This window comes from Crocuta crocuta, unplaced genomic scaffold, assembly GCF_008692635.1.
Source record: "Crocuta crocuta isolate KB4526 unplaced genomic scaffold, BGI_CrCroc_1.0 scaffold339, whole genome shotgun sequence".
Classification (NCBI taxonomy): Eukaryota; Metazoa; Chordata; class Mammalia; order Carnivora; family Hyaenidae; genus Crocuta; species Crocuta crocuta.
The window spans coordinates 513,944-646,777 of NW_027530357.1; the positions used below are offsets into that span (position 1 = coordinate 513,944).

The 132,834-nt window shown below is 45.6% G+C and overlaps 3 protein-coding genes across 5 annotated transcripts in view; 1 reads left to right on the top strand and 2 right to left on the bottom strand.

Annotated features, from left to right (window-relative positions):
- The window catches only part of USP30 (ubiquitin specific peptidase 30), a 22,825-nt gene extending 22,296 nt beyond the window's left edge, over window positions 1–529 (bottom strand). For all 3 annotated transcript variants that reach the window (XM_077765959.1, XM_077765960.1, XM_077765958.1), the window contains exon 1: window positions 424–529. In XM_077765959.1, coding sequence (XP_077622085.1) covers window positions 424–523 — 100 coding nt within the window. In that variant the 5' untranslated portion in view covers window positions 524–529. The remainder of the gene's footprint in view (window positions 1–423) is intronic.
- A 14,196-nt stretch (window positions 530–14,725) lies between these two features.
- On the top strand, window positions 14,726–95,327 carry SVOP (SV2 related protein). The gene is made up of 16 exons (XM_077765963.1): window positions 14,726–14,847; window positions 34,384–34,544; window positions 38,114–38,199; window positions 39,443–39,523; window positions 44,644–44,733; window positions 54,915–55,039; window positions 70,431–70,494; window positions 72,437–72,562; window positions 73,375–73,503; window positions 74,936–75,009; window positions 78,436–78,512; window positions 82,119–82,226; window positions 85,987–86,098; window positions 87,046–87,127; window positions 91,974–92,063; window positions 93,688–95,327. Exons 1-16 carry the CDS (start codon window positions 14,726–14,728, stop codon window positions 93,892–93,894), a joined length of 1,734 nt encoding a protein of 577 aa, XP_077622089.1. The 3' UTR covers window positions 93,895–95,327.
- Window positions 95,328–101,024: 5,697 nt separating this feature from the next.
- DAO (D-amino acid oxidase) lies at window positions 101,025–118,783 on the bottom strand. Its single transcript, XM_077765923.1, has 11 exons — window positions 118,739–118,783; window positions 114,126–114,328; window positions 111,421–111,535; window positions 110,109–110,185; window positions 108,574–108,639; window positions 107,113–107,167; window positions 105,776–105,880; window positions 104,823–104,905; window positions 103,414–103,531; window positions 102,671–102,769; window positions 101,025–101,430 (listed from the first exon to the last, which is right to left on the bottom strand). Exons 2-11 carry the CDS (start codon window positions 114,317–114,319, stop codon window positions 101,299–101,301), a joined length of 1,044 nt encoding a protein of 347 aa, XP_077622049.1. The 5' UTR covers window positions 114,320–114,328; window positions 118,739–118,783; the 3' UTR covers window positions 101,025–101,298.
- Window positions 118,784–132,834: the final 14,051 nt, after the last annotated feature.

A 132,834-nucleotide genomic window follows, 5' to 3' on the forward strand; every position in this document is an offset into this window, starting at 1 on the left:
TTCACTACAGGGTCTATGATAATGAGTCATTAAGATGAACTTCTGGGGCGCCTGGGTGGCTCAGTTGGTTAAGTGCCCAACTTTGGCTCAGGTCATGATCTCACGGTTCGTGTGTTCAAGCCCCACATCGGGCTCTGTGCTGACAGCTCAGAGCCTGGAGCCTGCTTCTGATTCTGTGTCTCCCTCTCTCTCTGACCCTCTCCTGCTTACGCTCACTCTCTCTCAGAAATAAATTAAAAAAAAAAATAAAATAAAATAAAAAAATAAAAAAGATGAACTTCTGTTTAAAAGAAAGTCCTGTTCAGAAACTGAAGATAGATGAGAACAACGAAATAAAAAAAACCCTCCCTTTTTTGTACTGTTTTGGGACAGTAAGGGCTGGGGTCAAGTCCACAGACTAGGATGCAATGCCCTCATTCTTACCTTTTCTACGCTTCTTTCTTTCTGTAATGGGACCCCAAATCACATAGATTCCCGCGGCAAGAGCAGCAGCAATCCCCCCGATGACACCCCAGTTCTTCATGACTTTATATCTAAAAGAGAGAATAGGTTTACTGTCTTCCCTCATCATGAACACAATACACATAAATACAGATACAAGTACACAGAAATAACATTTCACCAAATTAACCGAATGACCCACCAAACACCTAATTTTCAAGTTGAAGTAATAACACAGTTAGGATTATGTCTGGAAAACCAGCACGTTTAGACATCAGGATTTAAAACTGAAGTCAGCGCACAGAAGCCCCGTCTCCCTGAGGGGGGAAGCCAAGGTTCTCCCCTCATTCTGTCTCCCATGTTGCTGTCACGCTGGCCACCTCAGGGCCTTTGCACTGCTCCTCACTCTCGCTAGAATGCTCTCCCCACGGATCACTGCATGGCTCTCTCTCACCTCCCCTTCTTTTTTTTTCTTTCTTTTTTTAATGTTTATTTATTTTTGAAAGAGACAAAGCACAAGTGAAGGAGGGGCAGAGAGAGAGAGGGAGACACAGAATCCAAAACAGGCTCCAGGCTCTGAGCTGTCAGCACAGAGCCTAACCCAGGGCTCACACAGAGCTGTGAGATCATGATGCAGGGCTTGAAATGAAGAGCCATGAGCTCATGACCTGGGCCAAAGTAGGACACTTCACCAACTGAGCCACCCAGGTGCCCCCTCCCCTTCCCCTCTAACCAACAATTAGAACCTGGTTCCTTTCACCCGGTTCTGCTTGTCCTTGTTACCACCTTCTAACGTAGCATTCACCCATTAACTAGGTCTGTCTCCCCCCGGAACGGCAGCGATCTTTATCTGCTTTACTCACTGACTTATCCCCAGTCTCTAGATCATGCCTGGCAACCAACAGGTTCCTAATAATATTTACTGAATGACTGGACACTGGAGAAAACATTTAGAAATATGAAATAGGGAAGGGGCATACTATATATAGCATAACCGATCTACTAAACATTTACTAAATCAAAAATTTCTTAATTTGAGGCTTGACTTAAACACTGAAGTTATTTTACTACAAATGAAGACATTTCAGCAATTTAAAACACTGTTTTTAGGCAAAGTTATGTTTTCCACCAAATAAGACAAACTCTGTGTGTGTGTGTGTGTGTGTGTGTGTGTGTATACATACATGCAACATATGCTGGTATCTATGTGTTAGATATGCGTATATGTGTGTGTGATATATTCCTATGCCAATATTTGGCTCATGTGAATATTGTTTTGAGCTCAGCTCAGTCAACACTAACTCAGTGAAGAGTCACTACTGACACAGGTAACTCTGTCTACAACTACCAACATCCTCCTAAGGTCATAATTAATGTGATATATAACTGATAACGAAATTCTGAATAAATCTTTGTTCTCCCAAAAGAGAGTCCATAGAACGTGCACAGAACTTGGTTGAGAAAGGGGAGTTGCGGTTCTGAGGCCCGGAAGGCATCGCTCCTGCAGCAGAGGGGACCCCCAAAGTATCCTGAGGCCTTCTCTGCACCTGAGGCGCGGCCGTAAGCCCGGCCGCCATGGGGACGGGGTTTTGCCCGGCATCCTGCAGAAGCATTGCTGCATCTTACCAGACAGGAATACAGAGACAGAGAGCGAGTCGGGGAGGGGCAGAGACAGAGAGAGACATGGAATCTGAAGCAGGCTCCAAGCTGGCAGCACAGAGCCTGACGCGGGGCTCGAACCTATGAACTGTGGGACCATGACCTGAGCTGAAGTCGGGCGCTCAACCGACCGAGCCCCCTAGGTGCCCTGATATGTTAGGTTTTTTAAGAAGTTAAGATTCATCTACAGTTGATGAAACATTTCTTGCTATCAAATAAATTTTATAGTAATTTTGTAGCCAAAAAAAGAAAGGGGAGTTGCATTAATCTAATTCAATTCTGGCTCTTCTATTCTTTAGGGCATCATTCCACTTTCTCGACCTCAGTTCTGTCACCTGTGCAATGGGCACAACCATGAGACCTAGCTCACGGAGTTCTCAGAATCAAACAAGCACTGGTGCATAGGATGCACAGTAAGGGCTTGGGGAGCCCAGGTGGCTCAGTCGGTTAAGCATCTGACTCTTGACAGCAGCTCAGATCATGATCTCGCGGCTGTGAGATCGAGCCGCATGTCAGACTCCACGCTGAGCACGGAGCCTGCTTGTGATTCTCTCTTTCTGCCCCTCCCACACTCATGGGCTCTCTCTCTCCCTCTCATGGGCTCTTTCTCTCTCTCTCTCTCTCAAAATAAATAAGAAAATGCTTACAAAACCCAGAGGGCTTAATAAATGTTAGCTGCTACAATTGTTAAGTATTACAATCTCAATTTCATTTGTGAAAGTTATTCTTGAATTTCTTAGTGCACTGCTGTGCTGACTTCCACACAACAGGTGTGTTAATGGAAGTGCCTGGAAAGGTTAAAAAGAGCCGTCACTGAAATTCCAAAGCACTTAATAAGTGCTTTAAATTTTTTTTAATGTTTACTTATTTTTGTGAGAGAGACAGAGCGTGAGCAGGGGAGGGACAGAGAGGGAGGGAGACACAGAATCGGAAGCAGGCTCCAGGCTCTGAGCCATCAGCACAGAGGCCGACACGGGGACTAGCACCAGGAGCTGTGAGATCATGACCTGAGCCGAAGTCAGATGCTTAACCAACTGAGCCACCCAGGCGCCCCTAACAGAACACTAATATTTAGGGGTGCATACTCTATGCCGGGCACTGTGATAATCTTATCTCATCCTGGGAACAATCCCACAGAGGTAGCTTCTATGATCATCTCCATGTTCTCGGGTGAGGAAACCACGAGACGGAGCCAGCTTGGTCGAAGTGAGAGGGGCAGCATGACTCTGAGCGCAGGCCTGTTGGGCTGCCGGGTCTGTGCTGGAAGCCACAGCCCTCCTGAGGGGCCCTGAAGGGCACGGCCACGAAGGAATGGGAGGCGGGCTTGCCCAGGTCCTCGGCAGGGTATGGACAAAACCCCCGGGGATCAAGGGTGACTCCGGAAACCCCATTCCTCTGCAAAATGACAACACAAGGACAGGAGTGGGGTCTGGGGGTTAGAAGACCTGTCTTCTCCCCCCAGCTCTACTGTGAGGTCAGCTGCAGGCAAAGCAGAATGGATGCTTGGTTCCCATCCAGGGAATGGGGGCGCTGGCCCGGACCGCCGCTGAGGGCTCCCCGCCTGGGAATAAGCAGCTCTCTAGGCCTGCTCCAGTTCCAGAGGAAGGAAGCTGAGGGTCAGTAACGTCCCTCAGGGTCAGTAACGGGGGCGCAGTGCCCAGCTCTCAGGCCTGGAGCCGGCCTGGAGCCTGTGGGAGGGTGACTNAGACCGCCGCTGAGGGCTCCCGGCCCGGGAATAAGCAACTCTCTAGGCCTGCTCCAGTTCCAGAGGAAGGAAGCTGAGATAGGCAACAGGTCTCAGTCCCTCAGGGTCAGTAACGGGGGCGCAGTGCCCAGCTCTCAGGCCTGGAGCCGNCCACAGTCCCAGCTTCTCTGGGGAAGGGGGGCCGGGGACCCGCTCTCCGGAGAACCGGAAGCAGCCATCGCCGGAGAACTGGAGCTGACGGACCACATCCTTGTTTTCTCTTTTCCCCCTTAGCAACGCGCGCCGGCGTCGGTTACCAAGGGAGTCCCAGCGGCCCGCTTGGCTTTTCAAGTTTTGCCCTGGCTCCGTTCGTTTTAAATACAGAGGTCTCTCTTCCAGCTCCTGGAGTCACTTTAATTTTTTCGTTATGAAGAGGGCAGCCCAGCCAGAAAGCGGGGATCAGGCCTCGGCCACCATTAGGTATTATCGTCAGAGTGGAAATAGGTGTCAGAGGAAGGGCCTTCGTGAGCCTGTGGCCCGGCTCTGGCGGCATCAGTAGAGAAACCTAGGCCATTGGTAACAGCCACCAAACATACCGTTTACTTGCGTGCATTGGTGAGTACGTCACATGCATTACTCACTTTCAGCCTTCACGCCAACCGTAACAGGACCCACACGCTAGGTCCCAGGAAACCCACGATGCTTACAGTGGTAGTAAGTAGCTTGTAAATGGTGGAAACGAGATTGGCAGCGAAGTCTGAGTGTCCCCAGAATAGCGCTGTACGGCTGAAATATAACCAAAGCCACATTTTAAATGATCTAATAGTCACATGAAAGTTAAAAAAAATAATAACTTTTTCTTTTTCCCCCACCCGCCCCTGAAATTAATTTTAGCAATAGCTTTTACTTGACCCGATATGTCCAAAATATTGTCATTTCTTTGTAAACATTATTAATGGGATCATTTGCATTCTTTTTTTTTTTTTGGTACTAAGTACATCTTAATTTGACCCAGACGCTTTGCATGCGCTCCATAGCTGCTCATGGCCAGTGGCTACCAAATTGGATAGCATAGCTTCTCGGCATTAGAACCAGAGAGAATGTTCCCTGCCTTTTAATCACTTTCCCCAACTCCAGAACAAGTGGTCGTGCCTGCTTTGGTACAGAAATCAATGCTTTAGCTCAGTGGTTCTCAAAGTTTTTGATCTTAGGACCCCTTGGTATGCTTAAAATTTAATTGAGCGTGAAAAAAAATTACTGAGCACTTTTGTGTATGTGGGTTCTATCTATGCTTACGCTATTACAAATTAAAGTGGAGAAATATTTGTGAGGTTCCTTTTAATTTGAAGTATAATGTGTACAGTACGATTCAACTATATTTGGTTCTGTGAATTTTGGCAAGTGCATAGTTATGTGACCTATACCACACTCAATACCATAGTGTAGAACCTTCACACAACCTCCACCCCACCCCAGAATTACTGCCTGTCCCTTTCTAGTCTAATCTACCACCTACCTCCAGCCCTTGGCAACCATTGACCAAGGGTGAGAAAAGTTTTAAAATCCATGAATACCGGATAATTTTGCCCAACTGGAGGCTAATAGTGTTCTGAGTCCATTAAAGGTAGGCTAGCCTAAGTTGTGATGTAGGGTTGGTGCATTCAATACATTTTCGACCTATGATGGGTTTATGGGAACATAACCGCATCACACTCTTCTCCTCATTCCATGAAGTTAACAATGCCTGCAGCCTGGCCCCTGCTACTACTTTAACCCGCATGGGTGTGGCTGTCATTGACTAATAGAAGTTCTTGAAAATAAAGGTATATTACTAATTTATGGTGTTAACGCTGCTGCTGAGAACCAGGCAGTGCCTGCTCTAACATCCATCAGGCAGATCAAGGATTTGCAGCATCTGGGAGATCACAAGGTCATCTGTCAGAGCTTTAGGCATCTCTCAGCTGCTGGGATTATTTTGCAGGTAAATGGTTTATTTGCCACCCTAAACTCCATAGGATAAAAGCCCTAAAAGCCTAAATCGGTGTTTTCTAAATGCCCCCACTGAATTGTAGTCAGACCTCCTCCTTTCACTCCAAGAAGTAGGTCCCTAAATAATGCAACTTCCATCTCGTTTCAATATTTAAATCACCGTCCTGTTTATTTTTTAATTTAAAACTCAAATGTGATTCAAAAGTTTTCTCCCAGACTGGAGGAGGGAGTGACCAGGAAAGAGAGTAGGAATCTAGCTCTGATTACCTTCCCCACTTTCTCTCCTGCCTCTCCTGTGTCTTAGCAGCAGACTTCAGAAACTGTAATCACATTGTCACATGACAAAGAGAAAGGTCTAGAATCCAAATCAGGAGTCTTCTTAATATTTTAAAAAAGTTATCATTGTGCTGTGTTTGCTTACCAGATAGGTAGACTATGAAAGAGCATCAAGGGGTCAAGGGGTGCCTGGGTGGCTCAGTCAGTGGAGCATCTAACTCTTGTTTTTTTTTTTTAATGTTTTATTTCTGAGAGAGAGAGAGAGAGACAGTGTGAGCAGGGGACGGTCAGAGAGACAGACAGACAGACAGACAGAATCTGAAGCTGGCTCCAGGCTCTGAGCTAGCTGTCAGCACAGAGCCCGATGAACCCATGAACCGTGAGATCATGACCTGAGCCCAAGTCGGATGCTTAACCGAATGAGCCACCAGGCACCCCTGGAGCATCTAATTCTTAATTTCGGTTCAGGTCGTGAGTTCCAGATCGTGAGATCGAGCCCTGCATTGGCACTCTCCCTCTCTCTCTGTCCTTTCCCTGCTCTATAAATTAACTAATTGATTGATTAATTAATTAATTTTATTTATTTTTAATTTTTTAAATTTTTTTTAATGTTTTATTTATTTCTAGGAGAGAGANTTAATTAATTAATTTTAAAAAGGCATTGAATTCCATCCCAGTCTTTAGAACTTGATGCAGGGTTTGAGCATTTTCCTTGGAGCATTCTCCTTAGGAAAGACCTCGGTGCCCCTCTCCTCAAAAGCCACACTGACCCAACACCTCTGAGTAAACCCTGAGGCCAGGACTGGCACGAGTGGCTGGGTTTGGTTGGCAACACTCTCAACGTAGATTGTGCAGCACTTGGTGTCTTTTCTCCTTGGCTTTGGGTCTACGTGCCTGTTCTGGAAAAACAAGAAGATCCTTTCATGTGTGTGAAACACCTGCTTTTATCCCCAGGCAGAGAGGATAAAAACAGAAGGAGGCAAGCTACGGTTGTTTCACAAGACTCCCCCGCCCCCCCGAAAAAAAACCCAAAACAAAAAACCTTACAGTAACAACAAAATGGCTCGAAAATGGGTAATTCTGCCTCAAACGGCACTCCAGCCCTCTCCTGCCTCCTCTGCTTTTGTTGTTCTTTTCCCCAGAAGTCCTTTGACCGGACAGTTGGTCCTCATATCAGCAGCTGGTTCTTGGGCCCGCTTCTCCGTCTTCCCCAAATGAGTTTACAGGTTGACCCCAGGGCCAGAGGGGATGGGGTGAAGTTGATAAGCATCATCTCAGATTTCTAAATGTTTAGTAGAGGTGGAAAGCGTTTCTTTGCTCAAACTGGACCCTTTGGGGAGGCAAAGGTAGTGTTAATAGTATTAAAACTTCAGGTGTGAACTGGGCTTAAAGAGATCCTTTGGTTCTACCTCTAGACTGAAACTTCCATCTGGCTGGCTGTGTGAACTTAGGCAACTCATCTTTTTCCCTGGGCGTGATGATTAATGTTATGTGTCAACTTGGCTGGGTCTTGGTGCCCAGATATTTGGTTATTCTAAATGTTTTTGTGAGAGTCTTTTTGGGTGAGATTTATATTTTAATCTGTAGACTTTGAGTAAAATCAGTTAATTGCCCTCCCTAACATAGGTGGGTTGCATCCAATCAGTTGAAGATCTGAATAGAAGAAAGAGACTGAGGGGCGCCTGGGTGGCTTAGTTGGTTAAGCGTCCAACTTTCGCTTAGGTCATGATCTCGCGGTTCGTGGGTTCGAGCCCTGCGTCGGGCTCTGTGCTGACTGCCAGCTCAGAGCCTGGAGGCTGTTTCAGAATCTGTGACTCCCTCTGTCTCTGACCCTCCCCTGCTCACGGTGTCTCTCTCTCTCTCTCTCTCTCTCTCCTAGAAATAAATAAAAAACATTAAAAAAAAAGTTTAAAAAAAAAAGAACAAAGAGACTGACCTCCCCCAAGCAGAGGAAATTCTGCCAGCAGATGGCCTTCAAACTTGAACTACAATATTGGCTCTTCTCTGGGTCTCTGCCTTGCTGGCCTATCCTAAATATTTTGGGCTTGCTGATTTCCACAATCACGAGAGCCAATATTTAAAAATGATCTCTCTGTCTTTGTCTCTCTCTTTCTCTGATTGAATGTATATCAGATCAGAAGCATGAAAAATATAATAACAGACAGTGATGTCAAGTATATGAGGAAATGGGCACTCTTAAGCATCCCTGCAGGAGAGCCAATGACTACCTTCCCCTTAGACAATTTGAACTACTTAGAAAAATTAAAAATCTGCATATTTTGTCACCTAAGTATACACTGTACACACATAAGAATAAATGTGTTTATTGCAGCCTTGTTGATAATACTCAAAGATTAGAAGCGATCTAAATGCCCGGCAAAATTATGGTAACCCCATGCAGCAGAGCACTGTGTACTATGAAAATAATGAGCCAGCTCTTTGTGGACTGACATAGAAGGTTCTAAGATTCCAAGATGTTGAAAGAGAACAGTGAAGGGCAGGGCAATGAAATGGAGTGCTGTCATTTGCAGGAGAGAATAAATATTAAGTGTTTATAAATATAGGGCTAATAAAGAAGCTGGGAACACTGCTTGCCTCTTGTAAGGAAAGAATGTTACTGAGGACAGGGAAAGACATTCTTTTGTCCTTTGTGAATTTTGTACCATGGGCATGCATTATTTATTCAAAAAATAATTAAAAATTTAAAACCTGAAAAACATAGGGGAAACAGTATCAAAATTGACATCCCTTCTAGTAAAAAAAAAAGTATGTTCATTAGAAACTTGTAAAAAAAAAAAAAGTGAAAAAAGCAAGCCACCATAGGATCAATATGATCTCAAATTTGTGAAAAGATATTTATGTCTGGGTGTCCCAGCATCAGAAAATGACTGGTAGGATATACTCCCAAAGTAGTAACTCTGGTTATCTCTTTGTGGTGTATAGTAACATTTTTAAATTTTCTTCTGAATGTTTTTGCATGGTAGCTTAATTTCTATACTGATCATTTCATTCTTTTAGTTGGAAAAACAATTTTAAGAGAAGACTATAGGTAAAATTTTGTCTTTCTTTATGCAATAGTTCTGAATTGTTGCAACGTTTCTAACACATATCCTGGTTGATCTCCAGTCTCCAGGGGGATCCAAAACTCAGCCTTTATGCTCATCTTACCTCAGATCCTGATAATAATAAGCCCACATTTAACCCTTCCTAGGTAACTTTTCAATGTAGTCCTTTATAAAAATAATTTGCAATAAGCAATTGCAGTAATCATTACCTAATTTATATGACTGATCAATTCATGCATTGTGTATATTCACCCTCTTAAACTAGCAAGCCTCTCTAGGCATTTCAGAACTTGGGTATGGTTAATTGTGTGTGTTTCCTCCTATTTGATGTTAATTTATGTCTTGTCAAACAGTGACTGGATTCCTCTCTTTGTTTTTCCCTGGTAAGAATGGCATTCAAAGTCCCCCACTCCAGTTCAAACAGTAGTCGTCTAAGACCTTAGCACATAACTCAAGAAACTGCCAGATAGTTTCCCAAGGTGTTGTATCTGCCCCCAGTTTCTGGTACAGGGCTCTTGAAACCTTTGTAATTCCCTAAGTGATAAGAGCACCAGGAGCGTCGTTCTATTGAGGTGACTCTGAGTGGGCTCTGGATAGCTCCTGGATGATTAGAAACTTGGGATTTTCAGCTCTACCCTTCATCCTCCAGAAAGGGGAGAGGGGCTAGAAGTGGAGTTAATAATTGATCACGCTTATATGAAGAAGCCTCCATAAAATTCCAAAAGTAGGGGTTTAGAGAGCTTCCAGGTTGGCAAATGCACCCCGACTCCATGGGAACAGAAGAAGTTCCTGCACACTTGGGACCCTTACAGTCCTCACCCTATGTATTTATTCATCTGCCTGTTCATCTGTTTCCTTTAATAAACTGATAAATGTAAGGAACTATTTCCCTGAGTTCTGTAAACCACTCTAGCGAATTAACTGAGCCTGAGGAGGGGGTCATGGGAACCTCCAATTCGTAGCCAAATTGAACAGAAGCTGTGGGTAACCTGGAGACCTGCTAATTGCAATTGGTATCTGTAGTGGGGTGGAAGCAGCTTTGTGGGACTGAGCCCTTAATCTGTGGGACCTGACATTGTCTCCAGGTAGATAGTGTCAGGGTTGAGTTAAATTGTAAGACATGCAGCTGGTGGTACAGAGAATTGGCGCATGTGGGAAATCATGGTATGAGAAATCTGGTGACAGAGGTGTAGTGAGTGTGGTAGTGGTGTGAAAAGTAAAAAAGCAACACTGGAAGGAAAGCTGGATTTTTCCCAATTCAGGAAAACTGTGCAGGTTTTCCCTATACCTGGGTTCGAAGAGCCAAAGGAAAGAATGGGACCAATGTCTCAGCAAATACAGGATGTTAATAAAGAGAGAGAAATTATAAAAGGAAATCAAATAGAAATTCTGAACTTGAAAGAATAACTGGAATGAAAAATTTACTAGAGGGGCTCCACAACAGATTTGAACAAGCAGAAGAAAGAATCAGTGAACACAAAAATAGATCAATCAAGATTACCCACTTTAGGAAATGAAAGAAAAACAAAGGACAATGACCAGAGCCTTAGAGACCTATAGAACACCATCAAGCATATCACACATGCACAATAGGAATCCCAGAAAAGAGGAAAAAGAAAGGGTCAGAAAGAATATTTGAAAAAATGATGGCTAAAATTTGATGGGAAACAATCTACACATCCAAGAAATTCAGTGAACTCTAAGGAGGATAAATTCAAAGAGATTCACACCTAGACACATAATTAAGTGGTCAAAAGACAAAGACAAAGATAATTTTGAAAGCAGAAAGAGAGGTGACTCTCACACAAAAGGGATTTTCAAAGATTAACAACTGATTTCTCATCAGAAACTATAGGGTATGTGGGGCACCTGGGTGGCTCAGTTGGTTGAGCACCCATCTTTGGCTCAGGTCATGATCTTGCAAATCATGAGTTCAAACCCCACATCAGGCTCTGTGCTGACAGCTTGGAGCCTGGAGCCTGCTTCAGATTCTGTCTGTCTGTCTCTCTGCCCCTCCCCTACACATGCTCTGTCTCTCTCTCAAGAATAAACATTTTAAAAATTAAAAAAAAAAACTGTCAAGCAAGAATTCTGTCCTAAAAGAAAAAAAAAATTGTCAAGCAAGAATTCTGTATCTGGCAAAACCACTCTTCAAAAATGAAGGAGAAATTAAGACATTGCCAGATAAGCAAAAATTGAGATTTGTTTCTAGTAGTCTTGCCCTGTAAGAAATTCTAAAGGGAATCTTTCAGACTAAAATGAAAGAACACTAGTTGGGGAGCCTGGGTGGCTCAGTCAGTTAGGTGTCCAACTTCGGCTCAGGTCATGATCTCACATTTTGTGGGTTCAAGCCCTGTGTTGGGCTCTGTGCTGACAGAGCCTGGAGCCTGTTTCAGATTCTATGCCTCCCTCTCTCTCTGACCCTCCACTGCTCACGCTGTCTCAATCTCTCTCTCTCTCTCTCTCAGAAATAAATAAAACATTAAAAAAAAAAAAAGAAGAAAGAAAGAACACTAGTTAGTAATTCAAACCCACCTGAAGAAATAAAGAGCATCTGTAAAGGTACTTTCAAAGGTACCTTTGGTACTCAAAGGTAAATATGAAAAATGGAAAAATGTATTTATGATTTAAAAGGCAACTACATAAAGCAATAATTCTAAATCTATGTTGAACATTGTGTGCCCACGCAATGCATAGAGATGTAATTTGTGGGGTGCCTCAGTGGCTCAGTCAGTTAGGTGTCCAACTCTTGATCTCAGCTCGGGTCTTGAGCTCAGGGTCATGAGTTCAAGCCCCATGTTGGGCTCTCTGCTGGGCATGGAGCCTACTTAAAAAAAAAAAGATGTAATTTGTATCATAACAATTTAAAAGGTGAAGAAATGAAGATATATAAGGGCAAAGGTTTTGTAGAACAATGAAATTAAGTTGGTATTAATCCAAACTAGATTGTTATATATTGAGATGTTAGTGGTAATCTTCAGGGAAACCACTACGAAAATAACTAAAAATACATGTAGTAAAGGAAATTACAAAGGAATTAAAATGGTACACTAGAAAACATATATTTAACACAAAACAAGGCAATGATGGAGGAATTGAGGAACAAAATAGATATTAAACATAATATGTTTTCTACATAATCAATGATTACATTAAATATAAATGAACTAAACTCTCTAAAATCCAGAGACTGACAGAATGGATAAGACATGATCCAACTCTATGCTGTTTACAAAAGTTTCATTTTATTTTATTTTTTTAATGTTTATTTGTGTGTGAGAGAGAGACAGAGACGAAGTGTGAGCAGGGGAGGGGCAGAGAGAAAGGGAGACACAGAATCCAAGGCAGGTTCCAGGCTCTGAGCTGTCAGCACAGAGCTCAATGTGGAGCTTGAACTCGTGAAGCATGAGATCATAACCTGAGCCAAAGTCGGACATTTAACTGACTGAGCCACCCAGGCATCCCTATAAGAGTTTCATTTTAGATTCCAAAGACACAAATAGGTTGAAAGTAGAAGAATGGAAAAGGTCTTGCCGTGCAAAGAGTAACCAAAGGACAGCTGAGGTGACTATGCAAATTTGAGACAAAATAGACTTTAAGACAAAAAACTTGTTACTAGAGACAAAGAAAGACATTTTATGATGAGAAAAGGGTCAGTCCATCAAGAAGATACAACAATTCTAAGCAAACACACAGCCCCAAAATACATGAATAAAAAGAGGACAGATTGAAGGGGAAAATAAACAACTCAAGAATAATAGTTGGAAGGGCACCTGGGTGGCTCAGTCAGCTGAGCATCCGACTCACGATCTCAGCCCAGGTCTTGATCTCAGGGTGGTGAGTTCAAGCCCTGTGTTTGGCTCTGCTGGGTGTGAAGCCTACTTAAAAAAAGAAGGAGAAGAAAGAGAAAGAGAAGGAGAAGAGCAAGAAGGAGGAGAAGGAGGAGGGAGGAGGAGAAGAAGAGGAGGAGGAGGAGGAGGAGGATAGTTGGAGATTTCAATACCCCACTTTCAATAATGGATAGAACAACCAGACAAAATCGGCAAAGAAAGAGAAGTTTGAGCAACGCCATAGACCAACCAGATCTAACAGACATCTATGGAACATTCCCCACAACAACAGCAGCATACACTTTCTTCTCAAGCACACATGGAGCATTCTCCAAGATAGACCATATGGTAGACCATAAAACAAGTCTCAGTGAATTTTAAAAAGATTGCAACCATACAAAGTATGCTCTCCAACTACAATGCAATGAAATTAGACATCAGTAACAGAAGGAAATTTGGGGAATTAATAAATGCATGGAAATTAGATAACATGTTTCTAAATAATCAATAGGTAAAAGAAGAATTAACAAGGGAAATTAGGAAACATTTTGAATGAAAGAAACTGAAAATACANTAATGCAATGAAATTAGACATCAGTAACAAGGAAATTTGGGGAATTAATAAATGCATGGAAATTAGATAACATGTTTCTAAATAATCAATAGGTAAAAGAAGAATTAACAAGGGAAATTAGGAAACATTTTGAATGAAAGAAACTGAAAATACAACTCACAATACTGCAGAGAAAAGACCATCACTTCTTCAGTGTTGACTCAGATATCTTGAACTGCTTCTGCTTGATAATCTCTTCCTTAGATCTGGAGAGGTGTCCTGCCTGCTGATTCACATTCATCTCTTAGCTTATTTTATGGCCCTCTGGAAACACAGTGTCTGAGGGATCATGGTTTTATTAGGAGAGCTTTAGAGTTTGTCTTTTGAGCCAGCCTACCGAAAAACCAGAAGAAAAAGAGGACAGAATCGAAGGGGAAACTATGTTCTTTCTGCCCTCTTCAGGCCTCTCTCCTTGTAGATTAGACATCTTGTATTTCATAGAAGAATGAGACATATGACCAAGGGACTCTTTGAAGTTGTAAGCCTTTATACTTTTTAACTAGGGCTTAACCTCCTAGCCAAGCCTTTCCTTTCTACTGGTTCCTGAGGTAAAGTCAGTAGGTAATTACCATCTCCCAGCACAATACCTGGGAATGGCTGCAGGTGGAATTACCAGTGCAGGGATCTACCACCAAAGGTTTATTGTCCCCTTTTGGTTTTTTATCCAATTTCAGAGAAAGAAAGAAAGAAAGAATACAAATCTGTTTATGATTTTAAATCCACAAGTATCCCACTAGTGGAATATTATCTTAGTAATAATAGGATTTAGGACACAGTTAATAGGAGAACCACTTGTACATAACACATACTCGTCTATTCAGTATTGCAGGCTAAGGGGCAGCTTGTCAGTCCTTATTCCAGCCCCTATCGGTTTGTTTTAAGAATCTGAAGTGAGAGATCATGATGCATTACTCTGATGTGAAATAAAACCCGTCTGGCTTTTGGCATGCCCCCATTTCCCAGACAGATGGATAACGTGGCTGGCTGGAAGTAACTGCCTTTATAATATTCATATCTGCTCAAGGATCCCTCAAAGATCAGAGGTATAAACAAACATGGGTCATATTTTTCTTGGCAGATCATCTAATCCAGATAGAACTTTAGAACAGAGGTTCTCAGTGTGGTCCCCAGGCCAACAGAATCCGTGTCTCCGGGGAGCCTGTTCAAAATGGAAACTCTCAGGCCTCACCCCAGATCTGCTGAATTTGAAACTCTGGGGGTGGGGGACGACTATCTGCGTGTTAACAAGCCCTCTGGGCAGAGGGGGAGGCTACCGACTCACACTCAAAGGTAAAAACCACTGCTTTAGAAAAATAGAACCATATTTCTAAGAAAGAAGAGAAAACATTAATTCTTTCAGATCTTTTAAATGCCTATTAGGTACTAAGTACTGTACTCCCAGTTTTCAAAGGTGTACCTCAAAAGTCTCCAGAGAGCAGGGAAGGAATCTAAATGTGGGAAGCTTGCTGTGGACTGACTGTAGCCTTGATAGTGCCAGGCAGGCTGCTTGGAGGCATCCATAGCTAGTGGCCAGAGAAAAAGGCAGACCTGATGTTGGAGGTATACTGCTTTCCCCTTTCTCAAGAAGCTGATGGCCTTGTTACATGAAATCTCTCCATTTAAATGTTGAAAATGTTGGAAACCAAAATTTATTATTATTAAAAATTATTTTTTAAAAAAGAACAGCTCTGTTGAAACATAATTACATACCACACAATTTGCTCTTTTTAAGCAGGTAATTTGACAATCAGTTCATGAACATTTGGTTGTTTCCACTTTCTGATATTATAAATAATGATGCTATGAACATTTGTGTACGAGTTTTGTGTGCACTGTGTTTTCATTTTTTCTGGGCATATACCTATAAGTGGTATTGCTGGGTCATGAGGTACCTCAGTGTTTAAATTTTTGAGAAGTTGTCAAACTATTTTCCACAGAGGCTGCACCATTTTACATGCCCAGCAGCCGCGTATGAGGGGACTGTCCAGTCCCACATCCTCACCAACACTAGTTATTATCTGTCTTTTTAATCTAGCCATTCCAGTGGGTATGGCGGGTATGGTCATTTTGATTTTAATTTCCCTAATGACTAATGATGGTAAGCATTTTTTGAAGTGTTTATTGGCTAGTCATACATCTTCTTTGCAGAAATATCTCTTCATATTATTTGTTCATTTTTAAATTATGTTCTCTTTTTATTATTGAGTTGTACGAATTCTTTATATTGTTTGAAGTAAATCTCTTATCAGGGATATGATTTGAAAATATTTTCTCCCGTGCTATGCGTTATCTTTTCTTAATTGTGTCCTTCGTGGCATAAAAGCTTTTAGCTTTGATATAGTCCAACACATCTAACTGTTTCTTTTGTCACTTGTGCTTTTGGTGTTGTGTCTAAGAAACCACTGCCTAACTCAAGGTCATAAGGATCTACTCCTATGCTTTCTTCTAAGAGTTTCATAATTTTAAATCTTTATCTTTAAAGTATTCTTGTTATCCCTTCGGACTACTCAAAACACACCTTTATGTGGATCTGGCTTAGGGTTGTAGAGTAAACAACTGTCAAGGTTTGCCTGGGACTCAGGGCTTCCCAGATATTGAACTTCCAGGGCTAAAACTTAAGGTCCTGGGTAAACCAGCATGAGTTGGACACCCTACCAGTGGGCCTCTAACTTTCCACCTCTAATAGAAACCATTACCCTTGCTTTCCCTGGCTTAAAGTAGATACTGGATCCCTCCTCACCTGAGTGAAAGATCAGTTTGTTTTCAGTTTAAGGAGCATTTATTGAGTGCACACAATGCAAAGCTCTGGGGTTGAGTTTAGTGAGGGATATCAAATTCCAATTCCAGTGTCTATAAATAAAGTTTTATTGTTCCAGGCCCTTGGGGTGCATCAGCAAAGCTTTATGGAGCTTAAGTTCTAAATAGGGCAGATATTCTAGCAGGAGTGGAATGGTGAAACACAAATAAGGAGGATTTTTGAAGGCAGGAATTTGGTTTTATTAATCTTTGGTTCCCCAGTGTCAGGGCTATAGAAATCAATAATGCTTGCCATGAAAGAATGAGTGATCTTTGCCCTCCTCATATTTAGCTTACCTTTTTTTCTTGATTCATTTCACTAGAACCGGCAGCTCCCTGATGAAAATGACATGTCTAACTTGTCACCTCGCATATGCCCAGTGCCTATTACAGTGCCTGGCATACAGTAGGTGCTCAATAAACAGTATCTTAACTCAGGCTTACGTCTTTAAAATTTTCATTCCCTTCATTTGCTATCCCAGCCTGGATTTCAAGAATACTGCACTGATAACAACATTAATGAATCCCTGCAAACAAACATTTAGAGAGGCGTTGTCGACCAAAGAGCGCTCATTGGTACCTCGACAGCCATTTCACAGGCCGGTGTGCCCTATAGGCACCCGGTGAAACATCACCAATCAGAGACAGCCTGTAAATTCCTCTAACCAGAAGGGCTCTCCCCGCCCCCTCTCCCCGCGCTGCCTGCTCTGCCCTCCGCCGCCTCCTCTCCGCCCACTCTCCTGGCGGCGGCGGCTTTGTCTCGTGGGCTGGTCCCCGGCGGCTCCCTCCCCCGAACAGCTGCCGCCGAGGGAGGAAGCGGCGCGGGAGCTGTCCAGCACCCCGGTGCTGAAACCCCGACCGCTCGTCATCCACCAACACCATGTAAGGGCCATGAAAAGGGCTCGTCCTGGCGCAGCGCGGACATGGAGGAGGACTTATTCCAGCTAAGGCAGCTGCCGTGAGTATCATGGGGGCGAGTACGAGGCAGACAGGCTTTCCTTTAAAAAATGAAAACCTGGAGGGGGGCATCTCTGCATGGCTTCTTGAATTTAAAAAGGAACTGTTTGAGAGGAAAGAATTAGGCCCAGAGGAGACAAGCCATTTTCCTAGAGCCCAGCCTCTGTATCTCTGATTCAGTTCTATTTTTCAGATCCGTCAGTCTTATGGGGAACTAGGGGTGTTATGTTTTCCCTTTTAATTGCTCGCAATCCTAAAGGAATTTTTGTGGCCTGTGTTTTAAGAAAACATTAGCTGCTGTTTGGAAATGTGGACTGAATTGATGAGTCCGTATGCAATGACATCGGTTTTTCCCAGGCTTTCTCCTAGGCTGTGAAATCCCTAATTTTTCTGCAAGGTCTTTGGGAAGGGAATGATACTGATGTTGCAAAGTGGTTTCTGAAAAGCCAGAATACCTTCCTAGAGGGTTGTTTATGAAGTGTGTGAATGAGAGGGCTGTGCACGGTCGTTGAAACCTCTTGCCTTCTTCTGAATGAAAGGTTTTTGTAACAGCCAGCTAGAGTGGGACTCACTGTCGATGGCTATCCTCAAGAACATCGAGAATACAAAGCTAGAGGCAGGAATTTTTAAGGAATATCAAATTTGCTCTGAGAATCTTGGGGGAATAATGCCAAGCAATGGAAAGGATAGGGGCCTTGTAGAGGGGCTCACAGATTTCTCCCACTACAAGACAATGGTGATTTGTTAAGCAAATCCCAAGACTATGAACTGGGGCATTAACAGGGATTTTTGTTTTAATTTTTAGAAGCAGTAGCTATTTTGGATGATACAAGTAGACATTGTTTGGATTTGTTGAAAAGGATACATCATTGTTAGGATGTGTGTGTTTTCTTGACTTAAACATTTTTTTCCTCTCTAAGCCACTGAGAAATTCTCCCAAGTGACTTTTAGTGTGACTGATACAGCTCTCTGAGGCTCTGAAAACTGAAGGGTATTGTAATGATTACTTCTCAGTGTAAAATTAATCTTCATTTTAAAATTTTAATTAAAATTTTATTTTACATTTTTATTAATTGATCCACAAAGAGCATATCTTATGTAATACAGCATTATTTCACAAATGCTAAAGGATGCTCAGTGTTATAATTTCCAGAGATTGATGTATGAATACATAAAAATATTAATATCTGAGTGTAAATCTCTCAAGGGAGACATACCACTTTCATTGAAAATAAATAAGCTCAAAAACCAACCTATTATCTCAGAATAAAAAATAATTCAGAAACTGAAATATGAAATCTGGTACCTAGAATAGGGATACAATATATATTGGAACTGCAGTTTACTGAGATAAATTTTCAAATAATGTCAGAGCACGTGAACTTTGCAGATCACTCAGAGACTCAGGTAAAGACATGACAGTATTGTGACAATTCTTTCCTCAATTCAAAAAAAAAAAGGCAAAAATAGTAAGAGGGTTTCATTTATTTAAAATTTAAAATTAATTTCGTTTTCTATACTAATGTACAATATAAGGCACTAATAGAATCAAAACATAGGATAAATAAAGTTCAAAAAGAAGCTTAAGAATAAAAAGTAAGACTCTCTCTTCCCAAACTGCAGGTTAAGTTTCTTGATTATTCTCCCTAATATTTTAACAGATAAATACATGTATTATCCATTAGAGAGGCAAAATAGTGTACTGGCTAAGATCAAGGGCCCTTGAGTAAGACAGACTTGAGTTCAGATCCTGACTTTCCCACTTTCTGCTTATTTGACTTTGAGCAAGTGACTTAACCTTTCTGAGATTGGTTTCCCTAGCCATAAAATGGGGCTCATAATAGTATTTGATTCACAGAGTTGCTGTAATGATCCAGTGACATAATGTGTGCTGAATGCCTGGCAAAAACAAAACATTTGTCATATATTAACTAATATTTATTTAGGTGCAATCTAAATTTATTTATAAATTATAAAAATATATAGAGGCTCCCTATGCTGGAATCTTCAAAATTTTAATCTGCAATTTGAATGAAGTCAAAATTAGCCCTGAAATGTGTTGACCTCTATTTATAAAAAAAGAAGTGAAGTAAAAGGAACAGCCACATGAATCCGAGTGGGTTACAAATCACGACTTAGATGTTTTTTAAACCACACCCTGTGTATACTGTGCACAGATTGCAAGCAACAGATTTCCTGAGAGCAATATGGTTTTAAAAAAAAAATCGGAATGCCTTGTAGAGGGTTGGCAAGAGCGAACTTTGGAACAAGCTCAGTCTCATGGGAAGCCAAGTGTTAATAGATTATAAGCCACTAAGTAGTTTACAGGGTTTGGGGAGGGGGACAGGGGATGAGGGTGCCTAAGAAAACAGTCCCTCCTTGCATTTGGAAGCTCCTTCACACAGCTCTAGGGTGGTTCATTTCAGGCCCCAAACAACTTCTGCCTTTCGCCTGCTGTCCATTCAGGCACAGCACCGTGTGCAAGAGATTCAGGAGGCTGAGATTTTATATCTAGCTCTGTGTTATTGTGTGTCCTTGTGCAAGACTTTTCTGGGTCTCTCCTTTCTAGGATGATTTCTTGAAAGCAACTTTTGCAGACTACCATTGGTTGACTGGTTGATTGATTAATTCACTCATTTTATTCATTTGGGCACCATCCTAGGTACAAGGGATTCTACCACTGAGTAAGGTAGACATGGTCCTTGCCATCAAGGAGGTGACAGTCTAGAGCTGCAATGTCCAAAATGGTAGCCACTAACTCTAGGTGGCTATTTAAATTTAAACTTAAATTATGTAATTTTTATATGAAGTCATTTCTATAGTATAATATGTAGTATAAAATATAATTTGTAAATAAAATACATGGAATTTGAAAAATCAGTCTCTCAGTTGCACTGACGACATTTCAGCTGCTTAAGAGCTACATGTTGGGGGCATGCCTGGGTGGCTCAGCTGGCTAAGCATTTGACTCTTGACTTCAGCTCAAGTCATGATCTCACAGACTGCACCCCTGCGTTGTCAAGCTGCATGCTCAACAGCACAGAGCCTGCTTGGGATTCTCTCTCTCCCTCTCTTTCTGACAACCGCCCCCCCCCCAAATAAATAAATTTAAAAACTTAAAAAAATAGCTACATCTGGCTAGTGGCTACCATATTGAACGACACTGGTCTAGTGCTAGGAGAGGCAGATCTTGAATACATCTTGTACAATTATTATGAGAGATGTCTTTTTAAAAATTTTCTAATGTTTATTTTATTTTTGAGAGATAGAGAAAGAGTGTGAGCAGGGGAGGGGCAGAGAGAGAGACAGAATCGAAAGCAGGCTTCAGGCTCTGAGCTGTCAGCACAGGCAAAGGGCTTGAACCCACAAACCATGAGATCATGACCTGAGCTGGAGTCCGATGCTTCATTGACTGAGCTACCCAGGTGCCCCCAATTATGAGAATTGTCTTAAGGACAAGTGCAGAGTGCACTGAGACTAGTGCTAGATGGGGGAGATGCAGGACCAGTGAAGGTTTCCTTGTGGATGTGACATTGCAGTTGAGCCCCCAGAAATGTGTAGGGACTGTCCAAGGAAGATATTGGGATGAAGAGTATTTTGGACAAAGGGAACTGTGTAAGCAAAAGCACCACAGTGGAAAAAAGTGTTGTGTCTCAAAATCAAGCCAATGGAGGGAGCATAATAAACTAGTGGCTTGAGGGAGACTGCGGAGGATGGCAGGGACCAGGCCATACAGGGCCCTGTAGTATGTGACAGTGAGTTGGAACTTCATCCTGTGTTTGCTCAACTCACTTTCTCTCCCTCTTCTTTCTTACAACCTTTGTCTTTAAGATTAAACTCAAGTCCATTACCTCAATGAATCTTCCACTGATTTCTCCTGAACTTCAGCACCAGCAGGAGTGAAAGTGTGGGCTGTGAGGTGGGCAGATCTGGGTTCAAACATCTGGGTGGCCTTGGGCCAGTGATTTCATCTTCCAAAGGCTGGGTGTTCCTCTATAAAGTCAGGATAATGGCAGTATCTGCAGGGCAAGGCTGTTGTGAGTGACATTCAGAACAGTCCTCACTGGGAATCTCTTAGCACAATGCCTGGCTCCAAGTAAGGGCTCAGTGAATAGTGCTGGCATTATCTGTCTTCCTTCACTATAGATTTGTTTCCCTTATCTTCCAACATCACCGGGGAAGCCTTTTTCAGAACACTAAGAAAATGCTCCCCGAAGGGGGAAATTCCTGAACAAGGAGGAGAGATGGGGGTTCATTATCACTCACTTCAGGCAAAAAGCAGAGAGTTGTTTTAATAGCCTAGGGATCCTCAAGGTCAAACCAGAAAAACCTTTTAAAACCTCAAGCTCAAAGCTACTCACACCCCATCATTTCAAACACATGCCAGCTGGCCTCACCTCTAGGGGATATGTGTTTTAGTGACTTAAGGGGGACAATCTGGAGTCCAAAGAAAGAATGTCCCCTTGCAAAGAGGCCATTGCTTGAGTGATCTTAGGTTTTAGGGAGGATTGTCCCAGGGTCAGCTGGCCCAGAGAGTGGCATTACAGCCCCAGTCAATCTCTTCTCTGTCTTAAAGAATTATGCAGATCTGTCTGTAAGTCACTGCATGATCTTAGGCAATGTATTTCGTTTCCTGAGACCTAAGGGGTGCCTGGGCCACCTTTAAGAGGCATTCTTAGCTTTAAGATTCTAAGCTCCCTAGGTGGGTGCCTTGTACCATCCTGGCTTTTTGAAATTATTCTGTGATAATTATTAATTATGTCTCTCTCACTCCATGGTACATGGTTTCTCAACTTTGACATTATTCACATTTCAGACCAGATGGTACCTTGTGGGGTGGGGCTGGGGGGGAGATGGCTTTGCATTATAGGATGTTTAGCAGCATCCCTGGCATCTACCCACTAAATGTCACAACCGAAGTTGTGACAATCAAAAATGTCTCCAGACATTGCCAATGTCCTCTAAGAGATTAAATCGTGCCCCCATTGAGAACCACTGCTCTACAGTGTTTTAGTTTGGGTAATAGATTATTCAGTCTCTCTATTCCTAGAGCATCTTTGGGTCTCTCTTCCAGCCTTATTTCTCTGACCTTAGTCCAGTCAGGACCCCAGTACATGTTCTACCAGCAACATATGCACCTTCTCCATCCTCAGCATCCCGTTGGTAAAATACTGTAAGGTCCATGAGGACAAGAGCTCAGTCTGACACACAGAAAGTCCTTGCAACATGCCTGTTGAATGAATGAGTGAATGAATGAATGAGTCAGTTACAAAGACAAACTACCTGGAAAGTTGTAGCACAGATATCTGCTCCCTGCCCCCCATCCACTGAGGCCATGGCACAGAATAATCAAGTGTGAGGGCTCTCTACTCAAGCAGAACTGGATTCAAATCCTTTGAATCCACTTTCCTACTAAATTGGAAGGCCATCTTTTCTTCTCCAGGCCTCAGTTTCAAGTCCTTAGTAGAGCTACCAGCACAGAGTAAGGGCTAAGTAAAGGTTAACTGCTGTTTATTGTGATTGTTGCCTTTTGTCCAGAGTATAAGCTAGTGGTCCACTACCCAGGGAACAAGGTCAGTGCTATTCAGGTTGATGGAGGTGATAGGAAAATACAGAGAAATAAAATCCACAGAGAACTAAAAATTCTTTTAATTATGGACTTCTAGAGATTCAGGAATGGAAGGGATCTTAAAGGCCATTGTATCCAACCCCTTATACCTTATCTCCCCAGTCCAGGGCAGGAGGACATCAAGTGGTGACGTTCAAACATCTGTGGCCACCATCAATGGTTTATTAAAATTCAGATCCCTGGGCTGTATTCTGCAGAGATGTCCAAGCATTAAATCAGGAGAATGGCCCAGGAATTGGCATTTTAATCAGTTCCCTGGGGGTGTTCTTGGCCTCAGAGAAGCATCAGCTAATTGGTTAAGACTACGGGCTGTGGAACTACTCTGGCCAGGGACTGTAGTACACTGTATACTCTCTAGGGATCCTGAGACAATTGATATAATGTCCCTGAGCTTCTATTTACTTGTCTATAAATTGGGGATATTAATAACACCTCCTTCCCAGCCTATAAATTGGGGATATTAATAACACCTCCTTCCCAGGGTTGTTGAAGAGATTATATAAGATAGTAAGTATATACAGCATTTAGGCATGCTGAAATGCTGGATATTAATTAAATATCATTACCCTTGGGTTTACTCAGATGGATACCCACCCACCTCTCCTAGACCATCTCTCATAAAGGAGAGCCCACTGCCTCCGAAAGCAGCCTGTTTCATCTCTGGACTTCTTTGCCTAAGGCGGCTCCCCGTACTGTGTTGAAATCTGCTTCCCTCTCCTCTCTATCCAGAAGCTCAAGCTCTGGGCTGAGGGTCCAGGTTGAAAGAGCACCATCTTTCACTTGCCTAAACTTCAAATATTTGAGGACAGAGATCCGGACCCTGAAAAGACGCTTCCCACATCACACGGATCAGGGAGTGCCCAGGTCTTATCTTGAAGGAAACAAAAACCAGGTCCATTTTTTAAGTGACCTTGGCAGTTTCCATTGCTCCAGGTCCACAGTATCTAATCCCACTTGCCAATAGGTCTCAGATTCCTAAGAAGCCCCAGTGTAACGCTGCTGAGCACCTGGGACAAAACCCAGGGATGCTGGTCATCAGCGTTGCCGACTGAATTCCCCAAACAAGTGGGCACTTGTTATGCATTGTAGTTGGGTCTCTCAGGGAAGGGGTCTTGCTCTACTCATAAATGTGTGTGGGGGGGGAGGGGTAAGTGGGGAGGACAAATAACAAAAGCTTCCCCCACCCCCTCCTTCCCTGGTTTAGTCCCCCTAATCCAAGCCATCATCACCTCTCACATAGCCAACCACACAGCCACCTCCACTGTCTCCCTGCTTCCTTTCTTGCCATCTTTCTGTTAAACATGCTTTTATTTTTTATATTCTAGTATTTTGGCCTCTTGGGGCCTTGCTGATCCTGGAGGGATTAGTCCCTTCCAGAATTAACTAGTAATGACTCACCTGCCAGTGCCCTTTTTGTAAACAAAGTAACCAGTCCAGAGCCACTATCCACCTGTCCTAATTACCCCAAGGCCAACTACCAGGCAGCCCCTGTGCCCCAGAACCTGCTGAAATTATTCACACTGGCCAATCAGCCTGTTTGTCCTGCTTCGCTGATTCCTTCTTGTGGAAACCAGGATAAGGGCTCTTGCCCACCTTTGCCCCTCACCCTCTCTGCCTTTTTTTTTTTTAATGTTTTATTTATTTCTGAGAGAGAGAGAGACAGTGTGAACAGGGGAGGAGCAGAGAGAGAGGGAGTCACAGAATCTGAAACAGGCTCCAGGCTCTGAGCTAGCTGTCAGCACAGAGCCAGAAGTGGGGCTCGAACCCATGAAACCTGAGATCATGACCTGAGCCGAAGTCAGACGCTCAACCAACTGAGCCACCCAGGCGCCCCACCCTCTCTGCCTTTTTACCAACTCAGGAGCGTCCCCATACGGCACCTGAGGTGTGACAGGCTCCCCCTCTTACGATCCGGGAGTAGAACAGAGTGTATTCTTTACCAGCAGCTGTCTCCTGGGCCATTGGTCTTGCTATATCTAAATAATATTATAACCTGCATTTTAAACCACTCTCCACAGTCTGTTCTTCCTCTTGTTGAAACATGTGCCTGAGCGCTTTTCTCAGAACTCAACTCTGATCATCTTCTACTCTCTTGCCTGCTTGAAAACCTTTCAATGGCATCCCCTGGGTCTTGGGATAATGTGGGAAATCCTCACTGTGGTGTCCAGAGCTCTGCACGACCCAGCCTGTCTCTCTGACCTCCATGCCTTCGTCCTGCCTCCGGGCCTTTGCACCAGCCATTCTCCCTGCTCTCTCTCCATCTGTGCCCAACTCTCCTTACCCTCTTGATCTCAGCCTCCTTAGGGAAGTCTATTCCGGACTCCTCCTTCCTCTGGTGGTTCTTTATCTTCAAACTTCTTTCCTTTCCTTCTCAAGATCCATTCTTTGGCAAATGTATTACAATTTCTTTGTTTACCATCTCCCCAAGTAGAGCACCCCCACCTTGAGGGCAGGGACCACATCTATTTTGTCCCCTTTGACCTCCCAGCACCAGGCACACAGTCAGCACTCAGTAAACACCAAAATACTGAATGACTGTGCCAGTCTGTGCGAGACACTCTTGTCTATATTGACTCTTATCATCTCCTTGGCAAACCCTGTGAGGTGGGAATTACCATCTCCATCCACTCAGGGAGACAACCAAGACTCAGAGAGGAAAAGTAACCTCCCCAGGGTCACACAGCAACTGAGAAGCATGGACAAGGAATCCAAACACAGGTCAGTCTGTTTGCCAGAGCTGGGCCCTCTTCTTCCCTAGGACAGACATGTCTCTTCAGGGCAGGATGCTATCTGCCGCCCTGTGAAAATCACCGCTAGCTGTAAGCTTCCTTCTCGGTTTGGTAGACCCATTAACTCAGGGGATTAAAGTCCAGAATCTCAGAGAAGAAGAGAACAAACTTCCTTATCTAAAATACCCTAACCAAGTCTCAGACCCTAATTTAAGGAACTGGAGTGAATTACATGATGGTGCAAATAAGATCTTTGACAGTCATTTCCTCAAGCTCTTGTCTTCTTTAAATAGCAAAATTATGTGAAATAAATGTTCCCTGCTATTTTGGTAAATTACATGCTGTAATTTACACAACAAATGCCAAGAAATTTGTGAGCCAACCCGTTTCCAAGCTCTCATACATTTAACATATGTCACTGCAATTTTCTTTATCTTTCCTATCACATTTTTCCCCCTTGGGAAGTCTTGCCTCAGATAGTTGATAAATACTTTTAGGAACCCAACCGAATCAAAATGTGGTCTGGGTTTCTGAGAGTAATTTGTCACAGGTCAAAGGTCTCTCTTTAGGTCTGTCTTAAAACAAGTTTTCATAAATAAAGTACGCTGGCTTCTTGGGGTGTGCCAGAGTGGGAACGTGAACAGATCCTGGTTTAAAACCGTGGGGCGCTCAGTCACTTTCTCAAGCTCATGTGGAACAAGGGTCAGTGTACTCTGAGCTCCGGCAGAAAGGTGACCCGAGCGGGGCCAGGTGGAGGGAAGGTAACATTTACTCAGTGCCCGTGCTTTTCCCGTTCCTTCATCAAGCTCAGTTAACCTTTATAGCGGTACTGCAAGCCCGTTATCATTCCCATTCCACAGATGAAAGTGTCTGTACCATGCTTTCCAGGTGCCACATGATCAACAAGAGCTCTATAAATAATCGCTGCTGTTATTTATATTATGAAAGTAATAGATGTGCAGGTTTAAAATTGCAAACATTACAGAAAGGTCCAAAATGAAAAGGAGGAAAATGTCCTTCCCATCCAGAAAGTCCCCATTTCCATGCGGTCCTTCTTCCCAGAAGCAACCAGTCTGTGATTTCTTATGTACCCTTCCAGAAGGTCTAGGACAGTGGAAGCGTACTCTCTAGTGTCGCTTCTCACACTTAAAGGTGCACACAAATTGTCTGGGGACCTGGTTAAAATGCAGATGCTGATTCAGTAGCTCCGGGGTCAGGGCCTGAGACTTGGAATTTCTAACAAGCTTCTAGGGGATGCTGGGGCCCCTGGTTCAGGACCACATTTAAATCTTGGTAGCAAAGGACGTAAGTCACGTGACCATATTCTAACCTGCTTAGTAATGAGCCCTGACACTCTTTTCCTGTTGGCTCTTAGAGATCAACTTGTGTGTGCATGTGTCTGTGTATGCACGTATGTGTGCATGTGTGTTTATTGTGGTAAAATAGACATAAGATAAAATTTGCCATTTCGACAATTTTAAGCGTGCAGTTAGCAGCATTAAGTACATTCACGCTGTTATGCAACCAACACTACCATCCAGAACATTGTCATCCTCCCCAGCTGAAATTCTGTCCCCATTAAACACCAACTCCCCTCCCCCCAGCCCCTGGCAACTGCTATTTTACCTTCTCTGCTTGTGATTTTGACTATTCTAGCCCCCCACATATAAGCAGACTCATGCAATATTTGTCTTTTTGTGCCAGGCTTATTTCATGTAGCATAATATCTTCAGAGGCCATCTGTGTTGTAACATGTGTCAGAATTTCCTCTTTTTTGTTTAAGGCTGAATAATACTCATTGTGTGTCCAGACCACACTCTCCTTATCTGTTCATCCATCGATGGAGCCTTGGACTGTTGTGATATGACGATAGGGATCAACAAACAAAGTTTTTTAAACATTCTCTTAAGTGGATGCACCATAATCTATGTAATTACTCCTCTCCTGATGATTGCTGCAAACAGCGTGCTAGCACCAGAAGAGAATATAGCAGAGTGGCCCGGAGTGGGGACTCTGAAGTCAGATGGCTTTGCCAAAGTCTGGCTTAAACACCTGTTGGGTGACCTTAATGCAGCTCCTGGCCCCTCTGGGCTTGACTGTCCCCATCTGTAAAATGGGGTTAGTGACGGTGAAGGTTACATAAGGTAATCAATGCAGAGCACAGGCACGGGAGCTAACAACCCCTATCAGCCGTTGTTTGTGTTGTAAGCCATTGCCTACTCATGTCTGTCCCTGCAGTGAACTACCAGCGGCACAATTCTGTGTGGGAGCACAGAGCACTTAAAATTTTGAAAGCTATCACAGATTACCTTCTCCAGAGTTACAGTGGTCCCTGTTAGTCACAGAAAGAAGTGTGGAACCCTGGATGGCCCTTGAAGAGAGGATGAGATACGAGCGGGATTCAGGAGATTGTCAGGCTGTGTAGTCATTCCTTCTGCGATGTTACCTCAGAGTCAAGGGTGAACCATTGATGTTCTCGCTTCATCCCTGAAAATGAGGTGATGATGCATGTAAATGTCCATTTTCTTCCCTCTTCTAATACTCCTCTACATTCCTATCTCCCACGAATACCTGGGGGGCTGTTTATGTGTCTGATGTGGGGGTTGCTTCTTGGGGACAGGAAGTCCCATTTATTTGAAATTCCTTCCTATTTAATACCACCCCTTACTCAGAGGGTTGTAGAGTTGAAACATCACCACTCCCCCCCCCAAGTTAGCCTTTCAAAGATTTCTTTTTTATTTTTTAACATTTATTTATTTTTGTGAGAGAGACAGAGTGAGGGGGGGAGGGGCAGAGAGAGAGGGAGACACAGAATCGGAAGCAGGCTCCAGGCTCTGAGCTGTCAGCACAGAGCCAGATGCGGGGCTTGAATCCACGAATGGTAAGATCATAACCAGAGCTGAAGTCAGACACTTAACCGACTCCCAGGTGCCCCCAAGGCATTTAAAAAATATTTATTTACTTATTTTGAGAGAGAGACAGAGAGAGAGCACAAGCAGGGGAGGGGCAGAGAGAGAGGGGGAGAGAGAATCCCAAGCAGGCTCCTAGCTGGCAGCGTGGAGTCCGACATGGGGCTTGAACTCACGAACCATGAGATCATGATCTGAGCCAAAAGCAAGAGTCTGACCCTTAACTGACTGAGTCACTAGAGGCCCCTCATGGCTCTTATCTGTAGCATTTCTCACAATGTGCAAGACAGCTGTATAACGATGTGCACACACATGCACACACACACCTTTTTAAATGCCCGCCTCCCTCCCCAGCAGTAGACTATGAGCCCTGCAGGAAGGAACCTAAGCCTGTTTAGCTCACTTTTGAAATCCCAGTAGTATTTTTGGACTTGCTACAAGGCAGGTGCTCAATAAATGTTGAATAAATGAATAAATGGATTCCAGTAACATCTGCAGCAGTATTAAGGGTTGAGGTTTGGGGTGGTTGTTTGTTTGTTGGATGGTGAAATATACACAACACCAAATTTGCAATTTGTCATTCTGATTATTTTTAAGTGCACATACATTCACCTTATTGTGCAACCACACCGTCATCTGTCTCCAGGACTATTCCATCTCTTCAAACCGCAATTCCGACCCCCTTAAACACAAGCCCTCCATTCCTTCCCCCCCCAGCCCCTGGAGATCGCTCTTCTACTTTGTCTCTGTGACATTGAATATTCTAAGTATCTCAAAAGTGGAATCATGACATTTTTGTCATTTTGCGACCAGTATATTTCACTTAGCGTGATGTTTTCAAGGTTCGTCCATGTTGTAGCATGTATCAGTGCTTCAATCCTTTATAAGACTGAGTAGCATTCCATTGTGTGGTGGACCACATTTTGTTCATCCATCCATTTACCAGCTGATGGACACCCGGGATGCTCCCACCTCTTGGGCGATCATGACTAACGTGGCAGTGAACTCGGCGTATATTCACAATGGCGTACAACAGTCACCTCTATCTGGCTCCAGGGAATTTCCACCACCCCAAAAGGAAACCCTGTACCATTAGGCAGTCACTCCCCATTCCCTCACCACTCCCAGACCCTGGCAACCACTAATCCGCTTCCTGTCTCTATGCATTGGCCCATTCTGGATACTCCCCATAAATGGAATCACACAACATGGGACCTTGTGCGTCTGGCTTCCTTCACCTAGCATCATGTGTCAAGGTCCATCCGTGTTGCAGCAGGTGTTGGTGGTTTGAGAGCTGTGCTATAGACCGCTCAAACCAGCCCCAAGAGTAGATTGACCGTTAAACGTTCAGAACATTTTGGAGCCTGTTGAAATTGGTCGCATATACACCCTGGATTTTGTCATATGTTATGCATCCTTATGGTTTTAGGGGTTTTAGTTGAGATTCAGTTTATGGGCACACCACTGGCTTGAGAGCAATCCCATGGTCTCCATCAGCAAGCCCCTCAAAGCTGCCCCCAGAGAAACGCCAAGTTAGAATAAAACAGTGTTCTTGAGTGAAGTCCCAGCCCCCACCTTCTAACCAGAGTTCTAGGCCTAAAGCAGCCTGTCTCTTGGCCTTTGCTCCTGGGTGATACCTGCCTCCCGGTTCTAGGCAGGGACATTTGTCTGAGACCCGTATCACAGGTCCTGGGCCTCTCAGATGAGGTAGATGAGCTGCAAGCACCCACCTCAGCTGGGGCAGCTGGATCCAATTTCAGCAAAGACCACATCCGTGCCTTGTCCTGCCTCCTTCACTTCCCAATGGAAGTACTTTCTTAACAAATCATTGCGCAAAAATCCCCAACTCATTTTTGCAGAGATAGAAGAATTCATCATAAAATTCATCCAGAATCCCACGGGACCCAGAATAGCCAAAACAATCCTGAAAAATAAGAACAAAATTGGAGATCTCATACTTCCTGATTTCAAACCCTACTACAAAGCAACAACGATGAAAACAACATGGTACTGACCTAAGGAAAGGCATATGGACCGCCGGAATAGAACAGAGAGCTCAGAAATGAACCCTCACATATATGGTCACGTGATTTTTGACAAGGGTGCCAAGACCATTCGATGGGGTGAAGGGTGGTCTTTTCAACAAATGGTGTTGGGAAAAGTGGATGTCCACATGCAAAATAAATGTTGGACCCCCACCTTATAGCATATACAAAAATCAATTCATAATGGATCAAAGATCTAACCCTAATAAAAACTCTTGCAAGAAAATGTAAGGAAAAAGATTATGGCATTGGAATTGGCTGGACTATATCACAGTTAAAAACATGTGTGCATCCAAGGACACAATCAACAGAGTGAAAAGACCACCTGTGTAAAGGGAAAAAACTATTTGCAAATCATATGTCTGATAAGGGATTGATATCCAGAATATATCAACAACAACAAAGGCCTGATTTTAAAATGGACAAAAGCCTTGAACATTTTTCAAAAGTATGCAAATGGCCAATAAATACATGAAACGATGCTCAATTTTAGGGAAATTTACAATGAGATACCATTCCACACCCATTAAGGTGGTTTAATGAAAGAAAGATACAAAGAAAGAAAGAGAGAGAGAAAGAAAGAAATGGCAAGGATGTAGAAAATGGAACACCGTTCATTGATGATTGGGAATGTAAACTGGTACAGCTGCTGTGGAAAACAATATGCAGGCTTCTCAAAAAATTACACATAAATTACCAGATGATCCAGCAATCCCACTTCTGGGTATAGAACCCAAAGAAGTGAAAGCTGAGACTCAGTTACATGAACACCCATGTTTATAGCAGCATTATTCACAACAGCCAAAAGGTGGGAGCAACCCAACTGTCCATAATGGATGGATTAAAAAATTGCGGTATGTCCATACAATGGAATATTATTTAGCCTTAAAAAGGAAGGACATTCTGACACCTGCTACAACATGGATGAACCTTGAAGACATGATTCTAAGTTAAAAAAACCAGTCATAAAAGCACAAATACTGTATGATTCCACTTACATGAGGTATCTGAATAATTAAATTTATAGAGACAGAATAGTGGGTGTCAGGAGATGGAGGAAGAGGGAAAGAAGGAATTAGTGTTTAATGGGTAGAGTTTCAGACTAGAAAGAGGAAGAGTTCAGGAGATTCATGGTTGGACAACAATGTGAATGGACTTAATGCCATAGAATTGTACACTTACCCATGGTTAAAATGGCAAATTTTATTTTGTGTATATTTTACCACAATCAAAAAAGAAAAGAATCCCACCTTAGGCTCTGTGTCTAAGGAATCCAATTTATGATGCAATGATCACATCCAATATACAGGAGGTAAACTGAGGCTCAAAGTGATTATTATATCTTATCCAATGGGGATGATAATAGTCATGGCCATTCAGGGTTTCTGTGAGGATTCAATCAACTAATGATGCATGTAAAGACCCTTGATCAAGGAAGAGAATTACCTAGGAACATGTGGGGAGAAGGAAATCAGGAGTCCAGGTAGCTTCAATCCAATTATGGCCAAATGTTGGCAATTTTATGTGGTGCAACCTAATAGTAGTGTTTGGTGCTTAAGCTGGACAGTGGAAGAAAAATATTTCTGTCATTGTTATCTGTATACTTGCATATGTTTTAAATATTTCAAAATAAAATTTTTATGGAATAAAAATTAGAATAGGTAGGGAGCAATAGAAGGGTTTGGAGAGGTCACATCCTGTCTTTGGCCAGGAATACAAAGTTTTGATCTGACAGAAATGGGGTTGAACCTTGACTCTGGGTCTCTTTAGCGATGACTGTGAGCAAGTCAAGTGACTTCTAGGTCACAGTTTTTTTGTCTGTAAAGCGGTGGGAAGGATCTCAACCTCGGCTGTTGTGCAGATCGAGGGCTTGAAAAACAATGCCTAGAATGAGGCACAGAACATAAACTCGGTGCTGCTAGACCGGGGTGCGTATGCTGGATGGGATGGAATGCTAGCTCCAGGCTTCCGTCAGCCCAGCCCAGCCACAAGCCCTGTGTTCTGTGCTCAGCCCCAGGCGAGCCTGACGGCTCAAGCTTTCTAAGTCCAGCCCTGTCAGTGAGTGGTGTTTCGGGTATTTGGAAAATTGCTGTGATTTCATCTGCTTTTTCTCTTCTCCAACTACATACGCAGGACGTGTTCCCCAGGCTTCTGAAATGTGAAGATTTACCATTACTATGCCAGAGCACCAGTTATTCTTGGTGAAATACATGCAATAATGTAACAATTAATAATAATAATAGTAATAGTATATTTTACTTAGATATTTCTCCTTTTCTACCTCTTTATTTTTTTAAGTTTATTTTTTATTTTGAAAGAGAGAGAGAGAACCAGTGGGGGAGGGGTAGAGAGAGAGGAGGGAGAGAGGATCTGAAGAGGGCTTTCTGCTGTCAGCACAGAGCCTGATGTGGGGCTCAAACTCATGAACCGTGAGATCATGACCTGAGCCGAAGTCAGATGCTTAACCAGCTGAGCCACCCAAGCGCCCCTCCATTTTCAGCTTTTCAAAGCATTGCCCAAATTTGCCCCCTAGCCATTCATGCTCTTGACATCCTAGACTTCTTCTTTCAAAGCTCTGAGAGGAATGGGCATTCTTCATTCGACATCACTGTCTCCTGTGACCCTTGGTGGGGATGCCTCTGTTCTGTCTCCACCGTGATCCCGAAACCCACCACAGGGCTGGCAGGCGGTAGGAGTTTTGTGTGCGGAAGTGAGGGAGGTGGAAAAACACAGGTAATTTTACTGCCGAGCCCCAGATGAAGAGATTGCTGCTCAGAGAAACCAAGGCTTTTCCAGAGTAACAAGAAATAGTGTCACTTGGAGGCATGTATTGCAGAGTGGAGTCTGTGGGTCTCAAACTCAAAGGCCTACAAGGCCAGACAAAAGGGGTAAGTGCCACGTGAGAGGAACAGAGAACAAGTGTAAAGATAAGTGGCAAAAAACCCTCAAGGGCTGGAGGTAATTTGGAGAGGAAGGGACTGTGATCAGCCACAGAGTGTGTCTCCCGTCTACAGGGAGCACACTACCCAGATTTAGCCACATGGCTCCTAACAGGAATATGAGCCCCAGGTGACCCATGCTCTACTCTTTTTTTAAGTAATATCTCCACCCAACGTGAAGCTCAGGCCCACAACCCCAAGATCAAGAGTCACATGCTCTACCGACTGAGCCAGCCAGATGCCCCAGATACTCAACTTTTTGAGGAGACATGAAGAATCTGGCTTTTTACTGTAATTCTCCCAGTTAAAAAAAACTTGGGCATCCACTTTAAATTAAAAAAAAATACTGTACGGGCAACTTTTTGTGGACATAATATCACCCGTAGGTGACCAAATTGTTACCCCTGATGGATACAGAGAGATGAATTTAAATTCTGAAACAGATGTGATTCCAAACAGTATTTACATCTTGAACAAAGATATCCTCTTTCATAGAGCCTAACACGTGCAGAGAGAGAGAGAGAACCAGTGGGGGAGAGGCAGAGAGAGGGGGGAACAGAGGGGGACATAGAGTCCCCCTACAGTTGTGCAGTGCCCAACCTGTACAAATGTATGTGGCAGCCCTGATACATTAACTCTTAAAGCTGTCACACACACACCCACCAGTCTAACTCAATGGAAATGCTACCCCCACCCCTGCATCCATGCAATTCTCTGGACCGTGAGAAAAAGCCTTTCACCTGTCTTGGGCACAAAAGCTGTTCAGCAAGGGTATTGAAGGGAAGTTCTAGCCATCATGACCAGATTTGCTCTGTTCTCTAGGGTGGTGAAATTCCGTCGCACAGGCGAGAGTGCCAGGTCAGAGGATGACACGGCTTCGGGAGAGCATGAGGTCCAGATTGAAGGGGTCCGCGCGGGACTAGAGGCTGTCGAGCTGGACGATGGGGCAGCTGTGCCCAAGGAGTTTGCCAATCCCACCGACGGTGAGGGGGTTTTGCATTTGGGACATCAGCCTGGGCCACAGTCAGGGGCTCTGAGGTGCCAGCGTTACCTCCCCGGATAGCGTCTAGTGAAGGGACAGGTAGGAGGGCCCAGAGGTGACACTGGAAGTGTGGGCTGGCCTACCTGGCTTACTCCAGCAGCTAAGGTTAGGTCACAGTCCCTGCCCGTCAGCTTCATTGCATAACACTCAGCTGAGGACAGCGGCAACAATGATGATGATGGTGATGGCGGCAGCGGTGGTGATGATGATGGTGTTAGTGGTGATGGTGATGATGGTGTAATGATGGTGGTGAGGACACAGTGATGATGATGGTGAGGAGGAAGAGGAGGAGGAAGAGGAAGAGGAGGATGATGAGGACAAGGAGGAGGAGGAGGATAGTGATGATTGTGGTGGTAGTGATGGAGAGGATGATGATGGTGGTGGTGATGGTGATGATGATGGTGGTGGTGGTGGCAACGATTGTGGTGGTGGCGGTGATGGTGGTGATGAAGAGGATGATGATGATGATGATAGTGATGCTGGTGATGGTGATAATGGTGATGGTGCTGATGATGTGGTGGTGGTGGTGATGATAAGGATGATGGTGGTGGTGGTAGAGACTGTGGTGGTAGTGGTGATGGTGGTGCTGATGATAATGGTGATGATGATGGTGGTGATGATGATGATGGTGATGATGATGGTGGTGATGGTGATGATGATGGTGATGATGATGGTGATGATGATGGCAATGGTGATGGTGATGGTGGTAGTGGGGATGATAGTGTAATGATGATGAAGAGATGGTGGTGATGATTGTGGTGGAGGTGGTGGTGGTGATGATGATCATGATGATGATGGCAATGGTGATGGTGATGATGATGGTGGTGATGATGATGATGGTAGTGATGGTGATGGTGATGATGGTGGTGATGATGATGGTAGTGATGATGGTGGTGATGATGATGGTGATGATGATGGCAATGGTGATGGTGGTGGTGGTGGTGGTGATGATGATGGTGGTGGTGGTGATGGTGATGGTGACATAAGTGACAGGAACAGCGGACATTGGTTGAGGATTTACTCTGGGCCAGGCACTGTGCTAAGCACTTTACACATATACCATTTAATCCTCACAATAGTTCCAATTAGCACTATTATGCTTGTCTTTGTCACTTTGCAGAAAAGAAAGCCAAAGCACAGAAAGACTAAGTATCTTGCCCAGGGTCACACACCCCAAAATTAGCAAAGCTGGAACTACAACCAGGCAATTCTCAGAGCCCACATTCTGACCCATGATCCTGTGCTCCTCTGAGTAGAGCTAGTCAAGCAGGAGACCTGAGGTGGTGCTGTGGGATCCGATGCTGATGAATGAAAACATCCCATGCATTCCTGGAAGGCCCCAGATTCCCAGCATGAGAGGAGGGTTAATGACTCAAACCCAAGGCCTGTTGTTGGCAGATCTAAGGAGGTAATGACTGGGGAGGGGGCAGGCAGTAGCTGGGAGCAGAGACTTTACTCCTACGCTGATCCAGACTCAGCTCCAAGATCTACAATGTGGCAGCCACATGACACTGGGCAAGTCCTTGTCCTCCTCTGCAAAATGGAGCTGGGGCTAGGGCTGAGCTAACAGGTGAGACAGGGACTAAATGGGATAACATACATCAAGTTCTTCATGCAGTGCCTGGCCCATGGCAAGCCCTACAACACGCACCCTTATTTATTATTACTGTTCCTATTATTGATGATGCTATAGGACTTACTCTGCTTTCTCCTCTGTATTTTTTTTTTTTGCTGGAGGAAACTAGGTCTTGCCGGCATGATAAACACCAGCTCATGCTCCTGGAGAAAATTATGATTGATGTAAGAGGCCCGTGATTGAAGTTCCAAAAAAAATGACAATTCCCAGCAGGGGCTGATGAGATCCTCAGAAGCAGCCCACACAGGGGCCACCCAGTGTGCTCCCTTAGTAATTTTTAGTTTGTAATTAATGTTTTTTGGAAGCCATTTTAGATTCACAGATAAGTTGCAAGCATAGTTCAGAGAGCTCCCTCATACCCTTCACGCAGCTTCCCTTGACATTAACATCTTACCTGGCCATGGTACATTTGTCAAAACTAAGAAATGAACACTGATGCCATACTATTTACTAAACCGCAGACTTTTTAAAAAGCTTTTATTTTTATTGTTGAGAGAGAGAGCACGGTCAGGCTTGCCAGAACACGGGAGGGGCAGAGAGAGAGGGAGAAAGAGAGAATTCCAAGCAGACTCTGCACTGCCAGCGCAGAGTCCAATGCGGGGCTCGAACTCATGAACTGAGAGATCACGACCTGCGCTGAAACCAAGAATTGGACACCCAACCGACTGAGCCTAAACCGCAGACTTCTGAGTCAGATGTCACCGGCTTTTCCCGGCAGTACTGTTACAGGGCCCAGTCCAGCCCACTCTGTTGTATTTAGTTGTATTCATATTTTTCAAAAACACTTATGAGCTTATCAATTATATTCTGTTTTGTCTGAGCACACAAATAACACATGCTTCTTTGTAAACCATTTCCACATTACAGAAAGGTACAAAGTTGGAACGTTGCAAAGTTACAGAGATGACTGTGGACAGTTCATGAACTTAGTCTTATGCATGGCACGTATCTAATTTTATCACAAAGACAGCTCGAAATGGCGCGTATCTATCACCAGTTACCTTTTTCACTTAGGGATATAATGTGGACACCTTTCTACCTGAGTGCAGGGGCATTCTGCTCTTAGAAAGTCTTTCTTTCCTGACTACAGAAGCAATACGTTGAGGAAAAAAGCTAAATTCTCAGTGGATGTCTCCTTTCCTCTCTCCAAAGACGACGAAAATGAAACCATAACGTAAAGTTTTGTATGCAGTCCATGCGTGTACATACATTCAAATACATACACGTATACCCAGGCATGTACATCTCCAAGAAGAGAATTATACTAAACATGTTTTCCCTTTTGTTTTTTTTAAAGTTTATTTATTTATCTTGTGAGAGAGCACGTGCACGCGCAAGCGGGGGCAGGACAGAGAGAGGGAGAGAGAGAATCCCAAGCAGGCTCCGTGCTGTCAGCACAGAGCCCTACAAGGGGCTTGAACCCACGAACTGTGAGATCATGACCTGAGCCAAAACCAAGAGTTGGACACTTAACTGACTGAGCCCTTTTTTGGTTTATTTTTTAAAAATCAATTAATGATATGTTGTGTGTGTATGCACATTCTTTTTTTAACAGGCAGGTCATATTTCATAATTTAATAGATAAAAATGTATATACACTCATGATCTATACCATAATTTATTTAACCAACCCCTGTTGATAGACATTCTGGGTGTTCTAGCTTTTCCTTTGACAAACAATGTCGCAGTGGGCTTTGTAGCAAGATTATCTCTTCACGTTTGCTGGAGTGTCCTCCTAGGATGACATTTCTAGAAGCGGTATGTGCTGCCTTTACTGAGCTTGGGTGTGGACCCTCCCTTCCCAGACACCCCCACACGACGACAACTGCAGGATGCACTCATTCCTTCGTCCCGTCCCCTTGTCTCCTTTCCAGATACTTTCATGGTGGAAGATGCGGTGGAAGCCATTGGATTTGGAAAATTTCAATGGAAGCTGTCTGTTCTCACCGGCTTGGCCTGGGCAAGTATTTTTGGGTGTGGTAAGCTCACATTCAGTCTCCAAGAAACCCCCAGGCTGCTCAAGTGGGTCCTTGGGGCTCTGCAGAAGAACGGTTCTCTCCACCTGAAGCCTTTGCTTGAATCAACAAGAGTTTGTGTTGGGGGACCCTGGTGGTCCTGAAGATCTGCCCTGGGGGGTAGTTGGGTGTGGTTGGTGAGGGCCCTCAAGGTGGATTTGAAGCTTCTGGCTAGTGAAGTGGCTCTCAGCCCTTTGCGGCTCACGGTTGCAATAAGATTATGATTCATCTGTGGAGCTCACCGTAGCTAAACCTGCACAGATAAAAATGTGCCTTCTGCTGCAAGAGGCTCATTGTCCCTTGTTAAAAATCCCCTAATCTTCCTCTAGCAAAGAATGCAACTAGACCTTTTTAATGTTTATTTTTGAGAGAGCGAGAGATAGAGTACGAGTGGGGGAGGGACAGAGAGAGGAGAGACACAGATCTCTGAGCTAGCTGTCAACACAGAGCCCGACACGGGGCTCGAACCCACGAACTGTGAGATCATGACCTGAGCCGAAGTTGGACGCTTAACTGACTGAGCCACCCCGGCCCCCACATATAGACCTTTAAACACAACTGAAATGGATTTTTGTGAATGCTGCAAGACCTGTTTTTTCAAATGCACCTCCAATTTCCCCCACATCATTTACCCCTCCATATATGAGGAGGAAATTAGCCATCACGTTCCCACGGCTACATGAGTCTGCTATTGCACTCTCATTTCTGTCTGGTTTCATAAAGGTGCCGTGGTATGCAATCACTGGGGCTTCCTAGCATGTGTTAATGATTAGAAGGCCATACTTCTGTACTGATGATTCTGCATGAACAATGACCCATAAACCAAAGATAGGCGAGTCTTTAATTGAGCTAAAGAGATCATAGTCTCTCTACCTCCATAGAAAAGTTTTTCTCAGATTTTAGAGATATAATAACATTTCCCCACTTCATTGGCTGTGGGGGGGTGTCTATTTTGTTAAACACAGAAACTCACAGAGAGAATGTTACATGCCTATTTGTCAATTCCCACACTGTTTTAGCTCCTGGGGCTTTCGGTTGTGTTTTGATGTGCGGTAGGGCGCTCAGGGGCCAGGGGAAGAGGGGTTTTCTACATGCCATCCTGGGGGTTGTGGACTTGGAGAGGGTGCGGCCGCCCCCAGCGCTGGGCAGACCCTGGCTGGCCTCACAGTGCTGGCTTCCTCCCTGCAGATGGCCGACGCCATGGAAATGATGATCCTGAGTATCCTCGCTCCCCAGCTGCACTGCGAGTGGAGACTCCCCAGCTGGCAGGTTGCACTGCTNCAGCAGGAAGAAATAAAGCCCTGGTTGGAAACCACGTGATCCCAGCTTCCTTTCCTCCTCTGAGCACCTCAAATATCCGGGCAGGTTGGCAGCAAATACGGCTCCCCCTGCCCTCAGGGGTCCCAGACGAGAGGTCCTGGACACTCTGCTCAGTACTGGGAAGTTGGGACCCACCAGGGGATAAACCTTTGAGGCAAAAAGGAGATGTCAGTCCCTCCCACAATTAGCATTGAAACGACACAATGCCTGACACATAGTAGATGTTCGGTAAATGGTAGGGAGCGCTGCTCCCTGGAATTAAGACTTGAAGGAGAGTGAGGGAGAAGCCTCCACGCTTGTTAGGGGAATTCAGCAGCAGCCTCTACAAGGGAGGGGACCCGCCGGGCTGGATAAGAGGATAATAATGGTACAAAAGCTAATATTTATTAAGCTCTTACTGTGCGAAGGGCTTTACATATATTGTATACAATCCAAGCATAATATATATTGTGCCCCTTAATCCTCACAACCCTAGGAGGCAGGTACTATTGTCAGCTGAGGAAAACGAGGCACAGAGGGGTTAAGTCACTCACAAAAGGTCACACAGTCTAGCCACTGGCAAAGGACAGTAATTGCTAACTAGGAGCACCTCCAAGAATGCTATAACCATTCTGGAAGAGCCTGAGTGCCTTCAGCAACCGGGACTGGTCTGATACCAGCAGTAAAGTTGTGCAACCTCGTGGGAGGAGTTTCTTAAACACCTATACCTGAGTTTTGTGCTTTAGTCTCCTAGACGTGTGACCTTGAGTGAGGTGCTTTCTGGCTCTATTTCATCTCCTGCAAAATGGGGGTGATAATGCCTTTTTTTCTGCAGACAAACAGCAAAATATGTACGGTGCCTCGCACGTGGTAGGGGCTGAGCACTTGGTACTTCTTTCTCATGTTCCTGATTTTCACTAACCCCCCCACCCCCCTTCAAGCATACTCACAGGTCTCTGTGTTTGCAATGTGGAGACTTTTGTCATTTGGTTCATAACAATCACCATTTATTGAGCACTTACTATGTGCCAGACTCTGTGCTAAGGGTTTGGCATACAGTATGTTTTTAACCTTCTCGACCCTGTGAGAGAGATGCCCTTATCACTCCCATTTCCACAGATAAGGAAGGCTCAGAGAGGTGTAATGACTTGCCCAAGCTCACACAGCCCATAAGAGGCAGAGGCAGAGGCAGAATTGAAATCCAGGTCGGTAAGGCTACTGCCCGGACTACTTCCTAATTGTATAAAATTTAGACTCATGAGGATGGTGAGGCTGTGAGGTTTTGTGGCCAAGCTTCTGGGGAAAAGTTTGGGTGCAGCAGGAGTTGATTTACCTGCAGAAAGAGGGTAAGAGGGGACCGACATTGTTATAGGAAATACGGTGTGGGATTACCGTAATTTCTGTGGTATAAACTAGTGCTCTGCTGTGCCGAGGGCTCTCCCTCAAGGAAGAGAAATTGGGGGAAACTGTGTGGGGGAATGCTAAATTCTTCCAGGGCACAAGGACACACATGATTAAGGCACCAGTTCACCCCAGATCAGCAATCTTCAAACGTTTTTGCTCTAGATTATCTAGAAGACATTTTTCTAAAAACTATGATGGTCCAGGACTCTTATAGGTTTTAAAATTGACATTAAATGTCTTTATTTTATTTTTATTTTTACTTTTTTTTTCAAAGTTATTTATTTATCCTGAGAGACAGACAACACAAGTTGGGGAGGGGCAAAGAGAAGGAGACAGAGAATCCCCAGCAGGCTCTGAGCAGTCAGTACAGAGCCCTACATGGCTCCATCTCACAAAACATGAGATCATGACTGCAGCCAAAACCAAGAGTCAGCGCTTGACATACTGTGCCACCCAGGTGCTCCACTTCTTCTTCTTCTTTTTTTTTTTTTTTACCTTTTTTTTTTTTTTAACTTTAGTGTTNTTTTTTTTAACTTTAAGTGTTTTGAATTTGTAGGTTGCAGGTTCTGTGATTTCCGGTATATTGGAAATATAAAACAAGTGAAATAAAATTTCATATCACTTTTTAAAATGTGTCCAATGGAGTTGAAATACTTATCTGATATCCCCCATACCCTGTTTTAAAATAACACAAATATGGGGTGCCTCAGTGGCTCAGTGGGTTAAGCGTCCAACTTCGGCTCAGGTCACAATCTCACAGTTAGTGGGTTCAAGCCCCGCATCAGGCTCTGTGCTGACAGCCAGCTCAGAGACTGGAGCCTGTTTCAGATTCTGTGTCTTCCTCTCTCTCTCTGACCCTACCCTGCTCACACTGTTTCTCTCTCTCTCTTTCAGAAATAAATAAAAACATTTCTTAAAAATCTAAAATAACACGAATAAGGCCTTCAGAAGCATTTGGAGGGGCGCCTGGGTGGCTCAGTCAGTTGAGTGTCCAACTTTAGGTCAAGTCATGATTGCACGACCCATAGGTTCAAGCCCCGCATCGGGCTCTGTGCTGACAGCTCAGAGCCTGGAACCTGCTTAGGATTCTGTGTCTCCCTCTCTCTCTGCCCCTCCCCATCTTGTGCTCTGTCTCTTTCTCTTAAGAATAAATAAATGTTAAAAAAAAAAAAAAAGATGGATTTGGAAATTCTGCATTGTCTTATTTGTTTCTCGAGCTGGCATTTCCCTTCCATTTCTCCATGCTTTGTAGCTGTGGTTTACTCTGCTCACAAGCATATCATTTATCACCTGTCAGAATTTTCTGGGGCAAAATATCTAAATGTTAAATTGTTGTTTTTAATTTCTCTAAGCTCATAAGGCTCTAAGAATTAACATTTTTCTCCTGCACTGAGTTAGCATGATAATTTTTAGTAATGTGCAACGGATCAAAACAAGAGGGAATTAATTTTGATAAATATTGTTAAACACAAGTGAATTCTTCTCAGGAACGTACCTCTTGATGAGTGGTATGGAGTATCTCCTCAAGTATGTCACTTGGATGAGTACTTTCTGCAAAAACAAGACAGGGCTTGGTGGCACTTCCAATCTCATTTTTCATTTTTACTGAATGAATGTAAATGTGCAAAGCTTTGTTTGCATATAGAAATTGAGGGGGGGCCCGAAGGCATTTTGTAATAACCCATAAACTAATGCCACCTGGTTTTTTCAACAACTTCCAAGCTATATGCTGATGGGCACACAGCAATCGCTCATGAAAGATTATTTTTAGTGATCTAATTTGCTGACAGCTTGATTAGGCTCGCTTTCAATTTGGTTAAAAATAATAAAAAGGAATTGGAAACTAGATGACTTGCAAAAGGAATTGTAACTGTGTCATTGGCATCCCTTTTGAGGTGTCCTGGAGGGTTTAATCTCACAGCGCTGCACTGTGAGGGGCACTGCAGAGACTGGGGCAGTGAGAAGCGGGAGGGGGTGCTTGAGAAAAGGAGACTGAGGCCGGGAATGGGTGAGCCCCCCACCCTGTTCTCAGGAAAGAGTGTGTATGGAAGTGACGACCTGGAAAACAATTCCTTTAAAGTCGCCATGTCAGGGCGCCAGCAGCAGGGCTCAGTCGGTTGAGCATCCGACTCTTGGTTTCAGCTCAGGTCATGATCTCACAGTTTGTGGGTTCGAGCCCCACGTCTGGCTCTGCGCTGGCAGCGCAGAGTGTCCTTGGGATTCTCTCTCCCTCTCTCTCTGCCCTTCCCTTGCCTGTGCCGTCTCTATCTCTCTCAAAATAAATTGGTAAAACTTAAAAGAAAATTTTTATAAGTAAATAAAAGTAGCCATGTCTGCTGGTCCCTTGGAGCGTGTGCCTCTGGGTCGCCTCGGTTTGCAGCCCGCTGCCTGAGGACATGCCTGAAGGAATGGTTTTTGGGTCAGACAGCACCAGGCAATGCCTTCACCTCTTTGGGCCTCAGTTACCTTGTCTGCAAAATGGGGATAATAATAGCACCCACCTTGTAGGGGTGCCGCAAACATTAGGTAAGATGCCAGTATAAAGAGTTTAGCATGCTGTCCCATAGTCATGGTGAGGACAAAGGATGAGAGCTCCTGTCAGCCTTCCTGAGCTCTACTCACTCCTCCCTGGGATACTGAGCAGGTTTCTTAACCCTTTGAGCCTCAGGTTCCCTGTCTATAAAATGGGTATGATCATTCAAACCTCATCAGCTCTATTCAATAACAAACAATGTAACAATGACTTTGCACACCAGTGAGCGCTCAGTGAAGGTTTCCTCTTACAAGTAGCCTACAGTTCTCATCCCAGCCTTCGTCTTGTTTTTCGTATCCTCCAAACCCTTAATATTTTCTTTTGCTAATTAAAAATTTTTAATGTTTATTTTTGAGAGAGAGAGAGAGTGAGCAGGGGAGGGGCAGAGAGAGAAGGAGACACAGAATCTGAAGCAGGCTCCAGGCTCTGAGCTGTCAGCACAGAACCCGACGCGGGGCTCGAACCCACAAACTGTGAAATCATGACCTGAGCCAAAGTTGGATCCCCAACCGACTCAGCCACCCAGGCACTCTTTGTTTTTAAATTTTTTAGGTTTATTTATTTACTCTGTGTGTATGTGTGTGTGTGTGTGTGTGTGTGAGAGAGAGAGAGAGAGAGAGAGAACCAGTGGGGGAGGAGCAGAGAGAGAGGAGGATACAGGATCCCAAGCAGGCTCTGTGCTGACAGCAGAGATCCTGATGTGGGGCTCAAACTCACAAACCGTGAGATCATGACCTTAGCTGAAGTCAGATGCTTAAGGGACTGAGCCACCCAGGCGCCCCTACCTTTGACATTTTCTCAGCAACAGGGCAAGACATTTCTCTGAAATGGTGAAAAATTGGTAAGCTGCTATAACTCTGTAGCTATACTGCTTGATTCCAGCCCAGGCTCTACTGCCTACACCCGGGTGATCCTGGCCAAGGGACCCGCCCTCTCTGAGCCTCCGTTTCCTCATCGGTTAAATTGGGACAAGGGTTTCATCCACAGGATTGTCGTAAGGCTTAAACGGTGACATGAGGCACATAGAATACTGTTTGGACTTTAACAGGCTCTCGGCCAATGTTGGCTCATTGGTATCACTGGGATGCAATGTCACAGGTCCAATCCATCGCTCCCTTTCTCTGTGGTGCTCCAGGCCGCTGTCTAACAGAAGCTGTCTCTCCATCCGCAGGTAGTCTTCGTTGGCATGATGTCCAGTTCCACCCTCTGGGGAAACATCTCAGACCAGTACGGCCGGAAAACAGTAAGGCGACCCTTCCTAAGCGCATGTCCTCCAGGTTAATCTCCATGGTGACGCTGACACGTGGCAAAATGGGGCTCTGCTTAGCATTTGGGAGGCCCGACTAGCTACGTTGAAACGCAATGGGAAGACATCGCTGTGAGGCCATGGGCTTTTGCAATCGCACATTCCTAGTGGGGCCCGAGTGTGTACATTTCAGAGCGCAGAAGATGGTATTGGTGCCACTCGGATCCCCGTGGCACCCCGTATTTCCTTACACAGGGCTGGGGGCAGGCAAGGGCTGGTAGATCAAGATGGCAACTTTCTTGGCCTCAAGGGAATCATCTGCCAATCCCAGCAGGACTGAGCTCCGGTGCCCACCGTGAGAACCTGCTCACGAAGGTTCCCTGAATTGTCTGCCTACCCCTCCCCGGGATTACCACCCAAATAAACTGTTTGTACTAGAATTCTTGTGTCAGGGTCTGCTGTTGGGGAAGCCTGGCCTAAGATACGACATGAAATGGATTTGCAAGGAAGAAGGGAACTTACAGGTCTGGTGTTGCAATGAACTCTTACCGTTTTATTTGTTTACTTCATGGCCCCCTTTGCATTTTATGCTGCTCTTGTTTTTCAAGGCTGCACTTGGCTTCTTTGATATCTCAGTATGTGTATGTGAACTTAGGCCTGATGGGAGAAAAGATCTCTATAGATCCAGTCAAGCTTGCTGGGTTAAGTGCCCTGCTCAGGACAAAGCAGCCATTCCAATAGAGCATCCTCAGTGATCTCACTCTTTATCGTTCTCTGTCCTGGACTCTCCTCTTCAGCCTGCAGTTTCCCCAGAAACTGCCCCAGGCTGGGTGGGATAGTGGGTACATGCTTGGGTTCTGGGATCAGGTGGACCTGGGCTGGGTTCAGTCCCGCCCTTGCCACTCCTGGCTGTGTGAACTCAGGGAAGCGAATTGACCTCTCTCAGCATTGACTTCCTCAAACATGCAAAGCAAAAATGACAGCATCTGCATTGGAGGGTTAATTGAGATCCGAAGTATGCATGGCTTTGTATAATGCCAGGCACGTCATGTCAGCTGGCCTTGCGATGATAGCATTTCTAACAAATTCCCAGGTGATGCTCTTGCTGCTGCTGATCTGGGGCCCATACTTTGAGAACTATTGGCTTAGACGAGCGTGGAAGTCTAAGGAAGGAAGAAAGAAGGAAGATATGGATGCGGAGTAGGTAACAGGCAGGGTCCACTGTACCCAGCATGCCATGAACTGAAAATAAGCCAGTGACCTGTATGGTAGACCCTATGCCAACCATGATTCGTGCTTGGTACTATTACTGCTCTGATTTTATGGAAGGGGAAACTGAGGCACAGAGTATCAGCAGCTTGCCCAAGGCCACTTAGTTGGTGTGTCACAGGGCCAGGTCTTACTCTTTCTGAGTCTAGACTCTTCCCTTAACTGTGATGCCAGTGGCTTGAATCTCTAGATTCTCGATCAGTATATGTTGGCTCAATGAATGAATGAATGAATGAATGAATGAGTGGTTGAACAGTGCAGTCCAGCTGCTGCCCCTCCTACTGTGGAAACGTGGGGGCCAGCAGGCACCTGGGAGACCCTGACTAATAACACCACCAAGAAGTGGCTGGGGCAGGAACAGAGGCAGCCAGGCTGGTAAACCAACCACAGCCACTCCAGTGCGGGGGCTCCTGGTTGGTTTTAGAGCCTGGGCAGGTCTGTTGGGAAGCCCTCCCCGGGCCTCCCGAACAGATAGGAGCTGCAGTACTCCAGTCTCCAGGCAGTAGCTCTCTGAACTCTGCCCCTACACACACTCCCACCCACTTCCTTTTTCTGGAGGGTGTAAGTCCCTGCTTTAACAATCTTCTAGTTGGAAGATAGGACAGAGCCAGGGCTGGTGTGGGGGTGGGGGCGGGGAAAGGGAAAGATGGAGGGAACGAGAAAGGAAAGGAGGGAATGAGGAAGGAAGGAAAGGAAGGAAAGGAAAGAAGCAGCCCTTAAAATAAAACAGAGCCATTTCTTGGGCAGAGCTGCAGCAATTAAAGGAACGATATATGTGTGGCTAAGACTGAACCTAACATTAGCCCTTGCACTTTTAAAATAAAGGAAAAAGCTCTTCTAAAGTCTTCACTTGACTTCTTCCTGTGCAGACTGGGCACGGGGTGGACGACCCATCCCTCTGTCTCTGGCTAAAAAACAGCTTTTATTTACTTGCCCTTGAAGCCAACAGGCGTATGCATGAAAAATGCAGGAACCCATAACAAGGAACTTTTCTCTGCCCCAAATTCTATTACCCAATCGCTGAATCATGGAGCCATGAGGAGTACATGGGGAAAGAAGTGAAAAAAAACCTGAATCTGGGGCCTGAGTCAGCCCCTGGGGGACTCAGGCAAGTTATCCCCCATTCTTGGGGCTTCTGTTTCCTTATCTATGTCAGAGGAGATTGGATTCAATAATAACTGATAGTCATAGCTACCATTTATGGAATTCCCCAAACTGAAGGGCAAATGGGTTTGCCGTCTCTTGTGTCTGTTCTAATCGCTCAGTAGGGGATGCCAGACACACGGATTTGAGGAGTCAGAAGGCTCAGTGGGACAGTGCTATGATCGATTAGTGATGTCTGCCAGGGGCACAGGACAGGAGGATGGATAAATGAGTGTAGTATATCCCACAAGGAAGGTGACCGTGCCTGTTTTGCTCACTGGGGTGGCCCTGGCATTTGGCACAGCCTTACAGCAGACACTCCATGTAAATACTTTGCGAGGGGCTGAGCTGGATGGATGAAAATCAAATCTCCTTGTTGCCACTTTCTGCTTCTCTCTCATCCTCTCCAGACCAGCAAATGACTTTACTGATGAGTGTTCTTTCTTTATGGGAAGTCCACAAAAGTCATTAGCTTTGATCCCTGGGAAGAGGCGTTCATTCTGTCAGTAACGTCAGTCATGCCTATGGTGTTCCCAGGAGGTAGCCCTATAGGATATAGATGTCTTCATTTTATGATGGGTCTCGGAGGAGAAAACTAAGGCTTAGATTTTAAGGAGATTTGTAGAGGCACCTGGGCAGCTCAGTTGGTTAAGCACTGAACTTTGGCTCAGGTCACAATCTCACAGTTTGTGAGTTCAAGCCCCGCATTAGGCTCTGTGCTGACAGCTTGGAGCCTGGAGCCTACTTCAGGTTCTGCGTCTCCCCCTCTTTCTGCTTCTCCTCTGCTCATGCTCTGTCTCTCTAAAATATAAACATTAAAAAAAATTTTAACACTTTTTTTAAGTTGAAAAGATTCATAAATGGGTTTTCTGTAATGCCATTTACTGAATCTTGTGAGTCCTGAACACATTTTGGCAACTTCTAGAAGAGTAGTTCTCAACGAGGGAGGGGGTGGGAAAATTTTTGTCTCCCCTTCCTCTCAGGGGACTCTCAGCAATGTCTGGAGCAACGTCTGTGGCTGTCACAAGTCAGGGGAGGGTGCTCCTGGCATCTAGTGAGTAGAAGTTGAGATCCGGATCGACATCCCAAAGTGCACAGGATGGTCCACACCATGACGAATTACCGAGTTCAAACCGTGAAGGGTGCCAGAGCTGGGAAACCGGGCGCTAAGAGTGAATGCACAGCTGCAGTATTGTGAAGAGTTCATTCTTCACCAATGTATTGCATAGCCTGGGACTGCTCCGCCCTTACTTCCTACTTACCTCCGGTGCTAGCCTGGACAAATGAAATGCTAAGGTGACATCCCCGTGAGAGCATGGGCTCTGAGACCTGACTGCTAAGGTTCAAATCCAGGCTCCTCTGCAGACAGGCTGCATGACCCTAAGCAAGGGACTCAACCTCCCCGTGCCTCAGTCTCCTCATCTCTTAATGGGATAAAAATAACCTCTCTTCCACAGGAGTGTTCTAGGAGTAAATGGGCCCTTGCACCGAAAGCTCTTGGCACGGAGGAAGCAATTCATAAACGTGCATTAGCGTTCCTATCATTTGCCAAGTTCATGGTGCTGATAAATGGTGACACCAGTGTTAAAACGCAGGTGTGTCTGCTCCAGAGTCCACATCCTTGGCTGCTGCGAGACAGAACTGAATTATCCCCCAGGATTCGGTTGACCAGTTGGACATTCATGCATTCCAAAGACATGAAGCTTGGGAGGGTTGCCTATAGAGTGGCCTGCACAAAGCTGGCATGACCGGAGAGGAGAGAAAGCGTCCCAGACTTCAGGGCCCTCTCCTCCCTGCGTGGAATTCTGGCCCAACCACAGGGAGGATGGATCCGGTTCTAATTATAAAGCCTCTGTAGAACTCCTCCAGAAACCGAGGGTGAGCCGGGCAGCTGGCGAGCTTTAGCAAGTGCCAACAATCTCCTCCTAGCTCCTTGATCTGCCTCCACCCAGCTGGGAGGCTTCTGGGAGGGCGTCTGCTCCATGACTTTGCAGGGGGATCACATAAGGGGTTAGGACTCAGTGGGCCGCTTTGATTCCTACAGAAGTTTCTACACCCCGCGGGCTTATGGCGGCCACAGAAAGGAAGGGCAGCTGCAGGTGTGTGGCCTTGAGGGGACGAAGATAAACACACCCAGGTTCATATTCTGATGCTCCTTCCCCTCTGCCGAGTGACAGAAGCTTAGGCAGATATTTTCACTTCTCTGAGCCTCAGTTTCCCCATTTTCCCCTCCTGTAAAATAAGGTTGATAAGAGCAAGAGTTCAGAGGATTACATAAGAAATGTACGTAATGCTCTTACAGCAGTGTTTACTGATGCATGGTTAGCCCGCGATCCATGGGAACTATTACTGGCTCTGACAAAGAATAGAATATGATCGGGTCACTCTCTGGTTCAAAGTCTATAGGTCCTGCCTGGATGGCTCTGTCCATTGAGCATCCGACTCTTGATTTCACTCAGGTCATGATCCCAGGGTCGTGGGATCGAGCCCCACGTCAGGGAAGGCACCACACTGAGTGTGGAGCCTGCTTAGGATTCTCTCTCTCTTCTTCCCTCTACCTCTCTCCCCTGCTTATGCCTACTCTTTCTCTAAAATAAAATGGAAAAAGAAATTCAAAGGCTATAGGTCCGTGTCATCTATGTTATCTATAGGAAAGGATGAAGAGAAAGTGGCTGGCGGGCCACAGACCTCTCCTCTCAGTATTTTGAAGATCCCCCCAGGCCCCTTTGCCCCGTGACTGTTTCCCCCGTACTTGTACATGACTGGAGAACACCGGGGGTGGGGGAAGGGCTGTAGACAGTCTTTCGTGACTGAGCAATGCTCATGGCCACAACATCAGCAAGCTCCTCTTGGCGGTTACAGACCCAGAACCCTATGGCAGGAAGACACTCAGAAGCTTACAGCCATTGCAGGCTACAGGCTGTAAACCAGTGAGCCATGAACCAAATACGGCCTACCCAAGGGTTTATTCAACCCATATGATACTGTACAGGATTTGGAATCTGTTGCCTCTGTTTCAAAAATGATGTGTTTTGCATAAAAATAAGGAGTTGTGTATTGTCATTGTATTTTTTTTTTAATTGGGCAACCTGGCAGCCCGGGGTCCACGTTCCATGATGGCAACTTGGGGCTAGAGCTGAGTAGAAGCTGACAAGATGGCCAAGCTCTCTTGCATTCTCTTGGACCCGCCTGTCCTTGTTGTGGGATAGTGTTGTGCATGTTCTTGGTCAGAGGCAATGGGAACCATCAAAGGCCCAGAAGGAGGGGAGTGGCTCCTCGAAGATACGAGCCGGCCTTCAGGGTTGGAAATCCTGAGTCCATTTCTGGCTCTGCTGATCCTGGATGAATCACTGGACTGCTTTGACCCTCCCTGAGCTGGTTTGTAAAGTAGGAGTGGAAATAGCGGCCTCTTTCCCTGGCTGCTGTGAGGACCTTGTCTTACGTGACAATAATTACAAAACGCAAATCAAAGTTCCGTGAAGCCAGAGACTATGGCCGCCACACTCCCTGTAGCCCGGGACAAAGTCCAGTGTTTAGCAAACAGGAGGCACTTGATATATGCATGGCAAAGGGATGAATGAATGAATAATAGTGTCTTGACTGCCAGGCACTTGACATGTGCTCCATATATACATATTGAACAAATGAATGAATGAATGATGCATAACAGTACCTTTAGTTCTGGGCACACAGCAGGTGCCCATTACATGTATACTGAACGAATGACTAGTATATAGCATTATCTCTAGGGTCTGGCACACAGCAGGTACTCGATATATGCTTATTGTTGAATCAATAGTTGAATGAGCAAATTAATGAATGCATAATGTCTATGCTTCTATCTGTAGAGCTTGGCTTACAGGGAAGGCTCAGTAAATGAATATGGAAGGAAGAAAAAGAGAGAGGGAGATGAGGGGGAGGAAGGAGCCACCAAGCTGAAAGGCAGGACAGATGTTAGGCAGAATGACAAGTGAGGTTAATGAAAAGCTCAAAGGCCTGGGAGACATTTCTGCAGAGTCCCGAGCACAGCTCGCACGGGGCTTCCTGGCAGTGCCCATGGCTTTGCAGTAGCCCTGACGGTATTCACAAAGGGTTGCTGAGCGCTCATTTCCGGGCCAGCTGGAAAGCCCTGGCGTCAGCGGGCAAGTGCAGAGCTGGCTGCAGTCTGCTGTGACCCCACAGGACAAGTCAGCACACAGGTCTTTGCTGCCTAGCCTGGGGTCACGCAGTGACCCCCACGGGGTAACGCAGCTCCCGGGTAGTCCCTAGAGGGAGGCTTAGCTTTTAGGCGCCAGTCTGGGTGCCCTTTTCCCTTAGCTCTGCCTCTTCTCCTGCTCTGTTTTCCTTCTTTCCTTTCACTTTCTCTGCTGCTAATGATATCCTATTTCTGATTCAAGACTCCTTGCATTCCAAGGAAGCAAACCCCTCTTAAATCAGCTTAAGCCAAAAGAAAGGACATAAGCATATGTGTGGCAAGTACTGATTTCATAGTCATGGGTTTTAGGGGTGCAGAATTGCATTATTGCTGCAATAGAACCAGAGCTCCCTAGGCTTTCCTCATTCCTAGCCCACCTGTTTTGGTATGCACTTAATATCTTTCTTTATAACAACTTCATTTAAAAAAAAAACAACACCTCAAATGCATGTTTTTGGAAAAGGAATCTTTATAGAGAGTCTTAAATAGGAAATCAGTAGCAATTGGATAAGTAGGAAATATCTGCAAACATAAATGCAATGAAGGGACACCTGGGTGGCTCAGTCAGTTAAGCCTCTGACTTCAGCTCAGGTCATGATCTTCACGGTTCTTGAGTTCAAGCCCCTTGTTGGGCTCTGTGCTGACAGCTCAGGGCCCGGCACCTGCTTTGGATTCTGCGTCTCCCTCTCTCTCTGCCCCGCCCCTGTTCACGCTCTGTCTCTCTTTGTCTCTCTCTCTCTCAAAGATAAATAAACATTTAAAGAAATTAAAAATAAATAAATAAATACAACGAAAAAAAGTGTTACTAAATTCTAGTCAGTTCTGGTAGCTCCCCGCTGCCCAGTCTGTTACAGAGAGATTAGCAGGCATTTTAAAAGGCGTTAAAGACAGACTAGCACCGCATGGATACTTTCTCTTGGACGCAATCAGAAGAATAACGATGGAAATGAAAAGAAATCACTTTCTTGCAAGGTAATGCAAGTTGTTTAAAATATTCCCCCCTACCTCTTAAAATCATTTTCTGAGAGACTGGCAGACCTCCAGATTTCTTCTCTACTCCCTTTTAAGCCGTTTTCATTTTTAAAGTTTCTTTATCTCTACACCCAGAACACTAGGCTCGAACTCACCACCCCAAGATCAAGAGTCACATGCCCTTCCGACTGAGCCAACCAGGCACCCCTGTCCATTTTAATTTAATTTAATTTAATTTAAAAAATATTTTTAATGTTTTTATTGATTTCTGAGAGAGAGAGAGAGACAGCGTGAGCAGGGGAGGGTCAGAGAGAGAGGGAGTTACAGAATCTGAAGCAGGCTCCAGGCTCTGAGCTAGCTGTCGGCACAGAACCTGAAACGGGGCTCAAACCCATGAACCAGGAGATTATGACCTGAACCGAAATCAGACGTTTAACCAACTGAGCCACCCAGGCGCCCCACGATTTTAACTTTAAAGCTAAAATCACCGTGCTTCACACTTTCCCCCAGGGAGACAGGAGCGTGAACTCAAAGATGGATCTGGGAGAAGTACTACAGAAAGAGATCTGCCCGGACCCCACGTTGCAGGTCTAAAATCCATGTAAAATTCACATTCTACTCCATAATGCGTCTGGTGTTGGTGTGATACCAAAATCCCATTTTGGGGGCACCTGGGTTGCTCAGCTGGTTAAGCATCTGACTTCAGCTCAGGTCTTGATCTCACGGTTCGTGAGTTTGAGCCCTGCGTTGGGCTCTGTGCTAACAGCTTAGAGCCTAGAGCCTGCTTCAGATTCTGTGTCTCCCTCTCTTGCTTGAGCTCTATCTCTCTCCCTCTCTCTCAAAAATAAATAAAGCATTAAAAAAAATTTTAATACCATTTTAGGGGCACCTGGTTGACTCAGTTGGTTAAGTGCCTGACTTTGGCTTGGGTCGTGATCTCATGTTCTTGAGTTCAAGCCCCACGTGGGGCTCTGCACTGACAGTGTGGAACCTGCTTGGGATTCTCTCTCCCTCTCCCTGCCCCTCCCTTACTTGCTCGCTTGCTCTTGGGTGCGTGCTCTCTCCATCTCTCTCTGTGTCTCAAAAATAAACAAATATTTAAAATAAATAAAAATCCCATTTTAAATTGAATTCACCCTTAATTTTTTCTCAGTCTCTAAGAGTAATGAACATTCCCAGCATAAGTTCTGTGTTTGGCTCATAGCATTGTGTCCCTCGGTGGTTCTCAATCCCATCAAATACAGTGTCCCCTTTACTCAGAAAGTGTTATAGAGGTGCCTGGGTGGCTCAGTCGGTTGAGCGTCTGAGGCTCTTCATGAGTTCCAGCCTCACATTGGGATCACTGCTGTCAGTGCAGATCCCACTTCTGATCCTCTGTCCCCCTTTCTCTGCCCTACCCCCTTCCCCTCTCAAAAATAGATAGACATTAAGAAAATTTTTTAAAAAATTTTTGATGTTTATCTATTTTTGAGAGACAGAGCACGAGCAGGGGAGGGGCAGAGAGAGAGGGAGACAAAGAATCTGAAGCAGGCTCCAGGCTCTGAGCTGTCAGCACAGAGCCTGATGCGGGGCTCAAGCCCACTAACTGTGAGATCATGACCTGAGCTGAAGTCGGATGCCCAACCGACTGAGCCACCCAGGTGCCTCTAAAAATTTTTTAATAAAAAAGAAAATATTATAACAACTTTTAATAATGCCCCTTCATTATCCAGAAATAATTTCAAAAATAAAGTAGCCACTCATATAATCTTTAAAAGAAATCAGGTATAAAAATATGAAAAAAAATAAAAGAAATCAGGTATAATTCCCTAATCATGATAGGATTGAGAATTTGCTTAAAGGCAACAATTAATTAAACAAGATTTGTTTTCAAAATGCAAATGTGTATGTACAATTGCCTAGGTAATAAAGGGAAGTGGTTAATATTTGTCCCCAGTTATAAATAAGCTTGTATTTAATTGAATTTTGTTGATGCTTTTCTCTTCATATTTGACATTTTGAAATAGGTTTAGATCAGTCTATTCATAGATACACACAGAAGCCCAGGGAATGCAGACGGATACTGAAGTGTTCTCTCCGTGACTCAAATACCATATGCAGTGTTGCCACTGACAACACGGCTTCCTGCAATGATGAACAAGTTTGGAAAGTTCCAGATAAAGCCATGCACCGACTTCCTTTGATTTACCTAGAAGTTGCACTCCTGCAAAATTAAGTGTATATTCAAACTATGTCCTCCCCCAAATCTTATTTACATATAAAATAGAGTGACGGTCAGTGTGCAGATAATCATAGTCTTCAGTTTGAGATGGGGCAGGATGCAGGACCCGAGTCACCGAGTCTCATGCACTGCGGGACATCTAACATCTCAGGGCAGTGTGTATTCAGTGCCCATCATGAGACAACTAAGAATACCCCACTGTTGCCCCACACATCCCCCCCAGGGATTGGCACCATTATGCAGAGAACCCCTTGGGTCCCCTTGGTTGTGTGGGTTACCGTGTGGCATGACGCCATTGATGGGGGCCATCATGCTCGGGGGCCACACAACCTGCAGGTGCTGAGAAGCACTGCAACTCGGTGTCTTCCTTCTCCACAGGGGCTGAAGATCAGCGTGCTCTGGACCCTGTACTACGGCATCCTCAGTGCTTTTGCGCCCGTGTACAGCTGGATCCTGGTGCTCCGGGGCCTGGTGGGCTTCGGGATCGGAGGGGTCCCCCAGTCGTAAGTAAACTTACCCAGCTCTGCCATCCAGCCAGGCAGCCGGTCCACTACGTTCATGGCCTCGGGGGGGATGCAGGGATGGCCCATCAGGGCTTCTGGTGTCAAGGAGGTACCATGTGGCCAGAGATTAGTATCGTTATTAGTACTGTAATAATTGACAACACGAAAGCGACACCTGGCTGGCTCAGTCGTTGGACTGTGAGACTCTTGATTTCGGGGTTGTAATTTTGAGCCACGCATTGGTTATAGAGAATACTTAAAAATAGGATCTAAAAAAAAAAAGAACACAACAGCTAGAAAGTCATAGATGTGAAATATTAGTAAAAATATTAGACTAGCATTGATTGGACATTTCGCTTGGACACATTGCAACAGCCCCAGAAGATGTGTGCTGTCAAGTGATTGCAATCTCCATTTTATAGTGAAAACCAAGATTCAGTGGGTGAAGTCGTTTGCCCAAGTCACGTGGTGTGCAGTGGAACTAAGAACCTGAGTCTGTCTGCCTACAGCGTCCATGCTCTTAACCATCACGCATGAGGCCCTTTACCCACTTCTAACCTAAGCATGGGGTGGGGGTTGGGCCTAACCGTATGTGAATTGAGTGCTATTTTGTTGTGCTGTTGTTAAGGTGCTGAGAGTAATCAGTTGCAGAAAAAAGTCACTCTCTCCTGGGAGATTGGCAGACAATGGCATGTGGGCGACATCTGACCTGCTGACTGCTCTTATAAATAAAGTTTTATTGGAACACAGCCATGCCCATCATTTGCATATTACCTATGTCCTCCATATACAGCAACGAAGTTGAGTAGTTTCAGCAGAGTCAATATTTACTATCTGGTACTTTATAGAAAAGGTGCATTGACCCCATCCTAAAGGATGATAATGGCCAATATTTAGTTTTTACCAAGTGGCAGTTGCTATTCCAAACCAGTTACCAGATTATCTCATTTAATCCCCCCAAATTTCCTAGGCATTTTCTATTTTTTTGTTTAGTTTTTTACTTAAAAAATTTTTTAATGTTTATTTATTTTGAGAGAGACAGAGCATGAGCAGGAGAGGGGCAGAGAGAGAGGGAGGCTCTCAGACAGAGCATGAGCAGGCTCCAGGCTCTGAGCTGTCAGAACAGAGCCTGATGCGGGTCTTGAACCCACAAACTGTGAGATCATGAACTGAGCTGAAGCTGGACGCTTAACTGACTGAGTCACCCAGGCGCCCCATGTTTATTTATTTTGAGAGAGAGAGCTCAAGCATGCATGCACACACAGTAGTAGGGGAAAGGAAGAGAGAGAGAGGGAGAGAATCTTTTTTTCTTAATTTTTAAAATATATTATTTGTTTTTTAAAAAATATTTATATTTATTTCTAGGAGAGAGAGAGAGAGCGTGAGCAGGGGAGGGTCAGAGAGAGAGGGAGACACAGACTCTGAAACAGGCTCCAGGCTCTGAGCTGTCAGCACAGAGCCCGATGCGGAGCTTGAACCCACGGACCGCGAGATCATGACCTAAGCGAAAGTCGGACACTCAACCGACAAAGCCACCCAGGCGCCCCATAAAATATATTATTTGTTTTTAAAAGATAGAGAGAGCAAGAGTGGGAGAGGGGCAAAGAGAGAGAGGGAGACACAGAATCTGAAAGAGGATCCAAGCTTTGAGATGTCAGCACAGAGCCTGATGCAGGGCCCAAACCCATGAACCATGAGATCATGACCTGAGATGAAGTCGAATGCTTAACCAGCTGAGCCACCCAGGCACCCTGGAAAAGAGAGAATCCCAAGCAGCGCAGAGCTTGACACGGGGCTCAATCCCATAAACCATGAGATCATAACCTGAGACAACATCAAGAGTCAGTGGCTCAACCAACTGAGCCGCCCAGGCACCCTGGTAAATTCTATTAATCATCCCATTTTATAGATTTTACTGAAGCACAGAGAGGTAAAGTGACTTACCTCAGGTGGGACAGCCAGGAAGAGGCAGAACCAGAGTCTGAACTCAGGAGCTTAGGCTGTAACCATTGCATTGTACTTTTCTTTCTATTAAGGATGCAACCATAAGAGACTCTTAAATACAGAGAACAAACTGAGGGTTCCTGGAGTGGGGGGGAAGGGCTACATGGGGGATGGGCATTAAGGAGGGCACTTGTTGGGATGACCACTAGGTGTCCTATGTAAGAGATGAATCACTGGGTGGTTCTACTCCTGAAGCCAAAACTACACTGTATTTAACTAACTTGAATTTAAATTTAAAAAATTTTGTTTGAAACACCCAGAGACAGATTGGGGAAAATATAGGATATTTCATAGGAAGAGATCTGAATGAAAAGAGGAAGCTGTAGTTGAGTCTGAGGAAGTCTAATTCCTTGGAAGGCCCATTCTGGTTAACTAGTTGAGGTGAGATATGTAAGAATTGAAAGCTGAGGTTGGACAAGGAGACCAGGGCAAGCTTGCTAAAGGTCTTGAATGCCAGGTCAAAGGTATTGTCTACAGGCAGTGGGGAGCCACTGAGAGTTCTTGAGCATGGGAGGCACTTTGGAAGTGTTAATCTGGCAAGAGTCGGTAGGATGGGTTAGAGGCAAAGAATGATAATTCCTGTAGCAATAATTTAGGGAAATTTCACACGAGGACCAGTTTATTCATTCATTCAACCACTATTTCTTGAGAGCCTACTATGTCACTGACCTGCACTAGATGCTGGGACTACAGCAGTGAACAAGACAGACATGGTCCCTGTTATAAGTGGGGATCCCGGGGAACAGAATGTGAGATGGAGAGTAGTGTGCACATGGCTATATCGATCAGCACCTGCAGGGGAGGGAGAAAACCGTGAATAAGCAGAGGAAAGAGTTGAGTACAGCTGAGCCTATAGGAGTTCCAGAGCTGGGGTGGCTCCTTAGAGTTATTCCAAATTGAGGCATGGGGGCTGGACCCTTGCACCCTCGTATCAGCTGCATTGGATGTGGGCTGCCCTCAAGGAGGGAGCATGACTTTGGGCAAGGCAGCTACTTTGGGCCAGGGCAATTCCTGCAAGGAACTCAATTCTGAGGTCCTAGCAAGTAACATTTCTGGTCATTCCAGAAGGACTATGTGCCTTAGTCCTGAAGGAGGAGTTCAGGTGGCCTCATCACAGCACCCATGACAGTCCACCCCTTGATCCACTTGCTGCATATAATGTCACCCCATCTAGGAACAGCTTCTCCAGGATTCTGGTTGGTCTTTTCCCTGAAAAGACCATGTCCCATGGCTAGTGGGACAACGTGCAGTCATCTCCTATTGCTGCTGGCCTCACAGCTACAACTGATGCCTAGTTTCTCCCTCTCCTGCTACTTATTCCAGGTTCCCCTTGCATTGGGCTGGCATGTCCACTGATCAAGATGATCTACTTCTGGTGGAGTGATCCAGACCCTATACCCTCAGAGTCACCATGCCCTCCCAGGCCATAGCTGCTGCTTGTCCATTTAATATCAAAATCGGGCAGGGCATTACCAAGAGATGTCCACTGTTATCACCTGGGTTCCCCATTAGATAACAGTAGCCATATCAGGAGATAACCACCTCCTAATGCCCAATTCCTCAGACAGAATGCTGACTCCTTTCTTGACACAAGGAATCCAGAGTTACTAGGTGGCAAGCATTGCTTAAAGTCTATTGGGATTCTTGTGGTGTCCCCTGGGGGTGAAGCATGCCCTCTCTGGGAACCAGAACCTCTAAACCCACAAGTAGGGAACATACAAATTCCTCCTTCAACCCTTGGATTTCAGAACGATGTATTTTTTTACATAGTACCCCATGATGGGCATTGATTTAAGGTTGTGTTGTGTCCTGGAAGACAGTGACCCATCCTCACCTGGCATCATCTCCAAGCCGATGCCTCCATGGCACCTTCAAGAGGCTATTCTGTCCCTTTCTTAGGCCATCAGTGTCATGGTGGCATGAGATATGATAGGACCAGTGGATTCCATGGTCATGTACCTGCTGCTGCATCTCTTTTGATGTGTTTCAGCTTCCTAGGTCTCAAGCACTGTTCTGTGGGATTCTGTGTCAATGAATCAAATACTTTGAAAGCCCTCAGATAATGGTGCTGGCTGGCAGGAAAGGCAAACCAATACCCAGAATAGGTGCCAATTCCAGTCAAGATGAGTCACTCTGCTTCCAAAATGGAAGATGTCCAACATAAATAACTTGCCACCACGTGACATGGGATGGTTCCACCCTGGGGGCTCTGTGTTGGTCTCTGCTGATGGCAGATTGGCTCTTCGGCCGCAAAAACAGCAAGATTGGCTTTGGTGCTTGAGGATCTGGCCATTGCCTCTTGTGGGCTAACAGTTCACTGGTTGATTTCTTGAGCCTGTTGAGTATCACGATTGGGGAAGACTAGGAGAGGGGCTCTTGAAGGGTAACGCCAACACTGAAGGAGAAAGGCTAGGTCATGGTTACCAGATTCGCATCCTGACTCTGCCGCATAATAGCTGTATGCCCTCAGGCAAGTCACTAAACCTTTCTACGCCTCACTTTCTTCCTCTCTAAAATGAGGACGAAGGACAGCATACCTTTGGGGGTCAATTAGAATATTAAATGACAACACGTGTGAAGTGCCTGGGACAGTCCCAGCAGAGGACTTAGTGAAGGTTAGCATGTGTCTGGTCTGCCAAAGACTTTGGTAAGAAGCTCGGGTGTCAGTGTGATGGATGTTGGATGGTAATTACGGAAAGAATAAATGGGGACAGGAGATGTGACCACATGGATTTAACATGGGAGCTAATTCCCAGACTCTCTGCCACTTAGTGGCTGGAAGGGCAGTGAGTGGCTCTCAGTTCTCAGTCCTTCTCTCCCTATTCATTATTGATTCCTCCAGGGCTCTACAAAGGAGGCATCTGACATAAACTCCTGGACCTAGGATGGGTTTAAAAACCACTAGAGCTTGAGGCAGAGACCATTAAGCCAAACCTATAAATCTGGGCTGGCAGGGGCTTGTGGCCAGTGTCTTCCACATCTGGACCAACTCCAGGGATTCCTGCAGATGCTGCCACTGCCCCATTCATGAGCCATTCATTGACTAAGGGACAGTTTTCCCCCAGTGGCTGGACGGAGTGCACTCACACAAGGACACATTAAATTCCTTTCCCAGGGATGCTCATGTAGTTGATGGGCAGAACCAGTCTCCAGAGAGCCTCCCAGATTTTCTTCCCATCAGAGGGGAGGGAAAGGAACTAAGAATTCAGAATGCCCAGTGATTCCTGTTTGAAATGGTGGAATGAGAGGTGCTAGTTTTCTCCTTCTCCTTCTCCACTTTTGCTGGAAATGTCATAAAAGGCATAAGAAATAAATCTTTAACAGTGTTGGAAAGCAAGAAAAGGGTGCCATCAGCCGACAGGACATTTTGGGGAACCTCTGGAAGACTGTAGGCAGACAGGATTCCGATGGCAGAGGAACTAGAAGAGAGAAAAATCACCTCCTAAAAATGCAAAGGGGAGGGGCACCTGGGTGGCTCAGTTGGTTGAGCGTCCTACTTGGGCTCAGGTCATGATCTCAGGTTTCGTGGGTTTGAGCCCTGTGTCGGGCTCTGTGCTGACAGCTCAGAGCCTGGAGCCTGCTTGCTATTCTGTGTCTCCTCCTCTCTCTGCCTCTCCCTCACTTGCACTGTATCTCACTCTGTCTCTCAAAAGCAAATAAAGGTAAAAAAAAAAAAAAAAAAAGCAAAGGGGAGAGATCTTCAGAGAGGGAGGACAGGACCCCAGGGGGTAAAATTAAGGACACAGAGCAGCTGGGAGGCCTTTACCCCTTACCCTTATGTCATGAGGGTCCTCAGATTGCTTGGCTGCTCTCACCCCCCTCCCCCCAATGTCATGCCTCCCATTTACTGTTCATTTACTTAATCTGACCACAGCCCATCTGTTTGTTTCTTGAGCTATTACTACTTTCCAAGCACTAGATCATGTGCTTTATCCACATGAACATTTTAAAACTCACAGAACCTCAAGACATAGATATTATTATCCCCATTTTGCAGATAAGAACACTAGGGCTTTAAAAACATTAAGTAACATGGGACACTCGGCTAGCTCAGTCAGTGAAGCAAGCAACTCTTGATTTAGGCTCAGGTCGTGATCTCACGGATTGTGAGCTCGAGCCCCACGTTGGGCTTGGGCAAACAGTGCTGAACCTGCTTGGGATCCTCTCTCTCCCTCTCTTTCTGCCTCTCTCCTGCTCTCCAGCTCACTCTCTCTCTCAAAATAAATAAGTAAAACTGTAAAAAAGTAATTAAGTAACATGCCCAAGGTCACATAGCTAAAAAATGAGAGCTCAGATTTAAACATCCCTTGATACTACAAATATATCCTCTTAAATACTCCACTCCAGAACTCTTTTGTCCATGAGAAGAGCAAATAAAACACAGAAACAAAATGACAGAAGAAATATTTAGTCACCCAAGAGAGCCATTGGCTTCCCAGCACCTCTGCTCCATCCATTTACATAAAAACAATCATGCCTTAATTATGTGATGCTCTTAACTAGTTCTCGAAATGTCTCCCTTAAGTTCATTATTTGGAAACATTTAGTTGAAGATTTTTTTAGATGAACATTACTTTCAATGTTTATTTATTTATCTGGAGAGAGAGAGAGAGAGTGCAAGCAGGGAAGGGTTAGAGAGAGAGGGAAGGGTTAGAGAGAGAGGGAGAGAGAGAGAATTCTTAAGCAGGTGCCCAACTCAGGGATACATCCCATGAACTGTGAGATCATGACCTGAGCCAAAATCAAGAGCCAGATGCTTTACCAGCTGAGCCACCCAGGCACCCCTAGCTGAAGATATTTTTATGTAATTAAATGTAACTCAGAGTTTCCATTCACTTAGGCTTTATACCACCACGCAAAACCAAACGGGTAATATTTTGTTGTATAATTTTTTTAATGTTTTATTTATTTCTGAGAGAGAGAGACAGCATGAGCAGGGGAGGGTCAGAGAGAGAGGGAGACACAGAATCTGAAGCAGGCTCCAGGCTCTGAGCTAGCTGTCAACACAGAGCCTGACGCGGGGCTCGAACCCACAAACCGTGAGATCATGACCTGAGCCAAAGTTGGACGCTCAACCGATTGAACCACCCAGGTGCCCCTGTATAATTTTTTAAAGTCCAACAAGCCGAAGTCTCTACAATGAATTATTAGTGTAAATACAATTGATATTATTTGAAACTAAAAAATGTTTTTCTTTCAGTTTTAGTAAGGTGTAATTGACATTCAGCACTATACGTTCAAGGTGTACAACATGAAGCCTTGACTTACATATCTTGCAAAATGATCATCTTATCTGCAGACTATATTATTAATAAAGAGCCCCTCCCTCTGCCCTGATCAATGTTTTTATATGCTTCCTTCCCTCCTTTTTATTTCTATAATTAAAATTTTTTTAATGTTTATTTATTTTGAGAGAGAGTGTGAGTGAGAGAGGAGCAGAGAGAGAGAGGGAGAGAGAGAATCCCAAGCAGGTGCCTCACTGTCAGCACAGAGCTGGACACAGTACTCAGTCTCACGAACTGTGAGATCGTGACCTGAGCCAAAAATCAAGAGCCAGATGCTTAATGTACTGAGCTCCCCAGGAGCCCCTAATTTTTTTAAAGATTAGCCCCCAACCTGGGGCTTGAACTCACAACCCCAATATCAAGATCACATGCTCTACTGACTGAGCCAGCCAGGCTCCCCCTCCCTCTTTTTCTTCTTTCCTTTATTCCTTCCCCCAAAGTAGGCATTTATATTGGTCCTTGGCAATAACAATAGTAACATTAATAATGATAATGATGATCATAGTAATGTCCATGGAGTGCTTACCAGGGGCTAAGCCCTATGGTACGAGCTCTCTTCACATTACATCTCATTCACTGACAATGCTAACATCCCCAGTTTATAGATGAGAGGTCGTAAGTGACTTGCTTAAGACCAGATGGTTATTGAGCAGAGTGTGGGGTTGCCTCTTGTTCTGAGACAAACCACCCCAACATTTTTGGCTTAACAACAGTTTACTGAACTCAGGATTCTGCGGTTGGGCAGTTCGGTGGCTCTGGGCTCAGCGGGGCTCACTCGTGTGTCTCTGGTGAATTGGATGGGGGCTGGCCAAGCCAGCATGGTCATGGTGGATTCATCGATGCTCCAGAAGCCTCTCAAACTCTGGCTGGCTAGCCCGGGCACGTGGTCACGTGGCCCCTGCCAGGGGTCCCGGCAAGCATGCAAAAGCCATAAAGTGTCTTGAGGCCGAAGCATGGCACTGGCACAATATCACTTCTGCAACATTCTGTGGATCAAGAGCGAGTCTCAACACCCAGATCCAAGGAATGGGGAAGTAGATTTTGCATGGAGTGACCTGCATGAGCAAGACACAGGGAGGGAAAATGGTGAGGCACCTCGTGCAAACCATCTACCACATGGGGAAACTGGGTTCAAATCCAGGCCTGTCTGCTGCCAAAGCTCTTATATTTAAACAGATGTCGTAAAAGGATTCTGAACTTATACAGTCAGAAGATCCGGATAAATCATTAATGTCCCCTGGGTCCCCGATACTGATTTGGAGATGATTCTGGAGGTTCAGACAAGTTTCTATTCCCTTTAATTAAGACTGGAAGGGAGCACCTGGGTGGCTCAGTCAGGTGAGCATCGGACTTCGGCTCAGGTCATGATCTCAGGGTTCATGGGTTCAAGCCCCACGTTGGGCTCTGTGCTGGCAGCTCAGAGCCTGGAACCTGCTTCGGATTCTGTGTCTCCCTCTCTCTCTGCCCCTCTCCCACTCATGCTGTGTCTCCCTCGCTGTCAACAAATGAATCAATGTTTTTTGTTGTTTTTTTTTTTTAAAGAAAAATACCGGAGGGACACTTAGGTGGCTCAGTAAGTTGAGTATCCAACTCTTGATCTCACTTCAGGTCATGATCTTATGGTTTGTGGGTTCAAGCCCTGCATCAGGCTCTGCACTGCCAGTGTGGAGCCTGCTTGGACTTCTCTCTCTCCCCTCTTTCTCTGCCCCTCCCCTGCTTGCTCTTGCTCTCTAAAGATAAACTTTAAAAAAATCTTAAAAAAAAAAGACTGGAAAGAGGATCACATTTAGAATGCCAGATAATTACCTTTTCCATCTATCAAGAAATATCAAGAGGGAAGAGACTTTAACTCAAGCAAGGAAATTAGAAGTAACTATTTTTTAAAGATTTTTAAATGTTTATTTTGAGAGAGGGAGAGGGAGAGACAGAGAGAGTGCGAGTGAGGATTTGGGTGGGGGCAGAGAGAGAGGACAGAATCCCAAGGTTCCACACTCAGCAAGGAGCCCGACATGGGGCTCGAACTCAACGATTGTGAGATCACGACCTGAGCAGAAATCAAGAGTCAGACTCTTAACCAACTGAGCCACCCAGGCGCCCTGAAAATAACTTTATTTTTATCATTACAAACAATATATTTTTGTTTTAGGAAATTTAGAAAATGTAAATTAGCGTCAAAAAGTGATCATTGCTGGGACACCTGGGTGGCTCAGTCGGTTGAGCGTCCGACTTCGGCTCAGGTCATGATCTCACAGTTCATGAGTCTGACCCCTGCATCGGGCTCTGTGCTGACAGCTCGGAGCCTGGAGCCTGCTTCAGAGTCCGTGTCTCCCACTCTCTCTGCCCCCCCACCCCCCACCCATGCTCTGCCTCTCTCTGTCTCTCAAAAATAAATAAATGTTTAAAAAAATGATCATTGCCACTAATTGCAAAATATACACAAAATATTTAGAAGAGGCAGGCTGGCACCAGGGCAGAATGTTTATTATTTCCAGTAGAGGGTGCTGTGTATTTCGGTAGAAATGCCACTTAGCTAGGAAAATGAGAGGTAGACCTGCCTTAACTGGCATCCTGCTTGTGTGTTAGCTGCTCTTAAAGATTAACACTCCTGGTTGCTGCCCACCGGGTCCCCCTTGGAACCTCCTCAGAACATTCTTCAGATTGATGTCTAGATGGAGCTTGCTCCCACACCCGTGCCCAGCACTGCTGTTTCTCTTTAAGACCAAGCAGAAATGCTAAATGGATATCACAGGTCACTTCTTTCCAAGCATGTGATCCAAATGGCAACCCTCCACTTGCCAAGTGCTATAAATTGTGATGGTTTTCAGTGGGATTTTTTTCACGCCACCATCAACTGCTTCTTGGCATTGCTGCTTTCATGGCTTGTTCTTTTATTCTTCAGTGTGACAGTAATAATCACCACACTTTGGATGAAGATCAAACGGCTCATTTTCATAATGAACTGCTATAAATAATGGCCACCTGGGGGGCATGACAATTACAGGAAAAGATGTTTCTTGTGGCATATGTGGCAAACGGCAAAAACAAGACAATGAAAGCCGTCTGAGTATTAATCAACGGGGTTGCATCTCTCTAAACATAATGCAGTAGACTTACGGGTATTAATGTGGAAAGAGTTCCCAATTGTTTTCTTGAAAGCAGATCCTGACACAGAGGAAGCTAGAGGAGATAGTTTACTCTGGGAGATTCTGCAACCCACGTCTCCAGACTGTCCTGTTTAAGGGAGAGGGAACTGTTATTTGTCGAGAGTTGCCCCTGGGAAGTTTAAATCCCTCGGCCAACTCGACTCCTAGTCTGCCACAGAGGTTGGCGGAGCAAGCTCTAATAACCGGAGAAAGCACTCAGGGGAGAGTTGCAGGAACTGGCAGTTGGAAAGTGGATTGGCGTTCATGGAAGTGGTAAGAGTCAGGTATTTGTATGGGATGAGCATGGACAGTATGCTGTATGTGGGAAGGAAGGAAGGAAGGAGGAAGGGACGAAGGGGAGAAAGGAGGGAGGGAGAGAGGAAGAAAGGAGGGAGAAAGGAAGGGAGACAGAGGGAGGAAAGGGAAGAAGAAAGAAAAATATGTTGCTTAAATTTATTTATTTACGTAGAGAGGGGACTGGAAGTTTGCAGAGCAAACTCTTGGTAGTTATGGCTTTTATTTTTTTAACGTTTATTTGTTTTTGAAGGCAGGGGAGGGGTAGAGAGCGAGGGGGACACAGAATCTGAAGCAGGCTCCAGGCTCTGAGCTGACAGCTCAGGGTTCCAGCTCATGGGCCACTGTGAGATCATGACCTGAGCGGAAGCTGGACGCTTAACCAACTGAGCCACCCAGGCGCCCCTGATTTTTTAAACTAATGCAAGCACACCATGTGGAGAAGAGCATGAAATTTCAAAAAAGTCATCCATGGTAACTGCTGTGATCTCTGCAGCCACAATAATCTTGGTCCCCATTTTCAGAGCTGAGTTAATAAGATTCCTAGTAGTTTTTGCTGAGAGAGGTACTTGGGGGCATATACACTGGAATGAGGTTTTGGGGGACCACTTTGGTAATATATATCAGAAGCCTTAAGAATATGCATACACTTTGGCACAAATTCTACATAATGGGGGCCTGTCCTAAGAAAGCCACGGTGTCTTCAGCCTAAAGATGTTCATTGAAGTATTGTTTATAATTGTGAAACCATCGAGATAGGGAAGTGCTTGATGGGCTAGAAATTATAGACAGATCCAGGTGAGAATTTTGGCTGTCCTACTCACTAACTTACTAGCTGTGTGGTCCTGGCCAAATAATAATTTATCTAACATAGATAGATCTAGAGATGAAAATGAGAATCAAAAATATACATACACAGGGACACCTGGGGGGCTCAGTTGGTTAAGCGGCAGACTTTTGATTTTGGCTCAGGTTGTGGTCTCAGGATTAGTGGGCTCGAGCCCCACATTGGGCTCTGTGCTGGCAGTTTGGAGCCTGCTTGGGATTTTCTCTCTTTCCCTCTGTTTCTGCCCCCCCTGCCTCTTTCTCAAAATAAGCAAATAAACTCTTTAAAAAGTAAAAAAAAAAAAAATACACACATACTGAGGATTATAATTATCTACCCTACTGATTTGAGATGTTTACTGAGTGAGATAATCCATGTAAAACATCTAGAAGAATGTTTGGCATATAGTAGGTCTTCAATAAAAAGTAGTTATTATTAAGACAAGTATGGTTCATGCATATAATGGAATATATGGGTGTAAGAGGGTTTTAAATAGTATGGTAATGCTATTTATAAATCAAATAAAAAGTAGGTTTCAAAATTCTTTTTTATTAAACATTTTTAAACATTTATTTTTGAGAGACAGGGTAGGGGGGCAGAGATAGAAGGGGTACACAGAATCTGAACATGGCTCCAGGCTCTGAGCTATTAGCACAGAGCCTGACACGGGGCTTGAAATCACAAACTGCGAGATCTTGATCTGAGCCGAACTAGGATGCTTAACCCACTGAGCCACCCAGTCACTCTAGGCTCAGAATTCTTGAGTATGATCTTAGCTGCAGAGAGAAATTGAAAAAGAGAGATAAAGACAGAAGATCAGGACAGAGAGAATATAGTAAAATACTTATACCGTGAAATAAACTAGATGAAATTGACTTTTTCTTCATACTATTTTTCTAAATAGATTATACATCTAAACTACTAAAGTCCTTTAGCCTTTCCTCTGAGGCTCCTAAGAATTCTTCCTTCTTTGGACAGAGGTCTCCTTTTATCATTATCCTAAGAAGGACTTTTACTGGTGATAGAACTGTTCCTAAATCTCAATGGTATTTCTAAGACCAACTTTCTTTTTTTTCTTTTTTTCTTTCATAGTTCATTGTCAAGTTGGTTTCCACATAACACCCAGTGCTCATCCCCACAAGTGCCCTCCTCCATGCCCTTCACCCCCCTTCCCTTCTTCCCTACCCCCATCAGCCCTCAGTTTGTTCTCAGCACTCAAGAGTCTCTCATGGTTTGCCTCCCTCCCCCCCACTATTTTTCTCCTTTCCCTTCCCTATGTAAGACCAACTTTCAAAATGTTACATGTTATGCAGGAAAAGATGCCATTCAAGGGGCTCCACAGAAGCAGAGGCTAGTCAGATTCTTGTATAAGTGATTTATTTAAGGAATGCTCTCAGAAGCCTGTAAAACAGTGAAAGAGGCAATAATGGAAGACATTAAGCACCAGTATGGTTTCTGGTGATGTCTAGACTCAAGCTGATCCCACGGGGAACTCAGGAGTGTTCATTGTTCCACACGGTCTGTCCTACCTTGAGGCAATGGAATGGGCCTTTTGTAAGCCCTGGGGAGAAGGGATGTAACTCCTAGATACTTCTCTGGTGAGGCAGCTCCAGTTGGTCAAGAGCAATCCCAGAAGAGGGTTGCAGGTAGGAACCATTAGCAGCAGCAGCTGGGAGGTGGGCACACTGAACTAGTAAAGGGATATACCAGGAGATCTAGATGGGTCACCAGCACCATCTACCTCAAAAGGGTTAATGGAAATTAGCCTCTCTCCACCCGGCCTCCCTTATGAAAAGCCAGGAGAGTAACATGAAGCTATCTAGTAGCTCCAGTACTTGACTCAGGTGGGAGATGTGGAGAAAGAGAAAGCCTCCTCTTCCTAACAAAATGGAAGGATTTTAGCATAGGGAAGTAGTTTAGAAGTTTCCTTCTCTTTTCAGCATGGCCAGTGGCCGAGGAAGTGAAAGGCAGGGAAAGGAGCATGAAGGTAGTAGATGGAGGAGGCAAGTCATGTAGCTAGGACATTGGTTACATTCAGCAAACAAATAAATTGATTGAGCAAATAAGAAATATATTGAGGATAATGAGACCCAGGTGTCTTAATGTTGGAGAAGGGAAATATAAACATGGAAGTCCAAGAAGGTTAGAAAGAACCCTAACCATTTGGTTGGACTGGAGTTGAAAGTATCAGTATGAACTCATGGTTTTTAAAAATACATATACACAGATAGATGTAGAAACATATGGATGTATGGTATGCATGTGGAGAGAGAAATGGAGAGACCAAGATAGATAGATAGATAGATAGATACATAGATACATAGATAGATACATAGATCTCTTAGCTGCATCCACTGAGAAGGCCTAGAAGCAATGTCAGCCCAGTAGCAATGAGTATACTGAGCACTGACATCAGTATTTGGTTACTAAATACTGTCCTCTACCAAAAGGAACCAGAACCTCTTAGAAAAATGGCTGACACCATGTCTTGGACAAGGAAAACAGCATGAGCTTGGACACCTTGTGCCAGAAAGTAAAGAAGAGCTCAAGACATGATGGAGGCATGTAAAAGAGACACAGGGGTTGGATTAAAAGGTCTTCCAATGAGGGGCGTCTGGGTGGCTCAGTCGGTTAGGAGTCCTCAGCTCAGGTCATGATCTCTTCATTGTGGGTTCAAGCCCTGCTGCAGGCTCTGTGCTGACAGTTCAGAGCCTAGAGCCTGCTTCAGATTCTGTGTCTTCCTTTCTCTGCCCTTCCCTCGCTTGTGCTCTCTCTTGCTCTCTCAAAAATAAAAAAAATTTTCTAAAAAAAATTTTTTTAAGTCTTCCAATGGCCAGATCTGGGACAGTCTGAGCATCAAAAGAATAATGGTGATAGTGGGTTACAACCCACTGAACAAAATAGGAATCCACAGGTCCATACTGATTAAATGAATAGATAGATAGATAGATAGATAGATAGATAGATAGATAGATAGATAGATAGATAGATGATAGATAGAAAAAGGGAAACTCTTCCTTACAGTAGAATATCAATTCTAAATGTAGAAGGAACAATGGAAATTTTAAAAATACCACCTGTTACCAACATAGTAGTGTTGATTAGGGCGGAAATTGTCGATGGATGGGATACTAAAGCTGATGAGTAGAGGTTCTAGGGAGAACAGGATATTGGCATAATCTCTGAATTTTTCCCCACAAAGTAATCCCGAATGGAAAAAGGATAACTTGAAGGTGGAGAAATCTGTCAGACACCATCTTGATCTAGTGATGAAGGTTAATGTCACCAGTGATGATATGAGTTGACACCATATGGCCCTGATGTGAGGCACTGGAAAGAGCTTAGTATCATTTCTCTGGGGTTCTTGCCAAGAAAACATGGCCTGAGCCTGGTCACAGGGATACATCAGATGGACTTAAGAGGAGGGGCGTTGTACAGAATGAAAAGCTCGTATTCTTCAAGACTTTTCAGAACATGAGTAATAGGGAAAACCTGAATAATGGTTCCAGATTGAAGTTGCCCATTGTCTCACTACCCTATTTTCCCCTATATTTGCTGGGTTGTGGGTAGGGCTCATGGCAGCAGTTATTACATTTGAGAATCATGTGGGGAGTTGGTTAAGAACACTGATGGCAGAGCCCCACCCCAGAGAGTCTGTTCCCAATGGTTTGGGGTGGGGTCTAGGGATCTATGAACGTAGCCATCATCCCAGGAAATTCTGAAGTATGTGGTCCCCAGACCACCCTCAGAGGAATATTGGCCTGGAAATTCAGACAGCTATGGCAATCTTCTTACTCAGTCCTGACCTCAACTCTCTTCCTGTCTCTCTGCTTTGCCAGGGTGACGCTGTACGCTGAGTTCCTTCCCATGAAGGCCAGAGCTAAGTGTATTTTGCTGATTGAGGTAAGGAGGGTGGTGTGGGTTTCCCAAGAGTGCTCAGTCTCTGAGCAGCAGGGTCTCAGGTCTCTTAAGCGACTGGATAAGGACATGGGAGTTGAAGAGAACTATAACAGACTCAGTGGAGACTAAAATGGGTCAACTACGTCAATTCTGACATGGTCTTTTTGCAATATGGATACATTCTACAATGGACAAAAAAATTCAATCTCTTTAAAAAAATGGTGGCAGGCAGGTGGTCTGTCCTTCTTGGACTGGACATGGCTTTTATCGGAGAGTTGGTGCCAAATGGTGAAGCCTAAGGGGACCAAAACTCTTGTCCTCCATCCATACCATCACCTTCCACCCCTGTTTGTATCCAGGCTCACCCGTGTCTTGTGTGAGTGCCCACTTCTGTAGCCTAGAGGCTGCCTTAAAATTCCCTTGGTCCAGCTCGTCCCTCCCAAGCCTTCTATCTGTCAAGGTTTTGTGACCCACTTTCCAATCATGGTTTTTGAAGGTCTCAGGGCAAATACATAGCTGCCCAATGACCCCTCCACCATGCAGGGCAGTAGAGTTTATTTGCCCTTTCGGACACTGACATCCACATGAGGACTATAATGACATTCTGACCCCTATAGTCACCATGACCACATTGACAATATTAATCACATTGACCACAACTTACCCCCCCAGACTGCGTCTACCCCTGATGGATAAGGATGGTATAATCATCTGGTCTGCACTGGTATGGATGAACCAATTATTTAAATACTGAGATGCATCTGTGCCAGTAGATCCTGTTCCCCAATTACCCCTCATCACCTGACACCCTGTCCACTCTTAGGACCCCCTAGAACTTCCCATGATCTAGCATCTGAAGAGTTACTAGATCTAGCATCTAAAGAGTTAACTCCTGGCACAGTCACGGTGTGGGGGTGTGTGCGTTGAAGGCAGATGGTGTATGACTGGAGTCTGGTGTCCATCCTGGGTTGGTCGGTCCCGTACCAGTTTGTTAGGCATTTTGACTATCGACCCTGGTTGTCAGCCACAGAAATAGACTGTGGTTAATTTCAGCAAAAGGGGATTTAGGGAGGCTCTTGGCATCTCCCAGAACTGACAGAGAAGCCGAAGAGCATAGTTGTAGGGTCCAAGAGGGAGACAGCGTATTCAAAGTAGAATAATTTGAAGAGGGTTTGATGAAGGGACTATTTCTAAATAGCCCAGGCCTGAAGTGCCAGTTGCCAGGGAAAGGCAGAAAATAATTAGCAGCCCAGAGAGAGAGAGAGAGAGAGAGAGAGTGAGAGAGAGAGAGTGTTGTATGTCCAGGGCTATTGGACAGGTGCTGTGACCTACTGAGAAGTGCAGCCAGCCCATGACCACCACGCAGAGAGGGAGCCGGAGGAATAAATGCCCCAACCTCTCTTTCCTTTCTCCCTCCCTCCCATTTCCTGTGGGGCTCCCCATTGGCTGTATCCAGTGGAATGCTGGAAGACAGGGAGCCTGTGGATGCAGTCCATACAAAAGGCAAGGTGGGAAAGGAGGATGAGTGACTCAGGCAGACAGAAGACAGTCAGCCCTGCAGGGAAGAGGCAGTTGTGATAAAGGATACTAGGAACCCTATTGGGCAAGAGAGATGGATATCAGTAGACAAAGACCAATGTGTCCGTTACCATATTGACCTCACACGATACTGATGGCAGTGCCTTCCTTAACCAGAGCTGCCACATTGTACCCACTCCAGTGGGTACCATGCAAATATGATGCGGTGTGGATGGTCCCCTCAGGAGATGGACAGCATGATGGCCCTGTCCCAACCATATGAACCACAGAAAAGGTGGTGGCCATTCTAACTTTGCTGACTCCAAGGAACCCTTGCCCATATCAATAGCATTGTCTACAATGACCCCAACATTGCTCATGCGCCGACCATGCCGCTGCCGTCACTGACCCCATTTTCCCACGCCAGGTCTTCTGGGCCATCGGGACAGTGTTCGAGGTCATCCTGGCTGTGTTTGTGATGCCCAGTCTGGGCTGGCGCTGGCTGCTCATCCTCTCGGCCGTCCCGTTGCTCCTCTTTGCTGTCCTGTGTTTTGTAAGTATCCTTTTAAGAGATGTCAACCTTCACAGGGCACCTGGGCGGCAGCTCAGTGGGTTAAGTGTCCAATATCGGCTCAGGTCATTATCTCACGGTTTGTGGGTCCTAGCCCCGCATCGGGTTCTGAGCTTCTTGGGATTCTCTCTCTCTCTCCCTCTCCCTCTACCCCTCCTCTGAATGCTCTCTGTCTATATCAAAATAAATTAAAAACTTTTAAAAAAAAGATCTCAATCTCGGCCACTAGGCTTTCTGCTGTTTAGCTGTTCACTTTATTTCAGTGGGGAAGAGGTGGTGGTATAGGTATTCTTTTTAAGATTATTTTTTAAATAACTCTGACAGCAACACCAATTAATAAGAATAATAATAGCAACAGAAACAACAATCACTGCATGAATCCNAGGACGCTGTGCTGTAGGTATTCTTTTTAAGATTATTTTTTTGAAACTCTGACAGCAACACCAATTAATAAGAATAATAATAGCAACAGAAACAACAATCACTGCATGAATCCATTCCAGGTATTGTGTTAAGTAAGCACTTTGTCTGGATTACCTCATTTAACCCTCTTGACAACTTTTAAGAGGTGGGATCTATCATTATCCCCATTTTATGGATGAGGAAATGGAGGCACAGAGTGGTCAAGTAATTGCTCAAGGTGACACAACCCATAATCAATGACAGAGCCAGGATGTGAAGCCAGCCCTCTGGCTCCAGAACCCTCACCCTTAAAGACCCCACACCCGGAGGAGAGTATGTGGTTGGGACCCAGTGTTCTGTTCCACCCTAACCTGCTACACCTGTCCCCACAGTGGCTGCCAGAGAGCGCAAGGTATGATGTGCTGTCCGGGAATCAGGAAAAGGCCATCGCCACCTTAAAGAGGATAGCGACAGAAAACGGAGCCCCCATGCCACTGGGGAAACTCATCATCTCCAGACAGGTCGGTGCCTGGCCCACTGTCTGTGGTGTGTGTATGTGTCTGTGCCCCCATGGGGAGGGTGGACGTGGGTGGAGGGCGCTATCCAAGGAGGTGGCAAATCCCAAGACCAGCAAAAAGAGCAGAAGCAGACTGATTCTCCAAAAGCCAATTTTCCTGAGTTAACTTGCTAAAGTATCTTTTCACCAAAAAAGGTTTTAAGGATCTTTTTGAATATATGTAGTAAATAGGAGCATATTTTTCCTATGTATATATTAACACACTTGTTTCCTCAATATATTCTCTCCATAAATATGTGAATGAGTCTATTTCTAAATATACTAATGAGACTATTCCAAAATATATTCAATAAATACCAACATTCTCAATTATATTCAATAAACCTGTTTATGAATATTATCTTTTCATTCAAGAATATACTTTATATTTCTTATAAAATAAAAATTTTATATAGCATATATAAATATATAGCATATATTTTTATACATATATTATTTATTTTATAAAAATTTTTTATTTATATATTTTATACTATATATTTTTATTCACAAAGACTATTCACAGGTAGACTAAACCACCTAAAAGTCATAATCTTTTTTTCTAAACAGTTAGCATGGTTAAATAAGCAAGCATTTCTCAAACTGCTAGGAAAAATGTATTCATTAAACATACCTAAGAATATAATCACAATCCTAGAATATACTCCTAAAAAGAACATTGTAGGGGTGCCTGGGTGGCACATTTGGTTAAATCTCTGACTCTTGGTTTCAGCTCAGGTCATGATCTCACAGTTTGTGAGTTCAAGCCCCGTGTTGGGCTCTGTGCTGTCAGCTTGGGATTTTCTCTCTCCCTCTCCCTCTGTCCCTCCCTTATGCTCTCTCTCCCTCTGTCTCTCTCAAAATAAATAAATAAATAAACTTAAAAAGAACATTGTAGAGCAAAGATTTGATAAATTAGCAAATTATATGAAATTGGCAAATGGGTTATTTAACTAATCAACCTTTGACACATTGGCTTCTGGTAAATGATTTTTAGTATATTAATTTTTGTGATCTTGACCTAGAGCTGGCTTGGGAGAACATTAAATGGTTGGACACCTTTTGGATTGACTGTCTGCTCCCTGGGTCCATGGCACTGCCCAAGAGCCCTAAGGGGGTACCAAGCCCAAGGAGTCTGCTTCCTGGCTTGGGGGTTCCGGGCTGGGGGTAGGGATGGCCAAATGTTTCCGTGCTTGGGGAATCAAGCCTGTAGACATTGCTGGGTCCTGGCTGGAGGGCCTCACTGTGCCGGGAGACTTGGTGCTATGGGACTGAGTGCTGGGTTCCCAGATCCCAAGCATGTAGGACACGCTGCCGTGGGTGTCCACCAGTCTTTGGCTACCAACCATACTTCCCGAGGGGATAAGAGCAAATAGCATGTTCTTGTCTTGAAACAGGAAGACCGAGGCAGAATGAGGGACCTTTTCACGCCCCATTTTAGATGGACAACCTTGTTGCTGTGGTTTATATGGTAAGAGCTGTTGCTTGACACCTCGATTCCCTTCATCTATGTCCTGTGTTGCTTTCTGTTTTCATGTGATGCACAGATAACTCTTCGATCTTGGGCAGCAATGGCAAATAAAGTGGCTTGGGTATTTCCTGATTTCTCCCTTTCTCAGGTATCACCTGTACTGTTATTTTCTTCATCTTTTTCTTTAATTGCCCTCACTTTTTACACAGATAAATGTCTTTTTTAATTACGGTTTTTATTTGAATTCCAGTATGGTTAACATGCAATGCTATATTAGTTTCAGGTGTACAATATAGTGATTCAACAATTCTATACATTACTGAGTGCTCCTCATGATACGTGTACTTTTAATCCCCATCACCTAGTTCACCCATCCCCCCGGCCCCCACCCCTCTGGTGACCCTCAGTGTGTTCTCTCTGGTTAAAAGTCTGTTTCTTGATTTGCTTCTGAGAGAGAGGCAAATCTTTCTTTTCCCATTGCTCATGTGTTTTGTTTCTTAAATTCCACATATGAGTGAAATCATAGGTATTTGCCTTCTGAGATATTTCGCTTAGCATGACACTCTCTAGTTCCATCCATGTCACTGCAAATGGCAAGATTTCATTCTTTTTTATGGCTGAGTAATATTCCGTGGTATATATATAGACTGCATCGTCTTTATCCACTCATCTATTGATAGACACTTGGGCTGCTTCCATAATTTGGCTATTATAAATAATGCTGTAATAAACATAGGGGTGCATATATCTTTTTGAAATAGCGTTTTTATATTCTTTGGGTAAATGCCCAATAGCGAAATTACTAGATCATAGGGTAGTTCTATTTTTAATTGTTTGAGGAACCTCCATACTGTTTTCCAGAGTGGCTGCATCTGTTTGCATTCCCAGCAACAGTGCATGAGAGTTCAGATAAATGTCTTTCAAGACATTTAAAACAAAAGCACCTTAATTGGAGGCCATAGATAGAAGGCCCTCCTCAAGAAAAATATAGTAAAAAGTAGCTAGATTGATGATTTGCCAAAGCACCGAGTTACTGGACTTAATAGAGAGAGAGGGTAGATGTTGAGGACTCATTAGCAAGTAAGTGAGACTAAGAAGCCATCAAAATACAGTTACCTTTGGGGCACCTGGATGGCTCAGTCTGTTGAGTGTCTGACTTCGGTTCAGGTCATGATCTCGCAGTCCATGAGTTTGAGCCCCGTGACGGGCTCTGTGCTGACAGCTCAGAGACTGGAACCTGCTTCAGATTCTGTGTCTCCCTCTCTCTCTGCCCCTCCCCCCGACGCTATCTCTGTCTCTCTCTCAAAAATAAATAAACTTTAAAAAAATACAGTTGAGGGGCGCCTGGGTGGCTTAGTCGGTTAAGCGTCCGACTTTCGCTTAGGTCATGATCTCACGGTTTGTGGGTTCGAGCCCCACGTCGGGCTCTGTGCTGACTGCCAGCTCAGAGCCTGGAGCCTGTTTCAGTCTGTGACTCCCTCTCTCTCTGACCCTCCCCTGCTCACGCTGTCTCTCTCTCTCTCTCTCCTAGAAATAAATAAAACATTAAAAAAAATACAGTTGACCTTCAACAATGCAGAGTGGGGGTTAAAGGCACAGACCCCTGGGCAGTTGTAAATCTTTTGGCTCCCCCCAAACTTAACTGATAGCCTCCTATTAACCAGAAGCCTTACTGATAACATAAACAGTCGATGAACACATGTTTTGTTATATGTACTATATACTGTATTCTTAAAGTAAGCTAGGGAAAAGAAAGTGTTATTAAAGTCATCTTCAAGAGGAAATGTACTTGCAGTAGTATACTATATTTATTGAAAAAAATCTCCTTACAAGTGGCCCCGTGCATTTCAAATCTGTGTTGTCCAAGAGTCAACTGTAATTGAAAGGAAATGTAAAAGGGAATTTTTGTCACAGGAAGATTTAATATGCTTGCTCCTTTAGTCCCCATCTTTGGCCATACTGCCTTGGGCACCACCAGTGGCATGGGGCCCATGTTTGGGGAACCACTGATTTGGCCAACATGTGCATCCTTAGAACTTTCTGTGCTGATCCTGGTCTGTCTTCCTTAAATAGCAGCCATTGGCGATGGCTGGATGTGGGCAGGTTGGAGGGGAGGGATTTGTACAGAGTAATTACCTGAAAATTCGTAACTAGTCAAATCGCAGCTATTCATTGAGCTCTCTTTCTACCAAATCGTGTGCAGCATGAATGGTGTGCAGAAGGGGCCTGGCTAGCACTTTTCTCAGTTCTGGTGTAACCAGTCCTCATGTTCCCTATGCACATTTGGGGGGGGGGGTGCTCATTAGCAGGGGATTGTCCTGAAAAGTGGTCAATTGCAGGGAAGTGGAAGTAAGGCTTTGATAATATACAGAACTGGGTTCCAGGACTGTCCCTGCATTCCTGAGAGCTGAACCAAGCATTTATTAAACACCTGCTGTGTGCCCAATACAAGTGCTCAGTCTGCAGAGTTTTTGAAAATGGAGAGGAGGTGGTTGACCGAGTTAAGGGTGGCTATCTTTGCATGCATGTGATTCAGTTGGACCAATACTACCCAAATACCAAAGCAATTAATTAAAGACTATTTTTTGTACCCTACAGAAATTGCTAAATTTGCTAGCATGTATTGTAACCCAAGGAAATTAATCACCATGGTCTGATGATGACAGTTCCCACGTAGCTGTACTATAGGATGAGAATGTTCTGGTCCTACAGACTTGAGTGTTATGGTTCCTGGGACAGTTGGGAATTAATTAACTGGGTCTTTCTACTCTGAAATTTTAGGCAAGTCTGCTGACTCCACACTTGTATACAGTGTAAAAGTAGGGCATACAGTGGGGCACACAGCAGGTGTTTAATAAATGCTTAGTGAGTTGATTCAACTCTCAGGAATTCAAGGGCAGAGCTAGAGTCCAGTTCTCTGTATTATCAAAGTTTTCCCTCCTCTTCCCTCTCCGTGTTGATCAACTTGGCCCAGAAGCGCTGAAAAATGTCAGCCGTAACTGTTTTCTTCCAAATCTTGGTCCCCCAGACTTTTGTTCCCTATTGCTAATTGAGAAAAACAGCCTTGGGTGTTCTCTGTGATGTAATACAGTTCTTGTTCTTTCAAAGGACACAGGATCACATCCCTTTAACATACCGCTATGCTTTGCACCTGTCATTTTCCTGGTCAAGGGCCCCAGGAACCCGCCCCCCCCCCCAAAGCTCCAGTGTGTCNACATCCCTTTAACATACCGCTATGCTTTGCACCTGTCATTTTCCTGGTCAAGGGCCCCAGGAACCCGCCCCCCCCCTCCAAGCTCCAGTGTCACCCATGTCCAAAGGCTGGTCCTCACTGCTAGAGATGCAAGTCCTTCCTGAGGGGATGGGGGAAGGGGACTTGCATTTCTCCCATCATTTCTTTACCTTTTCTTGCTTCCTTTCTGGCAGGTTTTCCAATGCGTTTTCTTACTACGGATTAGTTCTGCTCACCACTGAGCTTTTTCAAGCCGGAGATGTCTGCAGCAGTGAGTACCAAAGTCCCTTTCCCAGCCGACTACCGCTGCTCCCACCATACACAGTCACACATACATCCCCACCCCTCGTTCTGCCCTTCGTGAGCCTGGCCGTGCACAAATGCCAGTGACTTTGGCCCACAGACTCCAGGGAGAAAGTTTCTGCCAAATCTGAGCCTAAAAAGACCTGGACTGCGGTCTCCAGGGTGCTCTGTAGAAACCCGAACAATCTTGTCATGATAGAAGTGACATTATAGCAGATTCACATCTTATGTCGTGTAAAGGGCCCGGTGAAGTACAGCACTGAGTTTGATGGCTCTGACCCTATGGGGCAATTCTCATGTGCACACAAAGTTGGAAAACCAGGTCGGATCTCAACCCTGGCCACACCACAGAATCACCTGGGGCCAGTTAAACAATGCCCAGGCCAATTTAATCAGCGTCTCTGGACCCAGGCATTAGTGGCTTTTAAAAGCTCCCCAGGAGATTCTATTGTGCAGCTGGGGGTGGGAGCCACTGGACCAAAGGAACAGATAGAAAGCAAAGTCTATATGCAGATGTCTGGGCTTTCAAACAATTCTATCTTTCAAAATAGGTTCCTAGCATGGAACCCAGAGTGGAGGACAAAGGGATCAAGTTCTCACTTGTCTGCAGGATTTGCCCAGTTATCTTTTTTCATAGTAAGCCTCTATAATCTTAGTTAATAGTTTAGTTTATTGATATAAGGATTTAATGGGTTGGTGGCTCAGTCGCAGATCTGGGGTTTGGTATTGATCGAGTACAGATCGCATGCCCCTAGCAGTGGGACCCGCTTAAGCAGAGGATCGAGGGGAATGTTACAAAGCAGGGGTTGGCAAACTTCCTCACGAAGCGCCAGTTAGTCAATATTTTAGGTTTTGTGGGCCGTGCCAAGAAGGAAAGAGGCTGTGGACCATAGATTAATGAACAAGCATTGCTTGTGTTCTAATAAAACCTTATTTGTCAATTTGGGGCACCCAGGTGGCTCAGTCAGTGGAGCGTCCGACTCTTGATTTTGGCTCAGGTCATGATCCCAGGGTCGTGGAATTGAGCCCTGCGCAGGGCTCCGTGCTAAGTATGGAGCCTACTTGGGATTCTCTCTCTCTCCTTCTGCCCCTTTCCTCCCATTCACACTCTCCCTTTCTCTAAAATTAAAAAAAAAAAAAGCTTAATGAACGCAAACTTGGACTTCATATCATTTTTATGTCATAAAGTGTTATTCTTCTTTTGATTTTTAAAAATCATTTAAAAATGCAGGGGCGCCTGGGTGGCTCAGTCGGTTCAGCGCCTGACTCTTGGTTTCTACTCAGGTCGTGATCTTGCGGTTTCGTGAGTTCAGGCCCCATGTCCAGCTCTGCACTGGCAGCAAGGAGCCTGCTTGGGATTCTCTCTCCTTCGCTTTCTGCCATACCCCCTCTCTTGTTGTCTGTCTCTTTCAAAACAAATAAATAAACTTAAAAAAATTTTAATGTAAAAACCATTCTTAGCATGCAGGCTGGGCAGAAACAGGTAGGAGACCAGATTTGGCCTCAGGTGGTAGCTTGCCAACTCCTGTTAAAAGCTCTCTTGGGGCACCTGGGTGGCTCTGTCTCTTAAGCATCCAACTTTGGCTCAGGTCATAATCTCACAGCTCGTGATCTCACAACTCATGAGTTTGAGCCATGCATCGGGCTCTGTGCTGACAGCTCAGGGCCTGGAGCCTGCTTCAGATTCTGTGTCTCCCTCTCTCTCTGCCCCTCCCCTGTTTGTGTTCTGTCCCTCTGTCTCTCAAAAATAAATAAATATTTTTTAAAAAGCCCTTTCTTATACTTGGGCAGGAAAGTGATATCATGGAAAAAGCCCACAGCTGGAAATCAGGAGCCTGGTTCTAGTACCAAGTAGCTGAGTGACCTTGGACAAATAATTCATTCAATATTTTCTGTAGGCCACATACTGATCTAGGTGTTAGGGTACATCAGTGATCACAAAAGACAAATATTCCTACCCTGAGAGCTCATATTTTGGTGGGGAGAGAGAAAAAGAGAGAGAATAGCTTAATAAGTGAGGAAATTACATGGTGTGTTAGAAAGTGATAGGTATGTTAAAGAAAAAATTTAAAGAAAAGGTAAAATCATGCCTCTCATACAAATATACAATGACCACATGTCAAAGATTTTACCTCATCAGTTAATGAATGGATTAGTTAAGAACTGTGAAAAGTCTGAGCATTTACCTATTTTCAAGCTAACAAGTTAGCCTTCCACAGCTTCCACAGATGCCTGCAGAAGACACAACATTCCTGGATCAGAGACAAAGGACTTTGCTACTCACAGTAATAGTGGTAGCTGGAGTATCAGCATTTCTTACACCAGTAAGGAGCTCCCATTCCCACAGGGTGATGTGAAGAGAGGAAGTCACACCTGCAAAAGCAGTGGATTATGTTACAAGAGAGGATCTCTGAGCTTAGGGCACCCAGCTCTCTTATACTGGATGGTAAGGCTGCCTGCTTTTGCCCTGTGGGGAGACACTATACCATTGAAGGCCATAAACAAACCTGTTCCTTACTCCAAAGGTGGACGCTCCCTGTCAAGGCTGTTGGTTAAACCAAGGTCCTTGAAAAGATAGTCCAGAACAAAGACAGTCAGTGCCTCTGCTTATAAAACATGGAGAAATGTGAGCAATCCATGGAGAATTGTCTACTAACACCAGCAAGAGGTTACAACTGGTTCAGAGGAGAATTCAAAAGATACATGTGAATAGGGAATCAGAAATCCTGAAATGGCCTTACAATTAGAGGCACAACTTGTCAGTATGCATAAGCCAGTTATCAATTGCATCACCAGACACATTCTGCGTTTTGATGAACTAGAAACATTTGCATTAATACCAATGTTCTATAATGTGCGTAGCTCAAAGGTAGTGAAAAGCATGACAACCTAGAAGGGTACACTAGACAAAACATTTGGCCCATTTCAAAATCTTTCACACTATTTGTTAACAAATGTATAGGAAAAAGAGATAGTCAAGCAGGGCGAGGGAGGTCAGGAGTGTGGGGCAGAGCAAGGGGCAGTCGGTATGTTGAAGTTTTAAATGGGGGGGGGTCAGGGTGGTCTCCATGAGGTGAGATTTAAAGAAAGATATGAAGGACATGAGGAAACTGGCTATGACGATATATAAAGAGAGAGCATCCAGGAAGAGGCAACAGCCAGTGCAAAGCTCCTGAGGCAGAACAAGAGTGAGAGAGAAGGTGGGATCAAGGAAGTAATGGGGGCCAGATACTATAGGTGGGGATCATCGAGGCCACCCTGGAGTCTGTCTGCCACAAAAGCACCTAGTATGTGCCAGTACTGTGCTAAGCGCATTCCTACGCACAGCCTGCTTTCATTCGCACAGGCACCTCGTCCAGTGCTTTTATTAGCTCTAGTTTTGTGAAGAAACTGAGGCTCAGACAGATAGTTATAGTACTGCTGATTGGGATTCGAACCTGAGTCTTGCTGACTCTGGAGCTTGGGTTCTTTCCACGGTATTCCAACTGAATCAACCAGGGAAGGAGGTGTGGGAGCCGGAGGGTGTGATTCAAGTTTCTGCGAATGGCTCTTTTTCCTGTCTCCCACCTCCCAGTCTCTAGCCAGAAGAAGGCAGTAGAAGCAAAATGCAGCCTGGCCTGTGAGTACCTGAGTGAGGAGGATTACATGGATCTGCTGTGGACCACACTCTCTGAGTTTCCAGGTGAGCGACCTGTGTGAGGTGGGGCTGGGGTGGGGAAACCTGTGAATGTGGCAGCTGTTCATTTGGTGGCTCCACCTGGTGCTGCCTGGAAGAAAATCCTCTTTTCTAGAGGAGCTGGAGATGATTTTTTTCCAACCCTTAGCTACAAATTGTCCAGAACCGCAGAGGCTACTCTACTTGAAGGTAACAAATTAAGCTGCCCCGTGTCATGCTCACTGGCAGAAGACATGAGACTCCCGGGTCAGAGACAAAAGACTATTATCCATAGCACAGCAAACAACATTAATAGTATATTAATGTCAGCTCCCCTTGCTCTTAAGTCCCACAGGGATGATGAGGAAGGGTCCAAGCAGATGCTACACATGCAATGGGTGTAGCTGCTGTGCTCTAACTCTGGTCCTTTGATAAGAACCCGCTCACTCAAGTGTGCACAAAAGCTGATAATAGATGGTGGTTACTATTTGAAGAATTACCTGAGCATTCCCTTCCATGTAATGAGTGATCTACTACTCCCTATAGTCTTGACTCTGTATTCCACAGTTTTTCTTGGCTTTCCAATATCTTCCTCAGTTCCTTTTTCACTTTATTTACCTAAGGAATCCCAAGCTTAGGGAACCCAAATCTTTCGTAATGGGCTGCCAGAAACTTGTCCAGCTTTGGATCTAGAGAGATATGTCATTTTTATGGACAGTAAACAGACTTGCCCTTTGTTCTGAAAGGAGACAGCATCTCTATCTTCCAAGGCTGTTGGCCATCCGAACAAAACAAAGGGCAGCTAGTGCCTCTGCACACAAGAAATATAAGAGATCCATGCAGAATTGTCCCCCATCAGCACTCACACTGGAAGGACCAGTGGGGAGTCAAAAAATCCAAACTTGCATAAAAAGTGAAGGTAATTTGTCTTTTTTCTTTAAAAAAAACCACCTAATAATTATTACAACAATAATGTCTGGTATTAATTATTGAGTGTTTATGTATATCAGGCTCTATGCTAAATGTTTTATAGATATGTCTCATTTAGTCTATTTTTAAATTTAGTTATTTAAATTCAAGTTGGCTAACATATAGAGTAGTAATGGTTTCAAGAATAGAATCCATTGATTCATCACTTACTTATAACACCCAGTGCTCATCCCAACAAGTGCCCTCCTTAATGCCCATCACCCATTTAGCCCATCCCCCCACCTACCTCCCCTCCAGCAACCCTCAGTTTGTTCTCTGTATTTAAGAGTCTCTTATGGTTTGCTTCCCTCTCTGTTTTTTTCTTATTTTATTTTTCCTTCCCTTCTCCATGTTCATCTATTTTATTTCTTAAATTCCACATATAAGTGAAATCATAAGATATTTGTCTTTCTCTGACTGACTCATTTCACTAGCATAATATATCTAGTTCCATCCATGTTGTTGCAAATGGCAAGATTTCATTCTTTTGATTGCTGAGTAATATTCCAGTGTGTGTGTGTGTGTGTGTGTGTGTGTGTGTGTGTGATACACACACCAGATATTCTTTATTCATTCTTCAGTTGATGGACATTTAGGCTCTTTCCATAATTTGGCTATTGTTGATAGCATTGCTATAAACATTGGGGTGCATGTACCCCTTCAAATCAGCATTTTTGTATCCTTTGGATAAATACTTAGTAGTCCAATTGTAGTAGGGTGGTTCTATTTTAATTTTTTGAGGAACCTCCATACTCTTTTCTAGAGTGGCTGCACCAGTTTGCATTCCCACCATGTTCCCTTTCTCCATGTCCTAGCAAAATCTGTTGTTTCCTGAGTTGTTAATTTTAGCCATTCTGACAGGAAAGAGGTGGTATCTCTTGTGGTTGTGATTTGTATTTCTCTGATGATGAGTGATCGTTTCATGCATCTGTTAGCCATCTGGATGTCTTCTTTGGAAAAATGTCAATTCATGTCTTTCGCCCATTTCTTCATTGGATTACCTGTCTTTTGGGTGTGGAGTTTGATAGGTTCTTTATAGATTTTGGACACTAACCCTTTATCTGATACGTCATTTAGTCTTATGAAATAGTATAATTATTCCCATTTTACAACGGAAGAAACTGAGGCTCAGAGAGGTGTAGCAGATACTTGCAGCTGCCAGTATCTGAATCTTTGTGCTTGAGGGCTGTCTCAAGAGGAATGGAAAGCCTCAGTATCTAAAAGCAAGCAAGGTGGCTGAAAGTGTTAGGGAGTTAACACCTGGGAGCTGCTTTCAAACAGTAATTGCAGGAGTTGGTGGTGTATTAATATCCCAGCTTCCTCGCCCATCAGGCAAGAGAATTCTAAAGTGGATATTCCATACTGGCTCCCAGAGCCCCTCAGTGGAATTCAGTAGAAATGACCCACAGTGGTAACTTGCCTGATATGCACTCTTGCCTTCTCTTACCCATCTTACTTTCCCACCCTCCTATTGGTTCGTCTTTGGGTTACCTCTCAACTAAACACCTGTACTTGGACCCTTGTCCCAGGGTCTGCTTCTAGAAAAACCCAGCTAAGACACTAAGTGTCCTACACCTGGCAGGGTTAAGAGCTGTGGTCTCACCCCAGAGCCCAGAGTCTTACTCCTATACTATGCCATCTGTCTATCTTCCAAAACCCTTCCTGCATATAGCTCAGTAAGTAAGACTAGGGACTCGGAGTTAGACACCACATTGCCAATAACCATTTCCATGACTTAAAGCATTCACGATGATTTTTTATGATTTCCATGGTACTATTACCTTTCTGAGTCTCAGATAAAAGTCTTATTTATTACATTTGTGATTCGTTGTTTCTGTTCACTGGCATATCCCAAGCTCCTAGAACAATCGTTCCTGACACAAAATAGGCACTTAATTTTTTAATGAGTAAGTGTGGAAAATGGGGCTATTAAGGGCATTTATTTGGGGGGTTGTTTTGATGATGAAGCAAGATAACAGATGTAAAAGTGCTGAGCCCACATTTTATAATTATTATTAATAATAAGCACCATGCTATACTGTCTCTATTGAGGTTAGGGAATCTTTATTTAGTCCCATTTTGCAGATGAAATAACTGAGGCCCTAAGAATGCAAGGGACTAACCCAAGACCACATGGCAAGTCAGAAGTCAGATGAGGCCTTAGAACCCAGATGATTCTGACTCCTGTTCCAGGTGTCCATTGCCTGGATTGAATGAATGCCACATCCCTGGGTACCTGTATTAGTTATCCATTGCTGTGTAACAAATTATCCCATATTTTAGTGGTTTCAAACAACCTATTTATTACTCACAGTTTCTATGGGTCAGAAAGCTGGAAGTGGCTTAACCTGGGTCCTCTGCTTCAGCATATCTGACAAGGCTGCAATGGAAGTGTTGGCCCAGAGTCTGTAGTCACATCTGAAAGCTCAACTGGGGCAGGGTCTATTTCCCACTCACTCATATGGTCATTGGCAGGATTCAATGCCTCCAGGGTTGTTGGACTGAGGGCCTCAGTTCCCCACTGGCTGTTGACCAGAGGCCACTTTTAGCTCCTTGCCAGGTGGCCTTCTCCATTAAGACCAGCACCTAAGAAGAGACAAGGGAGAGAGAATGCCAGGAAAACAGAAGCCACAGTCTTTTATAACTTCATCTCAGAAGTGACATCCCAATGCGTTTCTATATTCTAGTCATTAGCAGCGACTTGCTGGGTCCAGCACACTCTCAAGGGTAGCAGTTATACAGGCTATGACTACCAGGAAGGTGGGAGTGAGGGGGCATTGGGAGCCATACTGGAAGCTTCCTCCCTGCTTTCTTCCAGGTGTCCTTGTGACTCTGTGGATTATTGACCGCCTGGGCCGCAAGAAGACCATGGCCCTGTGCTTCGTCATCTTCTCCCTCTGCAGCCTCCTGCTGTTCATCTGTGTTGGAAGGTGGGTCGTGAAACCATCTCTCTCTGGCCATCAGGCTCACTTCTCCGGGCACGGTCAGTGGCTCTCTGGGTCTGTAAGCTGTGGACTACACTCCTGATGGTCATCTGAGAGACCCCTCCCTAGCCCCTCACTAGGACTGAGGCTCTTGACCACAAGATCAGGGGCCTCTGATGGGGTTAGGGGTGGGAGGGCACTTTGGTTCAGGTTTTACCCCAACACTGTCACGTTTAGACTTTTGACATTATCAACCAGTGAGAGCATGCATACAGCTCTTTATGTATGGGTTAAAAGCATTCCTTTGTTCAACGGAAATACTTCAAGGTCCTAGTTTATAATCACCTTTTGGCATTTCTCCATTTTTTCATCTATCAAGAGCCTCAAAGTATGAAAGTGGCTTGTGCCTCTCTTGATCTCAGAGAGGCCCCAGACCAAACCTGATGGGGAAAGGGCTGCAGAAGTAGCTTAGACCCTGACATGGGGATGTTCTTAGACATTTATGGGAACAATGGAACAGAGGGCCAGGGATCAGGATTATCCTAAAAATAATGAATAGAAATTTACTTTCACTGGCTAAGCTGGCACCTGACTCAATTCCTGCCCCTACAAGGTCCCATCTGGATTTTCAGTGATTTATATCACTTCTCTCTAGCCTTGCCCCAACCTGCGCACCAAAGTTGTTTGCAGCTCTTACCCTGGAACCTTGGAGACTGATACATTTATGAGACTGAGTGCTACCTACTGTGCTAACAAGGCACCTAAATGATAAATTTATAAAGGCAGGCCTTTAGAGAAGGCACCGGGAGTGTGTGCCTGTGTGGATGTATTGGGTGAGGGAGGGCTTTGCCCGTTTCTAGGGTACAAATTCTGCCTGGGCATTTGGGACTTTGCTAAAACGAGCCAACAGAAAAAAAGCACCTGCTCATCTACTTTTTTATTTCTCCCCCTAGAAATATGCTCACTCTGTTACTCTTCATTGCAAGAGCGTTTATTTCTGGAGGCTTCCAGGCAGCCTATGTTTACACACCTGAGGTAGGAGGGGTGTGTGGGAGCAGCTGGGTCGGGGAGGGAGGGAGCTCTGCTTCCAGAAACATCAAGCCTGGGATCCTCAGAATGAGATTTATCCTTGGGTCTGAGTGGTAACAGTGGAGCTCTTCATTATTTCAAGCTACCTTTCAATCTTTTTTTTTCTTTCTTTTTTTTTTTTTTTGCTTATGAAAGCTTATGTTCAATGTAAACGTTCTGAATGGTAGCAAACTGTAAAAAACCAAGAATTAAAGGGCTCCCCTCCCCCCTTCCTAGACACAACCTTTTTTTTTCACTTTTTCTTTCTTTTTTTTTTTCTTAATGTATTATTTATTTCTGAGAGAGAGAGACAGTGTGAGCAGGGGAGGGTCAGAGAGCAAGGGAGATATAGAATCTGAAGCAGGCTCCAGGCTCTGAGCTAGCTGTCAGCACAGAGCCCGATGCGGGGCTCAAACCCACAAACTGTGAGATCATGACCTGAGCCGAAGTCAGATGCTCAACCAACTGAGCCACCCAGGCGCCCCTAGACAAAACCTTTTTGAATAGTTCAGTATTTTTCTCAGTATATACTCATTTATGTTGGTGCACATACCAAATTGGGTAAGTGAGCAAGTGGGATGAGTTTTAATAAAGAAGCTAGCTACAGTGGTGTGGGGCCAGGCTTAGGGAAACACGAAAGTGATCGAAGGTGACAAAGCCCCAGAGCTTGCAATGGGGTGAAGGTGACTGGGGACTCTGCTACCACCCAGACCAGTGGGGTGTTGAGAGGGGAGTGTTCCAGAGTCCCAGGGGAGAGCTGTGTAGAGAGAAGTTGTGACCTGCAGCTGAGGGACCCATATAACTGAGGCAGCCTGGAAGGGAGGATCGGGAGAATAAATACCACAACCTCTCTCTTCTGTCTCCCTCCCATCTCCCACTGGGGCTTCCCATTAGCTGTGCCTAACCAGAATCCAGAAGGCCAGGGAACTCTTTGTGGTCCACATAGGCCAGCCCCAGGGCAGAGCATGAGTTGGGACATTTGGAGGGGAAGATGGAAGACTATGAGCACAGAACATATGAATCTACTTTGTTCTTTTTAACAGTTACTATACTATATACACAATATTTACTACATATAGTGTATCCTATAAATAATATACTAATATATACCACATATTATATACTATACAGCATATGTATAATATCTATATTTTATGCCTCCCTTTACTATACTATATAGTATGTAACTATGTATTAAATACTCTATTATATTATACTATAAATACTGTATATTATATACTATACTATATAGTATGTATACTTATTATATATTATACTTTAGTATACCATATAGTATATCTATACATATATATTATATACTTTACCATACAATATAATATAGACAAATAATAATTTTTTAAAGAGTTTATTTATTTGGAGAGAGAGTGAGAGAGAGTGGGGGAGTCAGTGCAGAGCTTGATAAGGGGCTTGAACTCACAAGCCATGAGATGATCATGGCCTGAGCCAAAGTCAGACGCTTAACTGATTGAACCACCCAGGCACCCCAGACAAATCATAATTTTATAACAATTCTCCTACAGATATTTGGCTTGTTTTCCAACTTTTCACTAGTACAAACAGTGCTGAGGTAAACAGCTTTATATGGTCTTGGGCACGTGTGTGCTTCCTGTAGAATAAATGTCAAGATACGGAATTGCTGGGTTAAAGCCTATAAACATTACAAACATTGAGATGAATTGAAAATTCACTTTCTAAAGTGTTGTACAACTTTACCCTCCACACAATAACATCTGAGCATGTCTCAATTTCCCACACTCAGGGGTTATGGGCTATTTATTTTATAGCTATTGTACTTTATTTCATCTTTTTTTTAAGTTTATTTATTAATTTTAAGAGAGACAGGGACAACGCAGGGGGTGGAGGGCCGGCAGAGAGAGAGGAGACAGAGAATCTGAAGCAGGTCTGCACTGTAAGCGCTGAGCCTGATGCAGGGCTCGAACTCATGAAGCGGTGAGATCATGACCTGAGCCGAGATCAGGAGTCAGATGCTAAACCAACTGAGTCCCCCAGGTGCTCCTACTTCATCTTATTTTAGGCAGGACCAAAGGGAGAGGGAGACTGTTATGTACCAGATACTGTGCTAGCGGAAGGAGGGTCCCTAGATTAACCCTCATTCCCACAGCACTCCAGAGCCCTCCCTCTGTCATCACCCTGAACTCTGCTCTATCCTGCCTCCTCCAAAAAGCCCTCCCAGAACTCCCTCTCCCCTGACTTCCTTTTGCATTCAGTGTCTGTACCCCTCTTTTATTTTTTTTTTAATTTTTAAATGTTTTTTATTTATTTTTAAGAGAGAGAGTGTGTGTGTGTGTGTGTGTGTGTGAGCAGGGGACGGTCAGAGAGAGAGGGAGACACAGAATCCAAAACAGGCTCAAGGCTCTGAGCTGGCTGTCAGCACAGAGCCTGATGCAGGGCTCGACCCCACGAGCCGTGAGATCATGACCTGAGCTGAAGTCGGATGCTTAACCAACTGAGCCACCTAGGCGCCCCTGTGCCCCCCTTTTAATACTGACTGTCGATCTCCTTTGAATTGTAAACTGTGGTATATCCATCATGGCATACAATTATGGCAGTTAATTATGAGGTGGGTATGAGCAGCTAAGAATGAGGTAGATCTCTATACACTGATATCAATAAGATTTTTTTAAATTTTTAAAAATGTTTTATTTATTTCTGAGAGAGAGAAAGAGAGAAGCGTGAGCAGGGGAGGTTCAGAGAGAGAGGGAGACACAGAATCTGAAACAGGCTCCAGGCTCTGAGCTGGCTGTCAGCACAGAGCCCGATGTGGGGCTTGAACCCACGAACTGTGAGATCATGGCCTGAGCTGAAGTCGCACACTTAACCAACTGAGCCACCCAGGTGCCCCACTGATGTCAATAAGATTTTAAGACAGTGCTAAATGGATAAAGCAAGTTGCAGAATGGTATGATATGATACCATTTATATTTTAAAAACAATGCTATACATTTCATACATACATATTTTTTAACACATCTAGGTGGATACATTCGAAACTTTATAATAGTGGGAACCTCCAGGGGCACCTGGGTGGCTCAGTCGGTTAAGCGTCTGACTTCAGCTCAGGTCATGATCTTGCAGTTCGTGGGTTTGAGCCCCACGTCGGCCTCTGTGCTGACAACTAGCTCAGAGCCTGGAGCCTGTTTTGGATTCTGTGTCTCCCTCTCTCTCTGACCCTCCCCTGCTCACGCTGTCTCTGTCTCTCAGAAATAAATAAAACATTTTAAAAAATTAAAAAAAAATTGTGGAACCTCTGGGGAGTGTTTCCTAGGAGAGGTTGTAGATCAAAGGAAGCTCAAATGTTTTAATTTTTGACAAGGAGAATATATTTATTTATTTATTGCTTGTGTCATTGGATAAATTAAAATATCATATGTAGGGGCGCCTAGGTGGCTCAGTAGGTTAAGCGTTAGACTCTTGGTTTCAGCTCAAGTCACCATCTCACAGTTTGTGAGTTCGAGCCCTGCATCAGGCTCTGTGCTGATGGCTGCAGCAGAGCCTGCTTGGGAATCTCTGTCTCCCTCTCTCTCTCTGCCCCTCCCCCGTGTGCTCTCTATCTCTTTCAAAATAAATAAACACTAAAAAAATAAAAAATAAAATAAAATATCAGAGGTAAATGCATATGGTATGCACTCAACAACTTCACTGAGTGAATAAACGAATGAATGCGTGAGGATGTGTATCTGTCATAGAAAAACCTAGAAGGATCTACGTGGAAATGTGACAACGGTTATCTTTGAGTGTTGGGATCATGCACGAATTTTGTGTTTCCCCTTACATTCTTCATTCTTCCCGAGCTTCTACACAGAGCTTTGGAGTTTGTTAGATGTGCTCTAGCCTCTGTAACAAATAACTCCCCAAAGGGAATCTCTTGACACAACAGAAGTTTCTCACTAATGGAATGGTCCAACATGGTGCTCCTGGCTGGTGGACAGCTTTCATTGCCACAGGGATTCAGGGACCCAAGTTCCTTGCGTCTGGCAACTTCATCCAGTAGTTATTAACCCAGGGTGATTTTGCCCGCCAGCGGACATTTGCAGTGTCAGTGTCTGCAGATATTTTTGGGTTGTCACAACTCAGGGAGAGTGGTGCGGAAGCTTCTACTGGCATCTAGTGGGCAGAGGCCAGGGATGCTGCTAAACATCCTATAGTGATGTTTAGCACCCCACCTCCAAGAATGACCCACCCCCAAACATCCCTAGTGCCAGGGTTGAAAAATCCTGCCCCAGGGCCTTGGAGTCCCCCTTGAAGCCAGCAGACTGGGGAAGGGAGTGGAGAAGATAGGCCTGCTTCTTAATTGCCACGTCCTGGAAGATGTATGGTCCCTTCTCACTTTGCCCAAGGGACAGCTAGGCACGGGCCACCGTGGGTACGAACTGAGAAACTGTGTAAGCATTTCCATCTCTGTCTTTGTGAAGCCCCTTGGAAGGCTGTGGCCGGCACTTCAGGGTGAACTAATGAAAAGTGGCAGAGAGAATGGTGTCTGGATGCCAAATGGGCAGCAGTTCGTGGCAGAGCCTTCAGGGACCACCCCGGGCACAGACGACCCTCCCTTACTGGGTTCCCCACCCACCACAGCTTGGCCTCTTACCCACTTTCTCAAGTTGAACTCCTATCCCCTTTGAGAGGAGAAGCCCCACCTGGTCTCCCACCCCTTGATGCGGTCACCAACACCTGCGTGACCTGCGCGCCCACGGGCATCAGTCCTGTCCCTCCTGAGCAGAGAGGGGGAAGCGACCTGCACTCTCTCAAGCCTGCGTCGATGGCTGTGTTTCAGGTCTACCCCACAGCGACGCGCGCGCTGGGCCTGGGCACCTGCAGTGGCATGGCGAGAGTGGGCGCGCTCATTACCCCGTTCATTGCTCAGGTAGGCGTCACCGAGGGGCTGGGGGGAGTGGGAGGGGCACAGAAAGCCAGAGCACAGACAGCCTTGTTACCCCACGTCCGGACCTCTGCAGAGCCCTCTGTGCGCATCATCTTATTTTACCCTAACAGCCCATCCTATGAACATGAGAAAACAGGCTCCGAAAGGCAACGCGCCTTGCCCAAGGTCACACAGCTGGCAAGCAGAGAAGCTGGGACTCAAACCCAAGTCTTTCCTAAGCAGAAGGCCTGGGGNAACAAATTGGATGAAAACAAGGAAGAGGAAAGCAAGCTGTTGAAGACAACATGATTTAGTGGGAAACAGGTGTCCCTGGTCCCTTTCCGAGTTGGATAATCAGGTGTTGCTGCAGAATTTTGCAGCCCCTTGTGTGTCTTGACGCATTTTCTATCCATTTTTAGGGATCTTACTTTGAAGTTGTTTTGCTTTTTTTAATAGCCTTTTCTCTGTCTTTATCACTTTTTTTTTTAAACCAAGGTAAAAGTCCCCTAACATAAAATTCACCATTTTAAAGTCAGTTCAGTCAGGGGCACCTGGCTGACTGGCTCAGTTCAAAGAGCATGCAACTCTTGATCTCAGCGTCCTGAGTTCAAGCCCCACAGTGGGTGTAGAGATGACTTAAATAAATAAACTCTAAAAAATTAAAGTGAACAAGTCAATGACATTTAGCACGTCATAGCGCTGTGGCACCACAACCTCTATCTAAGTCCAAAGCATTTCCATCAAAAAAAAAAAGTCCATATTCATTAGGCAGTCACTCCCTGCCCCCCCCTTCCTTAGCCCACCCCCAGGATGCATTTTTTTAAGTTTATTTATTTATTTATTTTGAGAGAGGGAGAGAGTACACGAGCAACAGAAGGCCAGAGAGAGGGAGAGAGAGAATCTCCATGAGATCATGACCTGGGCCGAAGGTGGACGCCTAAACCGACTGAGCCACCCAGGGGCTCCTAAGGTGCATTTTTTTTTTTTTTTTTTTTAAGTAAGCTCTACTCCCAACATGGGGCTTGAATTCATGACCCTAAGATTAAGAGTTGCGTGCTCGACTGACTGAGCCAGCCGGAGTCTCCCCGTGCGCTGTCGGTATGAATTTACCTATCCTGGATTTTTCACATAAATAGAATTCACCACGTTTCAGCCAAGTAGCTCTGTTCTGGGCTGTTGTGATTGGCCATTGTGTATGTCACTACTATCTACAAGTCATCTTGAGGTTTCTGCTCACTGCGAGGTGGATACTGCCCTTACCCATTTGGCAGATGAGCAACTGAGGCTGAGGTCTGCTATTAAGCTCGAGAGTCAGCAAACATCCTGCTCTGAGAGAGTGTAGTTTCAAGGAATATAGACCCTGGAGCCTGACGGGGACTGCGCTCAAATCCCAGCCCCATCCTGAGTATCTGTGAGAACTCGAGTATGCCACTTACTTAACCCTCCTCGAGGCTCAGTTTTTTCTCTGTAAAATGGGGACAAGTGCCTCCTCTTAGAGCCATCGTGAGGACTCGATAGGATCATCGCACAGAGGGCTTACCAGAGGGCCTGGAGTCGTCAGTACCTCCCCAATGGCATTGGCGATGCCGAGGGGACGCTCTCACCGGCTCGTGTCTCCCTCCCCCAGGTCATGCTGGAATCCTCCGTGTACCTGACGCTGGCGGTTTACAGCGGCTGCTGCCTCCTGGCCGCCGTGGCCTCCTGCTTTCTGCCCATCGAGACCAAAGGCCGCGGACTGCAGGAGTCCAGCCACCGGGAGTGGGGCCAGGAGATGGTCGGCCGAGGGGCGCACGGCACGGCCGTCACCAGGTCGAACTCTGGCTCTCAGGAGTAGCGGCCGATGCGGGGCCGAGCTGGTCTTGGAGGCTGTAGGACGCGGCGAGCTGGTGGAGCCCAGGCGGGCCCGGCCGTCACTGCTGCCGTCCAGAACTTTCCCGGGAGGACCACCTGGACCAGTAGGGTTTGTGTCGTGACTCTGTGTGCTCATCTTCACCGAGACCCGCCTGGGAGGGGAGGCATTTGCTCCGGGGGGTTCTCTGTGTGCGCGCGCGGAGGTGTGTTAACAACCTGTGGACCTGCATGGGGAAACGGCCGCATTCGGAGGGGCCAGCGTCGCCGAGAGCCAACCGGGCGTCGCCCAGAGTCAGCCGGTCACACCCGTGGTGAAGGACAACAACGAATCTCTGTAGATACAGTCCAGGCCCAGAGCCCCTAAGACCTGCCACCCAGGGAATCAACCCCTGCCGACCACCGACAGTACCTGCTCAGTAGGTTTCTCCTACGCCCCCAGCCCCAGGCTTCCTTCTTTGGAATCACAGGTGACCCGGCTGTGGCTTGAACAGCCCTTTCCTGGGTGTGAGAGATGCCCTCTCAGAAGGGGCCCCTCAGGTTGCCTCCCCACGCCTGACTAGTGGAGACTCTGGCAGATGGACATGCATTTGAACTTGAGCCACGTGTCCCCTCCTGGCCCCCTCTAGAGCTGCTCTCCCTGGCTCCGGGGGACCCACAGGTCCAAGGGGACAGCTGGGCTTACCCCCGATGGCAACCTCAGAGAGCTGTCATCCTCTCCCTCCCCCAGGAATTGGGGACTGAGGCCAGAGGAGGTGAGGATAAAGCTCAAAGCCAAACAGGGGCCTCCCCTTCGGAAGCAATGAAGGTCACGCTGGGGAGTCCTTTTCTGACCCCTTCGTCGATCAGACTGGTTGGTGACTCTTGGAGAAAGAAAACAGTTAACTCAGGATTCAGTGCTTTGGAGCTGGAGGGTGGGTAAATGGCTACATGAGCAGACAATGAAGGGATGCTGTATCACCCACTCACTCCCATTGGGATCAAGGAACCAGGAATCCTTCCTCCCTGGTTTCTTCCTCTCTGCTATCAAGGGCTGGCTGGGTCTTTACACAGAGGTAGCTCCTGGGGTTCCGGCCTTAGTTCTCTGCCACCGATAGGGAGGAACAGGAGGGTCCAGACGTGCGACATGTCTACATTTTCAAAGGAAGAGAAGAGCACTCAGTTGGGTTTGGGGTTGGCCTCGAGAGGAAGGGCTGACACCATGTCTCAGCAGACAGCACTCACCTCCAGGATTTGGTTTACATGAGCCCTTTCCCCATCATGAAGGCAGGGAAGCCAGAGGAGGAGGGAGGAAGCTGCTGGATCCCATCAAAGGCCAGAGAAGACTGACCTTCTGCGTGGAGATGCCTGCTTGAAGCAAACATTTTGAGGAAGCCAAATGTGTATGTTCATCTCTTATTAAAACATGTTGGTGATGGACATTGTAAGGGTCCAAGTTTGTCCACGTGTCATGATGTCCTAGTGACAGTTCACCTTAAGGACCTTGCTTACTTTGTCCATGCAGGGTAATCACAGTGCTTTGGTATGATAATCTTACCAATATGGTGGACAAGTTGCACAAGTTGGTGGCCACTGTCATGACTTTGAGTCTGTTGGAAATGATATTCTCTTCTGCATGATGTGGAGGTCACGATGGGTGACTTTTGCAAGCTCGGGTCCTGGGTCAATGGCAAACAATCCCATGGTCCTGAAATACAGACTGAAGCCCCCTCAGCCCAGCAGCCAGAGAGGAGGTAGCTTGGCATTTCCTTAAACCATGAGTGGCTATGGCTCTAATTATTTCTGATCTGCTGAGCTCTCCTGGGTAACACAGAACTTCTGCTTGTTTCTTTCTTTCTTTCCTCTTTTTTTTCCTTCCTGCTGGCCAGAGGCTGCCAGATGCTCCCTCCACTCACCCTCAAATAGCCTGGAGGAGCTGGGGGCCAGGGTAGGTGGGCTGCTTGGTGGGCAGGAGTGTTTTCCAGGCACTGGGGCAATGAGTTGAAGGCTTTCTCTTCTTGAGAAAATGAAATCTTAAAACTCCTTGTCTTCTAAATTGCCTGCTCTTAAAAAAAGATCAGTATTATTGAATGATACAAGAGCTGCTACAGAAGCTGTCCAAGCTTCTGAAATACACAAGGCCTCCAGCTGAAGACATGTGTATCTAACTTTGAACCATCCACAAGCTCCCGTTTCCACTAATGGAAATGTCAACCCTTTCTCTTGGTGTTAGGAAAGATTTCAGAAAATTGTAAAAGATGTTCGGTGTAGGTAAGGCTATGTGATTTCTTTCTTTCCCTTATTCCGAGTATTCTTAGAACCCATAAGTGAGATGTGTTGGCAATGACGTAAGAGTATCTTAGGAATGGACTTTGAAATGAATATGGATATTCATTATTTTTGACAAATGTTAAGTTCAGAGAGCCTTGAGGGATGAGATCAAGCGTCTTCCTTGGTTACTACTAGTAAACATCAAAGGTCTGGGATAACCCTGAGCTGTAAACCAAAGTAAAACCAGTCAACAGTAGTTTACCCATTTGAATATCAATTCTTATTTAACGACAAGTCCAGGGTCAGGCGGTTCTTTTTTTTCTTTTTTTTCAAATTTTTTATGTTTTATTTATTTCTGAGAGAGAGAGACAGTATGAGCAGGGGAGGTTCACAGAGAGAGGGAGACACAGAATCTGAAGCAGGCTCCAGGCTCTGAGCTGGCCGTCAACACAGAGCCCGATGCGGGTCTTGAACCCATGAACCGTGAGATCATGACCTGAGCTGAAGTAGGCGCTTAAACGACTGAGCCACCCAGACGCCCCCAGGATCAGGCAGTTCTAAGGAAGGTTCAGCAGCTCAACGATGTCATCAAGAACCCAGCCTCTTTTTGCTTTTCTTCTACGCCGTCCTCTGCATGTTGGCCATTCGACCCTATGCGTGAACACTTACTATCACAAGATGGCTGCCACAGTGCCGCGCATCACATTTTTTTTTCCCCAAAGAAAATAGAACGGGGAAGGAACAGTCACAAAAAGTTTTCTTTCTAAAAGATCGGAGCCTAAAAGCATGAATCTCCCTCTAGGGCTGGAGAAGGAAGGGCCTCCTTCTCATAGGATCAAGGGATACCCGCATCTTCTTGAACGCAAAATTGGGGTTCTGTTAGCATGAAGAAGGAAGGATGGTGAGGGGGAATGATTGAGGGGAGCCTTGCCACAGAGTTCTCATTAAGGCTGTTTTAATTGCAAGGAATAGAAATTGGATCCAGGTTAATTCAAATTAAGAAATACAGCTTTATTGGAAGGCTGAGACCAGTAGTTAATTTCCTATGGGGGCAGCCAGGGTACACTCACTGGGTAAGTGAGTGGATCAGGGATGTAAGGACAACAGAGAGGGATGGATTGTAGCGAGAAACACAGGCCCTCTCCAAAGGGCCCAGCTATTGCTCTACTCTACCTGGTTTCGTTGCATGGTGGGATCTCCCAATTTTCAGAACAGGAATCTGGATCTTTACACGAAATCTCCAACTTTCAGTATGTTGGATCAAAACCTTTTAAGCGAAGTGTGAGCCCATACAGTTCATCCGTAAGCCAGGTTTGATTGATACGCTGCCAGTTTGCACCTCTGAGGGATTAGAAAAATCTCAGAAATAAAGTGCAGCTTGGTTTCCCAAATGGAACAGGAGCCAGGGAGCCACCGGAGCCTGAGGCAGGGCCCTCTCTGGATCCGTGGCTTGTTTCCACCCCTCTCTACAGACTGGCCTCCTTCTGCCTCTTTGTGGCTGCCGCACGTGCCTGACCATGCCCATGGCTTCCATTTACCCTGCCTCAACTCTGCAAACACATCTGACTCAGCTGTTCAGTGCACAGCTTCCAAATTCTCAGGGGAGGAAGCTAACTGGACCAGATTCATGTTGGTGCCAGTTCTGGTCCAATAAAGTAGGGTCAGGAAGGGGTGGAGTCAAGGGGTGGCTTTGGCCCTCCCTTTCAGCAGGGGGGCACAGATAGTCACTGGTATGTCTGGAGCCCACAGCAACACGTATGTTAAGTCTTGAGTCTGTTCACTATGACTGTGTTATAGATCATGTCATGGCATGTGGTCAGTGTGCAGGGAGTATCTACCATGTATCTATCAGGCATGATACTTAATACTGAGGATACAAAAAGGAATAAGACATGGTCCTTATCTTCATGCACTCACAGTGAGTGGGGGGAGCAGGCATAAACAGATCACCGTGATAATGTGATGTGAACCCTACTAGAGGGATGCAGAGTACAACAGGAGGCACACAGAGTGCCAATCTTGAAGCCCTACAATATCCCGAAGCCCCTTCTCACCCTTCACAGGTTCAGTGGTTTCAACCAGACTATAGTCACTGGTGACACTTTGCTGTATTCTGATTCTTTGACCCTTAAACATACACACACACCACATATAATCATTCTCGATTAATCAAGAATACTCTATGATGAACCACTTCAGGACCCCTGACCCCACCATGCCAGACAACAGAGCACCTCATAAATTCATCAATAAGAAAACAATTCCACTCACAGCACCGTCAAAAAGAATAAAACACTTAGGAATAAATTTAACAAAAGGAGCACAAGGCTTCTACAAACCACAAAACATTGCTTAAAGAAATTGAAGATCTGAATAAATGGAGAAACGGTCCTTGTTCAGGGACTTACAGTCGTCAATCAGTACTCCCTAAATTAATCTATAAATACAACACAATTCCTATCAAAATTCCTGGCTGGGTCTTCTTCTGCAGAAATTGGCAAGCTGGTTGTAGAATTCATATGAAACTACAAAGGACTCAGAAAAGCAAAAAAAAAAAAAAATCTTGGAAAAGAATAAATGTGGAAGACTCACACTTCCTAATGTAAAATGTTTTACAAAGCTACAGGAATCAAGATAGTACTAGCATAAGGAAAGAGATATAGATCAATGGAATAGAATCGAATCCAAAAATACACCCATATATTTATAATCAATTGACTTTTTTTAATGTATACTTATTTATTTTTGAATGAGGGGAGGAGCAGAGGGAGAGAGAAAGAATCCCAAGCAGACTCCACACCATTAGCACAGAGCCAGATGCGGGGGTCTATCCCATGAATTGAGCGGTCATAACCTGAGCCAAAATCAAGAGTCAGATGTTCAACAGACTGAGCCACCCAGGCGCCCCTATGGTCAATTGATTTTTGACAAAGGTTCCAAGGCATTTCAACAAGGAAAGATCATACTCTCTAAATTCATCAAGCTTCCAAGAATTCATTGAAAAATATGGTTACAGATCACCTTCAGGGAGGGAGCAGGAATGTTAGGTGGGAGGAAAGAGAAGAAACCAAGCATTGCTAACCCTCTTCCACATCCATGTGAGTGGCAGAATTTCCCCCGAGCTCCTTCTGTTCTGAAGTTTAGGCAGAATTGAGAGGAAACCACAATGTGAAGAGGTTCTTACCATTGACAAAAAAGAATGGGTTGGTCGGTCACTCCTGATCTGAAAGTGCACTTCCTGGCCCCATATATTTTTATGACTTCACTGTGTTCTAAGTTCTATTGGGTTCCTGCTGACAACTAACCTTGATACATAGGGGTTGCTCTACCTGGGGAATTTTAGTTTGGGTAAAGTCATCACTTTGGTCAAAAACTAAATGCTGTGTTCCACTCCAAGCACCAAATCTTGTGAGGGTCCCTAGTCTTGAGCCAAATGTGACTATGAAGAGGAGAGAGCTAGTTCCTTATCAATATGTTTGCAGAGATAGTTGAGGAAGGTGATCGTTGACTTCCGTCTGGGTATTTTCCTCACAACCTGGGGTTCATTGTTGTGCACTGGTTGAAAGAGGAGCACTGGAATCACCCAATTCCTGGCCCTGAATCTTCTTTCTACCCCTTTCCAGCTGCTGACCAGTACTACCTCTCTGTGCCTTGCTCATCTGTGAACGGAAATAAGAACAGTGTGTGTGTGTGTGTGTGTGTGTGTGTGTGTGTGTGGTTACACATTACATGAACAACTTATGCAAGAGTTTAGCACTACACCCAGTTGGAATGCAATAAATTTTAGGTATAATAATAATAATTAATAATTTATTCTTATTCTTAGGATAGGAACTCTACCTTGGCTCTTGGATCCCTCACTCTATTTAGCTCAGTGCCATCCAAAATCATGAAGATGCCACCCAACATGGGAAGGGGCAGACAGTGATGGTGTGGACATAGATGGCATGGAGTGGGCCAGTCAAGACCTTGTCACAGCACTTAGGGTGTCTTGGGTCCCCACATGTAGGAAGGCTTCCTCCAGGCTCTGGTCTTCTGCAAAAACCCAGGCAGATGCAAATCCTACCTCAGAGCCTGATGCAGATAATTAGGGATAAAGACGCTAAGGTGCCCTCTAGGTTCATTAAAGGCTTTCAGAAACATCTGGAAGTCCATTTGTCATCTCAGAGGGGTGCCAGCCAGAAGAGAGACATTAAATCTGCCCCTGAACAAGGTCTATGCATGGTGAGTTCAGTTTTCTATGAAGGGATCCCTTGTGGGATGATCCCTCCAGTGGCCCCTCCTAGGGGTTACATGGTGCTCACGGGGTCATTCAGCAGGTTGCTGATGCTGTTGGGAATCCTGGATGTGGGGCGGGTATCATATGTGGCTAGTTCAATGCCTCACCTCTTCTGCCTCCCTATACTCCAGCTCTGCGTGTGACCCCCTGCAAGGAAGTCTATTACAGCCTTCCCTCAAGCGTGCTCTGTGGCATCAGTGCTCTGGGCAAAAAGGTTTCCATAGCCAAATACCTTTAGGAAGACTGGGTGAAAGAACATCAGATAGATGTCTGTGCTGCAGGACTTTCTAGAACCTTTAATATGTTAGTGTAATTTGTCATCAAGTTACCCGACCTAACCTAAACAATCCTCAATTTTCTGCCTGCCCCTTTGATTTTTAAAAAAATGTTTATTTTTGAGAGAGAGTGAGAGCAGGGGAAGGGGAGAGAGGGGGAAAGAAGATCCAAAGTGGGCTTCATGCTGACAGCACAGAGCCTGATGTGGGGCTCAAAACCATCAACTGTGAGATCATGACCTGAGCAGAAGTCAGACACTTAACCCACTGAGCCGCCCAGGCGCCCCGCCCCTTCCATTTTCTGAGCTTTCCTTCATTCTGAGAACTTCCAGTGTAACAGCCCCCAGCTGTTCTTCAGACTGTCAGGCCCGGAGTGGACAGAGAGACCCCAGTGACCAAAGGGAGCCCCGGAGAGGGATGGACTCGCATCTAGAAATGGACCTTGTGACTTTCCTCGCCTCTTGCACTTCTTGCAGAAAGGAGCCAGGGCTGAAGTGGAGAAGAGACAGCTTAGAGGGGGATGCACTGATTGGTTGGCCGAGGGGAAGATGGGGAGTCCTTGAGGAGGTGGTGATTACTGGTGTTTTCAGAGGTGAGGTGGCGGCGTGCTGAGCAACTTCCTTTCTTCTAGAATTTTCCCAAAGAGGTTGGCTACCTCCAGGGCACAGCCCCAGTGGATGGTGAGCCCGTAGCCTCCATGGCCATAGTTGTGGATAACCTGGTAGAGGAAAGAGAGAAGGTAGCCCAGTACGTCCTGGAAGACTCAGGAGCTTCCTGCAGAGCTCTGGGCGAAGCCAGAGGGCAGCAGAGGACCTCTCAGCTCCCTGACGGGATGGTGGGGGCCCAGGAACACCAGTAAGGTGACTGGGGAACTGGAGAGTCAACATCCTAGGTTCTCTTTTGCTTAGGAGATGGACCTGCTTTAGGCACTCAGCACAGGAAATGTAGAATCATCTAGAACTTGAGGTCAGGGATTCCCCTCTCCCAAGCAAATTGTTTAAAGTTCCCTAAAGCACCTTTCTTGTGCCTTTGCTGCTCCAGAATGCCAAATATCCTGTATTAATGCATAGACTCTTGACCTTCTACTCTTCTATTCATCTATGGCGGGGCCACCATATGGGTGGACTCCGGTTAACATGCTAGTTTGTCCCAGGGACAGAGGCAAGACCCCTGGGGACTTTTTTAAAGCTATGATCATTGGCAGGGAGTTTGACTCCATGCATGATGCTTTCCTCATCTGTGTGTACATGCGCACGCAAGCGTGCGCGCGCACACACACACACACACACGCACGCACACAAATGTGCACACCATATGCCCAGGATAAGGGAGGAAGGATGACCTACCTACCTAAGGAGGATTATTTTCCTATGGGGACCCCAGCCACTCAGGTCCATTCCTTCAGCTCAGGACAACTTCTGCCATCTCAATAAAGCCCACTTCCTGCCCCATAAGAGGGAATGTGAAAGAGGGGCCCCAGAGAGATGACAGGGCAGCCACAAAATGGGCATCTGAAAAATGGCTCTGGAGTCCAGTTCAAACCATGTCCCAGCCATGCCCCTCACCAGCTGTCTGATTTAGGCAAATGATTCCACCTGTTGGATCCCCAATTTCCTCACCTGAAGCATGGGGGAAGCAGGCCCTATCCCAAAGAGCTGTGGAGGAGATTCAATAAGGTTGTTCATGTCATGAACACAAAGCAGACTCAGTAAGTACCCATTTCTCTTCTACTCAACCCCAAGCTTTGACAAACTGAGGCACACTGCCCTCTATGCAACCTTTGGCAGATCCTTTACCATCACTGAGCCTCAGTTTCTTTATAGAGGAGGGGATGTCAGCCAGTGTTGTTCTTTCCTGGCGGTAGGCTGTGTGGAGCCTCAGATGTCAGACAAGACTAGAAATGCCAGAGCCCCCTTTGGGTAAGGGAGGACCTTGCTTTCCTTAGCAGGAGAGCATACCTCTGTGTTTGAAGATGCAAAACGAAGCTGTTCTCTTTCTAGCCGAATCTGAGAGCGGACTGGCCGCAGGCCAGTCAATTCAGCAACAATTTTTGCGTCCTGGAAAAAAAAGTGTTAGTAATTCATCTCCGGATATTTTTTTCTGCTGCCATTTTTAGATGATCAAGAACCTCATTATCATCACCACCACCACCACCACCATCACTTTCATTAACCACCACTGCTATGGCCGCCTTTATCAGCCACCAACATCATAATTATCACTATGTCATATCACTGCCAGTTCCATGGATGACCCCGTCTCCATCCACCACCACTACCAGCCACCACCAAGATGCCAATGGTCACCACCTCCTCACCACTATTATCACCATCCTGAGCATATTCATTACCATCAGTACCACCACCACTTCCACCCCACCCTCATCAATACCACGTTTGTCATTGCTGCCATTACTTGAGATTTCTACGACAAATATATCTGCTCCTTGTGAAGACAGACTAAGGTGCTTTTAGGGAAGTCACCACAAAACACAGCAACTCTTAGCCACAGACAGATAGGTGTCATCAGCTCACAGTAGGACTTCCTTGTACATTATCACATTCTGCTGTATTCCACAGTCCCTTGTTAGAATAAACGTGCCCAGTTATCTTGGTGGGGGGTATCTTCCCATCCTCAAGGGATCTCATGATCAAGCTGCCCAGACCCTAGTGTCGGGTACCAATACTCCTCCCCACCTTACCTTCAGCGTGGGCACCAATCTGCAGCAGCCTTCCCAGATGGTGTTGTGGTCCCGGGTATTGTTTACCTCGCTCCAGTTCCCCAGCTGAAAGATGCCTCCAAGAGTCACTGTCTGGATCCTAGATAAAAGTGAAGAGAGTCAACGAAGAGGGGCAAGGAAGCCTTTGAGATTAATGGGGGCCGTTGGCATGCTCACCCTTACAACCATCTCTACCTAAATCCCTACTACCGTCCACATCGCCATCCCTGCTAACAATACCATCAACACCACTACCATTGCCACTGTCATTGCCACCCACCAGCATCTCTACCATCACCATCAATATCACTGTTGATGTTGTCATCTCTTCTAATGTACAACATGGTGACTATAGTTAGCAATCCTGTGTTATATACTTTAAAGCTGCTGAAAGAGTAAGTCATACACATTCTCACTATGCACAGAGAAGTTGTAATTATTAACTAACCTTATTGTGATAATCATATTGTAATACCTGCTTATATCAAATCATCATGTACATTGTAAGCGTGCACAGTATGTCAATTATTTCTTAATAAAACTAAAAAAAATATCACCTGTCAACAGATGTCAACAACAGATGTCAACAATCTCTTCACTACTGCCTTCATTGCTACCATGAGTAGGTCATTACCATCAACCCCATTTACCATTTCTACCTCCACCATTCATGTCACCATTGATATTGTCATTTCTGCTACACCACTTAACATCGCCATGAAGATAAAACAGCCCCCACTTAACATTAACGTTGCAATGAACATTAATTAGCGTTGCCTTTGAGACTGTCATCTCCACCATAATACACATCATCATTGATAGTGTCATCTCCATCAGCACCAGATACTGCCTCCACTCCCAGTCACTGCCATCATCATCAACCTCATCATCGATACCATGCCACCCCCATCAATGTCAGCCCCTGACCGTCCTTGTCCCAGTCACCACCCCCAGGGAGTGATTTCCCCATCAGTAACCATACTATCTCTACTACCGCCATTCCACTATAAGTGATATGGTCATGCTATCAACACAACCACCATCTTCAGTAACATCATCACTCTTCCCTTAATATAATCATCACCTTTAACCCGGATCCCCATCCCCACCAGCACCTTTGTTATTTCCATCCACACCACTTTCAGGGTCTCTGCCCTTACACCCACTACCTTAGTCTCCAGTGTCACCACTAACTACTGTCATCCAAAAGTTTGTTCAAGATAGAGCCTAGTTAAGGCCAAGTCTTGCCTTCCCAGGGATTTAATGGCTCAACTTTGCTTAGAAAACATGGGGAGAAAAAACCTTCAGGGACTAAACAGAGGCTCGTGGTGGGCAGCATAGAGAGGGGATGAAGATGCCCCCTCTTCCACCCTAAGATGGCAGATTCTTACCCTGGGATGATGTACGGGGACTTGTAGATGCCCTTCTCTGGCTCATGGGTGATAATGAAGTGCTTCATCCAAGGGGCATCCACCTGTTGATTGAGGACAGATAAGTCTTATCAGGGGAGCTGGACCACTGCGCTTCCCTGTCCTCCTCCTCTCTGTGCCCAGATGTTCTGACAAGTGTGGCAGAGCTGATTCCTAAGCCCACTCCTGCCCCCTCTGCCCCGACTCTGCACTCTCTTGCTCTTGCAGGAAGAGCCACCCCTGCTCCCTGAAATATCACACACTCTCACCTACATGACCACAGGAAAGCCCCGCATGCATGTACAAGTACACATACACATCAGCCCACCTCAGGAACACATGTACACCCAACATAGGCACACGTACACACACACCCCCCACAAATAGGCACTCTTCACTCATGTACACACATACACAGTAAGAGGCAATGTGGATGATGTTTATACACACAGGCTCTTAAACCAGGTTGCCTGGGTTCTAATCCCAATTCCACAACTCGCTCCTGTGTGAACTTGTGCATATTACTTAATTCCTCCGTGCCTCAGTTTCCCCATCTGTAAAATAACAGTGGCAATATGATAGGCCCCATCTCAGAGAGTTCTGTTAAGCACTAAATTAATAACACAATAAAGTGCTCAGGCCTGTACCTCCATAAATGTTTGCTCTTTTTATTATAATACAAGAATATGCAACTTCTGTATTTGTGCAAAGATATACACACATGCTTTGCTATATTAAAAATAACAAGAGAGAATGTTTGGAGGGGTCATGTTGGCCCTTCTTGTTTCTTTAACATGTCAACTGCCTGAAATCTGTGAGGCTCCTCTAACAGATGTCCCCGATGCATCCACCATCTTTGGAGAGGAAATACACAGGCAGCTATAATCTCTCCATGAAGAAAAGCAGGAGTTTCCATCCCTCATCTTCACACTCACCTTAATGATCTGTCCACGGCCTGGCTGCAGAAGGGGGTCCGGTTGTAGTGACCCAGCCCACACCCCAGTGCAGTTGATAATTATATCGACACCTCCTCTTGCTACCTGGCAGCAATGAACAGAGCAGGTGGCGCAGAAGGGGTGAGGGCCCTGGCACCCTTTTCCCCCGCCTTCCCCCCGCCCTTTACCCTGCAGCTGCCTGCTCCCTGTGGAACAGCAGGGAAGGGGCTCAATGAGGAACCCATGGAACTAACCCCAAATCTCTGCTCTGCCATTTACCTGTTATGTGACCTCAGAAATGTTCTATCACCTCTTCAAGGCCCAGCTGCCTCCGCTATAAAGTAGGGCTAATAATATCTGTTCTTAGGCTGTGTGAGGATCCAATGTGACCCTGGATGTCAAAGGGCTTGGGAAGGAGTACTGTGGAAGGAGGGAACTTTCTTAGAACCTCCAAGAAGAAGTCAGATGCAGAGAGAGTTCTCTTCCTCCTTCTGACTCCTTTTTATTTCATTTTCTTGCCTTATACTCTGCTAAGGCATTTTCATAAGGCACGTTGAAAGCCCTGGCTCTGTACATGTGTGGGACACTTGACAGCTCAAGGATGTAACATCACAGGCACCCAAACCCCCGGCCCAGCCCCTTCACAGGTTTGTTGTGGGACACTCACATGGGAAGGCATTGTTGTTATTCAAGAACCAGTGTTTTCTACACTGGCCTGTGAACCCCTTGGGAATAAGGGCTGTGTCCAAGTCAACCATGTAACCCAAATGCCCATTAGGGCTCAATCTGGAGGAGGTACTCACTATATAATGCTAGTAGCTGCATGTACTGAGCACCCTCCATGTACCAAGCACAATTCTAGGTGCTAGGGTTGAGTGACGTCATACAGCAAAGCTCCTGGTACCTAGCCAGTGCCTGGTGAGGATAGCTGTTATTGATGGTGGTGTTACTCTGGAGCTGAGTCAGCTGAGAGTCCTGACTGCAGAAACATTAACCCTGACTTAGGTAGGAAGCAATCAAGTATGTGGAACTCAAGAGTGGGGTGCAGCTGATACTGGCAAGAGCCAGCCAGCTCTCTGGGCCTAAAACCCACTGAGGCTCAGAGGTAGATTAGCCTCTAATGGCCACCATAATCCTTCTGTTCCTTTGTTCCTGCCACCAACATCAAGGCAGAATGCTTGAGTCCTTCCGGGATTGAAGAAAGGCCTGGAGACTGGGACAGGGCTCAGGGGGCTCTGGGTGCCCAACAAGGAGGCCCCCAACCCCGCACCAGGAAGCAGAGGCCTCCCCTGCTCACCTCCCTCCCATATCCAGGCCCTTCCAGTCCTGCAACTCACCTCTTCAAAAGACTCCACCTTCTTCTGGAAGAATTTCACTCCCCTCTCAGTTAACCTGGGGTGATCAAACACATCAAAAAGCCCAGTACTCAGTTATTTGTCCCATCTCTCCAAGAGGATGGCATGGGGTGTCTCCCAAAGAACCTTCTGTGGACGTTAATACCACAGGATGCTCCTTGAGAAAATGGCTGTGTGCTCATATCAGTTCATGAGCAACTTGATGGATGATCCGTGAAATGTCCCTTGGGAAACCTGAGATAGTCCAAGCCTCACGTCGGGCAAATGGAGATGAGAGAAGGGCCTTGCTGAAGGTCATACAGTAAGTCAATGATGAGATTGGGACTTAAGCCCAGGCCTGTTAGCTCAAAGCTCTTGCTACTACTACCACATTGCTTTGTACCATTAAAGAGAATGAGATGCAGAGAGGGGGAAGGGCAGGGTCGGACCAATGCTAAATGCCCCTTTGTCAGAAGCAAGGCATGAGGAGGAAGGTGGGTTGAGGACATCCACCCCTCCCTCAAAATGTCCCATAGGAAAAATATCTGTCTTTATTACAGATGTAATAGAGACATAAAAAAAAACAACACAAAAAAAATGCCAGAAAATAAATCCTATGAAAAGTGAAGCATAACTTCAAGACTATTTTATCTACATTATTTCCTCAAGATAGAAAAAGTGGGAGTTTACTGTCTAGGAAGAGGCTAGACAGGAGTCATAGGTATCCTAAGATTAGGAGAAATAACTATGTTTTTTATTGCTTTTCAGTTTTTTTCCAAACCTGGCTGATAATCAGAATCACACACATTTCTAAGCCCCACTCCAGAGGATCTGATGCAATAGATATAAAGTGGGGTCCGGAAATCTATATATTTTTTAAAGCTCTCCAGGTCATTTGATAAATTCTCCCATCCATTCTAGATTTTTAAAAATCTTAATAAAATAGTAATATATAGGAAATATGGAATCTTCCTTAAGATGACTATAAATATAAATATGTCTCTCAAAGCTGGTGTTTGCTAATTTAGAACACTATAAGATTCCTCTTTAACATTAGGAACATTAGTTAACATTGTTCTGGAGGTACTAGCCACAGCAATTAGGCAAGAAAAAAATGAGGTATAAAAATAAAAGGCAACTTCTGTTTTACAGATGATGTAAATCTATCTGGAAAACTTAAGAGAATCCATTAAAACTCTAACACAAACATTATGTATTTTGGTGAGGTCAATAATAAATATCTCATGTAATGAGCTGCCCAGATGGTTCTGGTGCCCAATCAGGTGTGGGAACCATGGTTTTAGAGCATAGAAGTTATCAGAACCAAGGATAGCTCCCACCAAGTCTAAGAGTTTTCTTGAACTTTTGGGGTTGGACAAGACAAAGACAAATCCTATGAACAAGTGTCTACCACACCCTGGTCCCTATAAGGTGTTTTCCTAAAACTAAAGTTGAAATTCTCACCTTTCAGTCAGCCACTGTAGATACCTTCTCCCTTCCACAATCAGGCTTGTGTTGAACCAGCCATAGCTAGAGTGGGAATAACAGGCAAGAGTGGGAATAAAGAATCAGAATCAGAGCTATATTAGAAGGCTTTCAAGTGGAGGTGGAAGCACTCTCTTTGGGTGGGGGTGGGGGGGTAAGAGTAGAGCCAGGACCACTGAGTGAAGTTCACACAGAGACTGGTTTTTGGTGCACAGAAAATTTTTGTATCAGAAAATCCATCCCACAGGTGCGTTATTTCAAAGGGGCACACGAACCCCCAATATTTATAGTAGCACTGTCAACAACAGCCAAAGTATGGAGCCCAAATACACTCCACATGTGGTGGAAACATGTGGGTAAAGAATGAAATCTTGCCATTTGCAACAATGTGGATGGAACTAGAGAGTATTATGCCAGGCAAAATTAGTCAGTCAGAGAAAGATAAATATCATACGACTTCACTTATATGTGGAATTTAAGATACAAAACAGATGAACATAAGGGAAGGGAAGCAAAAATAGTATAAAAATAGGGAGGGGGGAAAACATAAGAGAGTCTTTAATACAGAGAACAAACTGAGAGTTGCTGGAGGGGTTATGGTGGGGGATGGGCTAGATGGGTAAGGGGCATTAAGGAAGACACTTGCTGGGATGAGCACTGAGTGTTATATGTAGGGGGTGAATCACTGGATTCTATTCTGAAATCATTATTGCACTATATGCTAACTAGCTTGGATGTAAATTAAAAAAAAACAGGGGCGCCTGGGTGGCTCAGTCAGTTCAGTGTCCAACTTCAGCTCAGGTCATGATCTCACAGTTCATGGTTTTGAGCCCCACGTAGGGCTCTGTGCTGACAGCTCCGAGCCTGGAGCCTGCTTTGGATGCTGACAGCTCCGAGCCTGGAGCCTGCTTTGGATTTTATCTCTCCCCCTCTCTCTGCCCCTCCCCTGCTCATGCTCTGTCTCTTTCTCTCAAAAAAAATATATTTTTTTAATTTTTTAAAATAATAAATAAACAAACAAATACATTTTTTAAACTCATCCCTGACACTGGAGTGTGCAAGTGGAGATTGGACATGCATTTTTAGAGGGGATTCAGGCATGGGGTGGGGCGAGGGAGGTCTAAAGAGACATCAGGCTGCAAGGAAAAGAATACAGTGTTTGGGGTCACACAGACTGAGTTGGAATCCCATTTTGGTCAGCTGGCTTTGTGACCTTGGGAAGTCACTTAGACTCTCTGAAGCTCAGTTTCCTCATCTCCAAAAGAGGGCAGCACATGGAACTTCTGGGCTTCAGCTCTGTGACTCCATAGCCCCCACGGCCTTAGCCCCGGGCCCCTTTGGGGAGGAGGGTAGCTTCTCCAATAGAACTGGACAGAGCACCAGGAGTCCAAGTCACCAGTGGCTCTTGGCCTGGGATGGGACAAGAAACTTGTGTCTCCATCTTCTGCTGCCTCCTGGACAGATCTGTCTGAACTGTGGGACCTTAGCCACTTTGCCCATGACAATAACCTCACCTGTAATCAGGAAACACATCCAGGTCTCTGGGAGTCAGCGTCCGAAATCCCAGAACTGTGTTCTTCCAGCAAGGATCCTGCCAAGGAAGGAGAGGAGTGAAAGTCACTAAAAGCAGTATCAAAGCTTAAACAATGTGTACTGTGTATAAGGTGCTAGTCCAAGCATTTTACTTACACCACTCCATTTAATATCCCCAACAATCCAGTGGGGCAGATACTATGCTTACCTCCATTTTCACAGATGGGCCAGTTGAGGCTTAAGGAGGTTAAGTAACTTGTCTAAAGTCACACAGCTAATAAATGATGGGGCTGAGATTTGAACCAATATAGTTTGGCTTCAGAGTCCATGGTCTTAACCGTGACACTATGCAAAGGAAAGGTGAGAATAAGGCTGAGGGCAAGCGATAGAGGAAGAGTCAGAAATAAGAGAGAAAAAGGAGGTGATAGTGTGGGTTCCCTAGGGGTGAGAGTGAGAGGCAGCAGATAACAGGGTCAGACAACCCGGTGAAGGCTTGGGCCTCACCACAGACCATCTAGAATTTTCTGAGACTCCATTTTCTTGTCTGTAAAATAGAGTCAATAATCACTCTTTGTTCCGTGGAAGATAACAATGTGGGTAATGCCCTTAGCTCGGTGCTAACCATTAACTAAGCCTTAGACAGCTGGCCTGGGGGTTCTGGGCATCCAGCCAGCCCCACCCCTTCAAGAAACCTGAGAATATCCCCTAAGGCTGTGCCTTTCTTAACACACTGGGCACCACGGGGTCCCAGGTGGCCTGGGTTCAAATCCCAGTTCTGCCATTTTGTTTCTCTGACTCGGAGCAAGTTATTCCATTCCTCCGAGCCTCTATGTTCTCATCTGTGAAAAGAAACCAATGATAGTGCTTACTTGCTGGTTATAATGAGAATTAAACTAGTCACTAGTTGTAATATAGTTAGGACAGGGCCTGGTACATAATGAGCACTTCAGTAGTTTGTGCCATGCTGAGTGTTTTAGTCTATCTTGGCGAAAGCCCTGGGGCCCCCAGGGACCCAGGAAACCTTGTGGCCACAACATGAAATCGCCACCACTACAAGACGTGTTTGACTCAACCACAGACTAGTTCCCCTAGTTCATCAGAAAATTCTTTGGTCTCTGCCAATTTAAGATTGGAACCCAAACTAATTTTGAAGCAAAAGTAGAAGTTAAAGTAAACCCGATTTGAATGCGAGAGTCAGTCCACCTACGAGGCTCAAAGTAACTCCCAGACTCAGCCTCCCAGCCCTGGCCTGCGATCCAGGCTCTGCCCCATGGTCAAGGACTCCTCACTCACCGGAATAGGTTCATGGAAGAGGTTGTAGCCTGAGACTAGAGCCAGACCCATGTTTGCGGCGTTGGGAGAATGGACGTGGCTTAGGAGATAGTCGAAGGTCTTCTGGTTCCAGTCCCTGGAAGGATTCCCCCAGAGTCTTGGTCACCTCATACCCCGAGCTGGACAAGAAATCTCTGAGGGCTGGCTTGTGTGGGGTTATGATCAGGCTGGTGGGGATGTGTCCAAACCCAGAAATCTACCACGTTCACTTCTGCAGCTTCCCAAATGCCCATGGGGCCTTCCCCATCCCCAGACTTTCTGGTATTTCCCCACTCATAGGAAAGAGAAGAAAAGAACCATTTCGGGCCCACCTTGAACTTGGGATCATGTAGCTGTGAGCTTAAAAGAAGGCTTTGGGGCACCCGAGTGGCTCAGTCAGTTAAGCATCTAACTCTTGATTCTGGCTCAGGTCATGATCTCACAGTTCCTGGGTTCGAGCCCCACATTGGGCTCCATGCTTGGGATTCTGTCTCCCTCTCTCTCTGCTCCTCCCCTGCTCTCTCTCTAACTCTTTCTCCAAATAAGTAAATAAACATTTAAATAATAATAATAAATGAAGGCTTTGACCTGCTCAAGCCCTTCGAGCCCCACAGTTTGGGCTCACTCTGAGCATCACACACACCCCCACACACATAAATGCCGACAGTGGACTATGGCGTGCGGCTCCCAAACACTTTCCTTCTCTTCCTCCTGGGCACAGAACCCATTTACATCTCCGGACTCCCATGCTGCTGGGTGTGGCTGTGTGACTGCGTTCTGGCCGATGGACCCTAAAGACTTCACACTTGGTCCTCATGCTATGCTCCTGAGCATACCGATATCAGAACGCAGAGTGGTCACATCAGAAGCCACGAGAAGGACAGCAGAGCTATGAGATGCAAGGAGCCTGGGACCCTGAATTGTCACCTGCTTATCAGGAACATTGGTTTTGGAATTGATGGGAGAATGTAACTTCTGTCTGAGTTGTTACACACTTGTGGATTTCTGAAGCAGTTTACAGTTTCTCAACAGACATAATAACCTTTGCAACTTCTTTGTTAAACCGGAGCATCCATCCACCCACTTAAAAGTATTCCTGAACCAGAGGTTCCTCGAAAAGTTAAAAATAGAATTACCCAGGGGACCCTGGGGGGCTCCATCGGTTGGGCAGCTGACTTGGGCTCAGGTCATGATCTCACAGCCTGTGAGTTCGAGCCCCATATCAGGCTCTGTGCTGACAGTTCAGAGCCTGGAGCCTGCTTCAGATTCTGTGTCTCCCTCTCTCTCTGTCCCTTTCCTGCTCGCACTCTGTGTCTCTCTCTCTCTCAAAAATAAACATTTTAAAAAACTAGAATTACCTATGATCCAGTAATCACATACTGGTTATTTACCCAAAGAATACAAAAACACTAATTCAAATGGATACATGCATCCTGATGTGTATAGCAGCAGTATTTACAATAGCCAAGATACGGAAGCAGCCCCAGCATCCATCACGTGATGCATGGATAAAGAAGATGTGGTATATATGTATATATATATATACACCACGGAATATTACTTAGCCATAAAAAAATGAAATCTTGCCCTTTGCAATGGATGGGGCTAGAGAGTATGATGCTAAGTGAAATACATCAGAGAAAGACAAAGACTATACAATTCCACTCATATGTGGAATTTAAGAAACAAAACAAAGAGGGAAAAAAGAGAGAGAAACGAACCAAAAAACTGATCCTAACTGTATAGAATACACTGATGGTTACCAGACAGGAGGGGGGGGACGGATATTGGTGATGGGGAGTAAGGAGGGCACTTGTGATGAACACATGTTGAATCACTAAATCATACACCTGAAACTAATGAAACACTCTATGTTAACTAACTGGAATTAAAATAAAAACTTAAGGGGCGCCTGGGTGGTTTAGTCGGTTAAGTGTCTTCGGTCCAGGTCATGATCTCGAGGTTTGTGAGTTTGAGTTCCACGTCAGGCTCTGTGCTGACAGCTCAGAACCCAGAACCTGCTTCGGATTCTGTGTCTCTCTATTTCTCTGCCCCTCTCCTGCTCACGCTGTTTCTCTCTGTCTCTCAAAAATAAATAAGCGTTAAAAAGTGTTTTTAATGGTAAATTTAAAACTTCAAAAAAAGAAACTGTTAAATAAAAATGATTAATAACTGTCACAATGAGCAAATTCAGGGGAAATAGATCTATAAACTATTAAATACAGCTAAGAGACTATTAAAGATAGCAATCAGAATAAGTTCAAAAGAATTGAAAGACCTTTTTATGAATTTATATATGGAAGAAAATATGTCTCTGAGGGCAAAATTGTTCCCTACAGTACTCAGTTTCAAAAACTTTGGTGAATTTTGTCCTTCTTTATAATTATTGCTGGGGTTTGAAGGCTCTGTTTTCTGTTAGCCACTGGGGAAATCAGATGAAAATGACCTTTAAATAAATAATTATAAATGAGGAAAAGAAAACCCAAAGTCTTCCTGATCACACAGATCATGTGAGGAATGGGAGAAAGCCACCATTTGGCACATAGTAGGGCTTAATATTTATTAGTATTTTCTTTTAAGCCTTGACAAGGAGCTTGTTCTTGGTGACAGGAGCACAGAGAGGGGACATTCCCTCTTCAAACTCAGCCCCTCCAGTCCCCAGGCCACTCTCTGGGACCCTCACTCACGCCTCCTGTGGGTTTTTAGGGTCCAAGAGGTAGGGCTGACAGAGGCCGGCTGCCACGTCGGTGTTGGTGAGCGGGGTGAAGCGGTCTGCGTAGACCCTCATGTCCAGGGACGGCAGGACTGAATGGTAGCGCTCGTGGATGCAGAGGGCACTGGACAAGCCAATGACGCCCGCTCCGATCACTACCACGCGCATGGTGCTGGCCTGCAGGAAGGAAGGGTTGAAGGGTGCTGTCACCACCATCACCACCATCCACTGAAAACTTAGAAGGTGCCAGACACCACCACACCCCTTCTATACCTGACCCTCTTGATGACCCTCACACACGGAAAAACTGAAACATGCAGAGGCCAAGCAACTTGCCCAAGGTCACGCAGCTGGTAAGGGATGCTGCCCTGGCCAGGGAGCCTCCTCGAATACCCCGCCCCAGCCCGGGAACACAGAAAGGACAGAGCAGAGCACCTGGCCAGCTATAGACTGGGAGTCTAGGACAATGGGCTCTAGCGTCAAGTCTCGTACCTCAACTCTGCCACCTACTGGCCATTGACCATGCAGATGAGACTTCAACTTCTGATAAGTGGGAAGGAAAAATGACTCCTACCTTGGACAATAGATGGGAGATTTAGCAAGACGGCCAATGTGAAACACCTTAACACAGGGTCAGATGCAAGAGAAGAAGTAGTTGACTGACATTTGTGGAACACCTACTGTGTGCCAACCCAGTGCTAAATGCTTCCTGTGCATCATTTCTTCTGAGCCTTCCCACATTCTTCGGAGGCAGGGGCTGGTGTTATTGGCCTCATTGGACCGTTGAGGAAAGGAGGCTCAGAGAGGTGCGCCAAGTCACCTGAGGTCACACAGCCAGTAAGTGGTGCTGTTGGGATTTAATTTGCATCCAAGTAAACTCAACATACACTTCTGGCACACCTGCTGGGCACCGAGCTGGCAGCTAGTGGATGTAATGTCTGGCTTTAGAACTCAGATCTTCTAGCACACACACTCAGTCAGGGCCAGCCTTGGGGCTGGGCTGGCTGGGTCCTCAGAAGTTTAAAAGGCCCAGCAACTTTTGACCTTGAAGCTGCTTGGGCCCAGCACAGCAGGAAAATATTCTGCCCGCTCCTGCTGAGGCAGAACAAGGGGACTTTTTATGCCCGGAAGGGCCAAGTTCGACTTTCCCTCCTCTACACTCACAGCCCTCCTCCCTCGGACCAAGCCTCCTGGCAGCCCCGTGGCCCCGGTCCGCAGGACATCCTCAATACGGCCTAGTTTTGTAAAAGGGGAAAACGGCTCCAGTCCACAAGAACTGGACTCCTTTGGGGTTTCAGCAGCCAAGTTGGAGATAAAACCACAAAACGGAAAGGCATTGTTCCTCTGGGCCGGTCCCCTTCCGGCTGCGAGGCTTGGTTGCAGGGCAGACCCTCTGGGGGATTCCTACTCCTCCCATCCCTCCTCCCCCCTACTTTGCCTCAGGAGATTCAATCTCCTCATCTATAAAATGAGAGTAACCCTGACCTCACAGGGTCATCCTGAAAATTAAACCACTAGCTTGGTGGAAGTTTCTAGTATGGCGCCTGGCACAGAGTAGGCCCTCAATACGTAGTGACCTCCTTCTGTCCCACAGCGCCTTGAAAATCCCAACAGAAAGAACACTGGCGGAAGGAGAAGAGGAAGAAGGGAGGATCAGATCTGGCATTAGTTCTGACTCTCTGTGTGGCCTTGGCCAAGTTACTTCCCCTCTCTGGGCCTTCTGACTCTCTCTGCATAACTCTGGAGAGCTGACAGCTTTTGTGCATTAACGATAAGAAGGCACAGCGCAGCGAGGCCTTGCCGCGGGCAAGGCGCTTAACTTGACTGAGGGAGATTGATCAACCTCCCCGGGTTCCCAGGTCTGAGGGTATTCCCGGGATGTGGGCATTGAATGCTAAAACCAGGAGAGTCCTGAGCCGGACCAGGAGTTGGTCATCCTGACTTCAGGCTCTGTTTCCTTTTCTGTAAACTGTTCAGGGTTAACAAAGCTCCCTGTCGAGTCCCCCCACGAGAATATCAGCTCCGGGAGGGCAGGGACTTTTATCTACTGAGAATAGTGCCCGGCCTATAGCAAGGACTCATGAAGGAACAAAAGAAGGAAAGAAAGAAGGGTCTAAGGAAGGGATAGAAGGAAGGAAGTTCTTATGAGGATCAAAAAAGACATTACTGGTTAAGCGCTGGGGACCTCATAAATGACAGCAGTGATTGTCACCCAGTTGACAGGTGAGGGAGTCAAGGCCAGAGAGAGCAAGGTAGTTATTTGAGATCATAACAAGAGTTGGAGGAAAGGTGGGGTGTGAACCCAGCTCTGCCTTTTCCAGGGTCTGATTTTTTTTTCCCCATCACCTTGTCACCTAGAAAACCAGCAAAGGACGGACAAAAAGAGGAGCTGCTTATGTAATAGGAATGGCAAAGCATGAGAAGGAGCGTGTGAGCCCACGCCCCCCAACCAGAAGTTTCTGGGCAGGGAGAAAGAAGCTTTGGACCACAGCAGAGCTGGGCTACCGAATGTCTCCAATAACCAGGCTGTTCAGGTGTGTCAAAGCCTCTGGTTAGGAGCCAGGGCATGTGCCCCAAAGAAGAACATGAAGGGGCACCTGGGTGGCTCAGTCAGTTAAGCTTCTGACTTCAGTTCGTGTCATGATCTCACGGTTTATGAGTTTGAGCCCTGTGTCGGGCCCTATGCTAACAGCTCGGAGCCTGGAGCCTGCTTCGGATTCTGTGTCTCCCTCTCTCTCTGCCCCTCCCCCGCTTGTACTCTGTCTCTCAAAAATAAACAAACATTAAAAAAAAAAAAGAGCCTGAGGGAGGCCCAGAGCCATGTCTGGAACCAGCAATGTTGGACTCAGTTTCTCCAGAGTGTAAAATTCTAAAGATGAGTGAGACATTGCTATACAGATGGGGAAACTGAGGCCTGGGAAAAGAGGAGAGACTCAACCAAGATGACACATTCGTGATAAAAGGGTTTGTGGGGTCTTGGGGTGAAAAAAACCTCCGTGAAAGGCAAGAATAGGTTGAGGCAGAAAAAGAACTGGGACTATAGAGATCACATGTCATGTGAAGTCACGGCGCTAAGAACTTCACACACTTTATCTGCTTTCAGCTCCTGACCATCCTCAGGGTTATCATTATGCCCATTTTACAGATGAAGCAAGTAAGAGGCTCAGACACCCACCCAGCTGGTGAGAAGCAGAGCCCAGCACAGCCTGACTCACACAAGTCCATGCCCCTGAACACCGTGCATGCTGGGCTGGCAAATCACACTATCTGGAAAATCTGAGGGTTACGCAGGTGAAAATAAACAGCCAATATTTCAGAGTCCTGCGCTGAAAAAAAAAAACATAAAATAAAATATGTGTAGGAATTTTTAGTGTGTTGCTGGTCAGCATGGAATTGAAAAGGAAAAATGTGTTTCCTAAGCTAATCATATTGAACTACATGAATCCAATCTGATGCTGATTACAGCCACCGTGTGTTACAGTGCAATGTAAATGCACGAGGTTCTTTTTAGGAGCAGGAGCTAGACTGAAGGATTTGACAGACCCAGCCTCGGGCAAAATCAATAATGCATGTGGGATAATGAACTTGTAGACTCGCATGCACACGGCTCGATTACAAAGTCAACCATTTTCTCGTTGTTGCTGCTCTTTCTATGAGTGCTGCCGTTCTCCAGTGTCTTATGCAATGAATTCAACCGAGAGTGCTTGGAGTGTGCATCCAGGAAGATGCTGAGGTTCTCACTTCTATGTGTGTGTGTGTGTGTGCGTGTGCGTGTGTGTGTGATTACAAAGTCTCCGTAAGTGTGCAGCAGGAAGGGAATTTGGGGTGTCTGCCACTCACCACTTACGCGTAGATCTCGTATCGACATCCTCTTACTTAATCCCCTCAGCTGCTCTGGGAGGTTCTGCAGACACGGGGCTGAGGTTCAGGGAGAGGAAGTCACTCTCCCAAAGTCACCCAGCGTGGGACAGGGCTGGGATCTGGACCCTGTTCTGCGGAGTTTTCTGCTCTATAACTATTGGGCGGTGGGCAGAAGTGCTTGCTTTTCAGTCTCAGTATGTGTTTGCTTATAATCCTCCTTGTCCCTAGAAAGGAATTGGGGCCAGCTTGTGCCTTTGATTGCCATTTGCGTGTACAAAAAAAAAAAAGAAAGAAAGAAAAAAGAAAGACTTCTAAAACAAATCAACAAGTCACAGGCAAGGTATTTGAATAAACATAATCAGGCTGTGTGCCCTGCGGCTACTTTCTTATGAAGTTGATATTTTCACAATTGATCTTGAAAATGGAACAGATTCTATAAGTGCTTGATAACCAGCCTATCAGCTCCCTGCCCCCAAATAATAATTACCTTTTACCGAGTACTTGCTGTGTGCCCAGTTCTGTTCATCCCCTCTTTGGATACTCAAATTAACCCTGCAAGACTTGATTATGACCCCTGCCTTCCAGATGAGGAAAAGGAGGTCTGGAGGAGGCGTAGGCACCTGCCTGGCTCCGGGGCAGTTACCGGCCTTGGGCTCTAAGGCGGAGCCTTGACGCCCTTAATGCCCGCAGGACCTGGGGCCCTGGTGTGCCGCTACCCCCACTCACCTGATTGCCAAACTTCTGAAGAAAAGAGGCAGCTGCTGTGGGCGCAGGATCTTACCTCCTGAGACAAGTCTCCTGCTTCTGGGGCGTCCTGTCCTCACTCAGCCCTCTGGCCACCAACTGGGACTCAGGATCAAAGTCTGGACTTGTGGGCAGGATACTGCAAGGGGTAGGGCTTGGCACTGCTGCTTCTCGCAGTCTGGGTGACCTCCCCTCCCCTTCTCTGGTCCCTGAAAAGTTGCCTGACTTTTCTGGCCGGTCCTGAGCCCCTGTGGACAGCCCTCAGCGGGGAGGGCGGGCAGCAAGGCTGATGGGGACAAGGAGGTCTGTCTCCGGGGCCAGCTGGAGACGATCCTCCTTCTTCCCTCTTCCTGCTGCCGCCCTGGGGGAGGGGAAGATTGCTCCCTGAGCCACTGTGGGCCTGGTCAGCCTGGCGGCCCTGCGGGGAGGCCGGAGATACAGGGCGGGGGCTCCAGGGGCCAGCCGGCCAGTCTAATGCCATTCTGGAATGCTGGGTGCATGAGGCCAAGGAGACACTCAAGGCGACGCCTGTTTGGGTGGCTCTTTGTTCCCGTATCCCAGAGACCCAGGCGGCAGGACTCCAGCTCCCTCCTCTGCCGGGGCTAGACCTGCAGCTGCGCTTACTGGAGCCAAACATCACCAGGCACCTCACTACGTGGATGGGGAGACTGGGGCCCCAAGAGAAATGGGCAAGCCACCCCCGAGTAAGGCATCCTTTGGGTCAGCTTTGAAGACCCAGCCTCCCCTTCCCTATCTTTAGCATCGAATAAACAAGTTTGGATGGGGCGCCTGGGTGACTCAGTCGGTTGACCGTCAGACTTTGGCTCAGGTCATGATCTCATGGTTCCTGAGTTCGAGCCCCCCATCCGGCTCACTGCTGTCAGCGTGGAGTCTGCTTCTGATTCTCTGTCTCTCCCTCTCTCTCTTTCTCTCTCTCTCTCTCTCTCTCTCTGCACCGCCCCCCATTCAAAAATAAATAAACATAAAAAAAGTTTGGATGAAATAAGAAAATGCATACAATATATTTAGTGCATGGTATTTTTTTAGCAATAATTTTTAAAAGGATGGGGTGAACTCTGCCCTTTGTATATTTTAACTTCATTTGAATATTTTAAATAATCTTCATGCTTCACTTTTATATCACATGACTTTGTGCCCCTCGTTCATGGGAATATTTATTTGTTTTTTAATGTTTATTTTATTTTTGAGGGGGAGGAGGGGCAGAAAGAAAGGGGCACAGAGGACCCAAAGCGGGCTCTGCGCTGACAGCAGAGAGCCCAATGAGAGGCTTGAACTCATAAGTCGTGAGATTATGACCTGAGCCAAAGTCCAACGTTTAACCACTGAGCCACTCAGGTGTCCCCCATCATGGGAATAAAGTTAACGAAAATTTGCCAGATATCTTCATGTGCCCCCCACTCCTTTCCTAGCCGTGATATAGGTCTGTAAGTTTCAGTGTGCCAGTTGAATTTATAATAATATATTTTTAAGTTTATTTACTTATCTTGAGAGAGAGAGAGCATGAGTCGGGAAGGGCATAGAAAGAGGGAGAGACAGAATCCAAAGCAGGCTCTGTGCCGTCAGCACAGAACCCGTAAAAGGGCTAGATCTTGCAACCGTGAAATCAGACCTGAGCTGAAATCAAGAGTCCGACGCTTACCGAATGAGTCACCTAGGATCCCCTCTATTTATTTATTTTTTAAATTAGTTTATTTATTTGAGGGAGGGATGGGCAAACAGAGAGGGAGAGAGAGAATCCACGCTGTCAGCGCAGAGCCCAACCTGGGCTCCATCTCACGACCATGAGATCATGACCTGAACTGAAATCAAGGGTCGGCAATTAACCACCTGAGCCACCCAGATGCCCCACAATGTTCCAATTTCAAATACTTAAACTGGATGATCTCATTTCATCTCAGAACAGCCCTGGACACCAGGGGCTGTTATGATCATCCCTCCCTTCAGTTCAAAAACATCCTCCCCATATCCACTAATGCTAAACGTACACTTACATAATCCCCAAACCCAGCAACCCCGATTCTTACCCACATACCTATGAGAAATGAAAACATACATCAACCAAAAGTCTTGTACAAGGACATCTATAGCCCCAAAGTGGAAATAACTCAAAGATCTATTAGCTGGGGCATAAAAGAAACAGATGGGGTGAGGGTGGGGTTCGGACAATCCCCACCATGAAATATTATACAGCAATGAAAAAGACAAATGCTACCACACACAACAGCCTGCATGAATTGCAGTCACTGTGTTGCAGAAGAAGCACATACGGCATGCTTCCAGATATACGAAATTCAAGGAAATGGCAAAGCTAATCAATGGTGACAGAGACTGTGGGGAGACTGTCTCTGGGAGAGGCACTGATGAGGGTAGGGACACAAGTTTTTCTGAGAGTCTGGAAATGTGCTCCCTAATCTGGCTGGTGGTTATGGGAATGTGTGTTTATACAAAAATCTATCCAGCTGCGCATTTAAAATTAACAGCAATGTATCTGACACAGTTAGAATAGGGGCGAGGAAGAGCAAGAAAGGAGGAAGAAAAGAAGGAAGGAAATCCCGCAGGGGATTAGGGCTCCCTTGGTCTTGGTGATGGCAAGGACTTTAAGAAACTATTCTTATTTTTTCACTTTTTTTTCAATGTTTATTCATTTTTTGAGAGAGAGAGAGAGAGAGACAGAGCATGAGTGGGGGGGGGGTAGCACAGAGAGAGAAGGAGACACAGACTCCAAAGCAGGCTCTAGGCTCTGAGCTGTCAGCAGAGCGCCCAACACAGGCTCAGACTTGTGAACCACAAGATTATGACCTGAGCCGAAGTTGGACTCTCAGCCGACTGAGCCACCCAGGCTCCCCATTAAGAAACGCTTCTGGGGGCTCCTGGGTGGCTTAGTCGGTTAAGCGTCCAACTTTCGCTTAGGTCATGATCTCGCGGTTCGTGGGTTCGAGCCCCGCGTCGGGCTCTGTGCTGACTGCCAGCTCGGAGCCTGGAGCCTGTTTCAGTCTGTGACTCCCTCTCTCTCTGCCCCTCCCCTGCTCACGCTGTCTCTCTCTCTCTCCTAGAAATAAATTAAAAAAAAAAAAACATTAAAAAAAAAAAGAAACGCTTCTGAATACACAAAATTCGCTGATCATAACGATAGAAGGTCCCCCCCCCCAAAAAAAAAGCCCCAGAAGACCTTTGGAATCACTTTCTGTATATTTGGGTGGAGTTGCAGGAGTCCAAGTTCCTTCTGTTCCAGTGGTTGGTTGATAAACAGCACGGCCCCATAGCAGCCCTGAAATACACTCGGTTAGGGCAAAAGGATCATTTACCAGGAGAATTTCCTGCAGGAGGCAGAATTCTGGGTGTGGCAGGTGAAGTTATAGAATAACAGGTTAATGCACACCCACTCTCCCTCAGATAAAACTCATTTATTATAACTTTTCTAAGTGTTGATTGTCATGACCTCTGTAAATGTCTACAACACAGGAGGTATAAAGATAAAAGGACCCATCACGTGCAGTCAATCCGACCACCAGGAAGGAGGCGCTGTTAACGGTGGGCGAATATCCCAGAGACAAGATGGGACCATGTTATGTGTGCTGTGTCTCCTGGTCTGTCCACTTATCAATACGGTAGATCCTGAATATCTTTCCATACGACTCTAGAACAACAGCATCTGTTTCACACAGGGTACTACCGTCCAGGGATATAACAATTTTGCAAGTTAGTCCCTAAAAGGGCGGTGTCCCTAGGATTTTTTTTTTTTTTTTGATGTTACAAACAAATATCTTGAGGGTGTTGGCACACTCGTCTAATTATTTCCTTAGTCTTGATTCCTAAAAATGAAATCTTTGTGCCGAAGAGTTTGCATGTTTGAAACGTTCATCCATTTTGCCAGATGGCCCTCTGGAAGGGCTATATCGATTGATAAATTTAAAGGAGGTGCCCACCTTGTACTTGCACCATCCCGACAGTGAAAGCCTCCTTAAATTTTGCACAGCCCCCACCCACCGCTCCCTCTACCTAGTTCCAGCCCTGCTGATGACATTGCAAAGCCTCTCCCATGGTGATGGGCTTTTTGGAATTTCTTTATACAGTGTCTATGTATGTATGTGTGATGTATGGTTTTTTTTTTTAACTTTTAAATATTTATTTATTTATTTTGAGACAGAAAGAGCTTAAGCAGGGGAGGGGCAGAGAAAGAAGGAGAGAGAGAATCCCAAGCAAGCTCCACACTGCCAGTGCAGAGCCTGACACAGGGCTCAATCTCACCAACTGCAAGATCATGACCTGAGCCGAAAGCAAGAGTTGGACGCTTCAGTGACTGAGCCACCCAAGCACCCCATGATGTATGTATTTAGCTCATTTTTCTCTTGAAGTGAGTTGCCTATTTTTCTTTTTGATTTGTAAGAATTCCCTTTTTTAAAAAAATTTTTTAATGTTTATTTTTGAGAGAGAGATAGAGACAGCATGAGCAGGGGAGGGTCAGAGAGAGAGGGAGTCACAGAATCTGAAGACAGGCTCCAGGCTCTGGGCTAGCTGTCAGCACAGAGCCCGACGCGGGGCTCGAACCCACGAACCGTGAGACCATGACCTGAGCCGAAGTCGGACGCTTAACCGACTGAGCCACCCAGGCGCCCCAAGAATTCCCTTTATAGTTATGGGTTTCCTCCTTCTGTTGCAAATAGTTTCCTCAGTTTGTTATAAAAAGATTTTAAGCTTTTTTGTAGTCAAATCTATTCATCTTTTTTTTTTTGTCTTCATGGTTTCTGCCATTAGCGTCATGTTTAGAAGGCTTTCTTCCCCTCCCCTTCCTGCCCCTTATTATAAATTACTCGCACAGACTTTTAAAAACTTCTGGGGTTTTTTTTTTACATTTGAATATATGATTCATTTGGAATCAATTTCAGAGAATAGAAGCAGGATATGGGGGCACCTGCCTGTCTCAGTGGGAAGAGCGTGTGACTCTCGATCTGGAGGGTCACGAGTTCAAGCCCTACTTTGGGTCCAGAGCTTACTTTAAAAAAAAATCACCATAATAAATGTCAACTACAAAATGATTCAAAAGAAGGAAAAAAGGAAACCAGAGCACAATTGGGAGGCTACATGGCAGGATGTCCAAGAGCACTATTTTAGTATCAAAGATGCCTGATGTCACCCAGCCCCCCCCCCCATGGTCCTCAGGATCTCAGACAAGCTCCCCCGGGGTGCCTCATGTAGAAAGGGGAGGGGGCTGATAACCATTCCTGACTAGTGGAAAATTAAATAACTAGGGATTTCTCTTGCTGTTGAGTTAAAATGAAATAGTGATTGTCACAGGATGCAATGCACGGTATGTGCCCAATAAATGTTAGCTCGTTTGGTTATTTCATATCAGGATCCCTTATGCCCCAAAAACTTAGGTTGGGATTTTCATCGGAATTTCATTTATTTTAGTATAGGAAGACTGATAATCGTAGTATAATGAATCTTTCCAACAAAAACATGCCAGGTCACCATGCCTTGTGACTGAGATTTTCAGTCCTTAGAACCACACCCCCTAGGGGCGCCTGGGTGGCTGGGTTGGTTAAGCAACCTACTTCAGATAAGGTCATGATCTCACGGTCTGTGAGTTCGAGCCCCGCGTTAGGCTCTGTGCTGACAGCTCGGAGCCTGGAGCCTGCTTCAGATTCTGTGTCTCCCTCTCTCTCTGCCTCTTGCCCACTCATACTCTCTCTCTCTCTCTCAAAAATAAACATTAAAAAAATTTTAGAAAAAAACCCACGCCATCCCCTACACGTGGGGGTACATCCAAACTGTTGCCTCTTAGGCTAGAAAGGCTGACAACCTGCACCTAGGCCCTGGGGTCAGCTTGGCTTGGGCTCAAATGCTAGCTCTGCTCTGAGCTCAGTTCTGCATCCAAGGCAACAATAATATCAGGGCTATTTGTTTCCTAGACCTGCTTCAACCTAGTACCGCCAGCTACATGGTTTAAACAACAGAAATATGTTGCCTCGTGGTTCCGGATGCCAGGAGTTTGACAGTAAGCTGTGGGCCCTTCTGAGGGCCGTGGGAATCTATTCCACGCTTCTCCCCTAGATCCTGGGGGTTTGCGGGGGACCTTGGCTGTGGCTGTGTAGCTGCAGTCTTCACATGGCAGTTTCCCTGCACGACTGCCTCCGTGTCCAAATTTCCCCTTTTCATAAGACACAGTAAGTTCGATGAAGACCCACCCTCCCACTATCTCATCTTAATTTGATTCTCTGCCCAGACCCTATTTCCAAATAAGGCCACATACACAGCCTGGGAATCAAGACTTCGACATCTTTTAGGGGGACACAGGCCAATCCATTATACTAAGTAACACAAATGTGCGGGACAGCTTTCCACTCCTTCAATGGGCACAGTTATGTTCAATCCTCACAACCGACCCATAAAATACGTGCTCTCGTTCTTATCTCCGTCTTACAGAGGAGGCATGTGAGCCTCAGAAAAAGCAAGTGTGTGATCTGGAGCCCCACGGCTCCTAAGGCGGGACGCCAGGTTGTACCAGGTGGATCCCCACGGCTCTCAGCTTCCCCATGGGGTTGTCGCGCGTTTCTTCTGCCCCAAGGTCACCTTGTCCAGAACTTTCCCTGACCACTTGCCTAAACAGCCCTCCCCACCACTCTTCTCCCCTTTGGTTTTCCTCCAAACCCTTTTCACTTGCTTGACACCCTTTTTCACTTCTTTGACACGAATCTGAGTCTGTCTTAGAATCTAAGGGCTTTGCTGATACTAATTTATGTAAGCACAAGATATTTCGCATGTATTATAGTAAATATATTTTGCTTATATGTTGTTTGACTCTTTCCCCCAGTGGATGCCATCCCAAGGCAGTGACTAGTTCATTCGTTTGTGGACCCCAAATTCCTACAGAGAGCCTGGGCATGCCATAAATGTTTGTTGAATGAATTGAGTGAACAAGAACGTGATACAATGTCCAAGAAGCGTCTGGAATATATTGGATTATGACATTATAATGATTTTTTTTTCTTACACTGTATGTGCAGGTGGGTTTTTTATATTCATTTTCTATGGCTGCCATCACCAATTACCAGAAACGGAGTGGCTTAACACATCAGGCATTTTTTCTCTAGTTCTAGAGGCCGGAAGTCTAAAATCAAGTACGGCTGAGTTCGTTCCAAGACTGAGTGGAGTATCCATTTGCTTGCCTTTTTCTGCTTCTAGAGGCCCCCGCACTCCACACTCCATGGTCCTGCTTACATCATTCCAACCTCTGCCATTTGTTGTTACAAAGACCCCTGGGATCATACAGGCCCACCTCCATAAGCCAGGATTCTCCTCTCCCCATCTCAACAGCCTTAATCACACATGCAAAAGCCCTCTTACCACGTCAGGTAATGTGTTCGCAAGTTCCAGGGATTGGGATATGGACAGAATTTCATTTCATTTCGGAATAGTTAAGGAGAAATTGCAAATTAGTCCCTCTACAAAGGGAACTCTGTAGAGTTCTGAAGAACCTCTGTCTTTTGCCTGAATTCTAAAGCAAAAACTAATGGTCTTGGATACCAGCCTCACCCCTCCTAACTACATGACCCTGGGTGTGTGACTTAACAACTTTGCGCTTGAATTTCCTCATCCATGAAATAAGGATCACAACAACGGTGACAAAGAAATAAAGAAAGCAGCCCAGCCCAGGAAGGAACACTGGGGCCATAGGGGCACAGAGAAGGGACATTTAATTCAGCCTTGGGTCAGGGAAGGCTTCCTGGAGGAGGTGAGCCTGCAGCCTTCGTGGGGCCATTCACATGTTAATAACGCCATCTCCAGCAGGCTCACTAAGCATTTTGCAAAACAGTCTAGCAGACAGCAAATAACTCCATAACCTGGTGTGTTTTTCTTCCTTCCCTCCTTCCCTCCCTCCCTCCCTCTCTCTCTCTCTCCCTCTCTTCCTCTCTTCCTCCCTTTCTCCCTTTCTCCCTTTCTCCCTTTCTCCCTTTCTTTCTTTCTTTCTTTCTTTCAAGTAGACTTCCCATCCAGGGTGGAGCCCATTGCAGGGCTTGAACTCACGACCATGACCAACCATGAGATCAAGACCTGAGCTGGACTCAAGAGACACTTAACTGACCAAGCCACCCAGGTGTCTCCGTTTTTGTTTGTTTGTTTGTTTGTTTGTTTGACCTTTATGTTTTGAGAGACAGAGACAGAGCACGAGTGGGGGCAGGGCAGGGAGATGGAGACACAGAATCCAAAACAGGCTCCAGGCTTGGAGCTGTCAGCACAGAGCCTGACGTGGGGCTAGAACTCACAGGCCATGAGATCATGACCTGAGCCGAAGTCGGACGCGTAACCAACTGAGCCACCCAGCCGCCACTGTTGTTTTTTAATAGTTGAAAAACTAAGCTGGGACTACGAGGCCCAGGTCAAAGATGATTAAATAAATTTTGATGAAAAAAATTAGGATGATAATGAATGGAAAGGGCTTTACTGGATAGAAGAAAACTTTGGAGCTGCCTCCTCTAGCTTGATCCTCTCTTCCACTCCTGGGGTTTCTGGAAACCTACAGACTGACTCGACGTGGGGGAGGGGGACTTTCACTTCTCCTTTCCCCACCGAACACACCCCCCTGTCCCCTCCATGGGCCACAATGGAGTCAGGGCCTCAGGCATTTGCACAAAAGTTTAAAGTAACCAGGATTTGAAATCAAGACAGAATCAAGGCAGGATGGATTTGCGCCTTGGGATCCGAAGGCAAAAGGAAAAGTCAGTGATAGAGTATCATGTCTTTATTTAAAATGCTGACATTTTGTCCATCGTGGATTTAGGCATTAAGTTTGATTCCCTAAAATGTTGCATGAAAATATTTCTCCGGTTACTTACTGAGGTGGTTGTGGATGGTTTGTTCTGGAGACCCCCTTAAATTTTGGGCCCTCGCCCTGGTCCCAGCCCTGCCCCTGATATTTTTCTTAGGGACCATGTGACAAGACAGGAAAACTTATGACAATGTCCAGGGACACTTGCTGTGTCTCTGGGGACAAAGTGGAGGTGATGGGATCCTGGAAAGGCCCAGGCCCAGGGACTTTTTGGAGGTGGTATCAGGCAAGCATTAGTTGTGGGAAGGAAGAGGGCCTCTCTTGAGGAGGAAGTGAGAAAGGGTAGAGGCGGTCTCCAGAAATGGGGAGGTGGACTTAGTGCCGTCCAGACAACAGGGCTGGATCTCAGAATGGATTTCTTTCTTTTTTTATTATTATTTTTTTAAATGTTTATTTCTTTGGGAGGGGGGAGGGTCAGACAGAGAGAGAGAGAGAGAGACAGACGATCTGAAGCAGACTCTGAGCTGACAGTGAAGAGCCTAAGTAACATCATTTTGAAATTAAGGCCTCCATTAAGAGCAACCTCAGGCTGCACGTAGCCCCAGTTCCTCAGATTGCTCAGGGCTAAAGCCATCCTCGGACCGCCCTCAGGTCAGCTAATCAAAAAACATTCCTGTGGTCTGAGTCAGGGCTGGGAACTGTAGACAGTTATTCTGTACAAACTAGCCAATTTCTCACCGCTTGCCTGAACCCCACGTGGGCCCTTTGAACTCACCTCATCATTGGTCATTTTCAAAGGATCCTCAAAAGTCATGATTGGGTCCCACCAAAAGTAATGAACACCTCACGGATACTGAATGGTCAAAGCTGTTACCATGGGTGCTGTACAATTGTAATTGGTGCTTATGTGATGATGCTATGTGTACTGTAACACCCCCACCCCTACCCCTTAACAGCCCTGCTCGCTATTGTTCAGGCTTCACCTTCGGCCACTAAACCGGTAGGCGGGTGAGCCCCTGCTCGAGTTTATAATAAAGACCCTTTTGTACTTGCATCGGTGTCGGCTCCTTGGGGGTCTCAGGGGACTCGCGAATCGGGCACAACAACAGCTGAAAGGGTTCCGTGGTAACATCAGAGAGCCTGATGCAAGGCTCAGACTCAGGAACCCTGAGATCATGACCTGAGCTGAAGTCAGATGCTTAATCGACTGAGCCACCCAGGCGCCCGGGTTCAGATTTCTTAATTGGAGAGGAAGAGAATAGAGGCAAGAGCAGAGGGGTGACCTGGCATTTGTGTGGGTAAGTGGTTCTCAAACTGTAATCCCCAGACCAGGACCTTTAGCATCATCAGGGAATCATTATGCATGTAAACATTTCCAGCTTCCTATGAAATCAGCGAATTAGAAACAACAGAGGGTGGGGCCTAGGAGTCTGTTTTCTCCAGGAGATTTTCTTTTTTTTCTTTTAATTTTTTTTAATGTTTTATTTATTTCTGAGAGAGAGACAGAGACAGAGACAGCGTGAACAGGGGAGGGTCAGAGAGAGAGAGGGAGACACAGAATCTGAAACAGGCTCCAGGCTCTGAGCTCGCTGTCAGCACGGAGCCTGATGTGGGGCTGAGACTCACGAACCATGAAATCATGACCTGAGCCGAAGTTGGATGCTTAACCAACTGAGCCACCCAGGCGCCCCTCTCCAGATTTTCAAACACTTGAATTTGAGAACCACTGGCTGAAGGCTCTCAACCCTGAAACTCCACACCCGTTTAACAAATAGTTTGTAATGATTACTAACCGGGAACAAGATTGATAGATTATGAAGCCCACGTACACAAGTAATCTAAAAACCAAATCTATAATGCACTGACTGTAAAGTAGACATAAAAGAAAAATAAATCATAACAAAACAGGCATTTTAGTGTGTGAATACTTGGGCACAGCTCCCTGGAGGGCACAGGAAAGTCTCGGAAGTTTGTGTCTGTTTTTTAATAAACGTGTTTGGATTTGAGAGTAAGAAATTCATCATTCACCTGAATTTTGTCCCCAATTTTGTCTCATATTTGATATTTTATTTATTTATTTAAATGTTTTTTTAATAGTTTGTTTTATTTTTGAGACAGAGAGAGACAGAATATGAGTGGGGGAGGGGCAGAGAGAGAGGGAGACAGAATCCAAAACAGGCTCCAAGTTCTGAACTGTCAGCACAGAGCCCGATGCAGGGCTCGAACCCACGGACCACGAGACCATGACCTGAGACGAAGTTGGACCCTTAACCAACTGAGACACCCAGGTGCCCCTATTTTTGAGAGAGAGAGAGAGAGAGAGAGAGACAGAGCATGAATGTGGGGAGGGGCAGAGGGAGAGGGAGACACAGAATCCTAGGCAGGCTCCAGGCTCAGACTGCCAGCACAGAGCCTGACACGGGGACTTGAACCCACAACCGCAAGATCATGACCTGAGCTGAGGTCAGATACTTAACGAACTGAACCACCCAGGAGTCCCTATATTTGATAATTAAAATAAGTACTAAATAAGTATGACTGTGGACCAAGATCACAGGTATAAACGCAAACCTGTTCAATCAACTAATATGAGGAGTGGTGTTGCCATTCATAAACTCTTCCCAAATGGTGAACAACTCTCCACAAAGCTCTCAAAGTATACTTTTCCCTCTAGTTAAATATAGTTGCATTTCTAAAAATTTCCTGAAAGAGACTTGGCATTGATATATAAAATGGAGTTAAATCCTGGCTTCAGAGAATTATGAATGGGTTTCTCACCTACACAGGTGTTTGTGGGAATGGAACAATTCCTTGGGGATCTCCGGTGCATTGCAGGACATATAGTACTCCTGGCTTCTGCCCTCTAAATGCCAGTGCTCTCTAGTACCCAAGACTACAAAAAATACTCCTACAATTAAAAAAAAGGGGGGGGGCGCCTGGGTGGCTTAGTCGGTTAAGCGTCCAACTTTCGCTTAGGTCATGATCTCGCGGTTCGTGGGTTCGAGCCCCGCGTCGGGCTCTGTGCTGACTGCCAGCTTGGAGCCTGGAGCCTATTTCAGAGTCTGTGTCTCCCTCTCTCTCTGACCCTCCCCTACTCACACTGTCTCTCTCTCTCTCTCTCTCTCTCTCTCCTAGAAATAAAAGTAAAAATATATTAAAAAAAAAAAAGCTCCATAAGGATGAAAATGCCCCCACCAAGAACCACCTTTAAAACAAATGGTGCTGAGGGGCGCCTGGGTGGCTCAGTTCATTAGTTCAACTATGCTCAGGTCATGATCTCCCAGTTTGTGAGTTCCAGCCCCCAGCCTGGCTCTGTGCTGACAGCTCTTGAGCCTGGAGCCTGCTTCCCATTCTGTGTCTCCCTCTCTCTCTCTGCCCCTCCCCCATTTGCGCTCTATCTCTCCCCCTCTCTCAAAGATAAATAAATATTAAAACAACATTTTTTAAAAAAATAAAATGAATGGAGCTGAAGAGTCAGATCCCAGGAATATGCAGGAGGTCCCAGCCCCTGGATCTGGGGAAGGGATCCAGGAGGCTGCCTGGGTTTCTGGCTGGGCAATGAGCCAGCGGGTGGGGCCGTTTGCTAAAATGCAGGATTGGACCACGCCATTTGGGGGTGCTTGCGCAGTGTGCAGGCAGAGACAGAAGTGAAGAAGGGCTTTTTGGAAATGAAAGAAGTTTCCTATCAGTGAGTCAAACCAGTACTGATTGCTACGAAACCCCACTTCTCCTCCATCTCCATACTGGTCACATCTTCCCAGGAGGACAGTAGCAGCCCCTTCCGTGGTCTCCCTTAAACCCTCTGCCATACAGGCCATTCCCTACGCAGTAGCCAAGAGCTTTCTAGAGCCCACCTCCACGTGCCACTCTTCTTGCTCCCCTTCCTAGGCCCTGGCCTCTGATGGACAAATAACCTTCCAGTTTCCAGGCCTTTGTACATGCTGCCACCAACCCCCAACCTCCCTTCACACGTTAATAAATGTCCCTTTCTCAGGGAAGCCCTCCCTGACTTCCCAAGGAGTTGGCTGGGTTTGTGGACTCAAAAAGAATTCATATAAAAAATTAGCAAAATAATATATAAACGTGCCTAGTACTTTGATTCACTCCTGTAAAAGACCTGAGGACAGGCCCAGTCCCGCTTGCGCACTGTCGAATATTCCACGCCTGACACTGAGCAGATGCTCAATATTTCATAAATGAATGAACGAGTGAACGAATGAATTTCTGCAGCCCGCCGACGGCTTTTATCTCCTGGGCGGTGCGCTTCCCNGTGCGGGGCGGAGGGCGCCCGGGCCCTGCCGGGCCCCTGCGGTGCGGCCATGTCCGGGCAGCCGGCCTGGGGCTACTGTGCGGGAGCCTGAGCGTGTCACCCCGTCTGGGTGTGGAGCCGTGACCTCTGTTTGGGGGTGACTTTCAGTGAGGCTGTAGATGCCAGGGTGACCTCTGTCTGGGGGTGGCCCTACGTGAGACTGTGTGTCTGGGGATGACAGTGTTGGAGACCCGTTGTGCGACTGGGACTCCTGATTGGCGACTGTGGGAGATGCTGGCCCTGTGGCTGGTCTGGGCCCCTGCCCCGTGGTCCTAGCTGTGTATGTTAGACTGTGTGACGGTGGCCGGTCTGCTGGGAAGCTGTACCCGCCTGATGCTGTGTCAGAGGCCCCCCGGGGGTGGGGTGCCCCGGGGAATGTTTGAGATTGTTTCCCCGACTGCCTGCCCCTGGAGGTCTGCCGCTCCGATGCCCTGTCACTGTGTGTCAGTGACCGGGAGAGCTCAGGGCGCTTGTGTGACTGGGTGTCTTGTCTTTGTGTGTGGCTGAGTCTGGATTTTTACTTTTTAGTAATACCCTTGGGGACTGCACGTTTGTGTGTATCTGCTATGTGGTCCGGGGGATTCCGGGGTTCCTGCACTCGCCCAGGGTGCATTCTGGGGGCTGAGAGTGCATCCTGGCTCCGGCAGGGTTCTGTGTGTCTGTGTGCCACCAGGCCTGGGGTGGCCAGCCCCTTCTTGCCCTGGGGGAGATTGGGGCATGGGTCCTCCGAGCCTGGGGCCTGTGGCAGCTGCAGGGCTGACCCGCTTGTCCCCTGCTGTCCCCTCTTCCCTGGGAGAGCTGTGGCCTCTGGTCTGCCCTCCCATCCGAGGCACAGCCGGAGTGTTGGCCTAAAGATAGAGCAGCTGGAGGAGGAGTTTGGGGACTGTTTAGAGAAGGGAGAGAAGGCTGGAGGAGCCCTGCAGGCCCCGGAAGTGGCCTCCCCGGCAGCTGAGCGATTCCAGCCCCTTCTCTGTAGGG

Excerpts from the sequence above, each read along its gene's own strand:
- SVOP (XM_077765963.1), top strand. The coding sequence starts at position 14,726 with ATGGAAACTCTCAGGCCTCACCCCAGATCTGCTGAATTTGAAACTCTG. Across the intron at positions 34,545-38,113 it reads GTTTGCCAATCCCACCGACG|ATACTTTCATGGTGGAAGAT; the intron begins GTGAGGGGGTTT and ends TCTCCTTTCCAG. Across the intron at positions 87,128-91,973 it reads CCTATGTTTACACACCTGAG|GTCTACCCCACAGCGACGCG; the intron begins GTAGGAGGGGTG and ends GCTGTGTTTCAG.
- DAO (XM_077765923.1), bottom strand. The coding sequence starts at position 114,319 with ATGCGCGTGGTAGTGATCGGAGCGGGCGTCATTGGCTTGTCCAGTGCC. Across the intron at positions 111,536-114,125 it reads CCTAAAAACCCACAGGAGGC|GGACTGGAACCAGAAGACCT; the intron begins GTGAGTGAGGGT and ends GAATCCTTCCAG. Across the intron at positions 102,770-103,413 it reads GATTGGTGCCCACGCTGAAG|GACGCAAAAATTGTTGCTGA; the intron begins GTAAGGTGGGGA and ends TTTTTTTTCCAG.